At 39.6% G+C, this 117,233-nt stretch overlaps 10 protein-coding genes across 13 annotated transcripts; 5 read left to right on the top strand and 5 right to left on the bottom strand.

Annotated features, from left to right (window-relative positions):
* Positions 1–4,693: 4,693 nt before the first annotated feature.
* LOC106925836 (ras-related C3 botulinum toxin substrate 1-like) lies at positions 4,694–10,698 on the top strand. Of its 3 annotated transcripts, XM_088016443.1 has the most exons (7): positions 4,694–4,842; positions 5,932–6,003; positions 6,182–6,305; positions 8,738–8,800; positions 9,025–9,184; positions 9,301–9,370; positions 9,796–9,975. In XM_088016443.1, the coding sequence occupies exons 1-6, from the start codon at positions 4,805–4,807 to the stop codon at positions 9,321–9,323; spliced, it is 480 nt and encodes a 159-aa protein (XP_087872569.1). In that variant the 5' UTR covers positions 4,694–4,804; the 3' UTR covers positions 9,324–9,370; positions 9,796–9,975. The 3 variants fall into 3 exon arrangements, with proteins under 3 accessions (XP_087872569.1, XP_014855848.2, XP_014855847.2); XM_015000362.2 differs by lacking the exon at positions 9,301–9,370 and having other exon boundaries at positions 6,182–6,299; positions 9,796–10,698; XM_015000361.2 differs by lacking the exon at positions 9,301–9,370 and having other exon boundaries at positions 9,796–10,698.
* A 4,330-nt stretch (positions 10,699–15,028) lies between these two features.
* LOC106925837 (ras-related C3 botulinum toxin substrate 1-like) lies at positions 15,029–20,571 on the top strand. Its single transcript, XM_015000363.2, has 6 exons — positions 15,029–15,214; positions 16,790–16,861; positions 17,052–17,169; positions 17,239–17,301; positions 18,458–18,617; positions 19,931–20,571. The coding sequence occupies exons 1-6, from the start codon at positions 15,177–15,179 to the stop codon at positions 20,065–20,067; spliced, it is 588 nt and encodes a 195-aa protein (XP_014855849.1). The 5' UTR covers positions 15,029–15,176; the 3' UTR covers positions 20,068–20,571.
* Positions 20,572–22,750: 2,179 nt separating this feature from the next.
* On the top strand, positions 22,751–28,290 carry LOC106925835 (ras-related C3 botulinum toxin substrate 1-like). Its single transcript, XM_088016500.1, has 6 exons — positions 22,751–23,688; positions 24,780–24,848; positions 24,987–25,104; positions 25,736–25,798; positions 26,540–26,699; positions 27,836–28,290. Exons 1-6 carry the CDS (start codon positions 23,654–23,656, stop codon positions 27,964–27,966), a joined length of 576 nt encoding a protein of 191 aa, XP_087872626.1. The 5' UTR covers positions 22,751–23,653; the 3' UTR covers positions 27,967–28,290.
* A 1,245-nt stretch (positions 28,291–29,535) lies between these two features.
* Positions 29,536–32,539, bottom strand: crym (crystallin, mu). Its single transcript, XM_015000359.2, has 8 exons — positions 32,278–32,539; positions 32,039–32,189; positions 31,169–31,231; positions 30,964–31,065; positions 30,338–30,521; positions 30,127–30,248; positions 29,957–30,041; positions 29,536–29,875 (listed from the first exon to the last, which is right to left on the bottom strand). The coding sequence occupies exons 1-8, from the start codon at positions 32,442–32,444 to the stop codon at positions 29,802–29,804; spliced, it is 948 nt and encodes a 315-aa protein (XP_014855845.2). The 5' UTR covers positions 32,445–32,539; the 3' UTR covers positions 29,536–29,801.
* Positions 32,540–35,867: 3,328 nt separating this feature from the next.
* On the bottom strand, positions 35,868–37,799 carry LOC106925832 (small nuclear ribonucleoprotein 13). Its single transcript, XM_015000358.2, has 3 exons — positions 37,571–37,799; positions 37,289–37,409; positions 35,868–36,279 (listed from the first exon to the last, which is right to left on the bottom strand). The coding sequence occupies exons 1-3, from the start codon at positions 37,571–37,573 to the stop codon at positions 36,017–36,019; spliced, it is 387 nt and encodes a 128-aa protein (XP_014855844.1). The 5' UTR covers positions 37,574–37,799; the 3' UTR covers positions 35,868–36,016.
* A 944-nt stretch (positions 37,800–38,743) lies between these two features.
* Positions 38,744–48,306, top strand: uqcrc2b (ubiquinol-cytochrome c reductase core protein 2b). 2 transcript variants are annotated; one of them, XM_015000357.2, is made up of 14 exons: positions 38,744–38,869; positions 41,514–41,582; positions 41,902–42,051; positions 42,666–42,730; positions 42,820–42,876; positions 42,963–43,087; positions 43,230–43,327; positions 43,417–43,474; positions 44,622–44,717; positions 44,806–45,005; positions 45,586–45,666; positions 46,102–46,178; positions 47,336–47,489; positions 47,986–48,306. In XM_015000357.2, the coding sequence occupies exons 1-14, from the start codon at positions 38,837–38,839 to the stop codon at positions 48,067–48,069; spliced, it is 1,347 nt and encodes a 448-aa protein (XP_014855843.2). In that variant the 5' UTR covers positions 38,744–38,836; the 3' UTR covers positions 48,070–48,306. The 2 variants fall into 2 exon arrangements, with proteins under 2 accessions (XP_014855843.2, XP_014855842.2); XM_015000356.2 differs by lacking the exon at positions 41,514–41,582 and adding an exon at positions 41,618–41,719 and having other exon boundaries at positions 38,751–38,869.
* Positions 48,307–51,050: 2,744 nt separating this feature from the next.
* tmem235b (transmembrane protein 235b) lies at positions 51,051–60,082 on the bottom strand. The gene is made up of 4 exons (XM_015000368.2): positions 59,905–60,082; positions 59,733–59,813; positions 59,172–59,309; positions 51,051–51,840 (listed from the first exon to the last, which is right to left on the bottom strand). The coding sequence occupies exons 1-4, from the start codon at positions 60,080–60,082 to the stop codon at positions 51,611–51,613; spliced, it is 627 nt and encodes a 208-aa protein (XP_014855854.2). The 3' UTR covers positions 51,051–51,610.
* A 5,492-nt stretch (positions 60,083–65,574) lies between these two features.
* Positions 65,575–68,152, bottom strand: birc5a (baculoviral IAP repeat containing 5a). Its single transcript, XM_015000355.2, has 4 exons — positions 67,957–68,152; positions 66,933–67,042; positions 66,195–66,312; positions 65,575–66,110 (listed from the first exon to the last, which is right to left on the bottom strand). Exons 1-4 carry the CDS (start codon positions 68,062–68,064, stop codon positions 66,018–66,020), a joined length of 429 nt encoding a protein of 142 aa, XP_014855841.1. The 5' UTR covers positions 68,065–68,152; the 3' UTR covers positions 65,575–66,017.
* Positions 68,153–68,504: 352 nt separating this feature from the next.
* On the top strand, positions 68,505–78,103 carry faap100 (FA core complex associated protein 100). The gene is made up of 8 exons (XM_015000350.2): positions 68,505–68,784; positions 69,284–69,402; positions 69,979–70,847; positions 73,307–73,463; positions 74,292–75,144; positions 75,226–75,336; positions 76,766–76,840; positions 76,993–78,103. The coding sequence occupies exons 1-8, from the start codon at positions 68,626–68,628 to the stop codon at positions 77,107–77,109; spliced, it is 2,460 nt and encodes an 819-aa protein (XP_014855836.2). The 5' UTR covers positions 68,505–68,625; the 3' UTR covers positions 77,110–78,103.
* A 1,118-nt stretch (positions 78,104–79,221) lies between these two features.
* Positions 79,222–92,552, bottom strand: fscn2b (fascin actin-bundling protein 2b, retinal). The gene is given in 6 exon segments (XM_088016548.1): positions 79,222–79,727; positions 80,494–80,675; positions 80,677–80,862; positions 81,405–81,561; positions 90,585–91,311; positions 91,401–92,552. Coding segments are annotated over 6 exon segments (1,551 nt in total). The 5' UTR covers positions 91,494–92,552; the 3' UTR covers positions 79,222–79,521.
* Between the last annotated feature and the right edge of the window lie 24,681 nt (positions 92,553–117,233).

Here is a 117,233-nt window from a genome sequence, read left to right as displayed (position 1 = left end):
GGCAAGTTAGATTTTTATTCTCACTTTATTCAGTGAAGTTCTAAGCTTCTCACTTTGAGTCAATACTGTAATGGTTTTATCTGAACATTTTAATCATTTGATAATTTCTTGATTTAAAAGCAATTCTGTAGAATAGAAATTTTATCTTTCTTTCTAAATTGGGTTATAGATTAATAGTTTCAGGTTGCAGGTTCTGTCATTCCATCCTTCCTTGCTTGTGTCCTAAGCCATTTGCTTTCAACCTTTCCATCCTTGTGTCCTGCCTCATTTTATTTCCATTGTTTCTTCCTGATGTCCCGTCTCTTTTCCTTTCTATCCTTAATTAGGTCCAAGCAGCAAAGTGCTGTGAAGGCCTTTTGTAATCACAGGGTTTCTTATTTTTCTGACATATTCAAAACCTCAGCAATCTTCACCCAAAATTGTCTCCAACTAAAATTTTGGGATTCCAGTGAAACCGCAAGTGGTCATGGCCAAACTGTTCTACAGGTTCTCTAGCGCAAGAAAGGGCAAACTGCAGATCGTAGATATCTCAAATTCGGTATGTAGGCAGATCAAATCCTATTTCCATCATGGGAGAAGAAGAGAAGGAGGTTGAGGAATATAAACACCTCAGTATTCATCTGGACAACCTTGGCAATCTGAACCTTGGCTACAGAAGCTAAATAAACTCAGGCACCACTGTTCCTATACTTTCTTTTCTAACACAGTACATGCTGCTTTGTAGCACATATTGTCCAAAAAAACATGTTCAAGTAAAAAACAAAAAATGTTAGAGCCTTAACATAACTACTTGCAAAACACTCCATTCAGTACAAGTCCAATAGAGTTTTCAATAGTTTACATTGAACTGTAAAAAGTTTGTGTTAAAAGATTTTATGAATATTTTTTATTTTACTTCCTTCCATCTTAGGACGTGTTTCTGCTTTGCTTTTCTGTTGTTGGTCCATCTTCCTTCGAGAATGTTCGTGCCAAGGTAAGAACAGCCTGCTCTCTGCAACAAGGCCAGATGTTCACATCTGCTCACAAGTAGAAAAAAGGGCCGTCGTTGACACGACCCAACGTCTACTTGAGAAATAAAGTTAATTTATATTTCTATTTTTGTAACATTTCTCCGTTGGACGGAAAAATATTTTTATTCTTTCTGAGCTATTTACAACCTGTTTTCCTTCTGCAGTGGATGAAAGAGCTGCAGCACCACTGCCCTATGACCCCAATTATCCTGGTGGGCACCAAGGTTGACCTGAGGAACGACAGTGAGACCATTGAAGCTCTGGTGGAGAAGAAACGGACTCCAATCACCACTGTGCAGGGCTTTGCCATGGCAAAAGAAATCGGTCAGTTTTTGGTTCTCGTATTTTGTGTTTAAATGTATCTAGGCGCTACAGAAGAACTAACAGGCCAGAAAAAAAAAAAAAAAACACAAAAACTGAAAGGTCCATTTTTTTCCCTTTTTTGTAGGAAAGGAATGTTATTCTTTGTAGATCCAAAACTTTAAAATAATTTTGCATGTTTTCTGTATTAAACAGTTTTTGAATTGTTTTAGGCTCAGTTGAACAATTTTATTGTCAGTTATAAAAACAGGATTTGGTTCACTTTCTTTCAAAACCATTGCCATATTTAGTCAAGTTTAATAAATGAAATAAAAGATGATTTGGGTGACTTTTCATATAGATGTGTGTGGTGTGTGTGTCCCATGTATTTGATGCATTGTGGGGACCATTTTCCTGACTCATAATTACATTGTGGGGACCCACTGCTTGTTGTGGGGACCGAAGCCTGGACCCCACAAGGAGAAACGTTGTTTTTAGGTTTGGGGTTAATCTTAGCACTGAGGTGTGAATTGAGTTTTGATTAGGATTCTGCTGTAGAAATGAATGGAAGTCAATGGAAAGTTCCCACACAAACCTGTGTGTAGGTGTGTGTGTGTGTGTGTGTGCGTGTGTGTGTGTGTGTGTGTGTGTGTGTGTGTGTGTGTGTGTGTGTGTGTGTGTGTGTCTGTGTGTGGTTCTACTTATTAGAAAAGTTTGGTTGTAAAAATACTAATAAAATTTGTGTTTAATGTTTTCCATCTTGAGAAAATTATGTTGGTAATAATTTTATCCATCTAACACCCTTGTCTCTTAGTGAACTTTTCTTTTAATATTGGTAAATATTGCCTATTTTTTCTTTCCTCTCTTTCTCATCTGTTCTTCCATCACTGTGACTTTTAACATTTTAGTCGATGTCAAATATGTCTGTTGTGACACTCTGTCTGACAGGCTAAGCATTACATGAATGGGAAAGAAAGTTCAGAACATTTAGAATATGTTAGTCCATAATTATTGCACTACAGTGTGGTATGAATATTTGAGATATATTGTGCAGCTCTAATGATATCAATTAGGCCTATAAGGTATAATACCTCATATTGTAATACTTTTTTATTGGTGCAGCACCAATAAAAAAGTATTACAATGGATTACAAAATCCATCCATAAATTTTTTGAATAATGTGATGTATAGATACGATAACTAATTTTTTGTGTGTGTGCTGAAACCAGGTGCAGTGAAGTACTTGGAGTGCTCCGCTCTGATGCAGCGCGGCCTCAAGGCTGTGTTTGATGAAGCCATCAGGATGGTCATGCTGCCCCCCAAAGTCCAGAAACTCTTATGGAGATCCATATGGACCATGAGTCAGAATTCCCTCAAAAATCATTGTCTTTAGAAACAGAGAAGATGTGAAATTTCATTTTAATGTGAAAACAATGTCCAGCTGTCCTTTTCTCCTGTTTTCTGGTTGCTTTGGTCCTTTCAAACTGACTAAGGATGTGATTTATTTTTCAACAAACATGGTGACAAAACCTGCTTCCAGTTTTCTTTTAGGTCGGACCTAAAAGAAAACTGGGAACAGAGCAGAAAACAATTTATGAAGATGGGAGATATTGAATTCGATTGTCTGAGGATTGTGTGTGGAATACCTCAAGGGTCAGTACTGGGACCAGTTTTATTTAATTAGTATATAAACAACATAAGCAAAGTGTCTAATGTATTAAAATTTGTGTTATTTGCTGGTCTCTGGTAAAAACTTACCTCAGAAATCAGTGAATTAAAAAAACAGTTTGACAATAGTAAATTATCACTTTGGAGAAGGCTAAAATCATGGGTTTTTTTAACTGTTTCAAAAATACTCAAATTCAAGTTCAGTCAGAAGGTGTAACTCTGGAAAGGGTATATGTTAATCAGTTTCTTGATGTAATAATAGATGACAAAAGTTGGAAACCTCATATTAAACATTTACAGAATCAACTATGTAGAAACATTTCAGTCCTGGCAGAAACTAAACATATTCTGTTTACTAAATAATCTCACATTCTATATAACTCTCTGATTTTGCCATATTTGCCATATTTATCATATTGTTTACAGCCACAGAGTATCCTACAGAAACGAGCCGTTAGAAACATCCATAATGTCAGTTTTTATGAGAACACAAACCCTTTATTCTGAATTCTCAAATCTGAACATATGGTGACGTTTAAAATTGCCCAAATTATGTTTAAGGCATCTAATAAACTGCTACCTGAGCTCATCCAGAACATTCTCTGACAGAGAAGGGGATTTAACTTAAGGGGTTAGTCAAGTTTAAGGATTCATAGTTTATGAACAACAAGCAAGAGTTTTTGTATTTCAGTTCATGTGGTAAAATTATGGAACAAGTTAAATGAAGAGGTAAACCAAAATCAAAAATTAATACAATTTAAAAGTTAATATAAGGTCATTTTACATGATATAGAAATATGGGTGAGAGATAGCACTAATGTGTATGTAAATTGAGGCTAATGCATATGAGTGTGGGTATGTATATATATATATATATATATATATATATATATATATATATATATATATATATATATATATATATATATATATATATATATATATATATATATATATATATATATATATATATATATATATTAATTAACTAACCCATGTTTAATTTTTATTTGATTTAATGAGTCCATCTGAAAATATGGTATGAGTTTATGAGGTCATAGTTCATATGTTCCTTACTCATTCCTACTCCTTTTAAAGCATGTTAAGATTATTGTAGTACAAAAATGTATCTTGCATTTCTTGTTCATGTGTGATTTTATTCTTCTATTATGCCTGAAATAAATAAAATAAACCTGCAGAGTCACTTTTTCAACAACATTTTAGAGTCTTTAATGGAAGTTGTAGTTTGGAATCCATCTGAAACAAACTGAGCTCAAAAATACTTAATTAATCTCAAAGGAAAAATGAAATGTTACTCAAGTTTCTTAAAAGAGTTGTTGTTACTGGAGGGGGATGGGGGGTAACTGATTACTGGTTACTCCCCCAGTAATCAGTTACTAAAAAATATCATAAAATCTAGGCTGGATTAAGAAAAGTGTATTATGATAGAAAACAATGAAAAATTAAATTAATTGCCACACAGAATCAACATGTTCACATCATGGAGTCTGATCACACATTGGGCCACATTTGTTGATCTTAGTAATACATCTCTCACATTCATATATTGCTGATTGGAACTGACATCTAATGAAAATGCCAAATTCGGTGTGTCACCTTTACCAGCAGCAACAGCTGGTCAGAATTCCAGAGATTTCTCAGGCTGTTGACGGTAAATCAACAGGTTACAGGAACTGATCATTCCTGTAACAAAACATAAACCAGAAACTCCACAACAGTTCACTTAGTTTGCTGTACACTTCAGACAACACAAGGACTCTGGTTTACTTTACCTCCTGTTAACTTGTCCAGGCTAACTCACCATATGATGAATAACATTAAGTGCGTGGTGGTGGGAGACGGGCAAGTTAGATTTTTATTCTAACTTTATTCAGTGTTTGAGCTAGATTCAAAGTTAGTGTGCTATTTGAAACATCATTTGTGTTTAAATTCAGCATGTTTGCATTGCTACAAACCAAAACCATTTCCAGTCTTTGCAAACAAGACTTGAAGGAAAATTCTTGTATGTTCTTCAGATTAGGCAGTTGATGTTCTGAGCTTCTCTTAGTTTTACTTTGAGTCAATATTGTTAACAGTTTTGCCTGAATATTTTAATCATATGATATATATGATAAGTTTATTTTAGAATTTGTTTTAAAGTACTTGTGCTGACAAACAGAGCATTACACAGCCAGGCTCCTGATTAACTTTGCCAGCTTTTAACTAAATATTCTGTTGATCCTGGTCTTTGTTCTGAAAGGCTGAATCTTTTGGTTGTTCTGGTTGGTTTCAGTCAGTGGCCCCAGGGCTGTGGAACAGTTGGCCCTTGCAGCTTTATTGACTGTTGAGGTTTTAAAAAGCAACTAACAACATTTTTTATTGTCCCAGGCTTTTATCTCTTGATTTTATTGTGTACAACCATACATGTTTTGTATGGTTGTAAGGTCAATTTCTATTGTACAGCGCTTTGGTATTTTAAATAAACTTTACTTATTATTTCTTGATATAAAAGAGCAATTCTGTAGAACAGAAATCTGAACAACAGACTGGACTGGAGATGCAACAGTGACTAACCTATAACCCTATAACTGCAGACAGACAAGCCGAGTCGAGTCGAGTCGTACACTGTAGTTACTACTAGTGGAAAAAGGCCAAATCAGAACCTTCCCTCCTTGAGAGCGCAGACTGGTATCCTTCTCACTCACCAAGGAGAACACTTGTAAACAGACTCCTAATGTGAGGCAGAAAAACCAGAGAATTACAATCATTTCTTTCCTCACCTGAAGAAGAAAATATGAGTTGATAAATCAATTTGATTGGTATAACCCATTGGGTATTATACAGACAAACATGGACAGTTCCATAATTTTACTACATCAGAATGGTCAGTCCTCATTAGAGGACACTCTTATTAAGTTATAACTCTCACTATTGTCTTATTTCTCCCCTCAGGACTGTGGGTAAAACATGTATGCTCATCAGTTATACATCCAACGCCTTCCCTGGAGAATACATCCCCACAGTGTAAGCCCAACGCAGCACAAACCACGACAACTTCTGACCAGATGTGCTCATATTCAGTAGAGAGCTGGGTAAAGTTTGAGTAAACAAGGCAAATACAGAGATATAGTATAAGAGAATAAGTGGAACACTGTCAAAGACAGTTTGCGCTGAAAGTTAACGTTTTGCTGTTTTCCTCCAGGTTTGATGGTTATTCTGCCAATGTAATGGTGGATGGGAATCCAGTGTTACTGGGCCTGTGGGACACAGCAGGACAAGAGGACTATGACAGACTCAGACCTCTGTCCTACCCTCAGACAGTGGGTGTATGTTCAGTATGTCTGCTCACACTAGTGGTAGCAAGTAGGAATGCAAACAAATAATCGATTTATGATTGATTGTCAAATAATGGTTTATCATTATTGGACATAATGATTACTGCCTTTTGACATAATTGACATTACTGACATGATGACATAATTCTAGAACTGTTCCACTGGCAGCATGTTGGAGTAGCTCTGGCTTTTATTTTATTTTATTTTTTTTAATATTCATTTCTGCCTTATTGGAGGAAAATAGCTTGTTTTGGACAATCATTCCTTCTTTTTTGGATATTGCCTAGACTGACAGATATTGGATATTGGATATTGTTCATATTTTTGCTCGCTGATTCGTAACCATAGCAACAGGGTTGTTTACAACAGGGAGCAGCTCAAACAATGCCACAGCTGAAGCCTGAAATCCCAGAGGAATCAAAAAGGAGGCGTCATGGATGCAGAGCAGGAGCAAAGAGAAGAGAGGGAAGGAGGAAATTCAAACCATCGCCAAGGGCAACGTGAGATCATTAGCTAACAAGATGGATGACCTTCAAGCTCTGACAAGGACTCAGCAAGAGTATAAGGAACGCTGCATAATGTGTTTTATGGAGACATGGTAGGACTGTGTCCCCGACTCCAACATCTCTCTGCCAGGCTTCCTGACTATACGAGCAGACAGAGATTTAAAGAGCTGCAGGAAAAAGAGGGGAGGTGGATTAGCAGTGTTTGTTAACAACATATGGTGTCACCCAGGACATGTTACTGTGAAGTGTCGTCTCTGCAGACCAAACATTGAACTCTTGGCAGTAAGTTTCTGACTATATTATTTACCAAAAGGGTTCATTTTGGCAGTTCATTACATTACATCCTCAGCTCTTGTCGATAATGCATGTGATGTCATCAGTTCTGTTGTTGCCAACATACGGACACAACACCCCAATGCATTTGTGGCAATATCTGGTGATTTTAATCATGCCTCTTCAACTCTGCCAACTTTTCACCAGTTTGTCAGCTACTCCACCCAGGAAAACAAGATTTTGGATTTGCTTTACGTTAATGTTAAGGATACATATGTCTCCAAACCAAGACCTCCTCTGGGGAAATTGGATCATAATCTTGTTTTTCTCTCCTCTGAATACAAACCCCCTGGTGAAGAGGGAACAACATCAGACCTCACATGTCCTATATTCCACCTCAGTTATGAACTCTTCTACTTCCACAAGTTTGCCTTCAACCAAATCAGGAGATGCTGATGCTCCATTTGCCTTTTCTTCCCTTCCTCTCTCACTTTTCTGTATCTAGAAGTCAAGTGAAGAGGCAGTTGGAGAGACTAAAATGGAACAAGGTTGCAGGTATGGATGGTGTTAGCCCAAGAGTTCTGAAGACCGAAGACATGCTGGCTGATTCGAAGAAAACTGATTTTCATCAGTCATCAACGACTATAGACCTGTTGTCCTGACATACCACATCATGAAGTTCCTGGAGAGTCCTGGAGAAACTCATGAGCTTGTCTGCTTACCTTAGTAAGCAGACAAGCTCATGTCAGGACCCCCTCTAGTTTGCTAATCGTCGTGGAGTTGGAGTTGAAGACGCCATCATACACCTGCTTCAACAAACCCACTGTCATCTGGATAAAGCAGGCAGCACTGTAAGGATCATGTTCTTTGATTTCTCTAGTGCATTTAATACATTTCAGCCTGATTTACTCTGTAAGAAACCCCAGAAGACTCAGGTGGAGGCCTCAACAATCACCTGGATCTATGACTACCTCACTAACAGACCACAGTTTGTGAGACTGAAGGACTGAGTTGTCAGTAACACAGGAGCACCTCAGGGCTCTGTACTCTCATCATTCCTTTTCACTCTCTACACTTCAGACTTCCAACACAAGTCCAACTTCTGTCATCTACAGAATCACTCAGATGACTCTGCAGTTGTCAGGTGAATCAGAGATGGACAAGAGGCTGAGTACAGAGAGCTGGTGGAGCGCTTTGTGTCATGGTGTGGGAGCAATCATCTCATTTTAAATGTAAACAAAACAAAGGAAATAATTGTTGATTTCAGGAGGAGCAGGATTAGATCAAATCCTATTTCCATCATGGGAGAAGAAGAGAAGGAGGTTGAGGAATATAAACACCTCAGTATTCATCGGGACAACCTTGGCAATCTGAACCTTGGCTACAGAAGCTAAATAAACTCAGGCACCACTGTTCCTATACTTTCTTTTCTAACACAGTACATGCTGCTTTGTAGCACATATTGTCCAAAAATACATGTTCAAGTAAAAAACAAAAAATGTTAAAGAGCCTTAACATAACTACTTGCAAAACACTCCATTCAGTACAAGTCCAATAGAGTTTTCAATAGTTTACATTGAACTGTAAAAAGTTTGTGTTAAAAGATTTTATGAATATTTTTTATTTTACTTCCTTCCATCTTAGGACGTGTTTCTGCTTTGCTTTTCTGTTGTTGGTCCATCTTCCTTCGAGAATGTTCGTGCCAAGGTAAGAACAGCCTGCTCTCTGCAACAAGGCCAGATGTTCACATCTGCTCACAAGTAGAAAAAAGGGCCGTCGTTGACACGACCCAACGTCTACTTGAGAAATAAAATTTATCTACATTTCTATATTCGGTTTTAGACATAAGAAGAACATTTAAGATACCAAAAGGTGGAGGGAATTTTTTTTTTATTCTTTCTGAGCTATTTACAACCTGTTTTCTTCTGCAGTGGTTTCAAGAGCTGCAGCACCACTGCCCTACGACCCCAATTATCCTGGTGGGCACCAAGGTGGACCTGAGGAACGACAGTGAGACCATTGAAGCTCTGGTGGAGAAGAAACGGACTCCAATCACCACTGTGCAGGGCTTTGCCATGGCAAAAGAAATCGGTCAGTTTTTGTTTCTCGTATTTTGTGTTTAAATGTATCTAGGCGCTACAGAAGAACTAACAGGCCAGAAAAAAACAAATAAAAATTGAAAGGTCCAATTTTTTTCTTTTTTGTAGGAAATGAATGTTTTTCATTGTAGATCCTAAACTTTCAAAGGATTTTCATGTTTCCTGTATTAAAAGAAAGGTATCAAGTTTTCTTTACTTCTTTTAAGTTCAGTTGAACAATTTTATTCTGTTATAAAACAGGATTTGGTTCACTTTCTTTCAAAACCATTGCCATATTTAACCAAGTTTAATAAGTTTAATAATAATAGTAATTAAATAAAATCAGATTTATGTGCAGCAAAGTTGGCTTTTCATATAGATGTGTGTGCGTGCGTGCGTGTGTGTATGTTCAAGTTCAAAGTCCCCCTTTGAGAGGGCAAACTATGCATTATTCTGCCATTATCAACATATTATTTGAAAATGTCCACAAAATAATAATATTATCATTTATTGTAATAATTACCGACACAATTTATCATCCAGCAACACTAGTTCCTGTGACAGGCCTATAGAACAATATGAGGAATATGCTAATAGTTGGATTGTGTTGCTGTTTGAAACCAGGTGCAGTGAAGTACCTGGAGTGCTCTGCTCTGACGCAGCGCGGCCTTAAGACGGTGTTCGATGAAGCCATCAGGGCGGTCCTGTGCCCCCAGCCCACCAAGAAGCCCAGGAGAAGGAAGTGCACCGTACTGTAAGGAAGACCCGTCCGGATCAGAACACACGACCAGGATGAAGGAAAAACAGACCACGGGTTCCTACAACTAGCTTTTCTACCACGCCGGATCAGAGCATTTTGTACATAGGAGGAAAAAAGAAAAGAAAGAGGAGTACATTTCCACGTAATTTTTTAATTACTTTTAGAAATCTGGAAAAATCGAGGAAGTTTCTGAGTTTCAAAAGTCAAACATCGTCTTTTGAAACTCAGAAATGTCCACATCTAACATATAACATATAACATTTCTGATGAATCTCAAATTTTCAACTTTTCTAGCAAATTTATAGCTTCAAGCTCAGAAATTCCCTTATTTCTTATAGAAAAGTTCAGAGATGAGTCTCAAAATTTCCAAGTTGTTGGTGGAAATGTACTTCTTTTTAAAACATTTGTTTTATCTTCAATGGATCTGACACACCGTCGTATTCTTCACTCTGTGTTCTTGCTAACCTGGAGGTCTGACTTCCATTTGAAAGATCTTTGTGGATCTAGCAAAACTCAGGTCACAATCACTTAATAAAATGACTCCATTGTGAATAGAAGAATGGATTTCTCAGTTTTGAAGTTTTTGAAACTATAATTTTTCTAAACTGTAACCGGCCCATGCCTAATGCTGCCCAATGATATGAGAAAAACTAAACTAGTACAGGTACTCTGAAGAGTCATAAATTCTGGACACTTTGTAATCATTTTCAATACAGCAGTATCTTTATATAGTGTGTTTTTAAGCAAATAAAGCATTTACAAAGCTCTCTTGGATTTGTGTTTTGTTAAAATATTACAAGATTCTTCCAAAGAATATTAATCTTGCATCCACAGCAGGAGTTGTAGGAATTCAACTCCTACAGAGTTGAATTCAACAGTTTGACAGTGTCTATATTGGTCCACTCTGGATGGCATAGAAATGACACTTTTGAAAGCGTCATTTGTGATAGAGTTGAACACTCACAGTAGTTGAAATCAAACACACTTCAGTGTTAATCTACCCAACACTAGTGTATATTGTCAAAAGTTAACACTATGAATGTGTTAATCTAACGCAGAACGGTGTAAAGTATATATTAACATAGAAATCTGAGTTTTGTAATACTACTGGCAGGGTGTACTGTGGTGGCGCAGGGGTTAAGCACAATCCACATGTAGCTCTAGTTTTCAATGCAGCTGTTGTGGGTTCGCTTCCTAGTCTTCCCCTTCTCTCATTACTCACTTTTTTTTGTCAATTTACTACCAAATAAAAGCCACTAGAACAATTAAAACCCTTTCTTCCAGAAACTGACCATCAATAATCCCCAAATTCATTTTAAAAGACATTAGATACCACATTAGATGCTACAAAAACACCAGCACCAGTTGCAGTATGTAATCTACTTTTATTTCAAAACATCAAACAGCACTGACAGCAATATACAACAAAGGTCATACATTCATGGTACTTTGCACTGAAGGTGAAGTCTGCTTTGAAAGTTCATTGGAAGCGTCCATGGATGGTCTTGTGATCACTGATGGTGAAGTGTCTTTGGTGCTGCTCTTGTTTTCGTCAACATGAAGGAGGAAGACTTCCAGCCTGGAAGGAAAAACAAGAAATATAGCAGAAACATTAGGATAATAAATAAATATTTTAAAAAGAAGTGTGAGCAAAACTAATCAGACTCACCTGTGTGTGTCACCGTCACATTCATTCAAATTACTCTGCCCACCTGGTTTACTAGATAAAGCATAAAAAAGTCAGAAATAATTACTAAAGAAATTAGTCAGCTTATAGAAAATTTTTTGGACAGCATTAAAAGTCGTGCCAACCTGTCTGAAGAAATGTGTTGGAGTCATCATAACAGGCTTCAGTCACCAACATGACACACTGACAAAGAAAAAACAGTTTGGCAGTTTTTAGATGTGCCACAGGTACAAAACACCAAAGTCAAATGGCTCAATTGCCTCCTCACTGTGTAGATATGTTCTCCAGAGTCCTGATAATCACCTAATTATTGTATTCAGGTGTGGTGCAGCAATGGCACATCTAAATGTTGCAGGACAGTGGAGAAACTCCAGGTGTCAAACTCCAGGACTGGAGTTTGACACCTGTGGCATAGATCAAGCCAGTGGTCCAGCACAGTCACTCCCCCGTTTTGGAGTCTACAGCTAAAAACTTAAAGAAAACGACCCCGCAGCTAAATAATGTTAACTCAAATGGCCTCCAGATTTTCCTGACAGTTTCAATGTTCAGTTAAGGTAATAAATAGTCGTATGACCGGGCCCAAATAATAAAGTTCATGATAATTTAACTTTACAACATAGACATGCCCGCAACAGTGGAGCTAACAAGTTTCATCACCACAGAGAACGACTCTGTCATTTTGAAATCCATCTGACATGAAGTACAACAAACCAAGAGAAGAACAGAAACAGGCTACTGGTCACTAATGATGAAACAACACAAATTCAAAACATGTTAACGTAGTCCGTAGAAATGCTCTAGCTAGTTTGTCATTTGTTGCCAAGTGACTGATGATGACGTTGGTGACAAGCTTTACCCAGAATGCATCTGGAGACAATAAGGACGATTCATTTGTAGTTTTGTGTGTCATAAAGTTAAATAAATATAAGAGTGAAAATAAAGCCAGTCATCTGGCACAACATTTTATTTAATATTCAAATTTGGGGGGAAATTAAAACCCATTTTGTCCCTATTCTCAAGAATCACTGATATATAAAATTATCCATCCATCCATCCATCCATTTTCTAACACCCTTTTCCCTTAGTGGGGTCGGGGGGGTTGCTGGTGCCTATCTCCGGCTAACGTTCCAGGCAAGAGGCGGGGTACACCCTGGACAGGTCGGCAGTCTGTCGCAGTATGTAAAATTATATATATAAAATCAGAGAATAAATAAAACACAAGAACATAAGAGCACACAGAGCATGCTCTGATTTTGATTTCGTCACCTGTCATGGTGGCAGACGTTACAGCACTGTGCTGCCTGGCTTCATGCAGCAGGAGAGAGTGAGAAAGTCAGGGGGGCAGCTACTTGGTTGCTTCTTGCTTGTTTCTTCTTGGTCAGTGTTCATAGTTCAGTGTTTACCACTAGTGCATTGAATTAATTGCTATGTTTAATGGTGCAGACAGTTGTGGTTTCTGACATGGGCAATATGGGCAACCGCCCAGGGCGTTATCTTTTTAGGAATGGCATGAGACCTCTGTGGATTGTGGCACAAAGGAAGCAAAGCAGAATAAAGAGTTTAAATTGATAAAATGTGTTTTAATTTTCCCCATTTTTTTTATTTCTCAACCTTATGTGTGCAAATATGACAAATAATGTTTTGGAAACAATGTGAAGCAATGCAATTTATGTAAAATAAATTAAAATGAATTAATTGCACATTTAAGTGAGATTTGTCAACAATTTCACTGAAAGAGTCACAAAAACTCTGATGGAGTTGACAAAATACCAAACTACCTCAATCTATATGTTGTTATTCTGAAGGAGGCCATATTGTAGCTCGTCAGGTCCATGAAATCTTTATAATATACTAAAATTAAGCTTTTATTTCACAAAATTTCATCAAAGTTTTTAAATTGTCAGTTATGGTGTTGACACATCATGGTTGTGACAAGCAACTTAGGAATAAAACAGAAGAAAAAACTAAAGAATAACATAAGCTAACCAGAGCTAACTAGCCCTTCTAGCAAAGGAAGAGAAAGGAAGTGGTCATGGGGTCCTTAGAAGTTCTGTTGCCCCCCAATAATGCCTGATTTTTTTTAGATTCTTTTCATGTCTGACGGTGTTGACAAAAACTAGGGACAAATTTCAATGGAGTTGGAAAATATATAAAAATGATTTTTAATTCAATTTATTGATACTTTTATAATTATTTATATGACTACTTATACTTAATTGTCATAATATATTATCTTAGTATTCTTTTAATTGTTTTAAACTATTATAATGTATTGAATTCTGCTCCTGGACAAGGGATTTTACAGGCACCAGCCACCTACTACAATGTTTAAAATAAAAAAATATTCAGCAAACATCAGGAAAATATACATTGTTGTGCTCATATGACCCAGGTTAGTTTAGTCAGATATTTGAAAAAAATTATATTTTGTATATATTTTATTCAAATTCTGTGCTTTATCCATAGGACCAGAAGTGTGACAAACATGCAAAAACAGGAAATCAGGAAGGGAAGAAACACTTTTTCACACCATTGTAGCTTAGGTCTTTGAAGGCTTTATTCATGCTTGAATCAACAAACATGTTTCGATGTTATTCTGAACTTGTACATAACAAATACAGAATATTATCAAAGTTTTGTTTATTTTAGGTCTGTTTTATCTTTACGAATGGAGGCAGTCCTGCTGGAGACTAGACTTCATCAAAGCGCATTCTTAAAAGGGCTGTATTCTTACAATTAAGAAAGTATGCAACCTTCAAATGTTAAGTCAAACATGACTTAAAAGAAATTTGACTCTATAATTTAGAACCTTTGAATTGGGCTCCTGCTCTTTCTGAAAATCCGTCTTCAGCAAGTCATCACAACATGGCTCCTCTGTTAACCCTTTAACTATGTTTTTACCAGCATTGTACTAAGAAGTAGCTCGTACAATGAGCTCAGCACATATAGCAGTTCCACCGGGTGTTTGCTAATTTTGTTGGCTAGTCTAAAGGAGCTGAGTGAGGGAGTTGTAGGTCACAGCTGATCTGTGAGGCAGAAGCTCTGAAGTTAAAAAAAAACTGCAGCTCAGAGGCGGAGCTTCGTCCTAAAAAGGCGGAGCTAGGTTCTCCCAGGCACAGCTGAAGGGTTGCCATGGAGATTAAAGGATTTCTCAAATATTTATGAACCAATCAAGGCAACACTCCAGGTGTGTTTTTGATGAAGGAATTATGACATCTTGTAAAGCTCAAAAACGTTGAGTTTACACAACACTGCCCCTTTGATGAGCATCACAGTTCAATGCTTGTCAGACATTTTGCTTTGTTCTGCGAACTGTACAGAGATCTGCATGAATGAAATTCTTTCCAAAAGACAACACCTGAGCAAGATTCCAGAGATTAATCAGGGTGTTGTTCCTGGTACAGTAGAGGAAGTCCAATAATTGGTGCTGCAGTCTCTCCTCCTGAAGCAGAGCATGGATGAGTCTCTCCAGACGCTTTTCCTCCGGTCGCTTCGTGTTTAGGACAACAGATTCCTGCTCATCCTCCTTTTGTCCAGGCGGCCTGCTTGCTGTGTCTGATGCAAAATTCCATTAAGTGTGTGGTGGTGGGGGATGGGTAAGTGACTTTTCAGTTTTCCCTTCTCACCTGTATTTCCCTTCTCATGATGTATTTTAACAAAAAAAAAAACAAACATAACCAACAGAAGCAGCTTTTTCCCCCTCTCTAATATTTACTGTAAAATTCAAGCTAATTTGTGTGTAAAGCAAAACCAGTTAAAGGCAAAGAAATGGTTCTCATATCAAATAATTACAAAGTAGCTCACATTAGTGTAAAATGTTGTATTTTCTCTCTTTATTAGATATTAAAGTGTCATTTCTGATATTTTCTGATATAAAAGAGCCAGACAGAGAAAGAAAAGGCTGATTAAATTGTTTTCTGGGTCACAAAATAGCGCTCATGAAAAAGGTTCCGCCAGTCCAAACTAGTTTATCCTCATGTCGTACAGTCATGGTGGAACAGGTTTGTTCACTTGCTGGAGGAGCCAGGCTGAACATTAATAGACACCATTACCTGGAGCTCTTTACAAACATACTTTAAATATTTTTATCAGGTTAGGTTAACAACATCAGCTGCAGCAACGTCTGCAGCACAGCCAACATGTTGCCTCTTTTCAGTGACGACTGTACATCTTTATTTATAAGAAAAATATTCAACTTCAAAAGAAAGATTTTAAATACCTTCACTTTTTCTTACTCTTATTGTTTGGGACTAGTGGCCTTTAATGACGGGACTCGGACAGGAAGTAGGCAGACATAAGCTCCAGTCGGCTCTGTGCTGCACCAGTTACTGTCACTGTTCCCTACAGCAAACGATAGTGAAAGTGTACAACAATAATCAAGTTATTTTCATGCTTCTTGTGAGGAAGTATATTTTACATTTGTGGCCAAACCAACTCAAATAAAAATGTAATCCCCTCTTTATTAAGAACATAAACCTAAACAACATTCAATCTCCTAAACCTACTGAGGTTTAGGAGATTAAATGTTCTCCAACATCTTAGCGTTTTCTGGGACTCTGCTCTTCTTGACTCAGATCTCAGATGTTCCTCCTTGAAAAAGCGAAAGTCATGGTCTTGACTTTCGACAGTTATTTCCTCTTTGATCCTTTGGTACAGTTTTGAGATTTGGTACCGCTGACTTTTCTGGGCCTGAATGTCCCACAGAGTCTTGACCCGGTTCATTCTCAACCTTACTTTGGATTGTTTCCCACTCTGACTTTGGGACTTCCAGGCCATTTCCTTTGGCTTAGCGTGTAAAACTTTGGACATAGCAACAGTATGTTTCTTTATCACATAGCGCTAGCATAAGACGGAGGCCATGTTTTCCTATCTTGATGATGATCTTATCTCTTAGGTACCACTTCCAGCACAGTCTGGGCTCTCTCCTCTTGACTCGGACCAACCACCGAACAAAAGGAGAAGTTGTGAACAATGATATTGGTTTTCTGTGCTGTTTTACAATTGTCTGTAGTTTTAGCAATCGTTTCTCAACAACCCAAACGCTTCGAATAAAGAGAAGTGCAGCACAAGATGCTGGTTTTTACTAGGCTAGTGTTACTCTTGTCTGTATTATCTAAATGTATGCTTCATATTGAACAGTTGGTCTTCTTGTCTTTTCTCTGCCTCCTTAGGGCTGTGGGTAAAACATGTCTGCTCATCAGCTACACCACCAATGCCTTCCCAGGAGAATACATCCCCACAGTGTAAGTACCACACAGAACAAACAGTGCCAACTAGTGACCAGATGTGGTCATGTTCAACTGTAATGTAGAGTCTGGGTTATTAAAGACAATGTTTTAATGTCTTTAATATCTTTATTGTTTTTGTATTTTACTTGGTGAAATGTCACATCCAAGATAAGTTGGTTTATTTTTGAAAACTCTTCCCCTTCAGATTTGATAATTATTCTGCCAGTATGCTACTGGATGGGAAACCAGTGTCCCTGGGTCTGTGGGACACAGCAGGACAGGAGGACTACGACAGACTCAGACCTCTGTCCTACCCTCAGACGGTGGGTTTACATACGTCTGCAAGAGAGTACAGACAAACAACTATGTTTATTCTTTATTTCCCTTCTTAGGATGTGTTCCTGGTCTGCTTTTCAGTGGTCAGTCCAGCTTCTTATGAAAACGTCCGTACCAAGGTAAGACCCTGCAACGTCACCTGGTTACGCCAGAGCTGATTATGTATTTACTTTTATATTTGCATTCCTATATGTTCCTACAGAAATTACCTAAATGAATAAATGAAGTTCTACATATAATAGAAATTCATATAATGTGACATTTTGACATATCAGAGGTTTTCATGGAATTTGCAAATGCAGTAAATGCAGTAAATGCAATGAATCATATATGTTTTGAATATAGACATGGTAAGCACACTGGTTTTACAAACAACAAAATCTCAACAGTGTAGTTTCTTTCCACTGTGAAACGTATGCCATACGTTAATGGCATACTTTTACCTAAAACCACTGACGTAACAAAAGTATCAATTTTTTGATTTGAGAAACAGTTTTAAAGCATAAAGCTCAGGTATTGATAGGTTAGTATTGATCCATACATCAACCTTCGAGAGCATTCAGGTCTTTTCCTTAATTTTTGGAGATCTGTAATTGGCCAGTACTTACGTGTGAAGCTGATATTGTCCATCGATCTTTTCTTCCTGAGCAATGGTCTAAAACTCAGCCACTGTCCTCTTCTGCTCGTCTGTCAGAAAGGTTTGACTGATTGACCCACCAGGTCATGCCCGTATGTTTAACAATAATCACGCACTGTCACCAACTCACCGACTTATTTTCTTTCATTTCAGACCAAAAACTGATCTACCAAAATTAGAATTAGCAGGTCAGTGTTCTTAAAGAGCAGTAATCGGCGATCAGTCAGAAAACAGCAGTCAGTATACCCCCACTCCTGGTTCTAGTTTACTCTGCATTCCATAAGCAGAACCAAACATGGACAAACAGCATTCAGCTTCTATGCACCATAAATCTGGAATAAACTACCAGAAATCTTCAAAACACTGAAACACTGACTTCCTTTAAATCAAGGCTCAAAACCCACCAGCTTAGTTTCTTCAATAAATAATTACCAGAACATTGATTCATTCATATATTTGATGTGTATTTGGTGTTGGTACATTTAGTTATGGTCTTATGTTTTCATCATGTGAAGCACTTTGATCCTTGCTGCTGAAATGTTCTATATTAATAAGACATTGCTAAAGAACGAAAGGAAACAGATTCTGCTGCTGTCGTGTCAGTTGGTCTGCTAACATCCTGCTGGCTGTTCCTGCAGTGGAGTGTGGAGCTGAAGCACCACTGCCCCAACACCCCCATGATCCTGGTGGGCACCAAGTCCGATCTGAGGGACGACAAGGACATGATTGAAAAGCTGAAGGAGAAGGACCTCTGTCCCATCACCTTCCCCCAGGGTTTGGCCTTGACCAAGGAAATAGGTCTGTCATCCAGTCCACACATGCACCAACACATGTTCAATATAACATGAGCTTAGAGTGACTTTAAAAAAAAAAAAAACTAGCTAGTTTGAGTGTGGCAAGAAGTGTGCATAGATTCAACTTTCACTGCAGTATAAATTATGTACTTATTTCAATTCATTTTGGTGATTATTACTCAGAACTATTCAGATGTTTTTTAGTCATACGTAATAAAAATCCAAAAACCAAAATGTAGTTTCTCAGAAAATGTTAATGCTATATAAGACAAATACAATGTTATGCTATGACCTGTGCATTCATGAGGAAGACGTGTGACCTAACACCTCAGAATAATTCTGTGTCCAACCGTATTAATAGAAAGTTTAAAATGTAACAGGCAAAAATAGATAAGCAACAGGAATTCCTGCAGAATTAAGAAAATCGTGAAGCAAATTTAAGAGTTTGAAGGTGTGGCCTGGGGTGGACTCCACCACACAGCAGCTGCATTTCCACTAAAAATCTGCGCAAATATTTGTCTATATTCTGCTAATGTTGAAGAAAAGATAGTTTCACAATTGTAATGTTTCCGTTAAATAAGAAATGAAATTAAAATCACACATGAATAAGCTTGTTCACACAATAAGTCATTACAAATCGTGGCAGGGATGGATTGAAATTGTTACATGAGATATATTTATAATTCAGCCATCATTATCTATCAGCCAATCAGAGGAGATGTCGGCATCTTATTCAGGCATCATCAGCCATTTTACAGATTTTACAGCTCTATAAGAGTTGTGTTCAAACTTACTGATGCTGTGGGAGCTCTGGTGGAGTCAGCTGAACGATGGGAAAACAGACAACAAAACATCATCTTGCTACCACTTCCTGTCATCTTCTTTGTCATCTTTGCTAGTAGTAACATCCAGCTGCTGATCATGTGACTTGTGTGATGCAAAAAAAGTGTTTCTATTGCAGTTTTGTGAAATACATCTGTTTGTATACAGCTGAAAAAAAGTCACCTCATTCTAGAACCAAAACAACATTTTTTTTAGAAATCGGTGTGTTTCCATTAAGCAAATGTGTTTTTGTAACTTCAGCTTGAGTAATTTGATGGTTAATAGAAACTCAGTTTGTGTTTGTGTTAGGGCGAGAGAGTGATGTACAAAGACTTTCATTTTTTAAGTTGAGTTACTGAAGTAGATCAACTCTTAGGTGATGATATTCAAACTTACTGAGATCCACATGTCATTTGAAAACTTGATTTAACACAGAAGGATAAAGCATTCTGGAAATACAATGGACATGTTTTCCTTGTTCTTGCCTCAAACCAGGTGCGGTGAAATACCTGGAGTGCTCAGCTCTGACGCAGCGTGGCCTCAAGACCGTGTTTGATGAAGCCGTCAGGGTGGTGATGTGTCCTGTGACCGCTCCCAAACAGAAGGTCAAGAAGAAGTGCACCGTGATATAGTGAGATCCACAGAGCTGCTGTTACAAGAATATACTGTCAATCAACCAGCATTTCTCAGACAGTCAGATTCAATACAAAGTGATCAATTACAGACACACAAGCAACAACCAATAATCTTCTTAAAACCCAATCGCTACTGTAGCTTTAGCTCTAGGTTCCACCCTCTGACCTTTCTCAGAAGACTTAGGAAGGGTTTGCAGGGTTTGTGGGCTATGAGCAAATCTCATAAACAGGTTGGTGTGTAGAGCATAGGAGACTCCAAATGTGACCTTTCACCTTCACTAACTACCTCCACCCAATAAGGCCCTTGAATATCCGTGGATACTATTAGCGGTCTTGTGAAACTTTAATGTAATAATGTTTTTATGAACCTGAAGTGATCTCTTCTCTTAGTATTGTCTGAATATCTGTCATACTATCTAAATATGAAGGATTATATCATTTTGTTTTCTGATAAATTATCCATGTTTGGTTGTAAATTAAAATAGTGATTAATGCTTTAAACTCTGAGGTGAGCCTGTGTTTTTATTCAGTCGAATGGTTTCATGTTTTGAAGCCTTTCATGTGACAAAGAGCTTGTCTGCATTCCCCATCTCTGAATGAGTCAAACACCCATAAATAAAATGTTTCTTTTTTCTTATTGGCTCCATGTTTCCTCCGGCTGGTTCTGATTGGCTGATAAATCCCCTGTGATGACCTCTATACCCAGAAGCTCTTGGCTCAGAGTCAACTTAGCAAAAATCCTTTGCTCTGTGAGCTCAGGAAATCTGTTAGTGATGAATGTTTTTGTTGGCACTGTACACTTTGCTGTTTGTCGCACCTGAAAAGCTTGTTTGCTGTCTTGCAAAAATGTCATCCTAGTGCCAAAAATCTTTATCGAATGAGAGTTTTTTCAAAATTGGCATGTTTCAATCAACCAAATTTATTTTTGATATGTGGTTTGATAGCTGTTGCTATAAGCACTATGACACAAACATGGGACTGCTGTTCTGTTCAGTTTGTCTATGTTGATGTGTGTCTGTCCCTATCAAATAAACTTAAATGAATTAATAAGTGTAAATTGTGCAGCTACACAGTCCATGGAAACAGCTACAGAGCATTTCTTCCCCGTTTGTCAGTCAGTGACAAAACCGAGACAGGATTCTGTCCAAACATCCAAAGCATGAACCAGAGGAAACCAGTCCCTCCCTGCTGCACACAAGTATCTTTTATCCCTGTTTGTCCAGCTGCTGTGCTGGGAATTTCCCAGTAAGCAACCCAGGAGATGCGCATCAGAACTACAGGTTTAGTGGCAGTCTGGTTCATTGACACAAGATCCAGACCACATTAAGGCCTTCTTCTTTTTCTACTGTGTTTTCCTGGTGCCAGTGAAATTGACTAAGGTGGCTCTGAAACTTTAAATGTTTCCTTTTCTCTTCCTTCATCCGTTGAAGAGGGGAGACGTCTAGTCAGTGTTCAAATTTAGGCTACAAAATGCCTTTTTTGATTCTCCTGAAGGACCATTAAACTTTACATAAATGTTAACTTAATGTTCAATAACTGTTCATTTTCTTGTTCATAAAGGTTCCTATCTCTAACAGTGGTTTGTGGAATTTTTTTGCAATATTTTTTTTTTCCCCCATGTTTTTTATTGGAATCTTTTGAAAAGAAGCCATAGCGTAATGTGCACTAAATCCTTTTTGATCACATAAATTGTTAGCTTTCTGTCGTATTTTTCATGTAATTTTGATGGGCATGTAATCATATTACTGATGCTGAATAAATCTTCAGTCTGAGACTTCTTCAGAAATTCTCCTTGCTCGTTTAAATCTGTTATAAAGATCATTCAATAGGTTTTTATGTGTCTGTTTTATCTTATATTTATGTCCTATCTTTAAAAAATAAAAAACCTTTACTATTCTTGAGTTGGAGAAACACAAGAATTCCAATGTGCTTCTACTAAATCTGTACAAATGGTAATAAATTCTGTTCTGAGAAACAAATTGATCCTGTTTCGTAGACCAAATCTGTAACTGTAGTTTGACTGTAGTGGTTGAAACCTTCCTGTTGGCTACTGCGCAAAAACTCTCACACAAAAGAACCACAAGCCTTGAAAAACGTTTCTTTCAGTTTTAGATAAAAGGAAGACTTTCAGTTATGATACATTCTATAGCTTTTAATAAGAACTAGATTTTTTTGGTATTAATTTCACAATATAATTTATCACTGTTTTTTTCATCTGAACTCATTCATTAAAATAAAATCTTTCACAGTTCGCACCATCGGAGCTCGTTCCTCTGTGAATCAGACAGGCAGACAGGTAAGGCCGAACCACGCCTGTCAGATAAGAGCCATCTAATTTGACCTGTCGTATTTTGCGTGGTGTCTCCAAACCGCATCTTTATTAGTAATGCAACATGAATGAGCCACCGCCCTCTGGAGTCGTGTATGGCAGGCCGTTTAAGCATAAAACCTGCTTGGTCTGTCTTGCTTTCGGTCTCGTCTGAGTTACATTTTAGATACCTAAAAATGCTTTTTCACGAAGCACAACTGCATCTTAATTATCCTGAGTGATAGTTTTACACAGCTGCATCTACATTCTGGTGTCTAACATTATCAGAATTTTTTATCAGGCAATTTGACAATTCAGAATTTCTTTCGAGATGATGAACATGTCATGATTTGTGGGTTGGTGAAGTGAGGGAGGACGCAGGCAGACCCAGGTTGAAGTGATAAACAATTTAATGAAATATCCACAGAACGGAACAACAGGCAGCAAGACGTAACACGACGAGGATCCGACACCTGCAACAGGTGGGACTAAATACACTGGGAGGGTAATCAAAGAAACGAGACACAGCTGGGAACAATCAGGACGGCACAGAGACTCATAGGGGAACCAGGACACAGAAAACCTCAAAATAACAGAAAAACACAGATCACCACAGAACATTTATGTTTCAGATAGTCAGTAATTGCAAATATCTTTAATTGGAGCCTCCGTACAACTTAATGGTACATCTTCATTTATGTTAGTCAGAATACAATGAGAGACGTCTTAATTAAATAAAATGTCTGGTCATAAATCAATTTCAAATATCTGGAATGTAAGAGTGGCGGCTCTAATTTTATGTTAAAACGACCTGCCATAACCCATGCTTACACATGGACTCAAGAGATGGAGTTTGTATTTTTTTTATCTTCCCAAACGTCACGTTGGGTTGTATGAACACTTCTTATTTTAGACATGGCCTCTGCCGTTCAACCGGAGAACAGTAAACGTGAAATGAAACGTTGTTGATTTTTCCTTTCATTTTTCGGAACTTTTTCTTCTTTATCCCTCTCTTCCAATTCTTCTTCTTCCGCTATTAGATCAAAATCTCGTGTTTGCTGTCATCGGATTTGAGATGAAAATCTGACCAATCAGAACTGTTACCTTGTCCAAGTTCTCGCCGTGCTGCGTTCATGGACCCGCCAACAAATGGAAATGCGGTCTGAATCAGTGTTATGCTCCCTTGATTAATACGTACTGTTGTGATTGCTTAATAAACTCCTGGTTTTTTTTTTTTCTTTCTTTTACAGGAAATTGACGCCATACCGTTACACAATGCAGACGGTAAAGTGTGTGCTGCTGGGGGACGGGTAAGTCAATATAAAGTTTTCTTCCAAATTAAACTATATTACCTTATATTTTGTCTTCATCAGTGGGAATAAAAGTCAGTGCAAATGTTTGGGTTAATCTAGAAATCACCTGGTGGCTGTAGGTCTAACATGCCAGCAGATTTTGTTGTCAGGCGACTTGTGATGAAAACTCAGTACTTTTGAGCAACTGGAGCTGTTTGGTTCCCTTTTTTTGAGGACTGAAATCTGTAAATAGCTTTAAAACTTTGTAATCACACACATATTTCAATCAAATTCAGCTGAATTTAAATGTTGTAAAAAGCTCCCAGGAATTCACAGCATCACTGCGGTGGAGATGCTGCTAAAGATTAAGAAGCCAAAGAGGTTTTGGCTGTTTACTCTGTCTTTGCACAGAATGAACACAGCTGTGTGTACTAAAAATATCTTAGACTGCTAATATCATGTACGACAAGCCTCTAGTCAAATGTGATTTAGTGACACAATTATTAGTAACAAAAAACTTTGATAAAAGTTAGATTTCAGGTGACATTATGTCCCTGTACAGGTGAATTTGATTTACAGGGATGTTTCAACAATAGTAGGTGTGTTTTAATGCATCTTTTAGGTGTAACAGCATCTGAATGTTACAATAATGTATTTGGACCAAAACTTAATAAAAACTTCATACTGGCATGTTGTACATCATAGTACATAAGGAATAACCAAGGCTCTCAAACAGTGGTACAGTACTGGCATTACTTTGGTTATCTCAAGTGGAACTCCACTGACATTTTTGGTGTTAGTCTTTTAAAAGGTCAATGGAAAGCTCATAACTGTGACTCAAACAAAACCAGCTGGAGAACATAAAAACAATCTGAATTTAATTGAAGTGGATAAAAGTAACCCAGGAACAAGTGCTAGTGGTAATGTATTTAGAAGATGGAACTGGGAAAAGTGTTAAAAGTAACTTAGCTAACTTAGCCATGCTTAAGCAAATGGTGGTGTGTGTCAAATACTTATTTTCTGTCCTGCATCAGTAAACATATTGATTAAAATAAACGACTCTGAATGATTAAGCCTCCCTGAAAGGCTTCCCTCATTGATCCTCTCAGGGCTGTGGGTAAATCAGCCATGATCATCACCTACACCGCAGGCTTTCCTAAGGAGTGGACCCCGTCAGTGTAAGTCACACACAGCAGCACTTTAAGAAACCTTTTGGTCATAGTAACTGTGATGGGAATAGGTGAATTTCTTTTGTTAATGTGACTGAAGATTAAATGAAAGTCATCTGTTTTGAAAGTGAATGTTTCTACCTGCAGGATGGACAATTATAAAGTCAGTGTGACGTTGGACGGGAACGAGGTGAACCTGGATGTGTGGGACCACAGCGGATTATCCGACTATGACCGGTTAAGACGCCTGTCCTTCCCACAGACGGTGTGTTTCCATGGAGACCCACAGCAGCTAGCCACCATTAGCACAAACACCATTTCATTCAGTCAACTGTTGTGGAACCAGTAGCAGACATTGTGTTTTCTAATGTGCCATCGATCAATACGCATCAAACATGTTGGTCTATGTCCCATTAGTTATGGTTCAAAAGCAGCAGGTGGGTTTTCTGTACTGATTTAAAGGAACTCTGTGCTCTGGATTTTTTAGTTTTCTGGAAGTTTGAGATGCATGGAAGCCGAGTTGCATTGTTTTTGTTTGTTTGTTTGTTTTTTTGTTATTTTTTTGTTAAGGGTGTTAGAGTAGAAGCAGCCAAACACTGATGTATGGTATGTTTTTCAGATTTTAAGGTGAGAAATGACTGAAATTATTCATCATTTACCTGCAACTTCACAGTTTTACTCTACCTTGTGTTGATCTTTGATCCCCAATAGAAACATAATTCATTTTATTTATATTCACATGTCAAGACAAACAAATTCAGTTCATGAATAAATATAGCCAGTTCAGTCAAACCGTATGGGAAGATTTTAAATGTTTTGCCAACATCTGATGTGAATTAAGCATGTAAGTATGTTGTACATGGAATTTTGACTTTGGTTGTTTTTCTACCTTGTAGGATGTGCTCCTGCTTTGCTTTTCCCTCACCAGTCCATCATCTTTTGAAAATGTGCGGAGCAAGGTGACTCTACTCATACTTAACATGTTAAAGACATTAAACCAGGGGTCTGCAGCCTTAACAATCCAATGAGCCATTTTGGTCCTTCTGTCCGGCCAAATAAAACACATTTAGAGCTGCAAATCATAAACGAAGTTTTGAAAAAATGACAACTTCCATTTTTAGTATAGGGAATTTGTTGTCTTTTCCAAAAACAAAAAACAAACAAAAAAAAAACCACAATTTTATTTCTATTTTTAGATTTTACAAGTAAAAACTTGAAAACCTCTCGCAAAGAGAGGATGGTATATTTTCTTCAACCGGATATTAATACAAGTATGTAAAAAACAAAAACGAGCATGTGGTTTCCAATCTAATGATGGACAAAGTAAAATAGACCAAAACAAGGTAACTGTTGCTTTTAGTGTTGTTCTGTTGTAGATTTAAAATCATGACTTGGTTCTTTATCAAGTTGTAAACAGCCATTGTGGCTCCGGAGCCGCAGGTTGCACACCTCTGGATTAAACCGAAGAACACAAATAAAAATATACAGTTTGAAAAAAAAAAATCAAAAGTTTTACTGTCAGGTTTCGGATTTTACTTTGATATTATAAAAGAATAAAACATGTAGATAAAACTCTAAATGTTTTGGATGCAACTCATCATACATGAGCCTTCACATTTCTGCTTGTTGTGATAATTCACCAATAAAAACGCTGCTGCCATGCCGTGAACACTGATCCAGTCTCCATGCTCCTGCTGCAGTGGACCGGAGAGGTCAGAGATCACTGCCCCGGAGTGCCAGTCGTCCTGGTGGGCACCATGTTGGACCTCAGAGACGACAAAGACAGGATAGAAAAGCTGAAAAAGGAGCATCTCTCTCCCATCAACTATGACCAGGGCCTGGCCATGGCTGAAGAAATAGGTAGATAGCTGTTCTCTGATCTGCTGGATGTTTTTACTTTGATTTAAATTGATCTCTGGTTATGAGAGGGAAATAGAAATGAGTCAACTTTTCTGTTCTCTTAAAGATTTGGTCTCAGTGGTCATTTTTACATCAACATAATTAGGTTGTCCAGTCGTAATAGACATATTGCATGTTACTGTTTATGTCCAGAAATTTTGCGCTGGAGGACAAAAAGGCGATTCTTTTATTTACCATCTGCAGCCGCGCTGTTGTGCTACAACAGTTCCATTAACAAAATGAAACCTGGAGCTGTAGGTATGTTTAATTTAGTGCGGTGTGCCACAGCACAGGGGAAAATAACGCAGAAAAACCATTGAAGAACAACTCAAAACTACTCAGACATTCTTTTTTCTTGCTTTCTGTGTCAGCTACACTAAACACTTGTTTGTTGCCATAGCAGCTATCAGCAACTCCACCAATGTATTAGGGTTAAACACCGAAAAACCATTTACCATATAAAGAACAGAACAGTCAGTCTGTTATATTTTTATGTTTTCAGACTTGATATTTATTTTGTGATTATTAAAAATTGATTGCTGTGGTAGATTAGCTACTGCTGCTATTAGCTAAATTAACACAACGGTGGCTGACTAGTCACCGCACCTTCTCTACTGATGATCTGTCATGGTTGTTGTGTAGGCTTTTTTTTAAACTGAACTGAAACCCACCGAACTGCTCAGCACATCTACATGTTTAGGTTGCTAAAGTCAAATTAGCATGACTGACCTACTTTCCTCTCCCTCACTATTTTTTATTTATTAAAACTTTTTCTGACCTGGTTGTCTAGTTGTTGTAGTTTTGACAAAGCATTGTGTCCCTTTTTCTTTTTATAAGGCTTATAAGGCTATGCTGACAACATAACAGCTAAAACCAACTGTAGCCGTCTAGTGAGCAGTTTTACCCTCCATGGACCATATCTACATTTACTAAAATGTGATTTCTAATGTAAATTTATTTGCTGGATTTACTTTAGGGGTATCAGAGTAAAGGTGGCTAAGCTTTTCAGGCCTTTGCATCCGTTCCTTTGACCTGTTGAATATCACTGAATCATTCTGCTTGTGTTCACCATCTTCCTGTTTTCTTCTGAAACCCAGGTGCGGTGACATACCTGGAGTGTTCGGCTCTGTCTGAGCAAGGACTTCAGGCGGTGATTGAGGAAACCGCCAGGGTGGGCCTGAACGCCAAACCCGCTAAAAAACCGAAGCCAAGCTGCAGCCTGTCATAATGCAGATGATCCATTTTATATGTTCATGATTTTAAAAACAGGGATGTTGTGGCTGAGGTCAGCAGAGCGGATTAATGAGAGTGAATGTTCTGGAACTCATGAAGTGAAGTCTAGAGAAATTTAAACCACCTGTGCTTAGGCCTGTCACAATAACAAATTTTGCTGAGCGATTAATTGTCTAAAAAGTTATTGCGATAAACGATAATATTGACTAATAATGCATGCGATTTCCTGCCATAGATAGATACACTTTATTTTCAAAAGAACACATAATACTGGAACTGATAAACTAAATAAACAAAACAATCAAAAACAAAAATAAAATTGATTCTTAGTCTCCATTAACAAAAAACTTACTTTGATAAAAACTAAACAACATAAAGCCAAAGTGGAAATAAATACTGCATTCGACCAAAAGAGCGCAGATTATGAAGTCTGTACACTATATTGCCCTTCAGTAATCACTAGATTTAAATAGAGAAGATGGGCACATCCGACTACCTAATGCAGTAGTTCACACTACACCATTTTTTTGCCCCCATTTTGCCCTTATGACAATCTTAGAACGTTGGCCAATCTAAGATTGTCGCTGGTGATTTCGTAACCGATCATCCTGCAGTGTGTGGTGTGTTACAGTAGATCATCGTGGCCGCTCCGATCTAAATCAGGGGTTTTCCCCGACTAGGAGTTTGCTGAATGTGACAGGTAACCAATCAGAAAGCCGGATTCTCCTCTTGCTTTCTGAGGGGAAATTATGGAGGGGAATCCCAAACAGCTGACACTGTGCAACCCGAAGTCCAGTGGACATCGGAGATGATTTGTGGAAACATTAATATTTATTCAACATTTCATGCAAAGAATAAACCTGCTCTTCATTAACGTGACATAAATAGGTTATGATTTTCATTCAGTCAGGACTTTACGCTGACTCTAGCCACATGCATCATAGGTAGATTCTAGTAAAGCATTGATTAATGCCTGGTTTTAAAAAGTTAACTGGACTTGTAGCCATTATTTTGTGCCCATGTGGCTGGAAACCACATGGCACGATCGAACCCGATCGAACTGTTATACCTAGGATTTCTGTCGGCTAATGTGTGGTCTCTCAGGTTTTGAAAATGGGCCGACAACTCGTGTAGTGTGAGCTGGACATTACACTAAGGAAATGAGGACAGGAGGGTCAGTAGAGAGCACCGGAGTTGAGCCTTTTTTCATTCAGTGTCAACAGAAAGAAAAAAAGGCAGGAAGAGACGATAAAGCCGATAATTAAAATGAGGTCGATAGGTTTAATTTATCGTGCGATTAATTGATATATCGTTTATCGCGACAGGCCTATCTGTGCTTTATATTTACCAAATGTTCTTTTATTCCATTCATTAACCTACAGTCACTTTTTATGAAATGAAAGTATCATGCCATCACGTCTGGCATTGTTTATTATTATTTTATTTTTCTTTTTTTGCAGGATTGTTTGTTTCCTTTTTGGATTTCAGTTTGCAAAATGACAAAAATGAATAGGTTTTTTTATTAAATGAAACTAAAAGAAAAAAATGTGGTTAAAAGCAAAACTTTTGTGCTACACTCCATTTTTATTTTGGCAGGGAAAATATTGCTTCGAAATATTTTAAAAGTGCCGACATTGTTGCCAGCTGCCAGCTCTGCTGGGTCAGATTTGGACTGGTCCAGAGCTGACATCAGAGGCTGGAAGTGACCCACAGGCAGCAGTTTGGTCAGTGTTGGTTTGTACTAAACTAAATCCTCGGACACACTGCCATCTGCCTCCACCTCTGTGACTGAAAGGTTCCAACTGGGACGTCAGAAATCAAGACCAAATCTCATGGTTTGGTTTCTTTAGCTGTCCACTGGTCAAACACCAGCTGAGCAGACACTGCATCCTCCACTCCCATTCCTGTCAGACAAAAAACAAGAAAACACATTAAGGTTAATTAAAAACTACAACAAAGTGATATAATTATATCATCCAACACACCCAGAGACTTGAAGACGGTGGTCTTCTCCCTCTCAGCAGGTTTGGTTCCGTTGATAACGTCTCCCAGTTCTGCAAACACCTGAGCCTGAAAGACACAATCACACCGACTCTCATTCTGCTCACCTTCAGTTTTCCAACTGGATTAAAAATCAAATCTAAAGTAGACCGACCCCTGAAAGGATGACATCACCAGACTCTGACAGCGCCCCCTCCCTGCTGTCTGTGTACACCACAGCGCTCTTCATCAGCACGTCATCCAGCTCCCTCCAGTCTGGCCTGCAGGCTCCCACAGCTGCTCCGCAAAGTCAACACGACCATCAAAGGGTTCATCCTGGTACGTGGCTGTGATTATTCTGGTTTTCGTGTCTGACTGGACCTCACCTGCCACATGTGCTCCTGCTTTGACCCACTGACCATGCAGCACCGGCTCCGTGGATCCAGTCACCGTCACTATGACGTCTGCTCCCCTCACCGCCTCCTCCGCCGAGCCGCATCCTCTCACACCGCCTCCCACTGAGCGGACAAACCTCTCTACATTCTCTTTAGTCCGGCTCCAAACGCGAACCTGAGGAAGAAGAAAGACGAGGATGTAGAAAGACGCCAAACCATGACGGGATTCCGACCGTTATGAACCAAAAAGACATTTACTGTTAAAGAGACATTTACTGTTAAAGCTAACAGGGATAAATGTGAGTCACGATTATCAGATGTATGCTAGGTTATGTCTTGTTGTCACCAGATCTCCATAGCAACCATGAGACACTAGCTCCATGCCAACAAGATAGAGATAGCAGTAAAAATATTTTTCTGTCCTACCATCACAAACATAAACAGTTTGCTGAACTTTACTAGTGGAGCTTCTCAAACACTCCAGGTGAGTTTAGCATGAAAAGTAGGATAAAGACAACACATTCAAACAATTTAAAGAAATGCTTTAAAAACCACACACACACACACAAAATGTTTCCCTTTCTTCACCCATCTTATTGTCGCCGCTGAACAAGTACCTCTTTAAAAGAAAACATCTCAGTGAAGACGGTATAGTGACTCAGAGCCTGTGTGCCGGTCCCCAGGATGGCCAGAACCTCTGCTCCGGACGCCATTAGCAGCTAGACACACGCACACACACACACACCAAACAGGTCCGAGTTACTGCAGAGTCTCACTGCACAGAGAGGCTGATGTGCATTACAAGGTCAACAGCAGAGATGCCTTAGCGGAGATGGCTGAGACGGCAGCAGTCCTCATGGCCGTGATGACCTCCCCATCCATCACCTGCAGGTGGGACGTTCCAGCAGTGTTTACATGGTTCAGAGTCATACACACATGGCCTTTAAAAAGTACTCACACCTTTGGTTTGGTCACAGAGACTTTAATGTACGAACAGAAGAATGTGTTCTACTCAGATGAGACCAAAGTAGAACTTTTAGGCGTATAAACTAAACAGGAAACTAGTACTGTGCATCATGCTGACACACTGTCCCCTCAGTGAGGCACGGTGGTGGCAGCCACCAGGCCGTGACAATGCTTTTCTTTTGTCCTTTTCTTGTCTAAAAAGTTAAATGTAGCTGATTTTTATCAATTTGTAAAATCAGTAAAAAGGATAAAACATCCAAAGGTTTGAGTACTTTTTTTCAGGCACTGAATACTGGTGACTGTAACAATATATTTGATTCTACAAAGTATTACAGCATGCAAGGTACATACAAATGCACACCACACTTTTCAGATTCTTTGGGACATGTTGAAAGTCAGGGATCATTTCCCTACAGTCATTGCAAATTAAAAATGGGGTACATTTCTACCAAAAAACTTGGACATTTTAAAATTAATCTCCGAAATTTTCTACAGAAAACTCAAAAATGTCTTTGTTTGAAAAGTTTAACATTTTCTGCAATAAAATTTTGAGCACAATAGACATTTTCTGGGAAAAAAAAAAACACTTCCCTTTACAGTCTTGCATAACTTTGTTTTGGTTCACCTCATAAAATCCTATTAAAACACAGTCAGGTTTCTGACTGTGACGTGACAATGTGAAAAATCTTCCAGGTGCTTTAATCATTGCAGGCGTGTTTGACTCACAGCCTTGATGTTCCCACGTTCTGGGTCCAGCAGAACCACGGTGGCCTGAACGGCTGGTAAAGTGGATCCTTTCTCTCTCTCGTAGAAACAGACAAACTTTGTGCTCAGCACTCCGTCGTTCTCCATGTATGTGGGCATGAGCCCCATGAAGCTGGAAGGAGAAGCAGATTGAGCCGCTGTTCTGCCAGCAGTCTGTTAATGTGTGCCGAACCGAAGCAGCCGCAGCAGAGCAGGCCTACCCGCTGTGCTTCTGCAGCGGCACCGCGGTGCGCACAGGCTGGACCACCTCGGCGCTGTCCCGCCGGGAGAACTTCCCCAAAGCGTCCTCCAGACGGGGGACCAGGTCCCTGTAACGGAGCACACTTTCAACTTCCTGCCGCCAGATGATGACAGGAGGCTCGGCCATGGTCTCTGCTCAGCGAAGAGGGCAAAAGTTCAACCTTCCTCACTGTACTGGAACCTGAGCTGCGTTCAAAGCTCCTGAAGAATGGAGCGGGAAACGGGATGTTTCTCGGAAATCGGTGCTGCGTTCAATGTTCTTACACTGTCGTAAACGGCAGTCTGATGTTACTTTGCAAAGCTTTCCCTGGTGAACATCAAGGAAGAAGAGAGAAAATGAATAAATGCAGAGGGAGTAAAAATCCACCTGAGTTAGCATTAACTCCGTTTAAAAAGGGAAACTGAGTGAATGATATTAAGATGATCAGATCCAGACACAGAATGAGGCCTTAAACCACATGTGTCAAACTCAAGGCCCGCGGGCCACATGTGGCCCGCCACGTCATTTTATGTGGCCCCTCCAGCGTTTTATAGGCCCATGATTGACTTAAAATAGGTTTTGAGCACGAATTGACTACAAACTACATCTCCCATAATGCATTCCGATTGTTACTAGCCAACATTACGGCTTCTCGCCACTAGAGAGCAGCAGAGTCGCCTCAAGCTGCTTATTGATTTTCCCAGCGAAAATCATCGACAAGCTAACATCAAAACGTCCAAGAAAAGAAACATCGATTTACAAGTAAGACTGTGAATGAAGATGTGTGTGAGTTGGTGTCAGGGCGGCAGGTCGCGCTAGACTTTTTTTGTTATCCATTATCTTGACTGACAACATAAAAAAAAATCGGCCATGTACTATTTTTATCTGTGAAATTACAATCATATTAACATCGGCTATTTAGCCGCATTTTATGCGGTTTTGTTAATATTCACCGTGAATCCAGATCCCATCACAAATTAAGCAGATAAATGCATCTACATTTTTCTCCGTAGTGATAAAAACCACCCCAATAACTTTTAATAAATTAAACTAAGGGACTTCACTTAAATTAGCATCACTTCACCCGCTGGGGTCTGAACCTTCCTCCTGGTTCCCATCTGCAGAAAAATCTGCGCTAATTCATCAGTCAGTTGGATCTGTCTGATCCAAACAGATCAACTGAACTGTGTGAGTATTTTACCCTGCGCGGTCCGGTGTGAGCTTTTTCCGGAATTTTTTGTTTTATTTTTTATTTTTTGCGTGGTTTCGCTTCTCCGAAACGGACAGATGTTACGTCTGCAGCTCCTCCAGAACGCAGCTCTCCTGGGTAACGTGAACCAACAAGGCTCCATTTGTTAAATCTTCTGGATGAGTTACTTCGCAGCGGCGGAGCCACGTCCGCAGTGGTTGAGCAGCGAACTGCGCATGTTACAGTCTAATTAACTTCTGCATCGTCATTTATTTCCTCAAGATAAACTGCCGGCTCCTCAAATGGATTAACACAGTGTTGCATTCTCTTCAGTGGCGCAACTACACATTATTCAGGTGGATGCGAAAACATAAATCGGCGTCCCCCAACCCCCACCCAGGGATGGAACGTCAGGGTGAAGTGTAAGAATCGCTACATTTACCTCGTTATGTATGTGCCAGAGGTGAAGGAGCGTGAGGCGCGCTGAAGTGTATGGGAAAACATAATCGGCGAGTCGCCCCCTCCAGACGGGGTTTTGGCGCCCCCTCTGGTGCTGTGCCCCTATGCGTTGCATACGCTGCATACCCACTTTTTGCGCCTCAGATTCTCTTTAGTTTTCTCTGGTCTGTAATGGAGACTTGAATTTAACGCACCATTTCAACCAAAGGTTTGTAATGCGCTTCCTAACCAGAAGCTCCAAAGCGTTATTTAACAATATGAGGTGTTTAATTTATTTTTAACATTGTATTTTCATACATTTTATGCTAGGGTTGCCCAAGTCTAGTTTTCCAGAGCTACCATCTGCAACTTTAGATGTGTTCCTTCTCTAACACACCTGGATCATTGACTCATTATAAGGCTCTACAGAACTGAGTTGCTGCTAATGAGGGAAGTCAACCTTTTGTCTGGGGTGTGTTTTAGCAGGGATACATCTAAAAGTTGCAGTCTGAAGGACTGCACCTGGGCACTCCTGATTTGTATCGTCAATGTGGCCCGTTGAGGGTGGCCAATATGCTGAAGTGGCCCTCGGTGAAATTGAGTTTGACACCCCTGCCTTAAACGGAGATGAGATGTGTCTGGGAGAGATATTCCACCTAAACCCGCTGCAACTTTTATAGACTGAGAAGGCAAAGTTTAGTTTGCTAACGAGCCACCAAAGGAAACGACTTCACTCATTCATCTGCCCATAAACAGAAAGCCTGCCTAAATACGAACAGCAGAAATGATTAGACTTAAAATACCACCATGTCTAAGTTTTTGTGTGGAATTTGAGAATATTTTTACTAAATTATAATGGATAAATTCAAATAGCCTCATTAACTAATTATAAAACTGATGACTAATTTCAAAAACATACACCCAATATCTCATAAAAGTTTATTGAACTTTCCCAAAATGATTTTAAGTTTTATTGGTCAGATATTGGTTATCGACATCAGTGTTTCCCAACCCTGGTCCTCAAGGCTCACTGCCCTGCATGTTTTAGGTATTTCCTTCCTTCAGTCCAGCTGATTTCAGTTGATTCATTGTCATAATTATTTGCTTAGGATTTTAATAATGCTCTCATTGTATCATACTATTATTCGGTTTACAAAAATAAAGATTCAAATGGATCTGAACACTTATGGTCACAAAGTGTAAGTAAAACACGGTGGTGGCTCTGTCATGATTAGAGGTGTCTTCAAAAATCAATGAAATTATGCAGTCAGGAAGGTTTTGTCATACTTTTCTATAATAGTGATGGAAAAGCATGACACTTTCACTAAGTGTGAAATCAAGCTCTGTGAAATTTTTATAAAATTCAAAATGAAAGGCTAGTTTTTTGTGTTTGCTCTGGTGGCCAAGCAATGACATTTTACGGTTGTCTTTGTGCAATGACACTAAAATCTAGTCTAGTTAACAACCAAGAAAAAAAAATGAAACAGGCAAGTTCTTTCAATACATTTCCAAAAATATTCCGACTTAAATATTTAATGTGAAAAACGATTTTCACATTAAATATTAATTTGAGCTCATGTCATTAATAAAAAAAAAAAAAAAACATTCTGAAACACCTCGTTTCTATTGCCCGTCTACAATGACATACGGGGGCCGTTGTAATTCTAATATTTTGAGATTAGTCTCAGAATTAAAAAAAAAAAGTTTCAAAAAACTTCCAAAACTCAAATTTCAAAGATTCAAAAAACTTTGAAATTTCCAAGTTTTTTGTAGAAAATATTTGAGATTAATCCAAAAATTTTGGGAGTTTTTCAGCAAATATATATTCCATCTACAATAGCCTTAATACTATGCCGTACCCCCCTGCACAGAAAAGTACATTTGATTTATAAACGCAACATTTTTAGTTTGGATGACATTTTAAATAAAAAAATTGAAACAAGTTGTAAAAAAAAAATAAAATTTATTGAGATACAGTTGATGGTCCTAAAAAATAAAACGTGCAACACTCTTAAAAAATGCCAAATGTTTACAATAATCCAACATAAGGACAGAGTGGATGGACCCATCAACCAGCAGTGCTGCTGTCGGATCACACCAGCAGTCTCTCGATGGCCATCTGAACAGACTGAATCTGAGGTTTGAGCTGGGAGCCCTCCTTTATGGTGACCGAGGTAGCGATGACGGGCCGGGATACGCCGCAGGCCCGGCCCAGCGCCTGCTTGGAGCGCACAAACACATATGGCACGTTCTTGTCCTCACACAGCAGCGGCAGGTGGAGGATGATCTCTAGTGGCTCGGCATCGGCTGCCATGACGATGAATTCGGCGATGCCTCTGTTCAAGGTTTTAGTGGCTGAGGGAGAAATAAAAATAATAAAAAAAAAGGTTTACAATCACATGAATGTACAGAATCCTACAAGAACAAACAGCGAGAGAGCAAAAAACAGCAAAAACAACATGCATTGTTTGAGAAATCCTCTCTCTTTCTCTCTCTCAGCTCCTTCAGACTAGCCAGCAGCCATTAGCAAATTCCTGGTGGAACTGTGCATCTCATTTTGCGAGCTACTTCTTAGTTTAACACTGGTAAAAACGTTAAAGGGTTAATAGGAGCCATGTTGCAATGACTTCCTGAAAGCGGAGTTTCAGAAAGAGCAGGAGTTTTTAAAGAGACAGAGGCCCAATTTCAAGGTGTTAAATCAGGAAGTAAAATCTCTTACATGGTATGTATTGCATTTCTTTAATAACTGAAGGTAAAGTTACTTTATTATGCTACAAAATTGCATGGAATATATGCCTGAAAAACATAATTCTGCCCCTTTTAGCCAACTTGTCTGTATCTATATTCTGAAGATCAATGGATTTGATAAGTGTATAAAATCTTTCCTGACCTGAAAACAAAAAAAAACATTGTGCAGGTAAAAACTAACTGGATTAAGGTTACAGTTTGACTCCACACATGCTTTGTAGAACACTAACATTTTTGAAGCAAACTTATGCCACAATGTTCTCATGTACCGTTCTACAGAGTCTAAGGACTATTGAGAATCATTAAAATTAATCACGTGTATTTTTTTTTTTTTTTTTTGCAATCAAAACGCAAAACATCCACTTAAGAATATTTACTAAAATTTTAGAAATAGATACATTTTGAGATAAATACCTGATTCGGGGTAATTGTTCTAACAGTGATTTTTTAATCTTTTTTCACTCAATGTATGTTGGCATCATTTGGATGTTTAATGGAAAGATGTTTTGACAACTTTGTTTTACTAACGTATCTATTGGCACCGTCGTTGTTTGAAACTTCATTGATCTGACAGTGTGTTCCATGTGAGACGGATCTGGTCGTGTATTTCTCTCACCCTCATTGGCTCCCTTCCTCAGTTGTTTGTAGTTGGATGCTTGCTGCACCAGGTCCAAGATGGTTTTGGTCAGTGTAGCGTCGGCCAGCGGGTAGGCCTTCGGGTTCACTTGTGGTTCAGTCTTAATAAAACACAAACAATAAATCCAGATAAGACACAAGAGACACGCGTCGAACCAAAATAAAAACCTCAGCTTCAACTTTAAAATGCGCTCATTGCCGATACACATGCTTGTTAACAGTTAGCCGGAGAGCTAGCTTGTTGGCCGAACACAGAACTCACCATTGCAATATATTTCCTAGTTTTCCGGCCCTCTCGGCGAAATGCTTCACGGAGGACTCCTTGTTTCTCTCCTAGCTATAAGGAAGCAGCAAAAAACCGCAGGATACGTTTCTTTTACCTAATATTTAACAGCGTCACTAACTCTGTAAGCTCTGCTGCATGCAGTCAGTCCGAACGTTCACCACACGTGCGAAAAGTACTACACATGCGCATTGACTCGTTAGCAAAACGCTAGCGTTCGTTCGGTTCATTCTGTCGTCATTAAAGGGCGGTGCTTTTTCTTCTTCTTCTCTATTATGGAGAATCGCAAGCAACTTTCAGGTGCAATACCGTCATCTACTGTACACTAGTGTGTAGCAACACTACTTCACATCAATTAAATTCTGTTTTTTTAATTTTGTATTAAATAATACTTTCTTTAATCTGCTTAATTCACTATGTTTCCTTCAGTTCCTAATATTAATTTAAGACTTAATTCCTGTCCTGTATTTGCTACTTTTTCTCAATATCTCCCTTTCAGGCTCATGTTTTACAATTCATCAATACATGTTCTACATTTTCTTTCTCTCCACATCCTTCACATGTGTCACAATTTTTCCTCCCAACTAGCCGTAAAATGTTAGCCATTAAATGCCATAAAATCAGACATGTCACTAAATTGGTATATGACCTCATCTCATGTCAACACGAGAGGGGTGGGGCTAAGAACTATGGAAAATAACGTGAACAATATAAATATACATTATTAAGTAGTGTAAGTTAATTTCATTGAAGGGTGACAGAAGTAGGATGTAAAATATCATAAATAATATGTTTTTACCTATCATTTTGGAGTAAAAACATTATTTACAGTCATTTTTGTAGAAGTTTTCGTGTTTTATAAGATATTAAATTAGATGCCTGTTTATTTTGTTTTTTTACATTTCATAGACAGCTTGGCATAAAAACAAACAAATAATATTAGCGCATATAAACTCATGGCGTCTAAAAACACATTGAAATATCTTGTCTTGGCATTCAATTATAATTAATATTGTTATTTCAGTACTTAATACTTAATACAGGCCAATCTAAAATCGGTGTCAGTCAAAACGACCACAGAAACATGTAGTTTGCACACAACTCTCATGTCAACACGAGAGGGCGCGCGCTCGCCCTCACCGCGTCTCTGCTTCGGGACTCGGGAGCGAAGAACGCGCGGTTCATTCTGGGTAGGGCACTTTGAAGGCGGCCATATTGGTTTTTCGTCCTAACTGAAGGAGAGAGATGAAGGGGATCCGAGGAATCAGTCAACTATCGGTGAGGGCTCACTTCATGTAGCTTATGTCTGAATACTGGGGGAATACTTTCACCCATTCGAGCTCTTTTGGTTTATTCTTGAATGGGATAAAAATAAAAACTGTTGGGGTCTTGTCGAGGGAGGCTGTGATGAAGAGCAGCCGAGGAAGCTGCTAGCTTTAAGTCTAACCTGGGAATGTTACATAAACACATACATACCGTGTACATTGTAGCTTTTATTAATAGGTTTAGGTTCACTTCTCGCTTATAGAACAGAAAACAATTTCTTTGGGAGCATAAAGAAAGCTAGCTCGTAGCTACTAGCGTCTTGTATGTTGACTTGTTTCATATGTTGTGTTCGGATTTAGCTGTCAACTTACTGTCAGAATGGTTTATATAAAACAATTTGTTAGAATGGTTGTCAGAATGGTTTATATAAAAGGAATTTGGTAACATTCAGTGCAAATTTACCTGCATTGTACTTCAGTTTCCCAAGTCTACTTTTAGTATACACTTTTAGAATTTTGTGGCTGATTTTCAATCCTTTGGTTTTTCTGAATCTTCTACTGAGTTATTAGCTGACTACAATATCTTTCTGTAGTCTATATGAGTTTATGACAGGGGTATCCAAAGTCGGTCCTCGAGGGCCGGCATCCTGCATGTTTTAGTTCTCTCCCTAGTGGTTGTAACAACCTCCTCATCAAGTCAGTGTTCTGCTTAGGCCTCTAATGAGCCATCATTTGATGCAGGTGTGTAAAACCAGGGAGAGAATTAAAACATGCAGGATGCCGACCCTCGAGGACCGACTTTGGACACCCCTAATTGACGTTTTCTCAATAAATTGAGACGTTTTCTCAATAAATTGAGAAAACGTCAGTATACACTCCAGACGTTTTGCTGTAAACGGCCATTAGTTATTTATAATCAAAACAGAGATGACTATTTGAGTTGTAATTAGGCCCTTTCCTGTCACAAACCAAATTCAGGTGCATTGGTATTTTTAAACTGCTGAGTGTTTTGTTTATATTTATTAAACTGTAGATGAAAACCTAATTTAGGGCCTGCGAATCATTCTTCTTTAGAATTCAATACATAACTATAACCATTTGCTCAACATTCCTAGCTGCAGGATCAAGTGAATGTTTTTCATTGTGGGAATGTACTTCTCTTGCAGGGCTAACTGTCAAGCTACACCATCATGTGCTTTAGTCTGTCATGTAATGTATACAGTTAGAGATGCATTAATCACAGATTTTTGGGGGATTGGCTCAATTTTTTTTCTTGTCTTTTTGCTGTGAGATGTCACTTATTTTGTTTATTTTTATTTATGATAACCTTTATTTGACCAGGTAAGTTGATTGAGAACAAATTCTCATTTTCAACAAAGACCTGTTCAGAAAACATTAAAACATCATACAGCAGAAAGCAGAATGTCATGCTCTACATAAATTAGAAGGAAATACAAACAAAACAACAAACCAAAAGAAAGAAAAAAAGGTAAAAGTATAAAACTACATATTGGTTCCCAATGTTTAATAAGAATAAATAGTTCTTAATTTCTAAACTAGTAGGGGTTTCTCTGGATTCTTGATCTGATAAAACTAGATGTTGGTTCTCCATGTTTGATTCTATAAGGTAGATAGTACTTTCTAAGTTTGTTCTAGATTTATAATCTAACAGGAGTTTCTCTAGGTCAATATTAAAAAGTTTAATGCTAAATGTTGATCTAAGGCTGCGTTCGCACTGCAGCCTGGAGTGACCCAATTCCGATTTAATTTTTTTACATTATGTGACCTGTATCTGATCCTGTCATGACAATCTGAACAGCACGGGTCGGATTCTTTTCGAATGCAACCCAGGCCACTTGGGTATCCGATACATATGCGATTCAAATGAGACCTAATGTTCAGGTCACATTCATCCGACCTGAACGTCACTGATACTCAACAAACGTCACTATTCTGCATTTTGAAACGCGCAAGCAGGAAGAAAAACAACCACCATGACGGATTATAATGAGGATTTAGTTGTTAATATGCTGCTCCGGTCGGACAACAACTTCAAATGTGTAAGCTAAGCTCCACCGTTAGCATCCATCCATGTTTACTTCTGCAAACACTGAGCACTTCTTTTTATGGCGGTTGGCAAAACATTGAGGAGGCTGAAGTTATTGCGCCCTCTACTGTGCATGCGGGACACCTTCAGGTCGTTTGTCCGTTCACACTGGAGAACACACACAGGTCGCACTTATTTGGAAGTGTGAACGACCACGGCAAAAAAAATCTGATTTGACAAAAAATTGGAATTGGGTCACTTCAGGCTGCAGTGTGAACGCAGCCCAAGGTTATGAGCAGTAGGGAACAGCTTCCTTTTAAAAAACTTCTTCAGCTTTGGTGGGATCACCCCTCAGTGAAAATATGGCAGTTTGTATGTTTCACACTTCCACACTGAAGAGTGTTTTTCTTAGACATGGTGTGTTTGGTAATCAGATAAAGATCAGCTGTTTTTAAAGTCTCCGACCATCTGGCCAACTAAAAACCTTGTATGGTCACCAGCTGGGTTAGGGTCTTCTCCACAGGAGTTCTCTGTGGTTCATTCTTCCACCACAGAGACAGAAACACATTAGCTGTAATGTCCCGCCTTCCTATGTTCTCTGTTTTTCCAGACGAGGCTTTACGCAGCCCAGGCTGCCCATAAGGTGGAGGTGACTGGGTTTCAGCCTCAGGATGTGCAGGTCAGTAGGTGTTGACGTGTTTCTCTCCTCCACAGAGACGCTTCTATGCCGCGGCCAGGAAGGGCCAGTCCCTTACCGAGCCTCTGGTCGGTCTGAAGCTCTCTCCGGGGGCTGCCCACTCCTACCAGGACGTTCATGTATGTTGGGATGTCTCAATACAGAATGAGACTGGCGGTGGACTCATCCTGCTGTGTTCTGCTTTCGTTTGTATCTGCTGAATTGTCCACCTAAGCATGCAGATAATTCTAGAATCTGAAGCTTATAGGCAGACACTGTGGTGTGTCTGGCAAACAGCAACCCTGTTTATCGCCCTGCTCAGGTAAGCAAGCTGCCCAGTGGACTGGTGATCACGTCTCTGGAGAATTACTCCCCAGCCTCCAAAATTGGGGTCTTCATCAGGGCCGGCTGTCGCTATGAAACCCCTGACAACCAAGGTGTCACCCACCTGCTCAGGCTGGCCTCCAACCTGGTATGAAGCTACATTTATTACCAATGTTTTATTACTTTTTTTTATGCTTTTTCAATTTGTCATAATTCTTAAGACCCAGACTTTTAATTTTAAACCTTATTGGGATAATTATAGAAACTCTTCAATACAGAAAATAGCAAAACCTGTTTTTAGTCCATATTGTGTAGCTCTGATAGTGTAAATATTAAAGTACAGCTAAAAAAAATAGAATTTCATGAAGTTGTCCAATGATTTATTACACATAGAGTGAACTAATATGTCAACGCCTTTTTCATTTGTATTTTTGATGATTATATAAAGAAAACACAATTCAGTGTCTCAGAAAATTCTAATATTGTCAAAGAAGGTTGTGTGGAAGGAAAAAGGTGCCAACATGGCTGAATAAATATATCACTTTGGCATGTGTGTGCATACACTGTTTTTATTTGTGTATTTAGTTGTATTTTATCACTTATTTATGATCCTTCAAAATACTGTAATTATTTTTAACGGTGAATTTTTTTTTTTTCTAAAGTGCTCCTTTGTTTTAAATAACTTTTTAAGTCCTGAGTAGTGCTGTATGAACAGAACCTTTAATGGTATTATCATATAATATTATGCTCATTTTCTTCTAGACAACCAAAGGAGCATCAGCGTTCAAAATCTGCCGCGGCATCGAAGCGGTGGGAGGCAGCCTGAGGTCAGTGCCCTTCCCCCCCCCCCCACTGACAGGAAAACAACATGACCAGAGTCACTCAGCGCTCTTATCTTTGGATGTTTCTGTTGCAGTGTGAGTTCGTCCAGAGAGAATATGATGTACGTAGTGGACTGCTTGAGAGACGACATGTAAGTGTTTCCGTCTGGCACGTCCTTCAGAGGCCGGCAATGAAAGCTGCTCACGTTTTCCTGCCTCCATCCTGATTGTTCCGCAGCGACACAGTGATGGAGTTTTTGATCAACGTGACAACGGCTCCCGAGTTCCGTCCCTGGGAGGTGTCTGACCTCACGCCCAGGGTCAAGCTGGACAAAGCACAGGCTGCACAGAACCCCCAGCTAGGTGAGCACTGTGGTGTCATTACACTAGAGAGATGATGTCACTGTGTAGAATAGATGTGGAAATCTGTGTTTCAGTAAAAGTTCTCTGGTTTCTCCAGACATTAAATCCAGTTTGTGTGTTTCTGCTCTGTGTCCTTGTCCAGGTGTGGTCGAAGCTCTCCATGCAGCAGCTTATAAGAACGCTCTGTGTAACTCCCTGTACTGTCCAGACCACATGGTTGACCACATCCATTCTGAACACGTGAGTCAGTTCGCGCTCTCTCACTGCCCGTTCTGAAACGCCGGCCTGAGGAGGCCTGTTCCTCATCCACTTGTTTTCTGTTTCCTCAGCTTCACCAGTTTGTTCAAAACAATTTCACAAGTGCAAGAATGGCTCTTGTAGGACTTGGTAAGATCATCGTCATTTAACCCAACGGTGTTGTGAAAGCCTATTGGCTGCGTTTGTGGACACCTCTGGCAAAAAACATAAAACAGGAACATAATCTCACACCGAGAAATGTAGAAAGATCCACATTCTTTAGGGGGAAGAATCCCACATTAAGAAATATCATCTATCACTTTTGTTTTTTTTATTCTGTTTATACTGAGGTTGATGAGGAGCCAACACATGGTGAGCAAGGCAATAATTAAGGTGTCTGTCCTTCCATCACAAATATTAAGGTTTGCTAAAAGCTCCTGCTTTTGAGGAAAAGATTGAGTTTGAGCCACAGACTTTGGCATGAAACAAAGGAAAAGCATCTCATGCCTCTAGTATGATTTAACCTCAAACACGGTGGAAGGAGCAAAAGAAACAATTTAACACACTATTTACTGTTCATCAAGTCAATGCTCTGTCTGAAATCGAGTGCCAAGGAAGTATTTATGGGGTTCATTTCCTGCCAGAATGTTGCAACAGATAAAACATGTTTCAGAAAGTGTCTCCTCTCACACAAATCACATCTTCTGCGCACAAACACACACTGCAACAAGGTTCTGCAAAAAGTCATGACACTTATGACAGCAGGGGGCGCCATCAAGACAACTGAAACCTGTGGTTAGATGGAATAGATTTTATAAAGTATGTAGTTATATAGCATGTAGCAGGTTTCAGGTGTCTCGACAGTGCCCTCTGCTGTTGAAAGTTGCTGCACATTGTTTTGTACACAAGGACAGTTTGTGAAAAATATTGTATTTGTAACATTTTGGCAGGAAACGAACTCCGTTAGTGTCACCTCATTGGAGGTTCTGTGATGCTGTGGGTCCCTTTTTCCTCCAAGATCCTTTTCAAACACCAGGATGTTAGACAGCGATATTTGGCAGAATCTACTAGGAAAGTGAAGCTGGGTGGAAAGTGAACCAAGTTCACCAGACATGAAATCAACATTAATGATTTAGAGTTTCTGATGGGCTACAGATTAATTTCTTTTCAGGATTTTTTTTATGCGTCTTTACCAGAGGTGCCAACCTGTAAATGGCGTCTTCACAGTAGTTGTAGGTTATGGTTTTCTCCCGTCCAGAGCTGTGACTGTGCTGTCCTCTGGCCTCTGGTCCTCCAGGTGTGGAGCACTCTGTGCTGAAGCAGGTTGGGGAGCAGTTCCTCAACATCCGCGGCGGAGCCGGAGCCTCCGGGGCCAAGGCGCTGTACCGCGGAGGTGAGCTCAGCGCCGCAACAGCATGATGATCCATTTGGACCCCCTGGGGCCTGTAGTTCCTGTACAGACCTGTAGCTGTGGTCCACAGGAGAGGTCCGTCTGTCCAGCCTGAGCGGCCTGGTCCACTCTGCCGTGGTGAGCCAGTCGGCTGCAGCTGGCACTGGGGAAGCCCTGGCATTCAACGTACTGCAGCACGTCCTGGGAGCCGGTCCGCACATCAAGAGGGGCTCCGGTGGCTCCAGCAAGCTGGTCCAAGGGGTCGCCAAGGCAACCGCTGACCCCTTTGATGTGAGTGGCAGTCACTTTGTCATGCAGTCTTTAAAGTGCTGGGGGATAAGACTTAAAAATAAAACCAACAATTTTTTTTCTTCATCATTTTTTAAAATAAAGTACCTACAAATTACACAAAATCTTTTTGAAAACTTGCTTTTATTTCAGTCATCTCCTTCAAGAGTTGACCTGAATTCAGCCATCAGTAAAACAAGATGGCGGCGCTGGCCGGGTCAGCGCCCGAGGCTGTTTTCCAAAAATGAATTCCTCATAAACAGCAAATCTGATCAATCCATTTATCGCCCTGACCTTACATCTACCATAGTTTCAACATGTTTATTTATCTGCTTTTTATTTTCTGTCATTTTTAAAGTCAAAAAAGGAAAAAAAAAAAAAAAAAAGACAAAACTGGTACAGGAATAGATTTATAATATTTAAATTTCCTGTCAATGGTAAGAACACAAAATGTAGACTGAAAAAGTGTATGTAGAAGCACAAGTTTCTGATATCCTCACTTTGATAAACATAACATGAATCGACTTGACTGAAGGTCTTTATGTGTGGTTATTAAAGCAGATTTTTCCCTTCTTTTTCCCAGGTGAGCGCTTTCCATGCTAGCTACTCTGACTCCGGTCTGTTTGGGGTCTACACCATCTCCCAGGCTGCAGCGGCTGGTGATGTATGTTTATCCAACAGATCAATAGATCAACATCTCTGAGTATTATTGTCAGACTAAGAATATAAAATGTAATTACAAGAATTAAGACACAATATTACCAGAAAAAAGTTGTAAAATTATTAGGAAAAAAGTCATTCTTAAAGAAAAGAAACTCTTTGATATAAGTTAAGACTGGTAAAGCTGAAGTTCTTTTGTCAAGATGTCCTCATTTGTCAAACCAATACCAAAATCAAGCTCCATAAAATTCTTAACATTTCTCATTTAACGCAGTGGTAAATCTGCTTTTTCGTGTTGGAATTCATCTAAAATATGTTCTCCTAATGTTCTGACTTTATTCTCAGAATTAAATTTTTTTTTTTGTTGTTGTTTTGTTTTCCCGTTTTGCTGGCCCTAATGCTCCGTCCTGCTTTCTAATGTGCTCTGTTGTCCTGTCAGGTGGTCAGGGCCGCCCTGACCCAGGTTAAGGCTGTTGCTGATGGAGGAGTCACAGCAGCTGATCTGACTCGGGCCAAGTAAGAAACACATGGACAGCTGGTTGAGAAAGGAGCTTAGGTTGTGTTCCACCAGCAGTTGAGAGAGTACAAAAATAACACACTCAAGGAAAAGTACAGTTACTTTGATCAACTTAAATACAAGGAAAGTTATAAGTGTAATATGTTGCTCAAATACAAATTGAAAACTACCACATTAAAATTTTACTTTAAGTAAAAGTTATTTTTTTATGAGCAGAAGAAAGTTTGTCATATTTTAAATCAATCAAAACTCAGCACCTGATCCTGTTTTCAACTTTAACAAATTCTAATCACGAGTACCAGATGAAACTGATGTTATTGACATTTGTTGTAAAAATGGTCAGTCTGAAACAAACCAGACTCATTTTACACTGTAGGACAAAGCCGTTGTCTTTCTCATGCTTATGGTTCAACTGTTTAAAGTACAGACATGGGGTTTCTTTCTCTCAGAGGTGAACTTGAACTACACTTGATGTCGTCCAACTGATGGAACACCTTGTGATTTTATTAGTAACCCAGCGGAAGGATTGATGCTGGTTTTTTTATTCTGTTAATTTTATTTTTATTCTGTCCCGTCAGACCGTCAGTTCCCGAAACCACTACCAAAAAAAAAAAAAGGAAAACATTATAGAAAACTTGCAGGGTCCAATTGACCCAGTTTCTTTAGACCAGGGGTCCCCAAACTACGGCCCACGGGCCGGATCCGGCCCGCCTCCTCATTTGGTCCGGCCCCCTGAACAATACCAGAGAGCATTCAGTGTTTTTTTTCATACATATGTGGATTTTTCTTCAACCACCAGGGGGGCTCTTGAGCAGATATGAAACTTAGTTTCCCTCAATGGAATATATACTAGTCAGTACCAGTCACCGTTTCGCTCACGTTTTTTTTTCCATTTGCATTCTGGGTAAAAATCTATCTACAAACGCGAATATGTCGTCGGCAGTAATCCAGCCCCCCCGTCAACAAAAGTTTTCTAAGGTTTCTTTCTCGAAAAACTAAGACCGGCCCCCGACCAGAAAAGGGAACAGTTATGTGGCCCTCGCAGGAAAAAGTTTGGGGACCCCTGCTTTAGACAGTTGGAGTGTTAAGGTAAAACATGACTATCTTTTTTTTTTTTTGTCTCTAAACCAGTAAACATTTCTTTTTTCCTCTTCAGGGCTCAGCTAAAAGGTCAGTTCCTGATGTCTCTGGAAACAACTGAGGGTCTTCTGGAGGCCATGGGCTCTCAGGCTCTGGCTGATGGATCCTACCACACTCAAGAAGAAATCTCCAAGAACATCGACAACGTCTCCCTGACTGATGTTGCAAATGTAAGATTTTGTGTTTTATTTTTTTATCTGTGATGGGTTAAAATGTTGCAGGTTGAAACCTTTCGTTTCAGCTGCTGCTTCATCTTCCAGTTTTGGCTTTGAATAATAATCATTGCTTAGAGCAATTTTGAATAATGCTAGTAATTTAGATCAAAATGACCAAGTCAGGGCACCACTTGATTATCAAGAAAATAATAGCCAAATAGTTCAGTCTCAGTTATCATTTATAAATATCTGCTACCTACTGATGAGGCTCAGGTTTTAAAATAATAGATGAAGACATAAGCCCTGTGCTGGTGTTATGTGAACAGCAAGAAACTATATATTTATGGAATTAGCACACGCTACATTAAAACATACAAACTAATCTAGAACTAGTAAAGGTAAAAACAGCAAAAATATACAAATAGAACCAATAAAATGATTGAATGATGTCACATTTCAGAAAAACATTTGGTCACCATTGTTCCTGTTTTTGCTCTCCTTCTCCTCCCAGGCTGCCAAGAAGTTTGTGACGGGCAAGAAGACGATGGCCTCCTCTGGTAACCTCAAAACAACTCCCTTTGTGGACGAAATTTAAAACGACCTACTGTACCTTTTAATTGACAGCAATGTTCAAGTTATTTCTCCACATTCGAATAAAACCTTTTTTTTATGCTACAAATCTCAGAGCATTGTTATGGTAACACCACTGACTTATCTGTGCTGTGACAGTATGTTGTTTGCTCTCTGCTGCATTTCTGTACTGTTTCATCTATTCACACGGAAACTGTATAGCTGATGTAAAATAAGGAATAAAATCTATCTGCCTTCTAAATGTTTCAGGCGCTCTGTCCTTGATGAAATTTTGTACAAAATTTTAAAATTTACAACATTTTGTTCCTCCACATTCCTTCCTGATTTTCAAATAGAAATGATCCAAAATGTTACATTCTGGTCCATCGATGTCAAACTGATTTTTAATTTGGGTCGTATGAAGATTATGACTGTTTTAAAAGGGCCAGTTGTAGTTAAATGTAGTAATGAAACTCATTAATAAACTCCTTAAATATGAATAAAAAGCTGCCTCTGCAGTCAATAAGTACTTCTTAGAGTTAAATAATGCTGAACATCATTTCACATTGATGTAATTTGGCAGAATACATAAGAAAACTACAGAAAGGTTATAGCCACTGGAAGAATTAAAGATTTCTATGAATCTCATGAGATCAAAAGTCAGAATTCTGAGAATTTTGACTTTTTCCCAGAATTCTGAAACTTTTTCTTTGAAATTTGACTTTTTTTCTCAAGAAAAGCTTTGGCCCCATATTTAAAGTAAGACGTGCCGCTACGAGATCATCCCAGGTCACTTGCGATAGCAAAACATGGCAAACTATAACAAGTATTGCTGACGTTAATAGTTTAAAAAGCTAGCTTGGTATCACATGATGCTTCTGAGAACACATTTTGAAATGGGAAAACACAAAAAATAAATCAAATTTAATGCTTCACACATTTCTGCATTATTTTTTGAAGGTACATGTTGCTTGTAAGGTCATATGCTTAAAGAACTTTTAGTCAAACTTAAGTAATGGGTCTTTAGGGAAAAAATAAACTAAAATTTCTTTCCTGGCTTCCGTAGTTCTTCCGATGCCCCAAACTATCCGAGCCTCCGAGCCTGACTTCATGCTGACGGAGAGCACAGGCCTTCATCTGCATGTTTTGCTGGCAGGGAGATTATATTATTCATGTTTCCACGTCTCTGAAAAACATATGGTGGTGGTGGAGGTGGGGTGGGGGCTTCGTTTCTGAGAAATGTTCACAAAGCTGTGAGATTCAGGATGGATGCCAGCAGCAGAAATCTAGTTGGGTCAAAGGTCATACGGTGCCGCTCAGCCCACAACAACAAAGTTCAAGCTTCCAAACTCACCTTTGATCTAAATACTGTTGCTCAAACTCTTGTTTTCTGCTATATGCACAGCTGTAAGGGGTTTTTATCCCAACGTTACATATCGCTGTGCGGTCCACAGCTGAGGAAACTACGGCGGCGTATTGGGGCCACTGTAAATAGAAAAAATGTACAAAATCTCCACCAAAAAAAACTGACATTTTGAGAATATCAGAAACTTTCAAGAAAAAACAAGGAAACTTCTGAGTTTGAAAATTCAAAAATTTGCAAGAAAAGTCTAAGAAAATTTCTAGATAAAGAAAAAGAGAAATTTCTTAATTTCAAAAGTCTAATATGTTTTGACTTTTGAAAATCAATAATATTTGTCAGTTTTTTTTTCTGAGATTCATCTCAAAATTTACTTAGAATGTTTTGGCAGAAATTTACTTATGCCCTCCCTTTCTTTGTACCTATATTGTCCCTAATACGCCGTCATTGGAAACAGAACCTTATAAAACTTTGGAAAGGTAAGTGGCAAAGAAACCCATGATGACTCTGGAGGAGGTACAGAGATTCACAACTCAAATTGACTAACAGTAGGTGAAAACCTACTGTTAGTCAAATGTCTCTCAAATGATCCATTTTGTAAAATGTAAATTTTCTACGAACAAGCCATTTCGTTTGTAACAGTTTTATTTTCATAGTTTCTATGGGTGACATTCACAAAAAAGTTGAATTATCTTTATTAAGTAAATGACTGCAGTATGTGTTTACAGCACAAACATGTATATATTTTGATAAAATATAACATTTCAATACATAAACGTCAGATACCCATGTAGTTTTTTTTTGTTACATACAAATGTATGCATTAATAACATTTTAGTGTTACATGTAATAAAAGGAAAATATAATAAACAGTAGAGGAAAAAAGTTGATTATAGTTGCTTTGGTAGAAACAAAATCCTAATTTGAAATTAAATATAACAGTTAAGGTAACAAACTAACTGTAAGCAACACTTAACTATCAACATTGACTAAAGAGAAACGAGCAAGAATAAAGCAAGAAAAAAACAAGAAGGGAGCTCACCGTAACCCTCCTCTTCCTCTCTGCTGCTGTGTGAACTATCAGTGTGGCACAGAGCCGCCGTGACGTGTGACGAAAACAGAGAGCAACGAGAATCCACTCTGCTCTCATATCCAGCCCTTTCTTAAATATATTTGTAAATGAAAAAGAATAACAAGACTTACTGCAGTGTGAGCAGAGCATTGTAAACAAGCAAAGTTAAAAACGTTTCTCACTGAGACTCGAGTTAATCGTTCAATCCTGAATTCACTAGTTTGTTCATAGCAGTGGCATTATTTCAAACTTAAAGGTACATTTTATGTGATACAAATTCTAGTTTACTTTAGAATTTATATGTATATATATATATATATATATATGTATATATATATATATATATATGTGTGTGTGTGTGTGTGTGTGTGTGTGTGTGTGTGTGTGTATACAGACATATATATGTGTGTATATATACACACATATATATATGTATATATATATATGTGTGGGGACCGAAGCCTGGTCCCATAGAGAGACCGGGCTTTGTGGTCTCGGGTGACAAATTTAGTCTCCAGTAATCACACCATCAGGATTTTCGACTCAAGGGAGCAGAGTACAAATGGAGGGCACAGTTTTTAGAGTTTCATAATTTTTAAAAACTACTTTGCAATCATACACTACCAAAAAGATCCATTGATGTTTGTGGTTGCAACCCAACAGTAAGGTTAAAGTATGAACACTCATATAAATCACTGTACAGTAAAGTGAAAACCGTCTTGAAATGTCCGAAAGCAGCAAAAATGTTGCAGTGTGGAAATTTTTTAACTATTACATGTGAGAAAACTACATAATAATCCTTTAGCACTTTTTACATAGCAACACTTTGTTTTCATTATCCAACTGAAAACAGCAAATAGGACTCATAAAATGATGAGAACAGAGGAAAGGTTTGTAGAGTGGACAACTTTACAGATTTAGCTTTTTACATGTATACTCGAATAAAACACCATGATCAACAACTCCAAAATGAGAAGGGACCACAAGGAGGCACAATTGTTCACAGCTCAATCACTGTTCCTGTGAAATTCTTGCACCACCTACAAAAAAGTAAAATATAAAATAAAAATGCAAGTTGTCCACACCACTTCAGTTTGTGTTTGGGACGTTCAGGGATCGGCGCGGCAGACAGCGTCAGGCCTTACTGGTCCCTCTCTGCCGCAGCCTGGCCTTTAGTGCGGCTATAAGCATCAGAGTTCCGGTGAGCAGCTCCAGGCCGTAGGAGAGCCAGGCCAGGCCCAGAGACCAGCCGAAGGAGGTGTGGATGTAAGCCAGGTTCTCCGGCCCCACCAGGCGCTTCGTCTCTGCCAGAGCTTGGTAGGAGTAGACAATGTAGAGACTCGCACCACAAAGAGTCAGCAGGCCTGGATGTGGAAGCAAGCAGAAAAAAAAGAGGAATATCATTTTATTTCTTTATTAGGTTTCCAGACACAAAAGTTTATTTTGAGAGAGAGCAGATAATCTACGCAACAAATAAATATCTAGTACTTCTCATGAGAAAGTCTGCACAAGGCCGACCCATTATGATCCATTAATACTGTCAGATAAAGTGCAGTCACAGAATTATTAATTCAGTTGTAAAATATTTATGGAAGTTTTAGCAAATAGAAGGTAGGTCCTTTTTTAGAAATATTATTGATAGAGATCAAATGTGATGTGTGGATTTATTGACTTTTAATTCATCTGAGTCTACACGGAAATATATATTTAATAAATTATGTAATCATTATGAGAGTCTCTATTGCCTCATTCTTGAGGGTAGCTTATCCCGATCTATGCTATCAATTATGATGCTATAATCCTAGCATGAAGGACAAACTGACTACTGTTCCACATTTTCTTCTCCAGTTTACATTATCTACTGCTATTTAAACTGTTAACTTTAAGTTTTCTCTCATTTTTATTCATGTTTTGCCCTCCAAAGAAGCTACACCTGCTCTGACTGTCTGCTTAGCTGTTGCATAATGAATAGACTGAACTGATTTGACTTGAATTGAATTTAGTGGGCGTGGCTAGCGCTGCTGTAAGCCGATTGGTCAGATACAGATCGCTAATCAGGTCGAGGAATGGATCAATTTAAAGAGACAAAGTCAAATTATTCCACGATGTGCTGCATCACAGGACCTGGGAAATATTTATGTACTGAAATTAACTTTAACACACAATCAATACTGATTTTTATTTTTTTTTACGTTAAAATTATTTTTAAATTAGTCTTCAAAAAAGACTAATTTAGAGGTTTTTGCTTATTATTCCATCAACACAATAACCCATATATGTGATTTAACATTTAAAACCGTGGGAGCTCCACATCCTCCAGTCAAGACCTTTTTTAATCAGTTTGTGGACTCTGACATCACCGGGACCTGGCAGTAAGAGCGCTAATCTAAGAGACAAGAATCAAGCTGGCAGAAATCTCATATTGAGAGACAGGAAATGCACTGATGTGTGCGATATTAGCCTCCCTTATCTACATAGAAAGAAAGCAAGACCAACTGGTTTTCACTGTGTTGCTATTGGAAACCGTTTTAATTTTGACAGCGTGCTCCTGGTTTCAGTGGATGCGAGTGGAGCTACCCAGGATGGTGACTAATCAAGATTTTATTACAATTACACCCTGAGGCGCAACAGAGAGGGGGATGTGATGAGGAACCGAGTCTGATGTCTCATTGTTATGCTCTTGACGGCAATGAGTTGGAGGGAGAGAGAAAAGGACGAAGACACTGCTGGGAAGCAAACAGGAAGGACAGAAGTTGACTGTCTTCCTCTGCTTCAGAAACAAAAGTTGCAAACGATGTGGGTTCATGTCGGTCTGTCAACTTTACGTCTGTCAGGTGGGGAAAAAAGTATGACGTCGCTTTCTGTTGTTGGGATGTAAACAGTATTTAACATCAGCTGGTGTCAAACTCGTCACCTCTGTGCTTATCAGGAGGATTGTAGTCATATAGTTTATGATGTAAAGAAAAGTGTTGACATTCCTGTTAAAGTTAAATGGTTCATCTTTACCTGTCAAATACCAGAATTATGGCCTGGATTCCAACCTGATCGAATCTTATAAAAACACCTGACAAGGTGGAAGGAAAAACGGATTCATTGTTTTCAATTTTCTTCATTAATGCAAATCTAAAAAGTGCAGCATTTCTTTGTATTCAGTGATATACATAAATACTTTCTTGTTTCCAACAGATACTTTCTCATGTGAACCAGTCAGCATCTCTTGAAGACCAAATGCTTTCTTATGCGCACCAGACAGCAACTCTGGCGCACCAGATACTTTCTCCTCCCCACCAAGTCATTCTCTATATTTATAGAGAATGACTCTATATTCTCTATAAATATAGAGAATGTAGTCATTCTCTATATTTATAGAGAATGACTACAAAAAAATAAATAAAAATTCAACTTCCTGTTTGAGTTTGTTGAAATTGCTTGGTTAGTTACCAAGAGCATCTGGTGTGCAAGAAAAGATAGAAAATTTGAGGAGAATTTGTGTTTATTCAATTTAAAACAATATAAATCACATAGCTCTGTTCAGTCAACCATCTGAAAATGGAAGAAGTGGCATTTCTACAAACCTACCAGGAAGTGGCCGTCCATCTGAAAGGAAAACACAAACCAGTCCAGTTAGGACGAGCCGTGTTGGAAACCCAGCAACCATGAGGATGAACAAACCAAACCTCCAACACACTTTTATCACCAAACACTAACACTCCACACCACTTGAACACACCGTCCTCCATTTTTCTACTTGTAGTCCCAATGAATTTGTAGTCCAAGATTAACAACTTTTACGCTCTGTCTTTGTGAAGAACTCTGAGATTTTTATCTGTTTTATGAATAGAATGTTCGTACTTATTTACTCTCACTCACAGCCACAATGGAACGGTTCGGATCCCAGCAGATTCATGTTGGAATAAAGATGCTGAACCTGTGACAACAGTCCCATTTGTAACAACAGCATGAAACAGAGCTAGTAACTACACAGCTACATCTATGCTGCAGTCTACACAACACAAATCTGCTTCCTGGATCATAAAATGCTCTTTTCTCTTGGTGATTGATGATTGGTGAGGAGTAGTTGCATCATTCGCCTCATGGCACAAAAATAACGGAGGAAGCATGAAACCACACCAGCTCCACAAAACCAGGAGTTCAGGGCAAATCCTTTGAATCCTGTAATGTTTCGATCCCTGCTGAACATTTCCTCCTCTCCTTTCTGACGGAAACTGTCTCAGACTTTATTTGTAATAATAGGAAACCGTTATGATGGCAGCCAACAAGCTGTAATCATGTCTCTCTGGAGAGGTTAGATGCGTCTGCCGGTCTGATGGTTTGATCGCGCATTGGTTGCTAAAAATTTGCTTTTTTTTTTTATTCATATTGTAGCACATTAAAAAGAACTTCATTACTTTTTATGACCGTCTTATTGCATGACATAGTGCTGCTGGAAGCCAAGTATATTGCCTTTATCCTGATCAATTCTGGATGAAGTGTTAGTTAGTTAGTTAGTTAGTTAGTTAGTTAGTTAGTTAGTTAGTTAGTTAGTTAGTTAGTTAGTTAGTTAGTTAGTTAGTTAGTTAGTTAGTTAGTTAGTTAGTTAGTTAGATTTTTCATACTTTTGGTTAATTTTAGTTTAAGAATTCAAAAACATCAAAGTACTGTATAATGATTATTCATTGGTTGGGTAATGAATACTTGACAGAAGATTCCATTTTCAAAAAAATTTATTCAATTATTGTTGAATGATGACTAACTGTTGTTTTCTTCCAACTTTACCTGATGGAGTGCCGTAATTTGCCGACAGATGATCATGTAAACTTCTTGTGTGGGTAAAAAAAAAGAATGTATTTCACATCAATTTGAAAGGCTAACAAATAGATCCATAAACACTAAAGCGAAGCATATTACATCTATAATTTCAGTGTTCCTTAGAGCATGACATACTTATGGCTGTTTTTATCTATTTCAGTTCAAAAATGTTTTTTTCGGTTTCAGTTTTCATCATTTCATCGGTTTTAGCTGCAGCCTGACTGAGACGAATCCACTGTGAGCTCTAATCGCTGCCAGAGCTGCTTTTACCACTTACTGATGTGAAGGGGGGAATACTTATACAGTCACTTATTTAATGTTAATTGTTTTTATTCAATTCTCATTATTTTGTAGAAATTGGTTTTCACATTAACATTAAATCTGCCATTTCCTTTGTCAAAAAAAATGCCACATTTTGTCGATTGTGATTGATTTGTAAAAGGGTAAAACATCCCAGGGGGGTGAATACTTTTCAGTTATTTGTGAGAAACAAAAACACAAGAAGAGCATATTTGAAATGCATCAGAATGCAACTTTTGTTGAATTCTGATGTTGTTTTCTTTGATGCTTAAACACAGTATGCGTATTTCTTTAAAGGTTATTTGTAAATACTAGCTTAAACTAAGTAGCAACTGATGATAAAAAAAAAATCGGCTTTCTAAACGTTAGACGGTCAAGATGTTCACAAAAAGGTTGTAATCGGATTCAAACCTTCACCCCATCCTGCTCCTCACCATGCGCCGACTATTAAGGGAAGACTATAAAGAGTCTTTGTCGGTAAGTGTCTGTCTGTCACAAGGTTCTCTTTATGGAGGTCATAAGGCAGGAGAGATCAAGCTGGACGAGGTGTGCCACAAGCTCAGAAGATTGCTTTATGAGTCCAACAGTAATCTGATTACCAGAAATACCCACATTAACATAACAGTGTTAAGATCAGTAAGAGTAAACTTTACAACCAAAACGTAGGAATCGGTTAGATATTCCAAACCGGTGGCTGGTAGAGGCCCTGGTGGGAGATTCACATCCGTCCATAAGAACAGACTGAAGTTAGTTTTTCTCGTCATCTTGATTGTGTTTGTTCTGACTGAGGTCTTCATGTTGATCACATAACCCAGGAATATTCTCTTCATTTTGTGAGACGCTGCTTGTGCTGGAACTTTAAATCAACTCTTTCAATGCAAGAAAACAGAGCACCACAGAAGCAGCCTCTTCTGTGGTGCCAAACATTTGTCACACATCCATTCCTTCACCCAGCAGTGAAGAGGTTTCTGTACCTCTGGCTGTGAATAAAGCTCAAAAGATGATCAATCCTCCTCAGTGGTCAGCAGTTAGATTCCCTCCCATTTCTACCAACAAAAATGTAGTTTTTGCCCACATCACAAAATGTTTTACTATAACCAATCCACAGATTTAGTTTTAAAACCTTGTCTAACTTGCTCAAATTATTTCCTAACCTTTTTTCTGCTGAGTACACCTAATTTAATTTCTTTGAATTAAATAAATCTTCACAGCCCAGCACTTTTTACAAGTCTGCTCTGTAGCCCTGAGCTTCACAGTCTAACATCGGAATGCAAATAAAAGCCACACGTCACTGTTAAAATGTTTTCTGAATTCATTCGTTGTTAAATATGTTGTGTGAACGCGTAGCAGTGCCTCTCCCCACATTACAGGCACAACGCCACAGATACAGTGAGACAAGATCCAGGAGAAGAGTTTGCATCATTTGATGTTCCGTCCTTTTATCACCTCTACTGCTCACAGAGGGAAACTGTCAGGAAACGTAGCCACTGGTTCAGATAAGAGAATGAAACCTTGGTCAAAATTGAAGCCAAAGAAGTGGAAGCCTTTACTAAGTGAAGAAAAAATCAAGTTTACGAGGGAGGATGGCATGACAACAAACTATCCTTTTGCATCGTCCGGCATACATTCAGACTGAAAACCACCCAGTTTTCTATAAACTCTCTGAATCTCACCACCCACTGGAACAAAAAACATTCAGTCACTAAAACCTTGTGGCACAGAGTCGACCAGATCCCCACAAGGAAGGAAGTGAAGGACGAGAAACACACTTCTAACATCAACACACAACTCACCCTAATGAAGGAGAAAATAAAAGGAGAAGGAAAGATCATCACAGGATGCGGCTGGAGATTCTGAGAAACTAAGAAGGATATGTTCCAAGCATGACGTAAAATCCAACAGCTCTCTCTGAACGATTCATTTCAAGGATAAGACACCCAAACACACACTCAGTGGGTAACACACCACTGCAGTGAGGAATGTTCAGACCTCTGGATTGGAGAAACAACAGCAGCTACACAAACGGACAAAGGACACTCATTTGAAGATATTAATTTGCAAATTTAGGATGGGGAAGACAGATGGATGGATGAGGAAAACCAACCAGAACTAAACAGAGGTGTTGGGATCAGGTTTCACCTTTTGAACAAGTACTCTCGTCTCCACAGGAGGCTTTATACAACACTTCACACACCGGGGCGTGTGATCAGAACAGCTCATGTCATTAGAGACATGTTTGGATCATCAAACACTGAGCAGAACAGAGGCGTGGAGCCACGTGTTCTACCGGCCCCACCGCAGTGACCTTAACGACCTCTCAGCCTCTCAGCCTCCATCCAGGCTCCGAACTGAAGAACCTTTAGGAGCAGCTGGACTTGTTCTGTTGACTCTACGCCACAGTGATGCGAAGCACAGCTGGTCTCATGCTTATTGTGATGTGTTATTGCTGCTTTTATGTAACTTGGTTGCTCCCATAACAGCAACAGGGTGACATATGAGGCGAGAATCTCTCATCATACAAGGTGCAAACTTTACAACCCTACAGTCTTAGTTTGGAGTTATTTAGTCTGTAGTGCAGATTTTCACTGTTTTGCTTGTTAGAATGAGTGAACCATATAAAATATGTTTGTCTTTTACCGTCTATGACGATTTAGTTTAGTCATTATGTCTAAAAATGTTATCTATCACAAATCCAATTAAAAAGGTTGAATTACTATATGTTATAGAGATTTGTTTCACACATCGTGATATTTTCAGGTCTTAATTTATGTTCATTTTGATGATTTTAGTTTATAGCTACTGGAAACTCAAAATATTGCTTCTCAAATTCTACAAATATTTCATAAGAGTGATGAGAAAGGATTTTTAACACAAAGCTGTGGGCCTGCTGCCATGCAGCATAAGGTAGATCATCTCAGCGCAGAACGACATGGAGGCAGGAAGCCAGAGCTCTGCTGAGGTGCTGAAGACGTCCAACCGGCTTCAGCTCATCTGCAGTGCAGTACTGGCTCTCATCTTCCTCTTGATGTGTTCTCATCGATTCTCAACTTTACTTGATAAAACCCAGTGGATCTACACCAGAAGGAGACATGGCTCAAAAAATCATCACTGACTGCTGAAACTTCACACTGGACCTCAAGAAACTTGGGTTCAGTTCCTCTCAATTCTTCCTCCAGACCTCAGAGACCTTGATTTTAAAATTAAAAACAAAGAAAAGCAAAACAAAACAATTGTCTACACTTTTTCCTTCCACGTAGTTTTCTATTAATATGCTTAAATATGGCAGTCTGTGAAATGCCAGCATCTTTAGGAATGTCCCTTTGTAGCTAACTTAGCTGTCATAAAATGTATGCATTAAAAAAACATTAATTTGTATTATTTAATTTTCCAATTTTCTGAGAAACTGATTTTGTTCTTTTGTTGTCATTAGATCTGAGCCATAATCATCAAAATGAACAACAGACGTGTGAAACATGTTCTGCACGATGAAAAGAATCTTATGAAATGTAGTTTATTCTTCGGAATAACACAACTTTTGGTTGATGTTCCACTTTGTTGAGCTTCAGCTCTTTCAGTCGTAACTTACTGCTGATGAAGAAGTAACAGGCCGTGCCAGTGAGCAGGACGGGGCTCTGAGCCAGGGCGCTGACCAGTCCGCAGATTCCCCCAAACAACAGGAGAACCAGGCTGAGCGGCAGCATCACCACGATGGCTCTGTGCATGCCTGGAGCGGAAACACACGGATTGAGCTAAAACACACACACACACACACACACACACACACACACACACACACACACACCCACACACACACACATTTTTGTGTTGCTATCTTTGTGGGGACTTTCCATTGACTTCCATTCATTTCTACAGCCTAAACCTTACCTTTACCCTTTTCCTAACCCTAACCATCACATACCTAACCCTAACCAAAACTCAATTCATACCTTAGCCCTAACTCTGACCCCTGACCCAAAAATAGGGTTTCCCCTTGTGGGGACCAGGCTCCGGTCCCCACAAGGAGCAATTGGTCCCCACAACGTAGTATATGTCAGGAAAATCGTCCCCACAAGGTATTACAAACAAACGCGCACACACACAAAAACACACAAAGAGAGTTTGTGAGGAAATAAAGCTTAAGTCTCACTCAGCATGCGCAGTTCGGTCTCGGTGTATTTGGAGGAATCGGCTGCAAATGAATCAATGGAGTCAGGATGCATCTTCCCTCCTGGATGTAAAGAGGGAAAAAACAGCCACAGCATTCTTCCACTGTGATTTAACTAGACCTCCTGGACGGTGCGTTTAAAGGCGCAGATTACCTTCGTTGATGCGCCACAATCCCGAGTGAGAGCTCATATCCTCAAACTCGGTCGTGTTCATTGGGTTCATCTCTATGATGTACCAATAATCGGTTCCGAGGGAAGTCGCCAGAAAGGCGAAGCTGAGAACGCCGCAGACCCCGGCAGTGATGACCAGAGCGCCAAAGGTTACCTTCATGGTGTGCGGCTGAAAGTTTGGCTTCGTGCGTAACGTGCAGTCTGCGGCGGTGATCCAAAGCTTCCCACGGTCTCTGCCACGCAGAGACTGTGGGACTTTTCTTTTCAGAAAAGAAAAAAAAAGAAGATATTTTTTCGAACGGCTGTAAGAAAATTCTGGCATCAAACGGGAGAGGGTCTCTGACGGCAGTGTTCCTCTCAGCTTCTATCTGGGAGGGACTTGATTCACTCAGCGAGCGCGTTTACGCAAAGGCACAGGAGAGATGAGAGGAGGAGAGGAGAGCGCAGACAGGCACAGGCGGTCGGTGACCAGCAACCTGATGAGACCAGCTTATGCTTTGGTAGAAAACATCAAGCTCAAAGAGTGATCTCTGGAAATATCATAAAAGGAAAACAGAGTCCTGGAAATGTATACCGTTAAACATCGGCTACATTTTATTTGGATGCTTCTGTTCATTAGCGGCTCTTGATATGGGCTGTAGGGGCAGTTGCCCAGGGCAGCATTAGAAAGGGCCGAGGCAAACGCAAGGAAAGAGTACAAATAAAGAGAAAAAGATTTGCATGATTTATATAGAAGTTCTATATTGAGTATACTGAACTTTATAAAGCTCAGGAGCAAATATAAAGAGTAAAAGTATTAAGTGGCTGGAAAACAAATTTTTATGCTGCAGCAGGGGTGAAAGTAGTTTTAAATTCTTGGGGGTACTATATATATATATATATATATATATATATATATATATATATATATATATATATATATATATATATATATATATATATATATATATATATATATATATATATATATGTCCAGGATGAAACATCCAAGATCCATAAATACATCAAGGACAAAGCCTCAACGGACGATGTGCTCAGCGAATGTCTCAGACAATGGGGAACAGAGGACGAGGTGCTGGAGGAACCATCATGGGAAGACAAGCCCCTACATGGGATGTACCACCGACAAATAACTGAAGTGGCTGATATCAGGAAATCCTACCAATGGCTGGAGAAAGCTGGACTCAAGGACAGCACAGAGGCCCTCATCCTGGCTGCACAGGAACAGGCCCTGAACACCAGAGCAATAGAGGCTCAGATCTACCACACCAGACAAGACCCAAGGTGTAGGTTGTGCAAGGAGGCCTCTGAGACAGTCCAGCACATAACAGCAGGGTGCAAGATGCTGGCAGGGAAAGCGTACATGGAACGACATAACCAAGTGGCGGGCATAGTGTACAGAAACATCTGTGCAGAATATGGACTGGAAACCCCGAGATCAAAGTGGGGAACACCCCCAAAGGTGGTGGAGAATGACCGAGCTAAGATCTTGTGGGACTTCCAGATCCAGACAGACAAAATGGTAATGGCGAACCAACTGGACATTGTGGTGGTGGATAAAGAACAGAGGAAAGCCGTTGTGGTGGATGTAGCAATACCAAGTGACTACAACATCAGGAAAAAGGAGAAACTGGAGAAATACCAGGGCCTCAGAGAGGAACTGGAGAAGGCCTGGAAGGTGAAGACCACAGTGGTGCCTGTGGTCATCGGGGCCATATATATATATATATATATATATATATATATATATATATATATATACTGTATATATATATATAGGTGCTGGTCATAAAATTAGAATATTGTGATAAAGTTCATTATTTTCCATAATGTCATGATAAAAATTAAATTGTCATATATTTTAGATTCATTGCACACCAACTGAAATATTTCAGGTCTTTTATTGTTTTAATTTTGATGATTTTGGCAAACAGCTCATGAAAACCCAAAATCCCTGTCTCAAAAAATTAGAATATTATGAAAAGGTTCTCTGAACGAGCAATAAAAATAATCATCTGAATCAACAAAGTAACTCTAAACACCTGAAAAAGATTCCTGAGGCCTTTAAAAACTCCCAGCCTGGTTCGTTACTCAAAACCGCAATCATGGGTCAGATTGCTGACCTGACTGCTGTCCAGAAGGCCATCACTGACATCCTCAAGCAAGAGGGTGAGAAACAGAAAGAAATTTCTGAACGAATCGGCTGTTTGCAGAGTGTTATATCAAGGCACCTCAGTGGGAAGTCAGTAGGAAGGAAAAAGTGTGGCAGAAAACGCTACACAACGAGAAGAGGTGACCGGACCCTGAGGAAGATTGTGGAGAAGGGCCGATTCAGGTGTTTAGAGTTACTTTGTTGATTCAGATGATTATTTTTATTGCTCGTTCAGAGAACCTTTTCATAATATTCTAATTTTTTGAGACAGGGATTTTGGGTTTTCATGAGCTGTTTGCCAAAATCATCAAAATTAAAACAATAAAAGACCTGAAATATTTCAGTTGGTGTGCAATGAATCTAAAATATATGACAATTTAATTTTTATCATGACATTATGGAAAATAATGAACTTTATCACAATATTCTAATTTTATGACCAGCACCTATATATATATATACAGTATATATATATATATATATGTATATATATATATATATATATGCCTCCCCTGAACACAGCGGTGGTTGATTAGTTGATTTTAGACTCCTGCTCTGCTCATTATTTTGTAATGGAAATGCACAGAATTGCGTAACACCTTGTTGAAACAATAATCACTGAGATTACTATTGTTGTTGGATCATTAATATGAGCACGTTTTGTTGATTTTTTTTTTCTTATCATTTAATAAAGTTGCGAACGTTTTGATAAGCCAGTCAGAGGAGGACGTGCTGAGAGTCCTGGCAGCGTTCAGTTTGTCACCCACTGCTAGGGTTGGCACCTTTCAGAAATAAAAATAAGCGACGCCCACCACGGCACATGTTGCCCTACTCTCATGGGGTACTGCAGCGGCCATTAGGCGGGATGGCTGCTGCAGTGATAGATAATATTTTATGGCAATGTTTTGTTTTTAAAAAGTAATCAAAAACAATCATTCATACATAGAGTACTCCAAAATTGTACTCCAATCATAGTAACACTCCTTAAGCACGTTTAATTAAGCAATTGTAAAAAGTATTTGGTAAACTGCTCAAGTACTGAGTGACTGATAATTATACCTAATTTAATAATCAAATGTGTCCTCAAACAGGGCTCCAAAAGCATATGTGAAAATTCTGGTACTGTAAAGAGTGTGACTGAAATATTTATACAAATAAGGAGTTAGGTTTGGAGGCTGGTTCTAGGCCAAATTTACCACTATGGGTAGTCAGTGCTTTTTCATGGGGACACTTAAAAAAAAAACAAACAAAAAAAAAAAACAGAGCAATATTTCAACATTTGATATATTAAGTGAGCCAAAGAGCAACTTGTGTCTGCAGAGATCCAGGGTGCAGATCCCTGGCAGATGGAAAGTCTGATCCTCTCTCAATATAACAGCTTAAAGTGCAGCACTGGAATATTTAATTAAATGTTACAGTTAAATTGTGAATGTTAAAAAAATCCACCACTGAGTATTAACATAAGACATTTATTGAGTATAATTTCTTCTGTACCCCGTTGGCCCCCATCTAGAACTGCCCCTTGGCAGCAGGTTTGTGTCTGAGATTAATAATACATTAAATAACCACTGAACACTAAATTAATATGTCGATATTTCTTAATAAAACAAACAGAAAGCCCTAACAAATCTTTTTAAAGTAGGAAATATTTACATATTTACTGTTAATCTCTCAGTATGGTTTGTTCTCTAAATGACCATTTATATTATTTTGGCTGATACGATTATACATTAAATAAGCAAATAATCAACTCATAACAGTCGATTAAAAGCACAATAAGAAACTTAATAATAAAATGTTCTACCATATGAGCCTCAGGAGATGACTAAGGGATGAAGAGATGCTGATTTCTGGTTTTTTAGGTTCTGTCGGATCTGCAGTTCCTCCCTTGATGTATTCTGTCTGGTAGCACACTGTGCCAGGACTACACGCTTCTTTTGTTTTTTAAAATGACTGTCCTGAGAAGCGATAAAAGCTGGTAGCTCTTGAATTGCTACAAGATAAAGCTGTATTTCCCTCAGCCCACTGGTTGCAATGTTGACACCTTGAGATGCCATGAGACCTAAATTCTGAACATCATGGCATGGAGTGCATCCCAGATTTCCATGTCTGGCATGTAACCATTCATTTTATCTTTTAAACTGGTTCTATTGATCCTGTGTCCAGACAGAGGGATAATCAATAGTCCAGCATCATGACTTGTTTGTTCTGAAGATCCTGCAGCTTCCACTTCGTCTTCCTAACATGGCACCTCCTCACCCTGACTCTCATACTGACAGGAGGAACCACAGAGCTCTGTTAGGTTAAAGCTCATCTTCTGAAGTTGGGATGTTTTTTCTCCAACAGGTTCCAGAGGAATCACCTCAAACCAGATGTTGGACTGGATTTTATTTCACTGTCTTTTGTGAATGTTAGAGCCTCATTTTCAACAATGGAGCTATAAAGGTTGAACAAGGTTATCATTTTGGAGAAAGTCTCATCAATATTTCCACTAAATAAGAGGCAATTTTTTTTTTGATAAAGGAAAACCCTCTCAGACTGAACCCGACAGCGCCAAACTATTTTTTTATATTAGACAATTAATTTAATTTCACATAATCATCGCGGTAGAAGCCATTTGTTAATGAAACATATTTACCGTGTTTGATGTTTGTTGTAAATGACGTATTCACAAAGAACGAGATAATTAGTCCAAGGTTGTCGTTTATTGAACGTTCAGAAACTACGGCGGCTGTGATGCGCCAAAGACAAAGGTAAACAAAAGTGAAACAACCCGAACAGGTGATCAATTCAAAACCACTCGCACCTTTTTACTCTCCGTCTCTCTTTGTCATTTAAGCACACCCGTTGCCATGGCAACCGCTCGCTCCTCGAGCCGAGCACACATTACATTAAGAACATAACATTCACTCCGTTATGATATTAGGTTTGCAGGCTTGATATTTATTTTGCGATCATTAATAAGCGCTCATGAACACAGCGGTGGTTGATGAGTTAATTTTAAACTCCTGCTCTGCTCGTTATTTTGATAATGGAACCGAAACGCACAGAATTGCGCAAAACTTTGTTGTCACTGAGATTATTATTGTTGTTGGGTCATTAATTTGAGCACGTACGTTGATTTTTGTGTTGTTGTGCTTTAATAAAGTTACGAACGTTTTAAGCCAGTCAGAGGACCTGCTGGTCTCAGCGTCCTGGCGGCGTTCAGTTTGTCACCTAATGCCGAGATCAACTCAAAACTTTCCGCGACCGACGTGTTATTGCGCCCCTCCTCTAGCAAAGCACGTACAGTTCAGAAACAATATGAAATGGGAAAAAAGTTATTAACTGATTAAGTCGTGTTTTAGATTGTTCTTGAAAACGTATCACTCGCAGCTGCAGTGAACCCATTGACTTTTTACAGCAGACAGCCGCTCCTCTCTCTTGGAGGGGTACGCAGTACCCTGCCGTACCCCATTACTTTCACCATTGTGTTGCAGCCCATAAAGTATTCACACCACTTCATGTTTCTCCATTTTTTTATATTACACCTCTTTTCTAAATTGCACTACATGAATCTCTTTCCTCAAAATTTAACACACAAATAATCCATGTCTTTAAAAACAGAAAACCAAGAAATCACATTTTAATACAATTTACAATCAGGCTGTAATGTAACAAAATGTGAAAACAGCAAAGCACCGTGCTCTACTTCATGATTTATATTTATCATCTTTTACAAGGTACTGAATCCAATACTAGACTGTTTCATGGCAACGAAGAAAAGCATGAAAAGTATTAATGAAACCATGTAAATAATGAAAGTTTAATATAAAACCTCATAGTGCTATGAACCAGCACATGGTACAAACAACACCAAGAGCAAGAAATAAGAACACAACAGCACAGAAGCTAAAAACAGAAAATCGTCAGAGTGAGGGAAAGCTCATCTCTTCATCCCGGATCACTCCTCTCCCATAGCCGTCTTAATGATTTCCGCTCGCCTCAGCCTGGCTGCTTCCTCAAACTTGGCAGTGGCCTCGTTTCCAGTTTTGTTCTGTGAATGAAAGGAAACAAAGTTCTGCATCGGTCCAAGAACAGTAGTCTGGAATCAGGAATTCTTCCGTGAAGAAGAACGTACAACTACGAATTTGTGCTTCTCCTTCTGGAGTTTGAAGAATTCTTCCACGGTCAGCTCCTCTACTTTTTTCTTCAGGGCGATAAAGTGGCAGGATGATGAATGGGATCTGTGTTCCTTCCTGATAAAACAGAGCAACCTTAATAATCATGATAAATATTTACAGGTTCATACAATCCGTCTGCTATTAAATACAAAAAGTCTTGTTCTGGATGGCAAAAATAGAAAAGGCAAAGTAATCCAAACTGAACAGAAGTCCCATTTAAGATGCAGATGGGCTGCACTGATTCCTGGTCCATCACCAATATTTAAAAAGCCTGATCTGCCCATTCCGATTTTTTTTTGTCTAAAAAGTCACTAAATTTGTAAAAGAGGAGTTGACTGTTAACCGCACATGTTGGGCGGGTCTATCAGTCTCTCAGAGCAACGGAAGACAGTGGCTTATTTTCAGAGCTTTGTAACAGTAATCCTAATTACAAATACCATATTTTTCAAAATTCAAAGGCAGAAAAAAATAACGTTAGAAAAAAATGACAGTCAACCAGATGCCATTTTTTTTTTGTAGTAGGGAAAAAAGAAAAATAACCAAGCTCCTTTATTTGTTGAGATTGTTTGTAAAGGTGTAGAGCCAAAGAAAGGAAGAATGTACATATTGTATACTAACAGACTTGGAAAAGAGTTACAGTCTATTTGTAAGCATGGTAACAAGACACGTGTGGCCCAGTTAAGTGCAGTTCTTACTCTGGGTCGTCCTCTGGCTCCCAGCCTTCCAGCTCTTTGAGACAGAAGAAACACATGGCCGTGTCTGGGCTGTTCTCTGACGGCGTGTGGATAAAACCAGCTCTGGCCATCTACACCAACACATGAGCACACAGACAGCACTGAGACAACACATGTCCACAAGCTTTTCATTTCAATATTCCACACTCATCCAGACTCCAATTTTCTAAAATGAGAAACGTTTTATCTTTCCCACTTAGTGATACAAAGGAATACTTTTACCTGTATATTACAGAGGCTTGTCTGGCATAAAAAACATATTTCTACCAAGAAAAAAAAAAAATCATATTTCTGCGTGTATTTGCTAGTGCAGCTAGTACCTCAACTGTTCCAAGGCTATCACTGAAACATCTCTGTTTTTAGGAAGGTGTGCTCCTACATTTGGGACCCACTACTCTGTAGCAAAGAGTTGGTGGAAACCAATAATAATAAGAGGTAAAGGTTAGAATGGGATTCTCTCTAAAGAACTGTGATTGCAAACAGAAGTTGCATCTGTGTACGTATGGGGAAGATTTAGTGATATACAGACTGGTAGAAGTGAATACTTTTTCTAAAGAAGCCATATTGAATTGGGGTTGGTGATAAGCTTAGCTCCTACCTTTAGGACTTTTCCCTTTGGACCTTCTTGTTTATTTTTATGAATTGGAAACTTAAAATGGTTTACTTTGTATTAACTAACTAAATAAATAAACGAATAAATAAATATATACATGACAAATGGCAGCGCATGCCGATATTCCAACGTCTATTTGTAGTGCTGCTTTAAAATGTCTCGTCAGCTAACTGTAAAATATACTATTTAGTGAGCTGTTGTTACTTATAAAATCTTTGAAACCAGCCACCTACAGCAATAACAGTATGTAACCTCCAGCTAGAACGACCCAAAGAACAAACAAAAAGTTTCATGTTGCAGCTTCATATGAAGTTATTTTGGGTCACTATGTTAACAGTGGGAGTCTGCGGTACTTCACCATTTCATACTCACGTTCTCAGGAGTGCACGCGCAGTCTTCGTCAAACGGCCACCCTTGAAAGGTTTTAAGTCTGTTCTCAAAAAAATAGAACTCGATATCCTTTTCATTCAACGGGCCCATTATGTGTTTCACAAGCTTAGCTCATAAGTCTATCTGCTAACAACTGCTAAGCTAGAGGGCGTTTTCAAATTTCGGCGGATGTTCACTTCGGCTGTTTTGATTGGACCTTGCCTGCCTTCTTCTTCGTATGTGGTTAAACAGCTCGACACGTTGACCGGACGCCACCTAGTGTCATACAGAGCTCTGGTGTAGTGGGAACATAAGTGAGGTAATTTTTCTAAGTGTCAGTATTGTTTGTTTTTAATTGTATTTATTGTTTCTCTGCTTAATGAAAATACTTTTTAGCCTACTCGCTCTAGAGCTCTAACTTCAGTAAAACAAGAGGAGAGGGCGGAAAAAAGAGAAAAACCCTCGGTCTTTTTTTTCCATAGCGTTTCCGTCTAATGATCATGGGTAATGTAGTTCATGACTGTCATTGGTTAAAATAACGAGGCGCGGGACTTCTGACGTTTTTCTCTTGTCAACAGCTGGTAACAAAGTTGACTTGCAGCTCTTCGCCACTAACCCTGCTGATAAACTAGATGTGTAGGAAACGTGTCGCCTTGATGAAACTTTGTAGTCATGATGGAAGGACGGTGTGCTGCTGAGTCTTGGGCTGAGTTCGGCCTTTTAGGAAAATCTGGAACACCGCTGGTCAAGTGTGGAACTGGGACGGATGTTTTCATCTGTACTGGTGGTGAGGAGGTTTATGTCTTCACTGCGCAGGAGAAAACACTCAGGGTAAGCAGGTTTATGCTTGAAGTGATTAATTCACAGATGCAAGCTAGAAAGTTTATGTTTCTGTAATTCAGTTCCTAAGGTCCTTCATATGCTATATAGATTCATTTCACACAAACTGTTGAAATAAGCATTTGATCATTTCGATGCTAATGAAAATCCACAATTACGTTTCTTAGAAAATTCTAATATTACATAAGACCAATAAAAATAAATTCTAGAAACAGAAATGTCAACCACTGAAAAGTATGTCAACTTTTCATCAACACAGCACAGTGACCAGCCTGCTTCTTTAGCTTGCCCTCTGTGGGGGGTGTGCCTGTCTGCTGGATCAGCAGACAAGGCAGCGGTCATTACATTATGGGACATTAATACATTTCCCATAATATATTAAAAGTGTGTTTTTATTGGTCTTACTTAATATTCTAATGTTGTGTTTTCATTATAGCTGATGAAAACACAACTCCTTCCTCTTACTTCCTGTTTGGTTGCTGTGTTGCAGGCGGTTCTTCAGATGCCTGCTGCTGTGAGGGATGTTGTTGTCAGCCATGATGAGCAGCTCCTGTTTGTGGCATGCTGGAGTGGAGTTTACTGCGTCAATGTCCAGCTGCTGGTACCCAGGTACAAATCACTTACTGTCACTCAGTAGCATAAACTATGTTCACTCATCAGGCAAATGCAACCCAAATCTGATTTTTTATTTATTCTTTTGTCAATTTTTGACCCATACCCATCTGAACGGTCCAATTCCGATCTTTTCACCCGCAAAAAATCCAATCTGAAACACATGAGAAACTATTTTGGATATGTATTGGATATGTTTTCAAAGCATCTGCAGTCTGAACTATAATGTGCATTTTATCCAGCTTTTATGTCATTGATGTCAGATATGCATCATAATTAGTTGTAAACTGTTCACACAGAAGTCTAACTTTCAGACAAAAAAATTGGAATTGGTCAAAATCGGATATCAGGCCAATCAAGGTTTCCCCCGAAAATCTGCGTATCCCTGCTAGTTTTAGGGGCCGCTAGGGAGTCCACCAGCAGGAGGTAAGGCCTGGTGGCCCGCCAGGCTTATAAGACACTGGGGGAATCCTCTGGCATTTTGAGGATGGGTGATCGGCTAGAAAACTGCTGTTGTTGCGCCTCTAATGTCTGTAAATCTGATTTGACCTTTCATCTGTTTGGGGATCAAAGTTTCTCCCATGATGCAGGTTCTGGTCCCACTGAGTTGAAGATCTCTACCGAGTGTCTCGTTGCCGTCGCCGACAGAGCGTCGTCCCTCCTGGTTGTTGGTTCTGTGCTCCTGACCCTTTGCCGGACCGACGCGTCCTGGTCACTGACTCTGTATCAAATCCAGCGGACGTCCCAGTCCGACCCCTGCGACCTGCTCGCCTCCTTCTCTCTGCCGCTGGTCTCGCCTAAAGTTCAAAGCGACGCAGAATCCAGATGTGTGCTGGTGTGTGTGTATCCTGGCAACTTGATGCCCGCCTCCTCCCCTCCTCATCCGCTTCGTTCCCACTATCCCCTCCAGCCTCTCCTCTTCAGGCGTCTGTTTGGGGCAGAAGCGGCGCTCTCCAAATCGCCGGTCGTGCTCTGTGGCCTGCCAGACGGACGCTTGTCCTTCCTCCCTCTGCGCATTCCGGGATCCAGGCTCCGGATCCTCCACAGCCTCGAGCAGTCGGTCGTGTTTGTTGGAGCATCTGCTGTCATGGAAACCGATGCAGGTTGCGCAGGGTGCTTGATAGCTCTGGGCAAACAAGGCAGAGCCGTTCTGATCAGGGCTGGCAGGGCCGGATTGGAGGGAGGCGGCGGCACCAGGTTTACCCTGGGGTGCGTTCCAGGTCCTGTGGAGTGCGCCTGTATGGATCAGAGCCGTGTTTACTACAGCACCGGGTCAGACCTGCTGATGGTGGATCTGTGGGACGGTTCTTCTGGAACAGCAGGAAGACAGGGAGACAAGGAGGACGAGGCATCCCGGTCCAACCCTGCTGCCTTCCTCACACCCATCAGTTTAAATGTGAGCGGAGTCGTGGCTTTGCACCAGCCTACATACAGCTCTGCAGGTGAATGGATGACACCTCACATGGTACCATGCAAAAATATTCACACCCCCTGAATGTTTTGTCACATTTCCAGCGCAGAATTAAATGTGTTTCACACAGAGCAGGCCCAAGGCATATCATCAACCTCCTAAAAATGTCCTAAGTATTTTATTTTTATTTTGTATTTTTGCAAAAAGTGATTTTTGAAAAAAAAAAAAAAAAAATCACCATCTATTTTTTGTCAAAAGATGATTCAGGGGAAAAAAATAGACTTCTGGCAAAAAAATGACTTGGACATGATGTGAGTCAAGCGGCTGCTTATGGCCCTCCACACCACCAGGAGGCCCCACAAGCACCAAGCTAGCATGATAAATAAAACTTGTATATATAAAATGGGCTCTTTGCACCTCAGCTTCCGCGTTTGGGGAAAAGCGGCTCGATTGTTTCCGATCCAATACAAATATCATTTACATTAGGTGCTTGCAGGGCTTGGCCAAGGTTTGTACATCGATCCGAAGCCCCAACAAGTCAGCTGGAGAAAGGTTTTAAGATGTTCGCCTCGTTATACATTCACTGACACGAAGGTGAGTTTTACTTAAACTTTGTGGCTAACATTAACGTTAGCTTATGCTAGTAGGCAATATTCTCGGACATTGTTCTTGTAAAATGTGCTATTTAAGTATCTAAACATTCTAATGGACAATGTTTTTATCTTATTTTCTAGTATATTATGTGTGTTTATTGTCGTTAGTGTCACAGACTAACGGGGAGGTTACGGTTCGGGCTTTTTACTTCCGAAGCCTGACGAAGCTCAACAAGCCTCATAGCTTGACAGTAGCGCAGCTCTGGTGTCAGAGATCTGGTTCAGCTGTTCAGGTTCAAAGTTGCTGCTTTTAGAAAAATATGACCGTGTTGCTTCATGTCTCCGTGTTATTTCGTTTTATTACCTTTGCATGTTTCTTGTGAAGAGCTCAGATAGGACGGTGTTTACAGCAGGATGTACAGGCGGATCAGTTGCTCGGCTGTCTGGCTCTGGTCTGGTCTCTCGTTCCCATAAACTCTTTCAGGCTGAATATAGAAGTGATTCCACGGAAATAACTCAGGGAGGCTCCTTTATTTACCATCCGTATCCCCGGTAGTTTTAGGCTGATCCGGAGTGAAGTGAAGGCTGCAAACTTTGCTGTGCGGCGTTAGCTGGTAGCGACAGATATTTACAAGCCATCTTCTTAATTCAGGATCGCTTGGAAATTAACGAAAACTTAAAAGCCCATTATATTAGGAAGACAACAATGTTAATAGTATTGTTTTTTTGCATCTGAAATACGACTTAGTCTTTTCTACCAGTCATGGTAACTCAAAGCGGAAAAAAGTGAGCCGCATTAGCTCCTGGAGATGTGACGTCAACGCCTTAGGTGCAAAGAGCCCATAGCATTGAGTAATTCAAACTAAATGCTGTTTCACATGGAAAATGATTTATATATCATTTTTATAGTTATTACACATGTAATAGGTAGAGTTCTTCTTGCTGTTGGCTGCTGCCTCTGTTGGGAAAATATAAGATATCAAACTTGTTTAATGTAGCGTTTATTAGCTGATATTACTTTCATATAATTTAAATAATATGTCACACTTAAATACCACAAAAAAAACGATATTTATTGCTTTTTAGTTTGCTACTCCTGTAAGATTAAAATCAACAGCCATGATAACATCAGTATGATGTCAGCTTATTGCAAATAATGCAAATGATAGTTGGTATGTTGGTTAGGAAGGAAGAATCTGGTGTTAACATGTTGCTATGGGGGCCCCAATGAAAATCTGCTTAGTTTAAGTTTAAATCTTCACAATATGTCAACTTTTTTATCTGATTAACTAATAAATTGTCAAAATAATCATTAGTTGCTGTCCTGTCTCATCAGTAATAACCAGTTGCCAACATGTTGACTTCTCCTGATGAAGTTGCAGTATAATATGCTTCAACTATCAACAGCAACTAGGCAATGGTAAATGTACTGCAGACTGTGTGTAGTTGATAAAAAATAAATCGGATACAGGCCGTTTTGCAGCATAAATTTGATCTAAATTTGAAAATTTCAAAAGTGATGTTAAAATGTGATTGTGAACTTCGTACCTTGTGTCATTTAGTCTCGTCTTGTGAATTTCAGTTAAAGTTACATCTATAGTTCATATGTTCTCCATCTAACCTTGGCTGAGCTTTAGTTCTTTGCATTGAAGAATTGGAAAGAATTTTACTTTCTAAACCTGCAAAACTGGTAGATTTTAATTTATAATAACTTGTAGACTCATACCCTTCCTCTTTTCAATCATTCACTACCTTCTGTTATAGTAATAAAGTGACTGTCTGGTTCGGAAGCCTTTATCTTAAGTTCTTTAGAGTCTTTAATCGTATTTAACCTTTGAACCGTTCTGTGTGACGTCCTGAAGGTCGTGGGTTGGTAATGTGTGACCTTCACCCCCAGGTGAAGTTCAGCTGCTCAGCCTGTCGGTCAGAGGGCGGCTGCAGTCCATCCGTCTCCCTGTTAGGACACAGGAGGACAGTTTGTCCAAGCGTCCCTCCTCCCAGGTTGGACGCAGCGTCGGGGACATCCTGTCTGCCATTGGGGACATTTGTGAAAGGTGCACCAACCGAAGGACGTCCGTTTGTTTTAGATTCATGAGTGAAACCAGAGATGAGTTCAACCAGCTGTGTTTCCGTTTACAGTAAAACTGCGCAAATTGAAATTAGGAAAATAAATTTGCTTAATGGGACCACGTTCAGAAAAAAACTCACTTTTTTTGATAAAAAGTTTTTGTGCTACGATGGGGTGGTTTTTCAACAGTAGCAAAAAGGATGTATTTCTTAAAACTGCAATGGAGACGTTTATTTCATTTATTGGGTTTTTTGTTTTGTTTTGTTTTTTTGTTTTTGGACTATGTGCAGCTGGCTCATTCCTCTTACAACATCACAATTCATAAAAAGTTGTGTGTAATTCCAACATGTTGAATCCCCAGCTCTAATGTAAAATGGCCGATTATAATTCCGTCGCATATGTAGCCGCTCCCTTATGAGGGAGCTGGTCACTCCAACAGCTGAACAAGACGCCGACGTCTCCTCTGATTGGCTGATAGATAATGAGCGCTAGCACCATGGCTGAATTATGAATATATCTAATGTAGCTGTTTACATCCATCACGGCCATAATTTTTATTTTCTTATCGCATGAACAGCTGATTCACGTGTGATTTTAATTTAATTTCTTATTTAATTGTGGTTTTTAGCAAAATATAGACAAAGATTTGCTCACAATTGTAATGGAAACATAGCTACTGGGTGAAAATGAAACTCTTTCCAAGTTTGTTAACTAAATAGCCCTCTAATGATATTTTAAATCGTATCTTCAGGATCTTTTACTTTGTGTCCCAACTTTCCCAAACATAAAGTGGTTTCATCCTGTTTTCCTTCAGAGCATCAGTGCTGAAAACCATCATCAGATCTAAGAATCAGATCCTGAAGCAGCTGAATCAGGTGATGAACATCAGCTTCCTGCTGTCGAACCGTTCAGAGTCTGACTTGAAGCCGGTCAGATGTCGTGGTTCGGTACGGTGGAGCAGACTGCTTCAGAGAGACTCCCTGAACCTGACATGCGTCCTGGAGAACTTGAGTCCTTTCATCCTGGAGCGGGGCTGGACGCTGAGCGTCACTGTCCTTCCTCTGTCCTGTCCTCTAGAAGCAGGAGGGGAAGCCTCGTCTGTGAACTACTCCTTCCCGTTCAGCGGTCTCGGCCCGGAGGAGTCGGTGGAGGTGTCTCTGCCGGTTGCGACGGCGGGCGACGCCTCTTTCCCCGTTACCGTGACCTGCTCACTCCTGTTCTCACTCTGGAGGTTTCTGGGACAGGAGGAGGCGACGGCCCCTCTGGACTTGCAGAGCGCCTGTTTCAGTTTGCCCTTAAACACCCTGACGGTGGACTGGCTGCACGCCCTGCGGCTCAGCGACCCGCCGGCTCCGGCCCGGTCCAGCAGCAGCCCAGCAGACCTCCTCCAGGGTTTTATAAGCTCACGGCAGCTCCGGTGCAGAGGAGGAGGCCAGGCGTCCAGACCGGAGGAGTATTCTGCTAGAGTCCGTGTGTCATCAGAGTTACTGAGGGACGCTTTGGGGTTGGCCCCTGGGAGCCCCCGTGTCTCTTTGCTTGAGTGGCTGTTGTCTGAAGGTTGTGGTGGAGTGAAGATGGAGCGCAAAGGAATCAAGACTGACGGGAGCAGTTCGGTGATCTGTGGCAGTGCACCGGATAACGCCACAGTCAAACTGACTGCTGAAGAGGTGAACCCTCTACTGGAGAGACCCGGTTACTCTGACTGGCGTTTTCTGGTTTAACCTGAGCGTCCGTCTTCTGGTCTGCAGGTAAACGTAGAGGAGAAGACGAAACCCCTGGTCACCGTGGAGGTTCAGGTGAAGAGCTTGTCAGTTGCGGCCGTGTGCGGCCTGCACCACGCCGTGCTGCGTCGCATTCAGGTACACACCCTGCGCTCTTAAACGTACCAGCAACCTCAGAGGAGCTTACAGGTTATTCTCAAATTTTTACTCAAAATCTGCCAGTCAGAGTTTTCTAGAACTTGTTAAGGACGACTTTAAGCTTAGCTGTTGTCTCCTCCCTTTAACCTGGTAGGAGACGACAGGAAGCAGATAAGTGTTCCAGCTCCTATTTAACACAACCGGAGTCAACAAACAGTCACGCCCAAATGTGTTGAGATGGATTAAAATCTTGTTTTTCATAAACCTTACCACAGTGTTATGTTGAACGTAACTCCAAGAATCGCGTGTTCTCACTTTTTCTCATGGAGGATTCAGAGACTAATCAATCGATCGGCTCCAATATCCTAAATTCTGTGTGATTGTTTGTGTGTCTTTGGATTCCCATCTTAACTCACAGTTAAACATGCTCCTCAGTGTCAGTTATCAACAAAAGTGAAACTTGTCCTCCAGGAAAATGTTTTTCAATATTTTTTACAGATAAAAATCTGAAAAGTGTGGAGTTTATTTTTATTTCTCTCACTGAGGTATTACATTGTGGAACTACCTTGTGTTCCACATGAGGTTGTATGTGAACAGCAATATTTAAGTCTTTCCACAGATATATGTATAAATATAAATGTAATCTGTTTATCAATCATTGCTATAAAGTATAAGTTAAAATAACATTGAATATGGAGATAGAAGATAGAAACAACCTTTATTGTCCCACAGAGCAGAAATTCAGAAAAAATTTAATTTGAAATGAGCATCTTTCTGATTGACTGCCAGTCAAATTCATCAAGCAGCTCTGAGGCTAGAAATGGAAAAGTTTCTGACAAGAAAACCCACAAGAACTGTGGAGGTTAAATCCAATTTAATGTGATTAGTATAAAATATTACATATCTTCTTACCGCAAGAGGGGATTGGTGGATAAGATGAGCAACATCAGATTAATAGTCATAATGTAAATACCTGATGAAAACATTTTCAACCACAGAACTCACTGCCAAATAAAATCAGAAGGCATGAGGCAGCATGTACGCTACATGAATGTAATAATTATGAAACAGTGAATGAAAGACTGTTTTTAGGTGACATATTAACATAGAAACAACTGAAAAACAAAACAAATTTCTAATTTTTTTTCTCCTAAATAAAGTACAAAAAATAAAATTTACTTTTACCATTATATGTCTAAAGCATAATAACCTCTAAAAAAGTCAAGTAAAGTTCAGCATTTCTTTACATACTTCGCAGCATTGTCTGTGGATTGCAGAGGGGGTCAGCAGCTAAAGGTTAATGTGTTTGGGAGGCCATGCCATGGACAAATTTAGGAACCTCTGATTTAACATATTTGCTATCCTGCATTTTCAAATTTTGACCTTGTTTGTGTCTGTTTGGAACAAACGGCTCTGTTCTCTCACACAGACTCTGCTGCAGAAGGCCGGTTCCTCCAGAGTGGTTCCCACTGCAGATCTGAGGCTAGCGCTACAGCAAGCTGAGGTAACACTGGGTTTTATTCTCAATCCTGTGTAGAACACAAGAGACGTGTATGACACTTAAACCTGAGATGTCCAGAAAGCGACCAATGGCGTGGTCTCTCTCTCTCTCTCTCTCTCTCTCTCTCTCTCTGTTTCTCTTTCTTGCGCCGTCAGGAGCAGCGAGGTCAGGTCTGGGAGGCCAGCAGTGTGGGCGTATCCTCTGGGCAGACGCCGCCGCTCCTCCTGCGTGTTTACCAGCAACTCAGAGACGGCCCTCTGCTCATCCTCTGACACCCACTCAACCGACCTTCGACCCCGCGCTACCTTCTAGAACCTGAGGATGAGGATGATGAAGCTGCCTAATTATCTTCTCATGCTGCAGTTCCTCTCAGACACCAGAGGATTCGGGGCCTGGCTGTAAAGTTCGGATCACAAAGTATTCCTACCCTTTGAACTGCTTTGGCTTTTAGAACCACAGAGGCAATATATTTTATTGGATTTTAGGTGTCATGTCAACACAAGGTGAAGCATAATCTGGAAGAAAAATGAGAAGCTGATTTCTGTTTTTATCATTATTATTATTATTATTATTATTATTATTATTATTAATAAGAAAAGACTGAAAAGTGTGGTGTGCCTTTGTATTTTTCTACCAGCTTTTTACACCTAGAGATGGAAACTTTTCTCCTCTTTTTTGCTATAAAGTAAGATTTCCAAGTCTTGGCAAATTAATTTAAGTCTGGTCGTTGACTAGGCCATTCCAACACCTGAATATGCTTTGATCGTTCCGTCTCTGAGTGAATGTCTGGTCGGCCTATTGGAAGCTGAACCTCCACCAAGTCTCGTCTCCTCTGCAGCCTTCAGCAGGTTTTCCTCTTTCACTGATTTTATTTAGGGGTATCAGAGTAAAGGAAACTGGATCTGAATGCCACAGAGGATTTGGTTAAAACAAAACATAAAAAGCCAATGCTTATTTTTCCTTCCTCTTCAGTTATGTCTTACTTTCTGTTGGGGTTTCATATAAACTAAAGCTTAAGTAAAAAAACAAAACAAAAAAAAAAAAAAAAAACAGGGAAAAGCACAGAGTGGTTTTGTAAAGCAATCTACATTAAATACATTTTTATGAACTCCACTTTCATGGTTTTTAGCATGGCTTATTTACAGTCTAGTTTGAATTGTTTTTGTTAAGTTTTAAACGTCAGCTGAGTTTTGTGGGACTTGGTGATCAAACTCTCTTTCTTTGTTCTATATTGTGAAGAGAAAGGAATAAATCCTGTCTAATTTACATGTGGTTGATTGATCAGTAGTCTCTTGGAACTGGAGGAAGTGGGCAGATGAGATGATTCTTCCTCTGAGGGAAGGTTTGGTTCCGATCGCTGACGGGTCTACACCATAAATGTGTTGAGAACAGAAACATGAAGCTTCCAGGTTAACTGAGCAGCAAAAGGAGAACATGAATAGAACCGGGTTATCTGTTGAAAGTGAAACGCTCTGTGTCTCAGTGAGGTTGCGTAATTTGACATTTCAAACATAAATTTGATTAAAACGCTTTGGCGACAGGATGAGGTTGGGTTTTCTTTTGGCCGCATTGAATTGATTTATTTCGCCAAACTTAAATGGAGACACTTTTTATTGCGTCACACAAGTCACATGACACACAACCAAATGTTACTATGGTTACCACTGGCGCAAACCACAAAGAAGACAGGAAGTGGCAGGAGGATAATCACGTCTGATTTGAATTACGTTTCATATTCAATGGAAACGAAAATAGCAAAATTGTGTTTTTTTTATATTAGTGGACTATTGACAAAGTTTTGCGAGCATTTGTAATGGAAACTTGGCCAGTGATACATTTTAAATTCCACAATCGTAAATTTGTCCTGGACTTTCTGTAATCAGATCAGAATTTGGGTGGTATGATAAAGGAGGATCACTTCAAATTCTTTAACTTCACTGTGAAATAAAAGCCTATAAATGCATGTGGAATGGACAGCGCAGGTTATTAAAGTGGCCCAAACCTCAGCCTTATCAAAAATGGATGAACTGGATTTAAAAGCTGGTTCTTTGCCAGGAAGCAAACCGATTTAAATGTGAACTACCATTTCCACTAAGTAGGGTGATCAAATATTCAAAGTTCTCCTGGAAGCTTGCTGTTGGATACAATAAGTGGGCTTTCTCAGCAACAATTTTTTTGAAACTTGAAATTACAGAAGCTCTTGCATTCATAGATTCCTTTTCTGAAAAAAAAAAACAAAAAAACATTGGAGTTTGTTATGATCATACCAGCCTGAAATACATCACTTAATCCCTAAATTAGTTTATTTATTTTGTACCCATGATTAACTTCTACATCTGTCAGCGCCTGATTTTAATAGCATTAAGTGAAGGCAAACGATAAAATTTCCACTTATGACTGAATGCCTTTATTTCTACAGTTTCAGACATGAATTTCTTCTTGCATCAAGTATCTACTGGAAAACAATCTCAAAGAAAAACACCAAACTAATGTTTATTCAGGCTAATTTTGAGGCTACAGATCTTGAAAATACTTCTGTTGGCTGATCATACTGCATGGTCTTTCCTCCAGCTCTTCTTCAGCTGAATATCCATCCCTTCTTCAGCACCAGGAAACTTTAGAGACTTCTCTCCTCAGTGAATCTCCGAGCCTGGCAGAACAGTTGGGTCTCATATTGGTTCGCTCTAGAACTCCCACAGAGCCGAGCTGCTGAGGCTCAGTCCGTCTCCCTTCAGTGTCCCTCCCTGGTCTCCGCGTAGGTATTTTCCGTTTTTCCCTCTGATGGCGAGGCGGCCGCGCTCCAGGAGCTCCAGGGTGAAATCCTCCGGAGCCTCGCCGTCTGCACACACCAGCCCGCCGCTGTTCACATACCAGAACCGCCCGTCCACACCTGCAACGGCACAGAGGAACCAGTGAGGGGCAGACCGGTGACCTGCTGTGTGGGAGCTTACAGGGCCAGTACTATGTGTTTTCCAGGCACAGGGTGCCATTTTGTAGTACCGTCAAGTAACAATTTCACCTTCAGTCGTTATTAAAATGCTATACTGTATATGACTTAAAAGAATTTTTACTTTGTAATTTAACTCATTGAAACTGGAGCCCTGGGCTACATGATTTGTGAGTTAAAAATCACAAAAATCACAAACAAAGAATTTTTACTTTGTAATTTATCACTTCGAAATTGAACCTCTGTCTCTTTAAAAACTCCTGCTCTTTCTGAAACCACCTTCAGGAAGTCGTCATAACATGGCTCCTCTATTAACCCTTTAACAACGTTTCACCAGCATTACACTGAGAAGTAGCTCTTATAATGAGCTCAGCTGATGCGGTTCAACCAGATGTTTGCTCTTTGCTAATTGCTGCCGGCTAGTCTGAAGGAGCTGAGTGGGGGAGATTTGCAACATTCAGTTTTTTAAGCTACACTTAATCTGGAACAAACTTCCAGAAAACTGCAAAAACAGCCAAAACACTGAGTTCCTCTAAAATCCAGGCAGAAAACCCAACCTGTTTAGAGACACTTCTGATTAGTAATAAATGTACAAAATATAATGCTTATTTCTTGTTTCATAATTGATGACTGTAAGATGTCTTAACAATGTAAAGCACTTTGCATTGTTTTGTTGCAGAATGTGTTATGGTATTAAACTGGACTTGACCTTTAATGTGATAGGCTCCACTGCTGTACTGCAGGGTGAAGATGTCGTAGACTGATCTGCTGGCGTCCAGCGTGTTGGAGTTCCTGTGGTGGCAGATGAAGCCGTTGTCCCCTCTCAGGATCAGCATGGGCCGGTTGATCAGTTTCAGAGTGAGCTGCTCGTCCTCACCTGGAGGAAAAAACCAAACAAGTCGGCTCAACGAGGGTTAGAGATAAGGAGATCCGGCAGGAAAGAGAGCAGTAGTCACCTATGGTGTCACTGACTGCCAGTAACTGGCCATTCTTCTTGGTGCAGATGTATTTGCCATTGCTTGCTTTTATCGCCACCTTGTGGCTGAGCCATTCCACTGAAAACATGGTGTTTGCAGATCTGTGGGCAAAAAAAAATCCCTCTAATTATTTCGCATAGTAAAAAAAAAACAGTTATATACGACAACATATTAGGGTCACTATAGATAGGAAAAAAGGAGGTTGCTAGAAAAACTCATAAACTGTGGGATTAATGTCAGAAATTTTCTGGAAAAAAAAAGACATTTCTGAGCTCCACAAGTTTTTTCTAGAAACTTTTTGCATTTAATCTCAAAATATTGGTGTTTTTTTTCTCTCTCAGATTTTCAACTTTTCAAGCTCACGATCCCCCCACCCCCTTCAAAATTTCCTAAGTAAATTTTTCGGCAGAAATGAATTTAGGATTATATGCCAAGTTTATAATGAAAGCATCAGTCATTGCATTTCCTCACCTTAAGGTAAAATAATTCCCCAACTGACTTTATTTTTAACAAGAAATAATTAATTGCTCAGAAACTATGCTTTAGTGTTTCCCGCCCACTTACATCTAATAATAGTGTAAAATAAAACCTATGCGGTTCTATCGAGACTCCATTTGAACGCATCACGCGGCCGTTCACTCACACTTGTGTGGCGGTGCTCTGGACGCCGCCGTGAGCCACCAGGGCCCAGTAGAAACCTTGGCTGGTGCGGAAGGTGCACATCTTGGTGTCCCTGTCGATCTCCATCTGAAACGTCTCCGTGTCAGTTTCGTCTTCTTGATTAGCGGCCAGGCTTACTCCTGGGAGGGCCACAGGAAAGACGCATGTCGCCGTTAACTCGACGATAAAATAGAAGAAAAAAAAGCTGCAGGTACAAACTATTTATTAGCGCTTCTAGTGGTTCGTATTAGATTAACCCAGAGACAGATAGTCAGTACAACTTCTGTTTTGAATATGTTACATGAATACAAAATGGAGAGAAATGCCTTATTGTCATCTGGTATTACCATTATTAGTTAGCAACATAACAATTAGCAAAAATAAGCTAATTTATAACTTAAAACCTAGACGTACTCATCTCGGGTGCTCTGCTTTCATCGTCTAAAACCCAAATTCAACTTCTATTAGTATTAGTAACTAGTATTTTAAAGCTTTATTTTTCTTTGGAATGGGCTTGGGGATTCTAACCCCATAGAAAACCTGTTGTGGATGTTCTTGAACTTTACAAGGCTCAAAATTTAAACATACTAGCTCATAAGTAACCTAAACTCCAAATTTGTTCATTTTCAAGCAGCTACGTGCTAGCTTAGCTCTGGTTGGACAGAAACAACAAAAAAGGGTTCATGCTCTCTGAGGTTAGCCAAAGTTGCAACTGGGAATAAAGGTTGTAGAAATGTACAAAAGGTGTTCAGGGAAAGAATTATGAGAAAATAACTTTACAGAAAAAAACACACCGATTGCAGCTTTAGGTTTTGGACTGAACCTCAGGTCTGAAACAGAATATAACCTAAGCCAGTTGGTACTTTCAGTATAGTCAGAAAGAAAGAAATGATGAGCTACTTCTGAGGTAATATTAAAAACATGGAAAGTAAATACAATAAAAGAGCCAGTGCAGGAGAAATAAGCCTGACTTGATGCAGGTTTCTTGTTGGCGCGTAGCAGCAATTACAAACATCAGTCCCTCTGTTATTTACACCTGATGAAAAGTCACACCTTTGAAATATTTTCAGGAAATCTCTTGGAAAGCAATTATTTTTTGCCTTTCCGTTGCTTATACATCGAAGATAAACACAGATGTTTCCGACAAACAAACGCTGACACCCTTCCATCCAGGGTGTGACATCCTGGTGAGGGAGGAAACGTGAAGCTTTACCATCAGACCTGCTCTTCTACCAGCTCTACTGGTTACTCTTAAACATTTCAAAACTGTGTTTCACATGGCATGTGTTTTAGCCGTAAGGATAACCAACATCTCAAACAGGTTGTTGCTTCGGTTGGGATAAATGCTTGCCGCACCACCAGATTGCAGAGGGCCAAATCCTTAATTAGATGCATCTCAAAATATCCCCCAAACATTTTCTTAATCCTTTAACAACGCTAATCTCCGTGCCTCTTATCTCTTCCTGTTCTTGTTAGCCGTACCTGTTCCCTCCCCCTTCCCCCTGCATCTCCCTCCATACCCCTGACTCCCTAAAGCCCCGTCCCGAGCCATTACCCCGCCCGGAGCTCTGGCTGTCTGCTTTCTTCACAGCGGGGCTCAGATATAATCAGCTTTAGAGCAATCCCCGCTCCTTCCTTACAAAAAAAGGAATAAAGACAAAAACAGGAAATGAGTGGAGGATTGTATGGGCCAAATGTAGCAAATAATTGGCAACCAATCCTAAACCATATGGTAATAAAACTACAGCTGATCAAACATTAGAAAGATGATGTCACACATAAAAAAAACGAACTAATTTGCAGTCAGTTGCTTTTGCTTACCTTCAAAAGAATTTGAAGTTAGGCAAAGTTTAAATTCTTTATTTCTAGAACAGTTTAAACCAGCAGAAGCTCCACCAAAGTGCTGCACCGCAGTGGTCAGCTCAGCCCCAAGGATTAGGAAACAATACAAGATTAAATAAAACCCAGACACAAAATATCATGAAATCACAAAAACACAACAATTGAAGATAGAAAAAGGCAACATGAAATCAGTATAACAACATGATCAAATCAGAATGACGCTGACTTTGCTTTGGATGGACTCTTTGACTATAGACGCAATAAATCATCAGAATTGGAAACCAGTCTTTATTTAGAGAGCAATAAAAACAACTAATGAGCTAAACATGCTGACTATGACAAAAAGTCCCTTGCTGCAGTGATTATCCAACACAATGTTGTTGCATAGCAGAATGTAATGAAGTCGTCGTAAAAATCCAGTGATGTCCGAAGAAGAGACTTGTGTGTTTGAACTGTTTCTTTTCTAAATTCCAGCAGCAACTGGCTGTGCTTTGATGATCTATTCACTTGTTTGAATTAAAATAAAGAAAAATAAGGAAAAAAAAGTTTTTTTTATTTTTTTTTTTATTTCTCAGACAGATTCTTGACATTTCCCCCTTTCGATACCAGAGTTATCACATTCTGTGACGTCATCTTCCCCAGATCCCAGGCTATAGAGTCCGCCTCATCACGGTCCTGTGGGCGCAACAATCCCCGGTAAACAGACACTTCTGCGTCATCTTCGAGATAAACGAGGTCCGAGTCTGTGAGGAGACCTTCCATGGAAACCAGTGCTGGGTAAAACTTCACTTCCTGATTATGGAATACCTAATGCTTATACTACCAGTCACTCATCAATCTGTCTTCCTAGCTGAGTTTTACCAGAAAGCCGTTCCAAAGAGCCGGCTTGCATATTGTAAGACTTTGTCAAAACTGATTTAACCTTTCCTGGTTTGTGCTTTGCTTTACTTTCTACTATATACTTTACAAATCAGTTGTATTTCATTAGAGTGACCTGGCTTAAATGGGAATTAAAACCAAAACAACTGTGAAACACGACTGTAATATATGGATAATCAACTGAATTAACTTGTGTGATCAGTTTTATGTTTTAGACATCGTCATAATGTTTTTGTATGTCAAAAAGTGACAGGCACCTTTGACATTTGAAGCAATAACTCATGAAAGTTTGATTGAGTACTACTGTTCTGAGTTCTCGTAGCAGCTAGCTGTGTTGTAAAATTTTAAAAATACTCCACAATAACTGCACTGTGCTTTCAGAATTCATTCTTAAAGGTGCAGTATTATGTAAAATCCACTTTTTTGAGGTTTACATGATGTTATAACCACTGGAGTGTCGGTTTGATTCTTTTCATGCATGTTTGAGAAATCCTTTAATCTCCATGGCAACCATTCAACTTTGCAAAATGCCTAGGTGGGCCTAGCACCGCCTTCAGATGTTTCTTCCTCTGAGCTGCGGTTTCCGAGTTTCCGCTCCTTCAGACTAGGCAGCAGCAATTAGCATTATGGGAGCTACTTCTCAGGCAAACGCTGGTAAAAACATGGTTAAAGAGTTAATAGAGGAGCCTTGATGTGACTTCCTGAAGGCGGAGTTTCAGAAAGAGCAGGAGATTTTAAAGAGACAGAGGTCCAATTTTAAGGCATTAAATATAAAAGTTAAATTTCTTTTAAGCTATATTTAGTATATGTAGCATTTTTATAACAACTGAAGTTAACATAGCTACTTGATTGTACTCTAAAATGGCACTATATGCCTGGAAAACACTTAATACTGCCCCTTTAAATTGTCTTCTTGCAGCTCTAGGTTGGGAGTTCTTGCAGTTTGTTCTTGACACATTTACCTGGCCAGAACACGTTCCCTGTTTGGTGTGCAGCCATTATTATACAAACTCTGCTGTAGGACTGACCTGTGAGGATTTCCCAATAGTTCCTGTGAAGTATGGAATGTCCTGGACAGTGGGAATTTTGTTCTTGTTCTTGTTCTTGTCCCTGTTGTTCCAGATCATGTGTTAACCTTTAGCTTGTTTATAATCAAACAACATGGCAGAGCTGTGTGATTGTTATTAAATCCAAATGAGTTAAATCTGCATTCTAAACCCTGGTAAGCTGAAGAGCACTTTAACAGGTGAGAGGAAAAGTCTGACTTCTTTCAAGTGAAATATAAAGACAAAGGAGCTGCAGATGACTTTTGTCAGTATGAAATCTCTAAACTAGATACTCAGCCTTCAGCGGCTCGTTCGTGACAGTGTTAATCCAATTTGTTTGAAATATTCTTTTGGGGCATTTGAAAAGCGACCGCAGAGATAAACCGGTAGAGGAGAGGAGATGATACGCGACAGAGATGTCACGCTCACTGAGCTGCTGAGATGGTTTAATCACATCTTATTCACACTTGATAAACTAGGTATCATTAGGTCGTACAGCTGGTTAAATTATCATTGATCTTAAGTGCATCTGAAGCATAAATTTAAGCCCTTCTACTCCGTAGCAACGCCTGGGGGCCTATCACTCCCATTCTCTCTCATCCCAGCTCAATGTCATGCTTAGTCTACCTATTCCGTGTGTCTATTTCACACTAATTCAACCCAGAAATGATCTTCAGTCAGAGCTCAGCTGGGACCTTATAGATGCTGTCTCACAGATGAGACAAGAGCCGACAGTGGAAGGAAAGGTGGAGGAAGAAGGAAAAAGAAAGCCTGAAAAAGAGGGGAAGGGAGATTGGATGTGCTCTAATCCGAGCTGGCATGATTATTTATTGACGGTATTGTTGATGAGCATCTTTGACACACTTGATGGTCAAGAAAAACAAAGGAGGAGAGAAACAAATGGATCAGTGCACTTCCAGGCGCTCCTGAATAACACACAGGTTCTAGTGTCTTATTTCTGATCGAAGCCCAGATCTAGCTCCCCTTCCTCAGGTTGTCCTACCTACAAGTCTGGAAGTGGGGCAGACCTAACTAATCCATCAACGATAGTCGGCTCTGACATCAATTATTAATAGTAAGCCGATGCCACTATCCCTGCGTCCCTTATTATCCATGAGCTCCCAGCTTTTCATCCATCACGACTACACTTTCCTTTGTTTATTTTTGTACTTTTTCCAACACATTTTGTCCTAGGCTTTGTGTATGGTTGGAGAAAGTCTGTCATTTTGGAAAATACAGAGCTTGTTTCTTGGCTTTAGTCATTTTTACATTGACTCTTGTGGAAATGTTTATCAGGAAAGTTGTGACTGGCTAGTGAAAGATCATGAGACTAAACATTACACCTTGCATACAATACATACCGACTCGCTGAATTCATAAAATAATCATCTTTTATACTTCTGTACTACAGTATGTCACTTTTATAAAAATATTATGTTATATATTTGCTAAAACTGTTATGAGACAGTTAATCTGTGAAAAGACTGATCTCGTCCACCTCGTTTCTGAGCTACTATTGCCGTCTGAAGAAATGCTTCACTCCCAACAAAAATCAACCAATCAGAGCTAAGAGGAGGCTGTATAATTTGTTATTTACAATTTATGTTTTATTCATCAATCAAAGCACAAAACGTTTGTACAATCAACCCAAAAGTTTCATGATCTGTCCAGGGTGCATGCTGCAAAATTCAAAATTTCCAAATCTAGAATCATATTTTCAATCAACTTTTATGGATTTACTGGTGTTTTTAAAGTAATTTCTGTTGAGGTGTGAACCTCTTCCCTGGCAACCACAGCTAAAATGTGTGATTCATTGGTAACATCTGTCTCAGTTAAAGGAGCAGTATGTGTTTTCCGGTTACATCGTGCCATTTTATAGCACAATCAAGTAGCTATGTTACCTTCAGTTGTTATAAAAATGCTAGATTTATCAAATATGACTTATAAGAACTTTGACTTTGTAACTTAGAGCCTTGAAATTTGACCCCTGTTCCTTTAAAAACTCCTGTTCTTTATGAAACTCCGCCTTCAGGAAGACATCACAACATGGCTCCTCTATTCACCCTTTAACAATGTTTTTACCAGCACTCTTACAGAGAGCTCAGCAGGTGTACAGTTCCATTAGATGTTTGCTAATTGCTTGTGGCTAGTCTGAAGGAGCTGAGTGGAGGACTGTTACTTTGAGAAGCGGAAGCTCAGAAGCTGCAGCTCCAAGAAGGAGCTACATCTTGAAAGTGGTGCTCGGTCCACCCAGGTGTTTTACACAGCTGATTGGTTACTATGGGAAATACAAAAATTTCTCAAACATTCATGAAAGAATCAAGGTAACATTCCAAGTATGCTTTTGATTAAGGCATAACATCATATCATGATTTAAAGCTCAGAAAAGTTGATTTTATGCAATATTGCCCCTTTAAGAAGCAAACATTAATGTTAGCTTTGTTGCTAAACTAGCTAAAGCCGGATACAAATCTCTTGGACTAACACTGGAATTTTGACTATAACTTGGACTAAATGTGTATAATGCACTGTCCTCCAAATGTGTATAATGTGTATAAATCTCATTATACACATTTAGTTCTTAATGTATAATAAAAGCCATATAAACCCATCAGCCTTACTGTTTGCAGGTTAGATTAGCGGGTTAGAGCCGGACTCATGGGTAGAAGTTTTGGCTGCAGGTAAGAGGCAGCTTGGGTTTCTGAAAGCAGATTCGCCTCCCACCCCCCCTCGCCCTCCAGGAACGGGGGCCAACTTCATCAATAATTCAAAACAACTCACCACTCGTCTCAGCAGGATAGCATGATTGTGAGTGGGCGAGTGCTGCAGAAAAAAATATGAGGCTTTTGTTTGTGGATAGAGAGTGCTAAAAGAATAAAAAAAACAAAAACAGGAAGAGGAGCAGCATGTAGCCAAAAATAATCAGCATGCATAAATGTACATAGCATGGTATCCCAAATGTTTGTTTTATATGAAACCAAATGGTAATCAGTTTACAGTACTTCCAGCAATTTAGTTCCTGCTCGGAGCGGCCATTGCTAACCAGGAACAATGAGTAAGGAGAGATTCCGTTACAGCATCCAGGGGTTGTAGCAACTTGAGCCTGCAGACTAGAATCTGCCTAGTGATGGCTGACATGATCTAATGTGCTGACAACCGCCATTGGTCTATGCTAATCTACCTCCAAATCCATTCTGAAATCAGACCAATGGGTCCTTTGACCATGGCGACTGAAACTCTAGGCAAGTCACTCTGTGGTAACTCAACTAGATGAAACGTGACACTCTAATTTAGAACTGCTCTGGTTTTTACACTGATCAAAGAAATTCAACCTTGGTTTTTAGAGGAAACTACTTTGGGGTCAACGAGGAGTCTATCAGCACAATGACGTGATGTCATGCCTAACACCGAGATCAAATAACGCCTGAAGTTCCCCTATCACAAGACTGAAGAGTAAAGACATAATTCAATATCAACACAGGCACAGGCAGCCGCATCACTGAGAGCAGAGAGCTAAATGAACCGGGACACACACAAAATGTGTTTTAAGCATATGAGATAGCACAGATGTAAAACAATTAACGTATGTACTTATTATGTTGAAGCCATTTTATGACAAAATCTCAGTTGCTTAAATCACAAATTAACTGTAATTAATTAGATTTCTTAGACTGCTATGCCCAGTTTTACTTGTCACCTTCAGGCCTGATTACTGCCAAACTGTAAAATCACAAAATCACTTCAATATAATCTGTCGCACAACATGAAGCCATCGACAACACTTCATGCCCCAATCTAAGGATTACAAAGTTGATTCCAAAGAATCAACTTTCTCCATTTGTGGATAATAAAAAGCCATTATCCACAAATGGAGAAAACAGAACAGTAGGCTACTAAATATTCTCGGGAGTGGCCTCAGTTGCATCACTTAAATCTGCAGTATGTAACTTTTATAAACTTTTATAAAGACATGTTTTTTACTTGTTAAAATTGTCAACATGTTGCAAGAGTACTAGACAGATGATCTGTCTGAAGAAATACACTGCTTCCCACCAATACAACCAATCAGAGTAAGTGTGACGGTCTTAATACTGTCAATCAATCTTGTGTACACACTGCACAATGTGATACAAATCACCGTTCAAGGAAAAACTGTTTATCTGCCGTCATGGATTGCTCTGCTAACTAGCCTAGCATTCATGGCAGGCTCTGCTGTTGTGAAGACGCTTTAGCATAGCAGAGAGCAGGGAGTGAGGGGTGTGGAGCAGCAACCACAAGGATGATTAACAGCGCTAAGACTCTCCTTCTGACTGTTATTGGTCATTTCTAGTTAGAACTGGGAGCACTGGGAGAAGGAAGATGAGCTTGATTTTTTTCACAGATTGTCTGTCTCATACCATAGTGTCCTGACATAGTGACAGTTTTAACAAATATGTAAAAAAAGAAAACCACTACACCCCAAAACAAGAATCACTGTTGACCAAAAGGAATACACAGGCCCATCACAGATTAGCCACAAAGCATCTTGACATTGTCCAAGAATTTTCTGGACAATTTTCAGTGGACTGCCAAGACAAAATGGAAATGCGTTGTAAGGTATGAATTCCCTACATGTGGCATAAAACTAACAAAGCAATTCAGAGAAAGAACATCACACTGACAGTCAAACGTAGTGGTGGTAGTGTGATGGTCTTAGGCTGAGTTGCTGCTTCAGAACCTAGACAAATTGTTATAATTCATGGAGCCATGAATTTTGCTTCTTACAATAAAATCCTGAAGGAGAAAGTTTCCCCATCCTTAAGCTAAAGAGTTGTTAGTTGAGTTGCTCAACAAATTTTAAGTGAAAATTTTGGATTGACATCACCAATGCCTGGACTTAACTCTGACAGAGATGCTCAGGTGTGAACTTGAAAAGGTCAATCATGCTGGAAAACCCTCCAATATTATTTAAATAAAAGAGTTGGCCAAACATCATCCATACTGACTCCTTCTCAGTTAATGCCAGTGCTGGTTGGCAGTTGGTAAAGCCAATGGGCTTAGGGGTAATTACTTTGTCTCATAGACGATGTCCCATTCCAAAATCCGCCATTCCCCTCTGGTGCTCTGCATGAGGCCCACACTGTGAATCAGTCTTATCTGTTTTATTTTAATGGAAAGATGCATCTGTTCACTGTAACTTATGCATAATAAGTGCAAAGTGCATTACTCATAATTACCATGCACCCCTTACCAATCATCAATTTCGGCTTCATTATGAATGTAAGCAGGTCAGCATGTGTCAGCAAAGGCACTGAAGGTCAGTCTTTGTTCAGTCAATCAGCGTTGGAACAGGGATTCAATGAATATAAGGATTTTAGAGAGAAAACTATTTTAGAAATGGGTCTGTGTTTTCTTACCTTGTCTGTTGGAGACATAACGGCCATTAGCTGCTATCAAAACCACTTGTGGGTGGCTCTCCTCCAAGTCAAACAGTTCATCTTTGCCTGGCTTGGAGCATCGTCCTGACCTCAGAGTCCCTGTGGGGCCCATGGGAGACAAATACTTTCCCTCACAGTCTTTAAAGGCAAGCTTCCCACACTTCAGCTCCAGTGTGTAGGCTGTGGCCCTCCCATTCTCTGTAAGCAGCTTTCCATCGCTGCTGAGGAAGCGGCTGTCGCAGGTCTTTAAGCAGTACTTCCCGTCCTGGTAGACGAGAGTCAGGAGTGCCTCGACACCCCATGGAATGTTCCTGTCCACTGCGATTTCCCCGTCCTCCGTAGAGAGGTGGGCGTAGCGCTTACGGGCGACAGACAGCAGGTTGGCTTGCGGATGCAGAGCCAGGTGCATTGCCCAAAGCTCGGCATCTGTGATTATCTGAGCGAAACAAGACAGGTAGTCCCGAGAGCCACCGAAGAAGCGGAGGTATTGCTCAGACTGGAGGGCCCAGCGGCCGTCTGACTGCGGTACGATGAGGAAGCGGCAGTCGGAGTTATGGCCATCTGCCTCGCAGGTGACTTTGCCATCCTTGTCAGAAGCCAAGTAGCGTCCCAGATGACTGCGTAAATACACAACTTGGGTCTCCTGGGAGTCTTGCTCTAGAGTCCATATCTGCTTCTTCTTTAGGCTTGGAGCTGATGCATTCAGCTGAGACACAAAAAGGTGTCCTTTAAATACATTATGTCTACAGATGACATACCTCCACCAAAACAGTTTCATTATCTTGCACTATTTACCTTGAAACCAAAGTTTTCTGCAGTGAGGTAACGACCCTCATGATTGATAAGACCAAACTGTAACTTCAAGGGATGGTTTCCGTTAGCAGGCATCTTCACCTTTGGGTATGTTGAGTCCAGAGAGTAAGGAAGGACATGTGACAAGAGTTGGGAGAGAGAAATAAGAAGTTAAAATCTGGGGACAGGAGATACAGAAGAAAAAGTCTGACTAGACTAAAGAAAGAGGATAAGTTTTTAAGCTGTGAAGAATAAGAGAAGCATCAAAGTGAATGGTGAAATGCAAACGCTGTAAAAGCAGGAAATCAATTCATTAAGGTGCAGTACATAAAGCACTCCGAAAACCACAAATTCTTTCCCCCGCCCATGACTTCATTATACATTTTTCCAGCCGCAGCCTCCTAATTTACTTACTGCGGTTTTGTGGCTTCCCCTCTGCAGTTCCTGCGGCTCCAATTCCAGCTCCCAGATTTAAGAGGCTTCTTTCGTCAGGCTCCCTCTTGTAATTCCTTCTCCTTTTTCTTCTTTTCTTGCTGGCTTGTACTTTCTGCTGATCGGGTCTCCGAACTCAGCTCCTCCACCGCTCCTGTTCTCCCTAATCAGGTTAGAGGCAGCAGAGCCTTGAGTCAGCCTTGATCTCTCTTCTGTCCAGTGTCAGCCCCCTCTTTCTCTGTGGACTAATTTTGCTCTGGACTGCTTTGCTCGCCTTGTGAAGCCTATATCCCTCTTTCCCTCGTCTCTCCAGCTGAACAGCTTCACCCCTGTTCTTGCATGACTTGTTATTTACCCCGAAGGCTCAATCATTTGGTTCCCCAAGACTTGACTTCTCTTGGGTGTTGTCTGTTCCCCCCTTTGGCTTCTTTGCCTATACTATGTTTGGATCAATCATATCAACTAGCTTTACACTGTGCTTTACCTTTCTGTGTAGCTCAGACTTCTAGATTGTGAAAGGCAAGTTTAAGCAGGGATGGAGAACATCCTCAGAGGCCCTAGAAAACTGGAGGACCTCTTCAATCGTCTAAAAGCATAAGCTGTCTATCACAACTCAAGCCAGCTATGAATGATGCTCTCCTTTGTAATCTTAAGCCGCTCCCTGACGATTTTTCTTCCCATCCTCTTCTTTTCCCTCTCTGCCTTTCTCTAACCTGCAAGGTATCTAATCCTGCCTTTCTCTTTTTCTTCACCTCATTTGGAGCTCTGCTCTTCACCTCTTTCTCCTGCACATAAATAGAAGTGAGTAGAGACAATGCTCATGTATGCTTCCACAGCGCCGGGTAACCAGAGCACTCCTTCTGCCTTTGGGGTACTTGCCTAACTGCGGCTCCCCTTACCTGCCTGTGCTGGGTTTGGTTACACACTGTCTCTGATTGCAAGCTCTCTCCATTCTAATGGGAAGTGTGTCTGAGATGAAGGGGGAGGCAGACTTTACATCTAAATTTAGGAAAGGAGATGCTGGGTATAAAGACAACAACTTAATGATCATGCAAGGTTTTGAATATGTGTGCTTGCTTCTGTGTGTGTGTGTGTATGTGTGTGTGTGTGTGTGTGTGTGTGTGTGTGTGTGTGTGTGTGTGTGTGTGTGTGTGCGTGCGCGTGCGTGTGCATGCGTGTGTGTGTGTGTGTATGTAATCAGCCTTGCCAATCAGCCTATTATAGGTCGCCTTTGAGGAGTAAACAGACGTGTCTGTTCCTGAATCCATCTAATCCTCAACCCAATCATCCCAACCTGGCTAATCTACTGCAACCACCCTTCCCCAACTCTCAAACACACACACCCCGCCACCCCACACACACGCACACTCCCGCACATCACACTTGATGACATTTACTCTGCTTGTCAGTGGAAATGAACGTATACATTGACTCACTGACACAGAGTAATATAGATGTCATCACCAAGCAGAGAGTTGGGCGTCGCGTGGCGCAGTAGGTACAGCGGGTGCCCTGTAGGTAGAAGTGATAGTCCTCGTAGTGGTTGTTCTGGGTTCGATTCCCGACCTCAGTACCCTTAGCGCATGTCTTGCCCTTCCTGCCTCCTTCTTGTCCAACTACTGTTGGAAAATGGAAAATGACCACTAGCCCTGGCCTCATACAAAGGTTTACTCCTGAAGAACGAGTATTAAACTTCTGCATAAACTAGAATGGACAATGCATGTCACACAAATGCTGACAATGTAACTCAAAGACTCAGTGGCCTACATCATTTTTGACAAAATTGATTCTTTTTTTCTTTTTGAAAGAAAATGGTGGTGATTTTCTTTTGTTGTAAAATTACTTTTGGCAAAAATAAACAAAAAAAAAAAAAGACTTGAGCCATTATTTTAGGAAGGTGACGAAATGTTATAGCCATTCACCCTGCACATGATGGCAAAATTATTCCATTCTATAAATGTTAATAGCTTGGGTTTCCGTGCCTTGTTATTCTGAATATGAGCAGGAATGATGTGTGATTTCATACTACAGTCTCCAAAAGCTTTCGTTGACTCATAAAAAGTTTAAAGGTTTCTCCCTAGCCACTTTAGTTATTTTTCAAGAGTCATTGTATGTACTTAAACATAGCAACAAAGTTACTGAGTTGACAATACTGGCTAATAAGGACTTGGTCACAAAGTTAATATAGACGGGCCATATCTTTTACAGTCTTATATAGTGAGTATGGGTTACTTGCCGATATTTATTATTTAAAGATTGTTGCTAGCACTGTTAGCTGTGGCTATAAACCTGGGTCAAGGGTTTGAAGTAACTGGGCCCTTTCTGTGTATGCATTGGTTCTATTTCACTACTCCAGTTTCCCCCCACAATAAAAAAGACTAGTCATGCACATTATGTTAATAAATTCTAAATTGTTGTTTGTGTTGCAATATGTCCTGGGAAACTGTTGGAGTTTGTTATTGTAGAAAATGAATAATTCATTAGCAAAAAATTACTTATCTAGTTACCATGTAACATGAGTTTTTTTTTTTTTCCCAACTGATTTCATGATAGTTTTACTGTCAAATATTACTTATATCAATCCGATTTTTGAGGTGAAAATACCACTCAGTAGTTTGGGTCAAACTGATAACCAGCCCATTGTGTTAAATCAACCCATGGCTCACCCACCAAGTAACCCGGTTTTTGGGGGGCTTGAGTATAAATTAAGACAAAGATAAGGATCATCAAGTGAGCAGATTAGGAAGGCACGTTTGTAGCACCCAACAGTACAAATACTGCAGTATATTTTATATAAGCTAATAAGCTTTGACATCTGTTTGGTCAAATTCACACAAGCTTGTGGTGAGACCGCTTTTCTAGCTATCTGAGTCAGCTAGCTATGCTGCAATGCTTACATTAGCTTGCATGTAAACAGGAGCAGTAACAGGAGATTCTTTTTTTTTCTCCAGAGCAACAGCTAATAACATGTTTTCATCCTTGGACATTAAAACTTTCTTTGTAAAGTTGTAATGTCCAAGTGACATGTGTCAAATTCATCCACTATGCTAATGTCATAGCATTAGCCCTGACACACTGCAAACAGAAGTTACGCACCGTAACTATTCAAGAGTCATTATATGGGTTCCCCAAGACTTGACTTCTCTTGGGTGTTATATATTGTGTGTTTACTTCCAGAAAACACACAATACTTTGATGAGGAGGTGGTTTATTTTTGAACATTTTAAAAGCTAACATCATTTTCTCTTTATGTTTGGGCTACAGGTAATGTGAGCTAAGTGAACATAACTAGTAGCATCACCCAGCTAGTCAGGTTAAGTAAGCTTTATTATTCCCAAGGGGCAGTTTTGTTGTACAGATAGCGGTGAAAGCATACAAAGACCCACATAAAATACATACAGACGAGTACATATTAGTCTTTACAATGTAGACTTGGAATTGACCTGGATAACAGCAGCTGGAATAAAATATTCTTCATTTTACAATATGGCATTTTGTATCTCAGAAGTAAAAGTTTACTCCTTTGGTGGCGGATGTTTTTTTTTTTTTTTTTAATGAACACCTAAGACTCAACATTTCTACATGATTAACAAGAAAGGTCTATTCTTAATTTATGACTCGCCACATTTCATTCACAAGAACATCATTTTTTCCAATTTAAAAGTCTGAAAATGCTGCTGGAAGACTTGAGCACTAATCACTTCCACAAAGTAGGAAAGGAAAGCAAAAAAGTAAATAGCATAACCACAAACCCTGATCCTGCAAAAATATAATAAATGAGGAATTTGATATTGCGAAAATACAAAAAGCATAATAAGTAATAATGTTAAATTTATACCCTAACAGCAGTGAGATGAGAATGATTGTAACTGTGAAGATGCAGGGGGATAAAACAGCTGGGTTCAAATTAGTTTTGTGGAGATTTATTAGCGCTAAATAGAAAACAGGACAAAAAAAAATGGAACATTAAATCCAGTTGGATCCAGCTTCATTATAAAGCTTACAGTTTTGGACTGGAAAACTGAAAATTATGAAAATTTATGATATAGAAATTCAACGGGCAGGGCCTTGCAGAGACCACAAAAGGGGCAGGTGCTCAAAAAAAAGGGCACATCTAATCTAGGACAGAATATTAGCAAAGCCACACAGCTTTCAGAGTTTATTAAACAATGATAAATTACAAAATTGTGAGATATACAATCAAAGCTAAGGAAAATCTCTATATAGAGCATACAACTATGCATATGTTTATTTTATTAGTAATTTCTTTCTGCAGGTCTATTTTGTTATAGGAAAGTATTGCAATATTCAAACGCGCAATTTAGCAAGATATGTAAATCAGAGCTTAGACCACCAGACATATTTTGTCATTACAGAATTACACTATTAAAAATATAAACAAGGGCACAATGCAACCTTTTAGTGTACTTTAATATATAAAAAAAGAGCTTCCTTTTTGCTACTCTTGCAGTGGAGATGAAGATGGTCCATTCAGGAAAGCAGAGCTGCATCAAACTTTAATGTGGAACTGCAGAAGAAAGAAAAAAACAAAAGCAAAAATTTAATTTTTAATGCATGTCACCATGAGAAAAGCCTACTGAGTTTTGCTTAAAAAAACTTTTTAAAAAATTAAAATCACATTTTTGTCTCATGAAGTGAAAAAAAATATTTGCAAAGCAAACTTGTTTACGTTTATCAGAAATCTTTTCTTGCTATTCTAAGTTTTTGTTGGTGACTCAAAGTTTTGCTTATGATTCTCACATGATGTTGTGGGCAGGGCCCAAAAACGCAACAAAAGATTTCTGATGTGTGCAAATAAAAGTTTATGTTTGGCAAATAACTTTTTAAGTTCACGAGACAAAAAATAGTTATTTAATTAAAAAAAAAAGTTTTTTAAACAAAACGTTTTGTTTTTAAAAAATCATTACAATTTCAAAAGTTTTGATTACAATTTTATTTTACTTAACTGAGATTAGTTTTTTTTGTCATTGAATAATTGGGGGGAAAAAAATTATCTTCATATTCTGCAAACCAGACCCTAAACTTACTTAAAGTCTGGTTTGAGTTTTTTCCCCTTCATTAATGACACACTTTTATTACATACATTATATCTATCATGGTAATTCAGGGTGAGTTATTTTTAATTCTAAATTAATATCCTTGTCGGACTTTTATTTAAGTGCTATTTTACTTCAAGATACATTTACCTAACGCAAGAATAAATGCAATGTACATTATGCAGCAAATGAAATTAGAAGACATATATCCATTATGGAGATGATCGGTTTTGGACGGGCGATGTGCCCCTATTGCATAAGCAATACTGAAGAATGACTGCTGTCACTAACGATACATTGAAGAAGCTTTTTAGTTATCTAGCTTTGCTAGCAAAGTCATCAGCTAGCAGCTAGCTAATAGCACAACAATAACAACCTAATGTCTGTATGATAAAAATACTTAATCGATAGATAAGAATAGTTTTTCCTCACCTGGCTGTCTCCTCCTGCTCAGTAGTTCTTCAGAGAAAGGCAGACCCAGAGCCCTGTCAGTGTCTGTTGTTTAAACCACTACTCCGTGCTGAAGCAGAAACGATTTCTGTCATCTGACAAGTAGCAAGTCTATTCCACTTTATTCACCAAAAACGTTTTTTTTTTTTAAACCACCAAAAACTGTTCTGTAATCTGGAACGTTCGCTACGTTCAGCTCTGCAGTTAGCCGCCTTATCTCACTGCGCGAGAGGCAAATGCGTCATGTGTCTCGGGCAATAAGTCAGAGGTAACAAGGTGATCGGAGGGCTTATTATGTTGTACAAAAAAAACCAACAAAAAAATAAATAATTTTAGTACATGTTATTATGTGTCAGAAGATGGCTTAGAAAATAATAATACAAAAAATAAATAAATAAAAATTTGACCAAAAGGGCACTTGGGGGCAAGGAGCAAATGGGGCAGGTGCTCAAGCACCCCTAGACCCCCCTCTGCACGTGCCTGTCAACGGGCAAATCTTGCTGTCACCTCTCCAAGGCTGGATGGGACATAACATATGTTTTAAGTTTGAAACTGGTTAGACCTTCAGTAAATAATTATTAATTGTGCCGGTAAAAAGTTTACACCTACTCATCAACAACCATAACAACATTGTTTTTCAGCTTTCACTTTTTTTCAACTTCAGTTCATTTCAAGTAATTTGAAAAACAGGAATTGTGTGTACAGATTTGATTGTGGGTTTTTCTGTTCCTGTCCAGACGGTGTAAACATTAGATATACAGGTTCAAATATAGACCAACACCCCGAATATTAGGTTGAATGTGCCTTAGATAGTTATATGGAAACATACTTTTGTGACCATTAAAAGTTTCTCGCATGCCTCTGCCTGGATGTTTACTTCTTGTAATGCGAAATTAGTCGACTTCCTGACGGAAACACTGCTTTTAGCGCAGAGTCCACAAATTTTCAATACTGTTAAATTCCAGAAACTTAATGTTGGCTGTCTTTAATCTTTTCAAACCCAGTTTTGGTGTGTGTTTGGCTCACAGTCCCACTGGAACACCAAACTGTGTCTTGGTTTTAACCACCTTATCTTTTGAACTGAAATGAACTTGGAGGTAGTCCTCCTCCTTCATTTCTCCATCCGTCCATCCAGTGACACAAAAAGTAGGTATTTACTATATGCGATACATAGTGATGCCACACTAGAGGAGGCGCCAAAACATGGTGGAATAATTATTTCTATTAGCATTTTCTGTATTTAACAGCTGTTCATTGAAAACTACTGGGGCAGTGCCTATAATGTGTCTGCATACACCTCAAGAGGAACTTAGTTGCACCCCAATGTCTGTCCGTCTGTCCATCCATCATGCCGGAGGCAACAGTCTAAGGGGAGAGACCTAGACTTTGTTCTACCCAGCCACATGGGCCAGCTCCTCCAGGAAAAGGATTCAGAGACAGCCACCTTACCAGGTGGAGGGGCTTGTAAGTCCCAGTGATCCAAGGATCTAATTGGTCATTGGTTGGTAGAATCATCCTTTGCAAACAGGTCCTAGCTTAACGACTTCTTTTGATGAACAGTGTTCTCTCGCCCGGACGCAGGTCACTGTTCAAAATCATTGATAAACATCAAATATGGTGGTCAATGTTTCATTTATTATGGTTCAGCAGCTCTAAGCAGGCGGATTTTTGGTCTGGATTTAAAGTGTTTCAGCTGTTTTGCAGTTTTCTGGAAGTTTGTTCCAGATTTGTGCAGCATAAAATCTGATGCTGGATAAGAAAAACGAATTAAAACCCTGCAAACTAGTTCCTGTTTTACTCAATTCAGGAAAAAGAACAATTTAAATAGAGGTTTAGAAGTGTAAGATCATTATGACATGCAGGCCTAATGAGTGACAGTATGTTCATGTTACATCTTAATTCATTTCAAATTATTTTTTAAAAATATGTTCCCTTCACCTCTTACCTTCAGGTTTACCCCTTTGCTGTTTTTTTTTTTTTTTTTTGCTTTTGCCTTATTTTTCAGGATGATGCTGAAAAAGAATGAAATGAAATGGATGCTTAGAATTATTGTAAACATGAGGAACTGGAATCTAGACCAGCTGAAGTCATCCTGACTACTGCTGCTGTCTGACCTACAGAGGGCATCGCTGTTCAACACATAGAAGGTTCAGTTCACGCCTGAGCCGAGTAAAGCTGTAGTTTCACATCTATTTTAAACATCCAGTCGTTTTCTCCTGTTCCACCTATTAACGTTCACTCCTCTCTTCTTTTTTTTTTACCTAATATTTAAGCGACGGGCTCCGTGGCAGGCATGCGTGTGCATGCATGAAATTCATTGTCAGCTCAGCATCCAGCTCTTCAAAAAATAAAAAAATGAACAAAAAAATAAAGGAATTAAAATGGAAATCAGATCTGCGCTTTTGCATCCTTGAATTTCTAATCGTGGACCTCCTTTCCATTCTGTTCCTTAAATTAAAGCAAAAAATATTCAAAACAAAGGAGGGGAAAAAAGAATGAGAGGAAAAAAAGAGAGGAGGAAAAAAAGGTGCATGTATGTGGAAGACAGAGTCAGACATGGTGCTAACATATCAGAAAAGTCACACACTGTTATCATTATCAGCGCTATTGTTTTCATTACTCTCTCTATTATCACTATTACTGTACTTGGTCCTCATATGTATCCTATCCCACGCATCATTAGCTCGCTCTCCGTGGCCCCTCGGGGCCGCGTCATCAACTGCTGCTGCTGTCGGCACGGCGACGCCTGTCTACAACCAACCAGATGTGTTTTTTTTTTCTTCTTTTCTTTTTTCTACCCTTTTTTTGGGACAGCGGCTGTGCCAGGTTCACTGTGGCAACCGTGGGATGTTGCTTTAGAAGCCATTACAGCGATCCTCTGATGACACTCAAATAGCTATCATTACACCTCCTCCAAGGAGAGGCTGGGGGGCGGGGGGTGCAAGGAGTGATGGGAAGGAAGAGGTAGGAGAGAGGAGTGGTTAAAAGAGAGGTAAAAGAGATGAAAAGTGTGTGTGTGTGTGTGTGTGTGTGTGTGTGTGTGTGTGTGTGTGGGTGTGTGTGTGTGTAGGTGTGTGTGTGTGTGTGTTTCGGGGGATGCAGTGGGGGGGCACAGGCAGGCAGACATGGATGGGAAGAGTTAAAGATGCACAAAGTGCACGGAGAGACGGAGGAGAGGGAAAGATGGAGAACGGGGAATTTAAAATGACCGTTTGTGAGTTAACAGCCTCCAGCCTTTTTCTACCCTATTAAGTTCTATTCTGCCATTACTAGGAACTGCAGGGTGCTGCCTCATACCCCACAGTGAACCTCCCCTCGTCCCCCCACCAACACACACACAGTCACCACATAGACACCCCCCTTACCCACGATCCCTTCCTATTCAGACTCACACTCTTCCTCTGTCTCTTCCTCTAGTCGTTCTCATCTCCTCCGTTTCTGTTTTTTTTTTTCTTGTAAGTCCAATAAGTCGGTCTTCCTCCCCATCCTTCCTGTCTGGGCTTCAGTTCATTTCCACAGGTTGCGAACTGAATGAAAGTGGGATCAGCCAGATCTATGTCTGAGTCCGCCGCTTGTCCGAGTTGTCGCTTCTTGCAAAACAAAAACGAGCCGGAGAGGGTTTCACCTGGAGCCTTTTGGATGTCGTTCACAGCTTTTCCTGTTTCCTGCACAGTTCACACACATTAACAGCGGAAATGAATCTCAACTTGGAGTATTGAACTTTGACTATACAACAGTGTGTGCGTGCATTACAGTGATTGCATGACCTCTTCAGCAGGTCATGAGTCATTTGATTCAGGGGTGCTGAAGCAGTGATTCTTCGAAAACCTGCAGGATGGTAGATGTTAAGGACCAGGATTAGAGACTCCTGTTTTGGAGTATAAGTAACTGCATTTCACTGACCATAAAATTGCGGAAATTGAAATTGCAAAAATAAATTTACTTAAGGAAACAAGACAGTTTCGAAAAAGCTCACTCAAGTTTTTGAGCTATGATCAGGTGGTTTTTCATCCGTATTAGAACAGATGTGTCTCTCAAAGCTGCAATGGAAACTCCTTTTTTTCACGTCACATGAGTTACATGATCAACAGCCTGATGTTACTACTGGCAAAAATGATGAAGAAGACAACAGGAAGTTGTAGGAGGATGATGGTTTGATTTCTTGGAGAAAGGTCAGCTGGCTCCTTTGGAGCACTCACAGCATCACACAGTTCTAACGTGTTGAATCCATAACTCTGCATATGCAGCCACTAACAAGTAGGCGAGTTAGCCCAAATAAGACGCTGACGTCTCCTCTGATTGGCTGATACACGACGAGCACCATGGCTGAATTATGACTATATCTCATGGAACTGTGTACATCTATCACAGCTGTGATTTTTAATGACTTACTGCGTCACCAAACGTATTCACCTGATTCTAATTTCATTTCTTTTTTAAAGGAAACACTATAATTGTGAGATTCGGGGTTTTTTGCGGGGGTGGGGGGTTGGGGAGTTCTCACATTAGCAGAATATAGACAAAGATTTGCACACATTTGTAATGAAGACACAGCTAGTGTTTGGATGAAGGCGCAGCAGAAACTGAACGTCCTGCAGCGATTCAGGAAGTCCAGCCTTCCGTAGGAGCAGCTACTCATCATCATACGGTGCTATCATTCAGCCTGTCCTGCGTTCATCCGTCATCCATCAAACAGGACAGGTCCAAACTGCAAAGAACAGTCAGGTCAAAGCTAAAGTATGTCAGGTCAGGTCAGGAAAGGGGCCACGATCATCTCTGCAGACCCCACACATCCTGGACACAAACCGCCTAGACTTTTACCTTCATGTTGTTGCTACGAAGCGATAAAACCAGCTGCCTCTGAGAACGTTTCTTCCCACAGGCTGTCTCTGATGAACACAATGAACCCATCACAGCCTAGGTAAGTCAGCTTCTCTGCTGTGAAACAAGATGAACATATTTGCACTATTCATAACAAGGAAATATTAGCTGCGCACATTGATATGTACATAGTGTTCCTTTAGTTGTTTTTTAAAAAACCTTTACATGTTTGTATTTAATGCTGTGAGCATGTGACGAAAGCTAAAGCTAATTCTGATTCTTCTGTTTAAGGTAAAAGAGCAGAAATCTATTGTAAATATTTGCTTATGAAAACAAAAACAAAGATAAAAATCAAATAATCTTTCTATGAGTTCTGATGTCGGGGTTTTCCACAATTCTCTGGCAGCCGTGTACCTGACTCTTTTTTTTTATTCTAAGAAACTATGAATTGGTTAATCAGAAAGTTAAGACCTGTTTTCTTTTTTGTTTGTTTGTTTCCTGGAAAATAAAACGAGCTGCAGCGGGCGTGAATGAGTCTGAGACCAGCTAGCTGCCGCAGCCGACGAAGACCTGGTGTAAACGAGGCGGTGTGAAACACGTCGGATGTGGGACAGAAAAGAGAGTCACCGGTTGTTTTTAGTGGAACCTCTCCTCCTTGTCCATCAAGCTGAGCCTTTCATCTTCCGCCTCATCTCTTCTTTTTTCCCCTCTTTCTCTGCTCCTTTGCCACTCTGTAGAGATGAGCAGAGGAAAAGGAAGTTCTTCTGGTCTCTGCTGTAACTTCTGATCACTTTTTTCCAGTACCAAACATATTTTTCTGGACAAAACATTCATCTGAAACAACCACAATGTCCATAAAAAGATCATTTCAATCACTTGTTACAGAAATACATCTGGAAATATTATTTCTCCATTTTCATTCTATAAAAAAAAAACATTATCAAAGAGAAAAGAAATAAAATGTGGTTCCTTAGAAAGTTAGAATACTACATAAAATAAATAAGCAAATTTAAATTAAAAAATATCTGAATTAAAAATTGATGGGAACATTGCTCACTTGGCAGTTGTTCAGCAGACAGTCATTGAATCTTCACAAGAGGAAGCCGTAAATCGCCGCTGGTAAAGAAGCTGGATGTTCACAGAATGCTGTATGCAAGTTCATTAAAGGAAAGTTCTGTGAAAGGAAAATTTGTTATAGAGATTCAGGTAAATTCCCAAACGAGTGGATTTCCCTGAAGTCGGTATTCAGAATGGTATCATTATTTTAAAGTATTCTGGAACCAGAGGGAATACCAACAACCTCTTTTTCTAAAATATATTTTAGGAGAAAGTAAAGTTTGTGTTTCATTTGAAAATGGAAATACGAGTCCAGAATCTATGATGTCTCTGGTTCTGGATGAAATTTTCAGTCAGTAGCTGTATTTCCATTGACCCCATAATTGAGCAATCTGATATTTCGAAAATAAACCTCAATCTCAAAGAAACTTATTTTTCGATTAAAGGTTTTGGCATCAGGATGAGGTGTTTTCGTTTTTTGTTTTTGGCTATGTTGCGATTTACAGCTCCCTCTCGTGTTAAAATTCATTGAATTAATTTCTCAAAACTGCAACGGAAACAGTTTTTGCGTATCACACGTGTCACATGATCAACAACCGGATGACGCAGCTGATGCAAACCACGAAGAGGAAAACGGCAGGAAGTGGTAGGATGATGGCGCTGTGTGTTTTTAATGACTTTATCATGTGAACAAACATATTCACTTGTGATTTTAATTACGTTTCTTATTTAACGGAAACACAGCAATTGAGAAATTGAGAATAGACACATTTTTGCGCACATTTGTAATGGAAATGCAGCTTGAGATGATGTGGGATGCCATGTCACCTGCTAGTGTTGGTCCACTGGGTCTTATTGAGTCCATAGATATCTTAGAACACTGACCCTCTATGCTGAAAAGTTTTATGGAGAAGATTATTTTATTTCCCAGCAGCCTGGACACCTAGCCATACAGCCAAAGGTACTAATACTCACTTTAGTATCTATGGAATCACTGTGATTGACTGGAGAAAACTCTAATGACCAAAACTAGACCAACAGAACCAACAATGCTTATTAAAGAAACCTGGTTTTCCTTGGCAACGGCACAACCACGGACTGGTCTCCTCCTTGTCACTCCGCATTGATGCAGTAACTCCTCCAAAAACAAGACACAACCAAGTTTTGAACTCTGTACAAGTATATGGAAACACTTGCATTTCTGTGTTAAAAGATATGCTTTATTGATGTCATATTATAATAAAAATAATAATAATAAAAATCTTAAAAATCAGACTGGCTTTTAAACTGGATTTGCGGCGTAAATAAACGTCTGCATCATATCGTCTCAGTAGGCTGAGATGCGCTTACCACGTCGCTTATGTGGGGCACGTGCCCGGAATCCAGTAACACTATAGAACTACGATACAAATAACTCAAAAGATCTAATCCAGATCAAATCATTCTGTTCTCTCACACTCTGGCAGTTCTTTTCAATACACAAAGCAACCACAGAGAGGCGATGACAGCCTTCTCCTGCTCCTTCCTGATATGACTACCTTTCCTATATATTTTTCGGAGGTTGCAAAAAAAAAAAAAAAACGAACGAGAGAAGATTGATGCTCGGTTTGTCAGTGTTGGTGCCTGTATGACTGCATAGCGCGGAGGGACGGACTGTAGTGCTATTTAAAATGGATGCGTTAATGTTTATTGCTTTTGGGGGGCTGTGGGGTATGTATGCGTGTGTGTGTGTGTGTGTGTGTGGAGGGGGCGGGGGGACGTTGCATAAAGTGAAAAGAGCTTACGACACGTGAGGCGTCATCGACTATCAAAGATCAGTGCAGTTATTCTTAAAATAAGAAGGATGGATTGGAGAGACTGTTCTCTTTGTTCGGATCACTTTCAGTCAATGCTCAGTTCCTGACTCCGCTTTTCTTGTGCTCTTGTGCCCAGTTTGGGGAAGGAGAATTTTAGGCTCTGGGTGTGTGAATGTGGGTTATACCTCACTGCTAAGCATGGTCTTCTCATGTGCTTTTAATCTAATCGTTTTCTTGCATGCTGATTTGATTATGATCAAGTCAACACGTTAAAAACCAGAAAGCTGCTGCACTGATCCGCTGCTCCACTATAGTTCTTCACCATGTCACTCTTGCTTTCTTTGAATATGTCTGAAACGAGGTTTTGAATCAGTCCGGACTAACTTATGTATCGCGTTTCTAAAAACAAACCGCCTCTGAGTCATTCATTAATTCACATTTAGCTATTACAGAGCAGGTTTGTGCTTTATGGGCAGCGCCATCCCGTGTGGTAGGAAAGAGTTAAAAACGATGGGCTAAGCGTGTTGAGTGACGGGACTCTGTAGAGAGAAAAAACAAGGAGCCAATCAGCGTCGAGATTAACACCTTTCGGGGCCCTGATTGGCCAGAATTCTTCTCGGTGTCGTTCGGATCTCAACACCCACGTGGGGTTTCGGCGCTCTTCGCAAGCTTTCACTGGTTGAGACGCCGCCTCTCAGCTCCGCCCACCGCTGGACTGGACGTGTGATTGGCTCCCTCTCGCTCTCCTCTCCGCGCCTTGTTTGTCCGTCCGCGAGGGAAGGAAATCTCTCTCCGCTGCCGCCCGCCGCAGCGTCACATCTATCAGGAGGTAGCGGACTCTCGCCGCTCGTTTCACCGTTCTGAAATTATAAAAAACAAGAACAGCACAAACGATTATCTGACATGATATTTAGCTCCGCGTCGACAGCTCTGGAGGAGGACTTTCCATTTTTAGCGCGAATGTCTCTGACATGCTGCTCTCTTGTTCTCCTCTGGTCTTCAAAGGAACCATCCACCGTGCTTTCAAGCCGTAACCAGCACACTTTTTTATTGGTCAACCCTTTATACAAGTAAATATGTGCAGACTCTGAAGTATCTTTTAAAACCTCACCCATTTACCAAAGTAAACGGCATATTCATTTTTTCCTTTGGTTTTATGTTCGTTGTAAGGATAAAAACTTGTCATTTTCAAATCTGTCCAAAATTCTAACGGATACCTGTGCATTTCAGATAGATAGACGTACAATGGGGTATCAGGGCCATTGTAGATGAAAAAAGGAGTAGTAAATTTAAGCCAAAAAACTCAGAAATTTTTACATTAGTCTTAGAAATATTCTAGAAAAAATTTGAGGTCGAAAGTCGAAATTATGTGACTCAGAAAATTTCCAAAAGTTTGACTTTTTTGGCTAAAAATTTACTCCTTTAATCTATCTACATAGATAGATAGATAGATAGATAGATAGATAGATAGATAGATAGATAGATAGATAGATAGATAGATAGATTCGGATGCACATGCAAACTGTGTTTTAGGGGAGCCAAAATGGGTTCCAGAGTGTTAAAATTTTGCCCTCACATATTCATGTGCACAACAAATTCATGTGAAAAAGTTGACATATTAGCCAAATCTCTAACCTCATCTACCACCCCAAATGCATCATAATAGCAACAATGCTGAAGTTCTACAAGACTCCACTCGCGCCTTGTTTGCCATTCCTGTTTTCTATTCTTGTTTTCTTGTCCTGTTTACTGTTACACTTGTGTGGAGGTGCATATATGCTCCATGTTTCGCACCACTAACACATCTGGGGGAGTAAACAGCATATTGGGCTATTATTGGTGTTTCTGTTTGGGTAAAAACATTTCTTGAAACTGTCCCATGCAGACACAATTGTTTTTGAAACTGACAACCAGTTTTAGGAGAAAATGTTCCCATATGGACAGGCCCTAGATCTCATCCCAACCAGGTAAAGTACCAGTTGTGTTTAGCAAATCTTTAAGTTGGTATGGTAGAACATAAAAACTACAACCATTTGGTAGCTAGATAGCACCTAATCCCTAGTTGACACGACAAGATTTTTTGCTGATTTTTGCCCTGATTTTCCCCTTCTGACAATCATAAGAATGCCCCGATTATCAGGAAGGTTGTAAAGTTAATCTTAGGAGAAATTCCTGCACTGTGCGGTGTGTTAAGAGTGATCTGGTCTGCTCGGACAATGGGACCGATCCGATCAAAAGTTGAGGATATTCAAAATGTTGGATTGTTTTGGCTCGTTATCTCAGTGGGAGGAGTGTTTCTTTGGGACAAACAAAAGCACAACCTTTTCATTATGACTTTTAGCCAATCAGAAAGTGAGGTGACAGAAAGACGGCAAGTACACAGAAAACACAACAATTGCCATTATGCAAGAGAAATTCCGGTGGACATTGGAAACGTCCTTGTTTTGTTTTTTTTTTCCTGTTAAATATAGTCCACAATCTATTGTCATTGCTTCTTCCCAGTCGGCCATGTTTGCTTACTCTAACCTCAGGTTTGATCTTGAGACGTTTTGAGAGATTTCCTATCTGACGTCTGAATGTTGGTGAGTGAAATCAGCTTGTGTGTGGTGTGTGAACCACATCCAAACCTGCTGTATCCAAGATTTTTTATCGCCATAAATGGGGCTGTTAAAAAAGAAGCCCTGACTGCAAAGGAAACACTCTTTCATGGCTAAAACCTTAAACCTTGTGGGAAAACAAAACCAATCCAATGCATTTCCGCCCAAGTTCTCAAAGATACATTTGAAACCAAAACAGTAAAAATTACCAAGCGAATATACTCACATTTAAACATGGTTTAGTGACAACATCATGCTATTGGGTTTTGTTTCTTTAGATAGGACTGGGGTATTGGACAATATAAACAGTTCCAAAATCTTCTGATGAAGAAAACTGAATTTTATTTTTCAGCATCACACCAAAGAATAACTTTATGAATGGCGTTGGAATGTTCTGGAATGGATTAGCCAGTCCAGAAATGAAACTGATTGAAGATCTATAGGAGTAGGGATTGGCATTTATCATATTGTTTACCAAATCGCTAAAATTTCTTGTCATAAGGACTTTAAATTTATTGTAGCAACAATAATTTCCAATGAAAGATGTATGAAACACCAAAAACTGGCTGTAGTGTTGGTTCGATTGATTCCATGTGACATGTAATACATATGACTAAATGTATTAACTGGGTGCAATTTAGTGTTAGGAGTCACATTTTTACATCACTTATATCCTGAAGAAGCTTATTTTCAAATGGAAATTGTGTAGTTACTTAGAAATACTGAAAAGAAGCTACATATACTTTCATTATCACAATAAATGCTACAAAATATTGTGATAACATTTTATGTTCACATTGCTCACTACCTCCTTATGGTCAACTGGAGAGGGCTGTGGACAAAAGATTTCTACGACTTAATAGATCTAAAAAACAGGTGAAGATAGATCAGCCGTGAGCAAGTCAAAAAGTAAAATACTGAACAAATCAAAAGGTGCTGTAACATTATTTGTATTAGTATTAGTATATATAGTATATATATATATATATATATATATACTGTATATGTATATATATATACATATACAGCGGCATATATATATACATATATATATATATATATATATATATATATATATATATATATATATATATATATATATATATATATATATATATATTTTTTTTTTTAATTATGGTGCATTTAATAGCCTGACATCTTAACATATATAAAAGGAAAAAAAGAGAGCACATTCAGTTATTTAGAACAATTGATTTAAATAGTAATACTTGAGAATTGCGGTAGGTCATAGAACAATTTAAACTACAATAGAAGTACATCTCGGCCCATGTGGGAAATCATTAATTAGCTATTAACAATCTTCAACAGTTTCAGGAAAATTACCAATAAATGTGCATTTTAGTTGCTAAACAGTCTAATTAGCAGGGTTCTTTTTATCTGTTGGGGTAATTTTGAGCTTTAGATTGTGTATTAATTCAATTAGCTGCTAAATAACGTAAAGTGAGCACCGTCAGAAGCTTCCGGAACAGCCATTACATAATGGTGCTTCTGGGTGCCAAAAAATGCACAGTGTGATCACGTCGAGGAGAGCAAAAGCTCCGACTTTGGCATGCCGTCAAAGTCTAATGGGAGCTCCAGTGGGAGGTGTTGGATGTTAACAAATAATTGTTGCTCCTGGTTTGATCCAGATGATGAGGTGTTTAGATTTTAGCTCGGCATCGGCTCAGGAGATGGGCTGGTCTATGCTTCGGGTTTCAGGGAAGTAAATCAAAACCTCCACCGTCGAAAGACACCGAAGGGAGGCTAGCGGGGATGAAGCAGTGGGAGCTACGTCTGTGGCTGCTTCGACTTTAAGTTTGGAACCAATTTTCATGAAAAAAGACTGACCTGAGTGCATTTGTGTTGTTCAGCGTAGAGCAGAGACCCCTTTTGGGTTCTCACCCCCTGCTGGGTGTGGCTTTCTGAGATGTAGTTCTGTATAAAGACGCACCAATTTCTATACAGTGAGATTGGTGCATCACTAGTCCTGATAATTGTGATATTATCACATCCTGATATTGAAGAAAAATCCAAAATATCAATGACAATGTACCCTATCCATAGAACACATAATGCTTTATTATTTATTTTACATTATATTTAGAATCCCTAGTTGCACTTGCTGAACCATTTGAAAGGTTTGTCGCAATGTATTTCTTATATGGTTTAGGTAGTCTACCTATTATTTTTGTCAGTTTCAGTTTCTTTATTATTTATTTTTACATTGGCTCTTCTACTACTAATTGAACTGATTGAACAAATTCAAGTTGTGTTGCTTTTACATGTTTGATCAAGATTGCTAAGCTAATGGTTTAACACCTTAAAATTACACAGTGCAGTTTAATTGCATCACCTAGTTTGACCTAAACACCTCTCTCCCATGGAGGGTTACCTGCTTCACAGCAGCGCAGTCTTAAAGATGAGCGAGAAGAGTCAGACTGCCCAGCGGCAAATTTTGATTTATAAAACACTTTGGATAAAAAACAAGGTAGTATGCAACTGATTTCAACAATGAATGATCATTCCACTGAAGCACAGCAGTTTATAGTTGACATTTGTAATTACGTTTGAAACAAAATGACTTTCAAACCGTCCTGAATATAGAAATCTAGAAAATGGATGTTTGGTTTGAGACAATAAAACATTTTCTTCAATATATTTAGGACAATGTGCATTTTTACACTTCAAGCTTACAAATTTTAGAGTGTGATTAATCTGATAAAACAATCGATTAAAAGTGCCAGTTTTAAGCACTGTATTGGATCAGTAACGGAAGTTAAAAAAAATAGATTGTTGCATAGTTCTGTAAAGGTAAGGATAGCGTTAGGAGTTAGGACATAGGGTGACTATTTTCCACCCCTAACTCTTATGGGTTTCACATAAATTTTTAGTTTTCTTCAGAAAAAAGGTAGACTTTTCCTTCCGGACCTGAGTTTTTGCAGATGAACTTTCCTCCCTTCCTTCCATCATGGCGTCCTCATCCTCTTGAAAAGCTGAATAACGCTGGTAACCTCGGCTCAGGCTGACTCCCCCCACCCCCACGTCCGTTCAGATCACCTCAGAACGGGGATCAGTCAGCTTTCTCTCACCTCATCCTGCGCCGGAGCCGTGCTGGGGATTTAGCTCGCCTCTGATCCGGCAGCAGCGGGCGCGGCGGCCCTCGCTGCGTGACGGGCTGTGGGGGGCATGAAGTGGGGTAGGGGAACCCCTCTCACTTCCCCACAGCAGCCTGCTTGGGCTCGGCATTTGTTGTCCTGGTGATGGTGGCCGTAGTGGTGGTTGCCAGGGAGATGGCGGTTGCTTGTCTGACCCGTCCCCCTCGTGCTGTCACCGGTGTTATTGATGCACGCCGCTGCTCGGCATTGTGGGAGTGCAGGAGGGAGGGCGGAGAGGACAGCGGTTAATGAGTTCAGGAGAAACGGGGGACTCACCACGCTCTCCCTCTCTACTCCTTCTATTCTCTCTCGGTCTGGGTTTCCCTGTCACCCCCCCCACACCGCCAAAGCCTCCACCCTCCTCTCTTTCTCTCCTTCATTTCTCATGGGTGTGTGTCCTGTGCGAGTGTGTCCTACGGATGTTGCTCTCTCATGATCCATCATGCCAGAATACAGCTTCCGTCCTTTTCAGTCATTACACACAAACTTGCACGTTGCAGCAGCGTGAACACACCTTACGACATGAATGGTGCTTTCCCTAGAACTCACACCTTACTTGAATAGCATAACTTGACTCATTTGCAACCACTCCTTTCACTCTCACTTAAACACACACACATGCACACACACACAGAACGATGCTGCCCTGCTGTTATGCCTGAAGGTAGAAGAGGCAGCAAGATTAATAATGACCCCTGACTCCCCACAGACAGACCAAAATACACACAGTTTGTAGAGAGGAAAAGAGCAGTGGCAAAGGGAAGGAGTGGAGGAACAAGCTAAGCTAAGCGCTGACTAGAAATATGCATTTTCCAAACAAAATAAGGGGAAACGTATACAATAGACCTCCATTTATTCATAGTTTAGTATTCATGGATTTTTCTGTGGAACGTGATTCCGAACTATTTGCACAAAATTCATCCATTCGCAGATTATGCTGTCTGAAATATTGCAAAGAAAATGCAACGTTAGAAGCTGAAATACCTGGCTGCATTGCTACTTGACATGTCTTGGGTGGAATTTGCAAACAGCCAATCCAGAAACTGTATTTATTTTCCTTGTCACTGATTGGCTGTACCCAAGAGATGAGGAAATCTGTAGATGTTAGCTTCTGCTCACTTCAGTTTCTGCTGTATGTATTGATGCATATTACTGTATATTTGGTGTTGAACTAATAAAGTAATATTAAAATAAATACATAAAAATAAGTGTTTTTAGAAGGAGTCTCAAGCATTCACTGATTTCAGCTATGCATCGTTGTATGTGGTCCCTGTGGAGATTTATTTACACCAGTGTTCTCCAAACTTCTTGCCAAGAGACTTAAAATCACCAAGTAGCAAGCACTCAAAAAACTGTAAACCACCACCTCCCTCCCAAACAAAACCTAAATGAATTTTGTTATGATTTTTTTTCTCAATAGACATACAGTATTTTATGAGACCTCTCTAAAAGGTGTTCAGAACAATAACTTATGTGGCAATTGCTACTGTAGGAAGAAATCATGAAGACTAATGAAAAAATATTAAGTTAATTATCAATGACAAAAACAAGCTGAGTTTATAAATTCAGCTTGGGGCTCTATGTTGTCCATTAACCCATGTCCACTGGACAACAGATTGTGTTTTAAGAAACATGAAGATTACAGACAATGAGGTTGTTCGTCCCCCATCTTAACCTGATATTTGTTCATCTGGAATGGCCGTGTTTTTCTTGTTTTTGTTCAAAATTAGACAAGCTAAAAGTGAAACCATGTGAGTTTTTAACATGGCACTTGCAGCATTTTAATTGGTTGCTTGGAACATTCTTGAACCCTGATAATTACGACTCCTTCTTCTGGCCCAGACAAAGACTGGATGGTAACACGAAGCCAGTTTTACTGGGCTGGAGTCGGTGCTTTTCCAGTGGAAACATAAATACCTGGTCTCAGGCAAACAGCAGTGCCCCAAGCAAAATGTAGGGTTAGGGTTAGGATGATGTTGCCACATGTCTAACTGCGGTTAAAAAGTGGTTGGAGATGATCAAATGGGCTAACCAGGTCTGACTTTGTAATGTTTTTGTTTAGGTAAAATTTGGACGAGACTTTGAAAGTTTCAATTTTCAGTCTGTTTTTCTTGGCTAAATAAAGACAAGAACTGACCAACTTTACATAGCCATAAGAAAGATGTCCAGTGTTTTGAGGTCAGCATAAATTTAGCACCAAGAATTATTTTGGTAGTGCAAAAATCCATGCTGAGTTTATGAGGGTTGGGTTAACCGTTGATGACTTAACACATCCATCTGATGCAGCCTTCTATGTTTTACATTTCTGAACATTTCCATCAACAATCGGGGGGAAAGATCTTTGCCCTTCCACTCAGCTTGTTTAGCAACATGCCTGGAAATGTTGAATAGTGCCAATATTTTGGGGTGGAATTCAAAGGTTGATTATAAGCTAAAGTTACAGATTACCCTCATCTTGTGTGTGTGTGTGTGTGTGTGTGTGTGTGTGTGTGTGTGTGTGTGTGTGTGTGTGTGTGTGTGTGTGTATTTAACGTCTTACTGTCTGAATTAATTTATAATTGTAAAAACATTTAATATTTGTTTTTACTGTCAAGCAAACTGTTCAGTCTTACATAGCAAATACAACTGACATAAATTCAGGTATTTAGTATGCAAATGACTCAAATTAGACATATTTGGGTATTATATTGACTGACAGATGGTGACAGTGTTTCCAACATGATTATTGATATGTGTAGAATATTATTCACCAGCTGGGATTTGTGATGTAAATACTCCACTTTGGCTGTTTTTTGGTTTGAGGCAAATTTGCGACAACAGCATTCTAGTAAAATCAGCCCCTGGTTCAATGCTATTTGCTTCGTTCAGAGAGTTTGAACTCTTGGCTACTGAGAAACGATTGTTTCGGGCTTGGAGGCTTGGACTCTGTTGAGGGTTTAAATTTGACCCAATCGCTAACATTTGTCTGTGACCTATGTAACATGGCAGTTTGACGCCATAAAGCTTATTGGAATCTACCTGCACTGTAAGCAACCATCAATCTCTGCCAAGAGAGAAGTGCTGATCTGCACCAAATGACCAATAATGTTAATTCAATATTTGGAAGCATGACCAACACAGACTGAACGGCTTTTTTTTTACTTCCTGTGCTGCTGTAGCTAAAACTACAGGCAGACTACAAATAGAAAAACAGCACAGAAAAAACAATGTCATCATTCACAACTTCTCCTGATTGGCCCACTTGAATTTCTACTGGAGGAATCCACTTCCTCCAACTATTGGAGGAAGTGGATTCCATTCTTGTGATTATTTATCTCCATAATAAATCACCAAATACTTCACTGACAACTGATATTAATTTAAGTTCAAGGGCATGAGATCTTTTGTTTACTTTCATGAAATTTAAGTACAGTAGTTCCGCAGTATTTTTGGGAGTTAGCGACCACAACTGCCCTCGAATAGCTGAAATCTACAAATACTTGAGACGATGTCTGAAGAAGGTTACATATGCCTATTTTAGTAATTAAAATACCAAATGTATGCATTTTTGCACACAGAGTAAACCAACTTGGCTGTACAGCAGAAGCTAACATTCCCAGTCTTCCTTATCTCAGTTCTTAGCGTTTAGCCAATCAGCGCTGAGGAACATGAATGGTGCTTCAAGATTGGCTGCTTTGTGAAGAACTACCTGCTGGTCAGTTTTACAAATATTCTCTTTGAGACTTTGCTTACTGGAATGCTAACATGTGCCCACATTGCTTTCACAAATATCCCGAGCTTTCTGAAGAGGCAGGAACGATATTTGCATTGGCGGTGTGTTAGCATCTACCACGGTCATATGCTGTGACAGACTTCTCTTTTTTTCATCAAACATACTGAAACACATACAAATTGAGACCACGGCTTCCAGCCTGCGTGACTAGACAGAAAAACACAGATACCAGCAGCAAAGTGCAGAGGAATACGCAAACAGGGATGCACACACTCACCACGTAAAACACATGCACGCACGCACACACACACGCACACACACACACACACACTTTCTGACGCGACGGCATGGATTAATGTGGTCGGCTCAACTATTTCATTTATTACTGTCTGAGGCCTTTTGTGATGAGGGCATTTTTCAGGTTGCTAACCATTATTCCCTCTAGGCCCGAGGCTCCTGAAAGGACTGCTTCAGTGTGCGTGCGTGCGTGTGTGTGCGTGCGTGTGTGTGCGTGCGTGGGCGTGCGTGCGTTTGTGTGTCAGTGTAAAACCTACCCAGCCTTATGGTTATGGCCCAACCAAGTAGTCAGATTTTTTTTCTTGCTATTCTTCAGGGGATTCATGTAGCCATTTCTGACTGTACTTAATGCTCCTTCTCCATTTGTCAACACATGCCTAAGCTGCTCGAAGCCTGTTTGTTTTGCCATGAAAGGTTTTTTTTTGTGCCCCTATCATGCCTTGAAATATTGCTGAGTGTGCTGCATCCATCAACATAACAGCTAAGCGAGAGGTAGAGGGAACGGGGGAGGGCGGGGGAACAGGAAGAAGTCGAAGAACGCAACAATGTCAGCCGTCTCTCTCCTGATAGGTTTTTTTTCCTCCATTCCTTTGGGTATTAAAATATGTTTACATAATGCTTAGATCTACTACTGCACAAATTACATGCACATTGATCTATAAAGTCCAACCACATTGCCTTTGCATCTTCTTTGATTTATGGTTTGTGTTTGGATCTGTTAGCAGGAGCTTGAATCTAGAGTTTGGTTCAGGAATAAATTTGTTCTGTGGTTTCTTTTGATTTTCTTTCTTGGTTGAAGGGTTGAGGAGATTTAAGACACTGACAGAATGATATGTGAAGGTTCATCAACCCAAGAAATCTTCATCATTACACCAGTCAAATGTTTCATAGGAAGAATTAAAGATGCATAAACAATGACATTAGGAAAACCTATATTCCTCCAAGAATAGTAAAGAAAAGCTGCTGAAAAGACAACAAAACTGAAAGAGCTGAATGACCAAACAGAGCTGGTTGCATTCTACATACAAGGTCCAGTTTTTAAGCATTTCTGGTCCAAATGCTAAAAAGACAGCTTTTTGACAGCAGTGTCAAGCGAATATTTAAAATATTGAAAAAAATTGTGTGTTGTAATTTATTTATGTTTTTTTTTTTTTTTTCTTTTTTTCGGCGGCAGGCAGTGTACGATAAACAGAATTGCAACCCAACACTCAATCTTTGGGCTTTTCTTGCACTATGCAGTCATCAAAGTTGTTTCTCTGATGCCACTAACCTGACAGGAGGTATGATATTCATGCTCTAGCTTGTGATAAAACTGTTGCCTGGGCAAGCAGGGATATTAGCACCAAAAGTGTTACCAAGGTAATGAAATGCTTTTCACAGCTATGTATCTAGGAGGATGGTATGTTGCTTTGTCAAGGGAACTTGTGATTAGTGAATGGTTAATAGGAGGAGAATCTTTGGATTCACATTTTGTTTTTTTGTGAATGCTTTAATGAGAGTGTATTGTTTTCCACCGGCGTGTTTGGGATTTAGAAGTAATTGCTGCCAAAGTCACAGCAGAACGTGACAAATGTCACAACCAAACTGGATCAAGAACACGATGATTCCAGATGAGCACAAAGACGAAAAGACGGAAGAAAGGAAATAATAAACTGCCAAGTGAATTCAGTTGCACCAGCCGCATCAAGCTGACCTGAAGAATCACAAACATTTCCTGGATAGAACCTAGACATGTTAAAAGATCTTGGACAGTTTTACATCATGCCCGATTTAAAGAAATATGTCAGAGGAGAAATAAATTCTGATGTTTCAGTCTGGGAAAGGTTATGAAACCATTTCTAAGACTTTGGGGCTCTATTGAGCCACACTGAGAGCCATTATCCACAAACAGAGAACAGCGGCCTGTCTCAGCTTGTGACTGTAAGCTCAAGTGCGTTGGGATATACAACAGGACAATGACACACAAGTCACACCACTGTGAATGCTTTAAAATGAAAAAATAAGGGTTTTGAATGGCTTAGTCAAAGTCTAGACTTAAATCTAATCAACATACTGATGCATAACCTCAAACAGGTCATTCATGTTCTTCATCGAAACACTCTAATGTGACACACCACTAGGCTCAGGGGCAGATATAATCACATAGGTCCAGGTTGCTTTGGATATTTCTTTCCTTTAAAGCTACAGTATGTAATGTTACAAAATATGCTTTTTACATATTTGTTAAAACTTTCACCAAGCCATGGCAGTACTCTATGACACAAATTATCTGTGAAAAGATCAATTTCTAGGCTGCTGTAGTGGCGCAGAGGAAAAGCACAACCCATGTAAGGAGGCCTTAGTCCTAGATACAGACATCACAGGTCCGATTCTCGGCCACATGTCTTCCTTCCTCTCTCAAAATCCACTTTCATGTCTAACCTCTCTCAAATTAAGGCCATTAGAATCAATAAAACCTTAGGA

This window comes from Poecilia mexicana, unplaced genomic scaffold, assembly GCF_051168715.1.
Source record: "Poecilia mexicana isolate PSO_F unplaced genomic scaffold, ASM5116871v1 scaffold_19, whole genome shotgun sequence".
NCBI lineage: Eukaryota > Metazoa > Chordata > Actinopteri > Cyprinodontiformes > Poeciliidae > Poecilia > Poecilia mexicana.
Note: the sequence above shows the minus strand (reverse complement) of the source record. Positions and strands in the feature narration are given on the sequence as shown.

Excerpts from the sequence above, each read along its gene's own strand:
- LOC106925836 (XM_015000361.2), top strand. The coding sequence starts at position 4,805 with ATGATGAATAACATTAAGTGCGTGGTGGTGGGAGACGG. Across the intron at positions 4,843-5,931 it reads TGCGTGGTGGTGGGAGACGG|GACTGTGGGTAAAACATGTA; the intron begins GCAAGTTAGATT and ends TTCTCCCCTCAG. Across the intron at positions 8,801-9,024 it reads TCGAGAATGTTCGTGCCAAG|TGGTTTCAAGAGCTGCAGCA; the intron begins GTAAGAACAGCC and ends TTTCTTCTGCAG.
- LOC106925837 (XM_015000363.2), top strand. The coding sequence starts at position 15,177 with ATGCAAAATTCCATTAAGTGTGTGGTGGTGGGGGATGG. Across the intron at positions 16,862-17,051 it reads GGAGAATACATCCCCACAGT|ATTTGATAATTATTCTGCCA; the intron begins GTAAGTACCACA and ends CTTCCCCTTCAG. Across the intron at positions 17,170-17,238 it reads CTCTGTCCTACCCTCAGACG|GATGTGTTCCTGGTCTGCTT; the intron begins GTGGGTTTACAT and ends TTCCCTTCTTAG.
- LOC106925835 (XM_088016500.1), top strand. The coding sequence starts at position 23,654 with ATGCAGACGGTAAAGTGTGTGCTGCTGGGGGACGG. Across the intron at positions 24,849-24,986 it reads AAGGAGTGGACCCCGTCAGT|GATGGACAATTATAAAGTCA; the intron begins GTAAGTCACACA and ends TTCTACCTGCAG. Across the intron at positions 25,799-26,539 it reads TTGAAAATGTGCGGAGCAAG|TGGACCGGAGAGGTCAGAGA; the intron begins GTGACTCTACTC and ends CTCCTGCTGCAG.
- crym (XM_015000359.2), bottom strand. The coding sequence starts at position 32,444 with ATGGCCGAGCCTCCTGTCATCATCTGGCGGCAGGAAGTTGAAAGTGTG. Across the intron at positions 31,066-31,168 it reads TCTCAGCCATCTCCGCTAAG|CTGCTAATGGCGTCCGGAGC; the intron begins GCATCTCTGCTG and ends GCGTGTGTCTAG. Across the intron at positions 29,876-29,956 it reads CACCGTCTTCAAGTCTCTGG|GAATGGGAGTGGAGGATGCA; the intron begins GTGTGTTGGATG and ends TTTGTCTGACAG.
- LOC106925832 (XM_015000358.2), bottom strand. Across the intron at positions 36,280-37,288 it reads GAGGAAGGGAGCCAATGAGG|CCACTAAAACCTTGAACAGA; the intron begins GTGAGAGAAATA and ends TTTCTCCCTCAG.
- uqcrc2b (XM_015000356.2), top strand. The coding sequence starts at position 38,837 with ATGAAGGGGATCCGAGGAATCAGTCAACTATCG. Across the intron at positions 42,052-42,665 it reads TCAGGCTGGCCTCCAACCTG|ACAACCAAAGGAGCATCAGC; the intron begins GTATGAAGCTAC and ends ATTTTCTTCTAG. Across the intron at positions 44,718-44,805 it reads CAAGGCGCTGTACCGCGGAG|GAGAGGTCCGTCTGTCCAGC; the intron begins GTGAGCTCAGCG and ends TGTGGTCCACAG.
- tmem235b (XM_015000368.2), bottom strand. The coding sequence starts at position 60,082 with ATGAAGGTAACCTTTGGCGCTCTGGTCATCACTGCCGGGGTCTGCGGC. Across the intron at positions 59,814-59,904 it reads ATTGTGGCGCATCAACGAAG|GAGGGAAGATGCATCCTGAC; the intron begins GTAATCTGCGCC and ends CTTTACATCCAG. Across the intron at positions 51,841-59,171 it reads CTGTTACTTCTTCATCAGCA|GCCTGCTGACTCTTTGTGGT; the intron begins GTAAGTTACGAC and ends TTCCACATCCAG.
- birc5a (XM_015000355.2), bottom strand. The coding sequence starts at position 68,064 with ATGGGCCCGTTGAATGAAAAGGATATCGAGTTCTATTTTTTTGAGAAC. Across the intron at positions 66,313-66,932 it reads GAGCCAGAGGACGACCCAGA|GAAGGAACACAGATCCCATT; the intron begins GTAAGAACTGCA and ends CTGTTTTATCAG. Across the intron at positions 66,111-66,194 it reads AGAAGCACAAATTCGTAGTT|AACAAAACTGGAAACGAGGC; the intron begins GTACGTTCTTCT and ends TTTCATTCACAG.
- faap100 (XM_015000350.2), top strand. The coding sequence starts at position 68,626 with ATGATGGAAGGACGGTGTGCTGCTGAGTCTTGGGCTGAGTTCGGCCTT. Across the intron at positions 73,464-74,291 it reads ATTGGGGACATTTGTGAAAG|AGCATCAGTGCTGAAAACCA; the intron begins GTGCACCAACCG and ends GTTTTCCTTCAG. Across the intron at positions 75,337-76,765 it reads CCGTGCTGCGTCGCATTCAG|ACTCTGCTGCAGAAGGCCGG; the intron begins GTACACACCCTG and ends TCTCTCACACAG.